At 43.6% G+C, this 137,784-nt stretch overlaps 1 protein-coding gene across 9 annotated transcripts; it reads right to left on the bottom strand.

Annotated features, from left to right (window-relative positions):
- Positions 1 to 37,040: 37,040 nt before the first annotated feature.
- Positions 37,041 to 128,871, bottom strand: Rnf38 (ring finger protein 38). Of its 9 annotated transcripts, XM_075967323.1 has the most exons (13): positions 128,495 to 128,871; positions 91,875 to 91,945; positions 63,149 to 63,298; positions 56,139 to 56,332; positions 54,064 to 54,277; positions 53,368 to 53,535; positions 51,839 to 52,009; positions 49,488 to 49,649; positions 48,755 to 48,861; positions 46,668 to 46,752; positions 43,335 to 43,456; positions 41,899 to 41,998; positions 37,041 to 40,430 (listed from the first exon to the last, which is right to left on the bottom strand). In XM_075967323.1, exons 1-13 carry the CDS (start codon positions 128,754 to 128,756, stop codon positions 40,368 to 40,370), a joined length of 1,869 nt encoding a protein of 622 aa, XP_075823438.1. In that variant the 5' UTR covers positions 128,757 to 128,871; the 3' UTR covers positions 37,041 to 40,367. The 9 variants fall into 9 exon arrangements, with proteins under 9 accessions (XP_075823438.1, XP_075823437.1, XP_075823436.1 ...); XM_075967322.1 differs by lacking the exon at positions 49,488 to 49,649 and having other exon boundaries at positions 128,495 to 128,863; XM_075967321.1 differs by lacking the exon at positions 63,149 to 63,298 and having other exon boundaries at positions 128,495 to 128,860.
- Positions 128,872 to 137,784: the final 8,913 nt, after the last annotated feature.

Here is a 137,784-nt window from a genome sequence, read left to right as displayed (position 1 = left end):
GCATCCCCGGCACCCCGGCCACCTGGCTAGCTTATGCCCCGAAATAACAACACACAAACTGTATTCTTTTAAACACTGCTTGGCCCATTAACGCTAGCCCTTACAGACTAATTCTCATATCCCGATCAACCCATCTCTAATAATCTGTGTAGCATCAGTCTTACCGGGAAAGATTCTAGCCTATGTCCATCCTGGGTCTGAGCTTCATGCGTCTGCCTCAGAGAGCAGAGCTATCACGTCTGCCCGGGAGAGGGGAGCATCGTGTCTCTGAGCTCACTTCCTCTTCCTCCCAGCATTCTGTTCTGTTTACTCCTCCCACATATGTTTTAACCTATGGGGCCAAGCAGTTTCTTTATTACTTAACCAATGACCTTCCTCCATCAGACTAATGTATCCATTTTTCCTATCGTGTCTTCTACTCCTGAGATTCTCTCTTCCATTTCTTGTATTCCATTGATGAAGCTTGCCTCTGAGATTCTTATTCGAATTCCTCAATTTTTTTCCCAGATGGCTTTCTTTATTGATTCTATTTCCACTTTCAGGTCTTGAACTGTTTTATTCATTTCACTCCATTGTTTGTATTTTACAGATTTCTTGAATGGGTTTCTTCATCTCCTCTTTAAGGACGTCTCTTATTTTCATAAAGGCTAATTTGTTTTTGTTTGTTTGGTTTTTGATTTTGTTGTTGTTGTTGTTGTTCATTTTTTCCAAGACAGGGTTTCTCTGTAGCTTTGGAGCCTGTCCTGGAACTAGCTCTTGTAGACCAGGCTGGTCTTGAACTCACAGAGATCCGCCTGCCTCTGCCTCCCAAGTGTTGGAATTAAAGGTGTGCACCACCACTGCCCGGCTCATAAATGCTAATTTGAAGACTTTGTCCTGTGCTTCATCTATATTTCATTTCTCAGGTTGCTGAGCTTTAGTGGAGACATATTGTCCTGGCTGCTGTTTTTGCATGCTGGTGTTTAGGTACCTGGGTTTGGGAAGACTGTAATTCTAGGCGCTGACACCTGGTCTTGCCTTTATTGCGTCAGTGTTCACTCCTTGGTTTCTGTTGTCATGTCTGTTTCTTAGGCGAGTGTGTCGTGTGTGGGTACCCTGGAAGGGAATGTTTCTGACATCCTGCCAGGTGTGGCCATTGGGGTTTCTTTTTAGAACATGTTTATTGGTATTGGGAGCTGGCACTTAGGGGTGGTGATGGAGTAGAATGGGGTGCACCAGCTGTCTGCAGGAAGGAGTAAAGCAGGGTTGCCACTAGGATCTGCTTCTTTTCCTGGGGATGGGGGCAGAGGGGGTAGAAAGGCCACAGCCTATAGTTTGCTACTGAGCTGAGGATGAGACTAGGGGATTAGATTTGGAGGAAAGAAGGGGGGGGCAAAGGTCTGAAGACTGCCCATCTGCTTCCCTGACCAGCGGGTTCCCAGGGAGTCCCAACAATGCATGTTAAGAATAATCCTAATGGCCAAATGGCCTTCATCGCTCAGACATCAGGATGGCTCAACTTGAGAAATCTCTTTATGCGGTCTATTACATTAACGGAAGAATAGTCTAGATTAGAGAACTTCTGAAAAAGCATTTGCTATGCACATTTCTGATTTTAAAAGCGAACAACTGGCAAAACCCCAATCTTAATTCAGTAAGAAAACTGTGCAAACCTATAGCGAGGACCACAGGTAATGCTGAGATAAAATCCTCACATTGTCCCATCACTCTGTACTGCATTGACAGTTCTAACACACACGACAGATGTAAAAAAAAAAAAGTGTGAGCAGAAAGAATTAAAACCATATTACTGGGCTGGGTGATGGTGGCGCACACCTTTAATCCCAGCACTCCGGAGGCAGAGGCAGAGGCAGGCGGATCTCTGTGAGTTCAAGGCCAGCCTGGTCTACAAGAGCCTGTAGGACAGGTTCTAAAACTACAGTGAAACCCTGTCTCAAAAATCCAAAATAAATAAATAAATAAAATAAAACCATATTACCTATGGATTGCATAGTTGGCTATCTAGATAACCCCAAAGAGACTCAACCTAAAAATTATTATAATTAATTTTTGACAATTTGGCTAGATACAAAATTGCCAATAGTAAATAATTTTTTTAAGTAGCAAAAGTAATTCTCATTCGCAGAGTGCCAAAAGCCTATAAACAGAGCAGCCAGGAATCAGTCTAGTTGAAAATGCTCAAGACATTTACACGAAGAAAGCTGTAAATCTTTGCTGGAAAGATCTTAGACCTCTGTCAATATGCAGACTCTATTCCTAGATGGGAAGATACTGATTCTCCCAACACGTAGAGGCCCAGGTGGGCCCAGTTAAGAGTGATTAAGCATGCCTTAGATGACTTACAGCAGAAACAGCAGAAAAGATGCAAGGAGGTTTTCTTAGAGAAGAGGGACGGTTCCGGCTCAGGGCCTGAGAGGCTACAGAGTTGGGGAGAGTCCTGAGACAACCAGGACTAGGAAGCAGGAACTGACGTGTGTACGAGTAGTGATGTGCTCTTTTTAAGGAAATTCAGATATGGAGAGCGTATATGCCAACTCCAGAAGTATATATTACACAAGTTGACATTACAAATACATATAAATATACATATAATAATGTCATATTGATATGATATTTTGTAGTTTTGAGATTATTAATCCAGTCTGACCTTGCACGTCTGGTTCTCCTGCTTCCTCTTTCCATGTGCTGGATTAAATGCATGCACCACCAAACCAGCACTAGTATAATTTGTTTTAAGAGTTAGGATTTGAAGGTCATCCACAGCTACATAGTGAGTTCAAGGACAGCCTGAGCTAAATGAGATGCTACTTTAAAAAAAGAGTTGAACAGGATGGCGCAGCAGGTAACGGTGCTTATCATGAGGTCTGATGACCTGAGTTTGGAGCCTGGAAGCCACGTGGTAGAGGAAACCAACAAGCTGATGTGCTCATGCCCACACACATACAGACAAATGCAAAAAATAAAGAAATGTGGGGGAAAGAGGAGCAAGATTTTAAGATATCAGTCTTAATCTCACATTTTTGTAGACTCAATGTTTAGGTAACCTTTACTCTATAAATATAACTTCATCGTTCTGTGTCTTTTCTTATACAAATAAAATTATACCTTAGCCAGGCATGGTGGAACATGCCTGAATCCCCAGAACTTGGGAGCTAGAGGGAGGAGGATCACCCAGGGCCAAGCTGGTCTATGATAGTGAGTTACAGGCAAGTGAGGGATGTGTGGTGAGACTGTCACAAGACAAAACAAAAGGATAAGCCTTAGGTTTATACCGTCAACAAAATAACGGCCCCATGCCAGAGGTAGCCCCGGCCTTGCTTCCCATGGGGAGTGTGTGTTTTCCACGTAAAGACCAACAAATAAAGTTGCACTCTGGAGAGGGGCCTTGCAGTCGGGTCTGGTTCTAATCGCCAAGCAGGTGTGTCTTGTACCCCGCCAGCAGAAATGCATGCTAAATGGACTTCCAGAAGCCTGGGACACGTTATACTTTCCACGAGGTGAGAGGGCAGAACTCACTGAGCAGATGGTGAGCTTGCATTTCTAGGTGCAGAATGCTGATTATGTAAACGCACAACAAATGCTCTCTGGTGTGGGAGGTGGCGACAGTGAGTGTCCTGGGATGAGCCAGCTCAGGGCTTCTTAGGCCCGGAAGACAGAGTCAGGGCAGTTATAAGAGTGCAGGATATAGAACCGGGGTTCTGAGCAAGTGAGAAATGGCAGCCAAGAGTGGGCAAGGACAGGGCTCTTTTGGCATTTGGGCAGGAAAGTAGCATTTGGGCAGGAGGTGAGAGGAGATGAGGGGAGAGGGGACAGAAGAAGTCCTCCTGCCCCTGACTTGTGTGGGTGCAAGCAAGCACATGGCCACACAAGTCCATGGTGTGACTGGCCGGGACAGGGTAGAGAGGAAGATGAGCCACTTGCTGTCCCTTGCTGTGTCAGCTTCCTCAGGAACATTATTCAATCACAAAGTAGAACAACAGAAATGTATTCTCACACTCCTGATAGCCACAGTCCAAAACCAAAATGTCAACAGACCTGTGCTCCCTTTCTAGGCTCTAGGATGCTTTCTGTTTGGCTCTCCCAGCTTCTTTAGACATTCCTTGGCTTACTTAGCCTCTTCTGGGCATCCGGAAAGCTTTCTTCTCTTCTGTATGGCCCTCTGTGTAGTTCTTTCAAGGACACTTGTCACTGGATTTAGGACCTACCTAGATAATTAGATTAGCTACTCTTCCCATTGTTGTGACAAACACCTAAAGCAACTTAAAGAAGGAAGCGTTTCTTCTTGTTCACAGTTCCTCATGGTGGGGAAGCCATGGAAGCAGGAGGTTGAAGCCGCTGGTCACATTGCATCCGCGGCTGGGAAGCAGAGAGGTGGACGCTGGTCCTCAGCTCACTTTCACTGATTTATTCAGTCTGAGACTCCAGCCCATGGAATGGGACTATCTGTAGTTAGAATGGATCTCTCATCTCACCCCAGTGTGGAAACCCTTCACAGCCATGCTCGAGACTTAGCTCCTGGATCCTGATTGACAGGCTGACTGACAGGTGACTGCAGTGATGGGGGCTAACTCCAGGTCACGACGCTTTGTCACATCTGTGGACACTTTTTTCAGATTCTGCAATACTCTGAGATTTTCAGACCAACCTGTTGGTAAGTGTGGAAATTTAATATAGTAGTTTGGCTGGATTACCATATCTAGGTTTTTGTCATTGTTCAAAAGGACTATAGGGACCAAACCCAGGGTTGCAGACTTTCTAGGCATGTATTCTATGGGGTAAACCATAACTCCAGTACCCATGCATCTGCTCAAACTTATTCTAGGTGGTTTCCTGGGGTGCTGTGGGATGAGATTTATAATTAAAGGTATGGGCTTGAGAACAGCAGATTCCTCCACAGCACAGGCAGGTTTCATCCAGTCTGTCCAGGCCTGAATAGGAGAAAAGGCTGACCTTCCTCACTGTAGCAGGAAGGAGTCTGTCAGTACACTTCATATTGGTCTGTAATATGGATATTTCCTGGATTTCTGGCCCAGTTGCCTTTGAATTTGGACCACAAGTCTTTCCTGAGTCCAAATAGCTACCTTCGGCCATCAGGTTTAGACGCAAGAAGCGACTATGCTCAATGCCTTGAGATAAATCTCTTTATGAGTGTGTACGATTGATTTGCATCTCTGGTAAGTCCTGACAATACAGGCTGTCGCAATCTCTGGGGGCCTCTTTTCCCCAGAGCTTTAATTCTTTGAATTGTCTATCAGAGAGGAAGCTTCCGTGGGAAGAGTCCTTTATCAAATCCCCCACCGTGGCTCATCAGATAGGCTCACCGCTGACATCACTGAAGCCCCAGAACCCTCTCTTCCAGGAGCAGAACAGCGTTCTTTATGCTGACTGGTCCTTTCCCCTGGTCCACAGACTGGGAAAGAAAGAAAGCCCGCTTGAATTCCGCCTCTGGCGGTTACTCTGGAATGATCTTGGGCAATTTATCATTTCTAAGGTCCATCCTGTTCCCGAACCAATGGCTGTAAAGAACCGAGTCAGCTGACTTGAGCTTAATGCTTGAGCTTCCTTCCTCTCCACTGGGTCTCCATGTCTGCCTGTACAAACTCTGCCTGTGGTATTTTTGTTTTGCATCGATCTTCAAATCAGTTCTTCTATTTTTATATTATTTTTCAGTCCCTTTCTACTGTGGGTTTCAGGAGTTGAGCTCAGGTTGCCAGGCTTGTGTGGCAAGTGTTTTTACCACAGAGTCCTCTTGTGACCCTAGCACGCCTTTTATGGTAGGTAACTTAGCCTGGCTTTAAGTTCTGTTTGCTTTGCATTTGTTTTGTTTTGTTTTGGAGTCAGGTTGTCTCTGTGTAGCCCAGACTGTATAGCCTGGACTGGCATTGAATCCACAATTCTCCTGCCTCACAAGAACTGGGATTTATAGGTGTGCGCTACCTTGCCCAGCTTGTTGTAAGCCCCTCAGTGCCAAGGCTGGTCCCTAAGCCCCTGTATTCCAACAGATGGGAAGACTGACAGCTGAAGACGTTCTCTGACGTCTTTACTGAGGAGCCACGCGAGAACTCTGCTTTGGACTGGAATCCTGCTTCTGCTCTTCATTTGCTTCCGTGTGGAGGGGAGCAGAGACGTGAGAGGGGTCTGTGCAATATTGTAGCTAATGTTAAAATCAACCATCTGGTCTTGCTCCTTCATCTAATTCTTCCTGAAAGAAAATGTCCGAAAATGATATGGATTTGAACCCCCCTGTACATCCTGTCCATGCGCGTGCGTGCGTGCGTGCGTGCGTGCGTGCGTGCGTGTGTGTGTGTGTGTGTGTGTGTGTGTGTGTTCTATCTCTTCAGGTCCCTTTTCCAAGCAACTCGCTGATTCAGTTCCTGCAGGGACTGGCAAGCTAGTGACACTGACCATTGATTTATTCCTGGCTACCTTCCCCTCTTTTTGTCAAACACGTGACCGGCTGAGCTCCACCATCTCCTCTCCGCTCCCTGTCCGCAGACACACGTGACCGGCTGCCTGAAGCTCCTGCTGCCATGACTTCTTAACCATAATGAACTGCGTCCTCTTGAACTGTGAACCAAAACCAAGTGGCTTTAATCTGGCGTTTCCTTCAGGGACAGGAAATCACTCCTATATCACCGCTGGTCTGAGCTTTGATGGCCCTGCAGCTTTGCCAGACCCTGTAACCCCAGAGCCTCGCACTCTGCTTTAACCCCCCACTTTCCTGATACTACTATCCACAGAAGTAGTAGTGGCCTCTCATGAGGGGATTTGATCTACCTCTACAGCCAGTTCCCCTCTGCCCCCGCTGAGCTGTGGCCCCAGATAGTTTCACCCTGGCTCTCCAAGGCTATTCCTGACTTATCTTCTCTCCCTGCCCCTGTGAGGTCATGGGGCCATATCCTCTGGCCTACTTCCTATCTCCTTACACCCATCATGTCTCAGAGAAGCTCGTGTGTGTCATCCTGTGTCTCCGCAAAGTGACATACCCTCTGCCTTCTAGTTAGACAATGGCAGGATTCATCTTTCTCTCAAGTCCGGAGCTCAAAATAGGAATGTGGAAAGCTTCATAAATGAGGCATCTGGGAAAGCCAGCGGGAGCAGTTTAGGTTTTGGGAGGAAGTGTGATCATGGGGCCAGTGGCTCAGAAGAACAAAGAGATGCTTGGAGGAAAGCATTTCAGAGCCGCGACATGGCTTTCTGTTGACCCAAGTGCGGCCCCCTTGTCAGAGGTCTGTGGAGCCAGAGGCCCCTGGAGTTGAGAGCATTGTCAAGAATTGTAGTTCTCTAGACAGACACCAGACCAGGAGAGACGGCGTAATTCTCTTTCCCTGAGCTGCTCTCCTGTTTCTAAGAGGACTCTTCACTTCAGTCGACTTTGAGGGTGGAGCTGCCTTCTGGCCCTGGAGCTCACAGCCGCAGGTCCTGAGGTGGCGGAGGTGCTAAGGAGGAGGTTCTGATGTGGACTCTTGCTCTCCTGTTCAGGAAGGTAGACAGTGGAGGGTGTGTGTGGAGGGGAAGGTCTGCTCTGAAGTGAGGGCTCTAGAAACAGGATCTCTAGAGGAAGCAATTAAGAGCACCACCCATCCTTGGCACTGGTTTTTCTTGTTTATGACGCTAATCCTGCTGACTGTCCCTTCGCTCACCTGATCCTTGTGTTTTATATTCTGTCCCCAGCACACCCTTTGAGCCGCTGGCACACAGTTTCTACTCACATGACCCTCTGGGCCTCCCTACCTGTCCAACTGCCAAATTAGGGCAAAATTTGATTCAAAGATTTCCCAGAGAAGCTAAGCTCGGTGGGTAACCCACACCTGTATCCCGGTATTGGAAGCTGAGGTAGTCGGTTCACTGAAGTATAGGTTCCAGGCTAGTGTGGTGGACATAGTGGACTCCAGGTCAACCAGGAATACTTAGTGAGACTCTGTCTTGAGGAGAGGAGACTGGGAGGTGACTTATGGATAAAAGCACTTGCTATTCAGCTGGGACGTGAGTTCGAATCCACAGAATTGACATAAAAGCCAGATGCAGTAGTGTGGGCATCTGAGTCTCTCATCTCCTATGGGGACACGTAAGGAAAGGAAACTCTCCCGAAACTCATGGACCAGCTAGCCTGGCATACAAAGCAGAAATCCAGCAAAGAGACCCTGGCTCAGACAAGGTGGAAGGTTGTCTTCTGAACTCCACACAAATGTGTCTGAATACATACATACACACACATACACACACACACACACAAAATCACAAAAAGGTAAATATAATTTTATTTATTTTTATTTATCCATTGCCATGCTGGGCACTGAACTCAGGATCTCATTCATACTAGGCAAGTATTATGCCCTAACCTGTAACATTTTAAAATGTGAAAACATGATTTCGTGCTAATATAAAATTTAAATAGGGGCCCGTAGAGACAGCCAAGTAGTTAGCGGCACTGGCTGCTTTGGCGGAGGGCCTGAATTCAGGTCTCAAAACCCACATTGCAGTTCACAACCATTTGCAACTCCAGGTCCAGGGGACTCGGGGTCCTCTTCTGACCTCTCTGAGATCCTGTTCAGGGTAGACACACATGAACTTAAGCACACCCACATCAAATAAGTAAATTTAAAATGAACATGGGTGAAGGATTTCACTCACCTCATAAAGGTGCCAGTAAACTGTTTGATGTTCAGGAAGATCAGGAGTTCAAGGCCAGACTTGGTTATACAGCAAGATCGAGGCTAACTTGGAATACTTGAGACCTTGTCTTTCAACGAAAATGGAAAATTTGAGGAGAGGGGACTAGGAAGAAAGATGGCTCTGCTAATATAAAGCTTTCCCTCTTACACAAGGTGCCCAGGGTTCACCCAGAAGCCTGGAGCCATGTGCTGAACTAAAGTAGGTACAGTAGAAGATAGTGATTTGGTTTCTTTAAGATTTATTTTTTTCTTTTGTTTGATTGATTTTTGATACAGGGTTTCACTGTGTAGCCCGGCCTGGCCTGGAACTTGCTATGTAAACCAGGATGGCTTGAACTCCCAAAGATCCTCCTGCCTCTACCTCCCAAGTACCTGTAAGTAAAGGTGTGGACAACCACACCCCGCCCTATGTGTTCCTAATCATATGTCTATATGTCCTTGTGAATGTATGTGCACATGAAGGTAGGTGCCCCAGAGGCCAGAAGAGGATGTCAGATCCCCTGGAGCTGGAGTTACAGGTGAGTCACCCAGTGTGGGTACTAGGAACTTAACTTGGGTCCTCTGTTAGAGCAATAAGTACTCCTAACCACTGAACAAACTCTCAAGTACAATAGAAGATTAACAACAATTATTAATAATAGTTATAATAGTGTTTTGTAATAAGTCATTTTGGCTCATACCTGTAATCCTAGCATTTGGGAAGGTTAGGCAAAAGAATTCTGTGAATTTGAGACCAACACAGATCTGTCTCGGAACCAAAATGAAACAATTATTTTAAACATTTACACCCAACAGCATTGAGCCTAGAAAAGACAAATTCCATGAGGGATCCGTTGGGTACCAAGTCATGTATTGTAAGTAGGGAAAAGTGGAATAGATTTGGGAATTAATGGAGACTGAAAAGTATAAACATCACTAGAAAGATTGGATCTGATGGTAGAGAGGCCGGGTCTGCTGATGGTGGAGAAGCCAGGTCTGTAGACGGTGAAGAGGCGGAGTCTGCTGATGGTGGAGGCTAGGTCTACTGATGACATTCCTTGCATATTTATCGGCCTACCAAGTTGTTTAAGAAGAATGCCTTTCGAAGCAAGTCATCGATCAACTGTTATGGAACATAGCTTACACACTGAGCTTGGTCACAGGTATATGGAGTGAATACATGGGATTCGGGGCTGTCTGTGGTTTCTGGCCCCCACCGAGAGTCTTGGAGCGTGTCGCCTACAGATCCAGGGAACTCTTCATCTCTGTTGCCCACTTCCATGGCTTGGACAGTTCATTTCTCCTGGTAAGGAAACACTGTTCTTGTGGGGCCATGAAGCCAGCCTGGTGCTGTCTGGATCCAGACACACTGGGTCTGTGCTAATTTGCCAATTACTCCCAGTTACCGACTATAGGGATTCCTCTCCTCTCTCATTAGCACGCCACAGGGATTAAGGAAGGTTTTAAGGTAGTCATTGGGCCTGAGCTATTTCATTCCTGTGCAAGGCAGCCTGGGGGCTGGCTGACCATGATGTAAGAAGCCTTCCACCAGAAACTGCCCCTATTGGCTATACAGACTTCTCTCTCCTGCCAACTCTCTACCTTTCGCCCCTGCAAGCCCTCAACACAAACCAAAACAAGAAAGTCTCTGTAACCTTCAATCTGCAAGCCACGTGGCTTTTATAATCGCGCTCTGCCTGAGGGCTGTCTCTCTTCTCTCACAGTTTACAGCTCATCTACAGTTAGGAAGTGTCCTCATTTCTTATGTCTTTCATTAAGATGTATTTCTGTGGAAGCAGGAACCGCTTTCCTCCCCCACCAGCTGACGTGGCTGTTAAAAGACATTTATTAAATCCGGTGTGATGACACAGACCTGTGATCCCAGCACTTGGGAAGTAGAGGCAAGAGGATCAGAAATTCAAGGTTGGGGCTGGAGAGATAGCTCAGTAGTTAAGAGCAGGTATCAGGGTCTGAGTTCGATTTCCACCATCCACATCAGGCAGCTCACAAATGCCTGTGTAACCCCAGCTTTGGGGGAATCCGACGCCTACCTCTGAGCTCTGTAGACACCTTCCTTCACAAGCACAAACTCACACATAGACATAGACACACAATTTTAAAAAAGAAAAAAAAGAAATTTAAGGTCATCTTTAGCTGTATAGTGAGTTTGAAGTCAGCTTGGGATACATACGACTCTAGGTTGGGGGTGGGGTGAGAACATACTGGGCATGGAGTTTAGTTGGTAGAGTGCCCACCTAGTATGCATAAAACCCTGGTTTTATCCTCAGCACCCTATACTGTGGTCCCGGTGGCATGCGCCTGCAATCCCACGGAGCACCTGGGAGTGGAGGCAAGAGGATCAGGATCGCACGGACAGCCTGGCTGGATAGAACATGGTCCCCCTCCCCCCGCCAAAAAAATCAATCTGACAGTTTCAGAGTAGAGTTCCTTCTTTCTGCCTTCTCACCAGAGAGAGCCCTGGCTCCCTTGCTGTTGTCTGCCTCCTGCCAGGCCTAATGCAAAGCAATATGGACTCTTCTAACCAAGGCTGGTCTTTTTCTTTTTTTCTTTTTTTTCTTTTTAGTTTTTCAAGGCAGAGTTTCTATGTGTGACAGCTCTGGCTGTCCTGGAACTTGCTTTGTAGACCAGGCTGGCCTCGAACTCACAAAGATCCACCTGCCTCTGCCTCCCAAGTGCTGGGATTACAGGCATGCGCAACTACCACCCCACTCCAGTGCTAGTCATAACTTCAGGACTTAACTCTAGTGCCATTTTCTCTACGAAGCTTTTCCAATTCCTATCCTCAGAAGCTACCATGGGCTGGCAAGGTGGCACACTGATTAAAGGTGCTTGTTGCTGAGCCCGATGATATAAGTTCAATTCCCAGATCCCACGTAGAGGAAGGAGAAAAGAAACTCCTATCTGCCTACAGGAACTCCATAGCTTATACACAGACAAACAAACAAATAAATGTCTTAAGAAACCACCACTGCACTTGCCCTCTGAACACCAACAGGCTCCAGTGAGTTGGCACTGGGTGTGGGCTGTATGAATTCACTTATTGACTTTGTGACCATTGCCAAGTCACTGTAGGAGATCGGGATATGTCAGCCCCAAATACACCTGTTTGGCACAAGGGCTACTTTGAGGTGATTGTCTTTAAAAACACACAGAGGTGTTCTGCAAACGAGGCAGTAAGGGGCGTTTATTCTACAGGAGAGGTCTCCACTTGCAAGGTGTTCTCCTTTCTGTACCATGAAGAGGAAGACAACTCCAAAGTTCTGGAAACCCTTACCTGGAAGGTGGGCAGCAGCAGGTCCTCACCACAGACCTGACTGTGGGCTCCTGGCCACCTCCCTCTACCAGCCTGTCCCATGACCTTCCTCTCCATTTTTTGGATGATATTTCAACCATGATCTAAAGCGACCCCTTTAAGATTTACCCATCTTGGTTCTGTCCCTCTGGTTGACTGTCTCTTGTTATTTAGGACCCCTTGTGACTCGGAACAAAACAAGGTAGAGAGAAAATTCTTTCTCTTCCTCTATGTTACTAAATCATCCGTGCCTGATTTTCTAATATCAAGTTGGGGTACTGCTCACACCATAGAGTACTTGTAATGTTTAAAAAGCTGATACACGCAAAGCCAGAGATGTTGCAGAAACACAGCGAGCGCTAAGAAGCACATCCGCGGCCCTCTCTCTGAGATCCTTTAACTCTGCGCTAGCGTCTCACAGCGCTCGCATGCTCAGTGCGTTCTGCCTGTGTACAGTTCATTTACTGTTTATGTTCGGTCCGAAACCAGACTCAGTGGCGCATAGCTGTAATCCCAGCGCTTAGCCGACTGAAGCAGGAGGGTTGCTGCACACCAGAGGCCAGCTGAGGCTACAGAGTGAGGAGAGCAAAACAAACAAAGTCAGGCATTTCGCTCATGGTAAATCCAATCTTTTAAAGTCACCAACTCTATGACTCTTGCATCCCCAGGCATCTGTTTGGTCTGTGGTGTGACATTTGGCTAGCACCGACCTTGGGCTAAAGTTCCAGGATCTTTACTACGTAGGTCATCTTGGGTGTGTTTGTCTTCTGGGTAGAGGTCAAAGCCACCCAGTGAGCCAGTTTGCCCAGTCTCCAAGAATTCGCAAAGATGGTACTGCGTCCACGGCAGTTACCGCACGCACGCACGCACACAGGTGGCGTGACCTTGGACAAACCGGTTCCACAGCTGTTCCTCAGTTTTCACTTGTGTTGAATTGGCTATGTGGCTTCTCAGTGCCATTCTGCATCTTTTGTGTCCGGCGTAGCAAGAGCTGTCTGGGGTTCCAGGTTAGAGCTTGCCTGGAAACTACGTAGGAGGTTTAGAGGGAAGGGCAAGGTTCGACTGCGCATGCACCAGGGTGCTGGGGCGGTGCGGACTTAGCTACAGAAGCGAGTTTGTTACCACCCGTTCCAGGGGTCCGGATGTAGATCTGCCCCCTCAGTCCTGCAGGCAGCATCAGATGCCAAAGTGCCTACACACGTCGAGTTTCTGAACGTTAGCCCCAGTTTGGTCGCCCTCTGATCATTTCGGAGTCTTCTCTGAACATTGCCCACCCACCCGCTGAATGGTACGTTGCTTCACAGAACCGTGGTGTGCTCTGCACACTGAAGGTGTGTGGCAATCCTGCTTCGATCAATTCTCTTTTCCAACAGCGTGGCTCACGGTCCCATGTCACCTTCTGGGAATTTGCATAATATTTCAAACCTTTTCATCACGTAGGTCGCGGTGCTTTGATGTAGCTACCATAACTGCTTTGCTCTTGTACGTTCTGACGGTTCCACCAGCCAGCTGTCCCCTGCCGCACTCTCCTCAGGGGTCCCTGTTCCCTAAGACATGATTCAAAAGTGAAATGTCCCCCACAGGCTCATGTGTTTGAACATTCGGTCCTTAGCTGATGGGATATGGTGGAGTCTTTAGGAAGCGGAGGCTCAGCTGGAGGACCGGGTCCTGGCGAGAGGGGAGAGGAGAAGGGGGAGGGGCTTTAGGTTTTTAGAGTATTTTTACTGTCTCTGCTTCCTTCCTGTTCCAGCTAGACATGCGTGAGCAAGTCACTTCGTGTCCTGTCACACAGCCATCTCCAACAGAGATCTTAAGTATTTAGGTGAAAAGCTCTGTTTTCTACATTTTCAAAATCCAGACGTCATTGAGCTTAGTGAGGAAGGTGAAGGCTGAGCTGTGGCAGGAGCTTGACCTCCCAGCAGTAAAAGGCAAACTGAGGATACATAGAAAACACCAGGAGACTCTGCCTAGAGAGCCACCTCCATAGAGGTTGAGGAGATGCTTTTCTGAATAAGCATTAAGTCCTCCCAAACACCACTGAAAGCCCCTGTCACAGCGCAGGCACCAGGCTAGAGCCCCTAGAGAGAGAACGGACAGGGAGGCCCAGAGAGAGTACTGTGCTGGCCACTTATGGGTCTCACGGTGCTTGAGAGTCCACAGGCCAAGGTGTCCCTGTGCCTAGGTGAACTCTGCCTAGGGCCGAGTAAAGACCCCAGAGTCTGAGGCCAGCTGTGTCCAGGTTCTCTCAGCAAAGCCCGCAGTCTGAAAACTCTGAGCTCTGAGAGGGGGGGTTAGTGCTAGACTGGGGGGGTTGTACAGGCCAGAGAGAGCCTGCCAGCCACTAAACTATGTTCTCTAGGCCAAAGAGTGAGGTAGAAAGAGGCTTGCCAGGGAGGCTCACTGTCAGTGGTCCCCAGAGCTGAGTCTACAAACTGGCAAGGAAACCATCACACCCTGATTTTTATCAAGTGTAGCTTTTCCTTCCGTTAAGAGTGTGAGCAGCTGGTAAAGTGTGGGAAACAGGGTTTGGAACCCCAACCCGTGTAAAAGCTGGGTGGGAGTGACAGCCCACCTTTAATTCCGTCGTTCAGAAGGTAGAAATGGGCTCCTCGAAACTTACTTATATAGGTGCGCTCTGGCTTCACCTGACTCAGTGATTAAGGGAAGGAGTATTTAAGGAGGACTCCTGATGTCTGCCTCAGGCCTTTACAACACACGTGCACACATATGCACTTACATGAACACACACACCACAGACGTGTTAAAGGAAAAAAGGTTGTGGGGCAGCAGGTGTCCAACATGTGAGAGATAGAGGCCGAAAGAGCAGGACCGAAATCATCCTCACCCACACAGCAACACTAGCCTGCATCAAGTAAAACACATCTCTAAACAAAACAACAACAACAACAATCTGTGCAGGGAGCCCCTTGTCTGAATCCTAGTCCTCCGGAGGCAAATCTCTGTGAGTTCAAGGCCAGCTTTATCTAAAAAGCAAGTAAGTTTCAGGCCAGTGGGGAAAAACAAACAACCAGCTGCTGGGAGTGTTGACACATGCCTTAATCCTAGAGCTTTGGAAACAGAGGCAGGAGGATTTCTGTGAGTTCGAGGCGAGCCTGTTCTAGATTGAGTTCCAAGATAGCCTGGGCCGAAAACCAAAAACAACCAACCAACCAACCAAAGTCAAAAAACCAAACGAGCCCAAGCAGAATAGGCAAGAAATTTGCCTATCAGCGGCACCTGCAACTTTGCCACCGCTCAGGCAGTTTCACATCCCCTTCTGCGTGCCCCAGAAACCTCAAATATCTCTTAGACTCGTTTCTCTGGAACCTGCTGCTAGACCTATGGCTAGCTCTTGTCATCGGATGCTTTAGTGAGCCACCGTTTCTCCTCCAGACTATAGCTGCTTATATCTGGGTAGCTGTGTTTTCACGTAATTGGCGCTGTCTAGATCCCTTGTGCTTAGTTCACGACTTAAAAGCAGGGGAAGGTCTGAGTTCACAGCACACAGAAGGTTAAGCATGGGGAGTGGCAGCTGCCTAAGGGGAGGTTCCAAAAACAGGAGGCAGACTACGTCCGTCCGTAAATCCATTCCCACATCCTTTTCAGAAGACACAAGCCTTTTGTTTCTCATCTCTGTTGCCCTCTGGATCTGATCAAGAGCCAACCTGGAAAATAAGATGAAGCCGTAGGAGAGGGATGCTCTCCTACGCTCCTGCTGTCCCAGCCCCCAACGTACAGCATAGGGAGGGTAGACCCTCTGAGGTCTGGACCAGGGGGCACTGATCCCTGTGGTGTTTTCCAACCTCAGAGTGGTCCATCTCCTGTGGAGAGCTGCCCTTCACACGGTACAAATGCGCTTGGCAGGCTTTGATGAGACGGCCATACACCCCGCTCCCACTTGAACGTCACAGGCTCCCCGTCTCATTAAGAAGGTGTTTGGCTGGAAGCATCACCTCAGCTTCCTGGCACCCCCTTTATCCAAGGAGTCTGGAATGTTTGGTTGGAAGCTTCCCCCCCCCAGCCCCCTGGCATTTATATATACAAGGAGTCTGGAATGTTTGGTTGGAAGCTCCCCCCCCCCCCAAGCCCCCTGGCATTTATATATACAAGGAGTCTGGAATGTTGGGTGGAAAGTTTCAAGCCCCCTCCCCTAGGAGTTGCCCCAGTCCAGACTCCATCTCCAAGAAAGCCTGCCAAATGGTGACCCCTCTCCGGGAGGGATAAAGACCACTCCCACAGGCTATTTAAACTGCTCCCCAGAGAATGAACACGTGGTCTCCCCAGTTCACCCTTCCCCTCTCCATGTTTTCCAGGAGGGCCACCCGGGAGCGCTGGCATCCATTAAAGCTGGGCCTTTTTCTAATTTGGTCGGATTTGGTCTGATTTGGATTATTGCGTTGGTGGAGAGGCTTGTCGGGCCAAAACAAAACTTAACATTTCAAACAGAAGGATCTCGTGGGACTGACAAGATGGCTCAGTGGGCATCTCAGTCAGCTGTACAAGCCGTTGGGACCTGAGTTCCGATTCAAGCACCTATGTGAAAAAATTAATTGTGGCTGCATCCTATTGGCCTGCACCCCTAGTGCTGGGTGGAGACTGAGTATTATTGGGACTTGCTGGCCACTGGCCTAGCCCCAGAGCCAGGGAGAAACTGAATCTCAAGGAAATAAGGCCGAGAGTGACAGAATAGAACACCAGTATCCTCCTCTAACCTCCAAGCACACAAGCACCCTAAGAATATGTATATCCACCACACACACACACAGCAATGAAAGAAGCCTATTGTGTGGTGGCCCTTCCCTATAATCCCAGGATTTAGAGACCTGGAAGAGGACTGGCACTTCAGGGTCATCCAAAACTACACAGCAAGTTGGAGGTTAACCTGGTCGGACGCACGTGATTCCGTACTCAGCAACAAAAGGCTATTGTGGAGTCGAGCCACGTGTCAGGGACACACTGACTCTTAGGACAACCCCGTGCCTTCCAGTGGGCCCTGAGTGATGGGAGGGTGGAGCCCGTGAGCCACCAGGAAGGGGAGAGGTTGGACCAGAGGCAGAGGCTTTGAGATTGACTCGTACCTGAGGTACAATGGTAAGACTTAGCCCAAGGGCTCTCTTGCTGTGTTTCTTACACCGGATGCCTTTGCCTAGTAACCCCAGGAAGATCTGAAGGAGTAGCAGGGGTTGTAGGGGGACAACTGCAGTGTGAACAGAGCCCCTCCCCCGGTTTCTTACTTGGCAAAGCTGACATTTACAGGGGGCAGAGTGAAGAGGAAGCATAGATCTGTCATTTTTCCCTCTAGAATCTAGTGTTGTAAAAGAACAAAAAGCCATTGACCTGCTGAAGAGCAAACAACTATATTCCTGGTGGAGAAGTTAAAGATGTCACGCCTATACTCCCACCACCTGGCAGCATCTCAAGGCAGCTCCTGAACGGCGGCTGGTGGTCACAGTGGCACCATACGAGAACATTCATTGGATGGTGATAGATGCACAGGCTATCGTCCTATTAAGCACCCACCCCGGTGACAGCGGGCAGGACCACCCCCTCACCAGTGACAGTGGGCAGGACCACCCCCTCACCAGTGACAGTGGGCAGGACCACCCCCTCACCAGTGACAGCAGGCAGGAATTTATTTCTTCACATGCTCTGCCCCCATGTGAGTTTAAATTCCCTTGTTTTTGGCCTGAGTGTGTCACACATTGGCACAGGGAACCAAGGACAAGACTCTCCTGTGTCCAGGCTTTGCCGTAAAGGAGAGGCCCTGGAGGCCGTGGGCCTACGCAGCTAGCCAGAGGTCTGTGTGGGGATGAAGTCTTAGAAGGAGGGGAGTGGAAAGCTGGTCCCATGATAGTGTTCGTCCATTTATTTCTAAAATGCTATCACATATTTTTTTTTCTGATCCTAAAAATAAAGTGATTAGTGAAAAGTTCAAACTTTAAAGCTGAAAGCTGAGCATGGTGACATGTGCCTACAACACCCTGGTACTTGGGAAACTGAGACAGGAGGATTGCCAAGTTTGAGGCCAGCCTAGCCTACAGTCTCCTGCCTGCGGGTTCACAGGCAGCCCCAGTGCAGGGTGCCCCTCCAATTGTCTCCTTGGGGGAGGGCTTGGGAAACTTCCTGAACTTTAAGCTGGACTGCAGTCCAGACCCTAGCTGCCTATGTTTTGTGAGTTTACCCAAGGATGGAATATTTCAGCTCCCCAGGCCACAGCTCCATAGCCCCGCCAGTCCGCCTAGTCTCTCTGTCAACCCCTCCCACCCTCTGGTGTTTCTTAGGCAGGATGGTACTGAACACGAATGTCAGCAGTGTTTGGTTAAAAGCATCACCTCAGCTCCGCAACACCCCCTTATACAAAGAGTCTGGAATGTTTGGTTGGGGGCTTTATCCCAGTCCCCTGGCATCCATCTTAAAATGTTGGGTGGGAAAACTCCATTCCAAGCCCCCTCCCCTGGGAGTGGCAGCAGTCCAGGCTCCGCCTCCAAGAAAGCCCACCAACCGGTGATCCCTCCCTCTCCAGGGAAGGTCAAGAACACTCCCATAGGTTATTTAAACTGCCCTCCTCCACAGGAGAATGAACTTGTGGTCTCTTGGTTTTCCTGTGGTCTTTTGGCTCTCTGTTCCCCTCTCTGTGTTTTCTGGGGGGTCTGTTCCCCTCTCTGTGTTTTCTGGGGGGCAGGGGACACCCGGAAGTGTTGCCATTTCTTAGACCTGGGTGTCTTCTTAATTTGGTCTGATCTGGTTTGATTTGGATTATTGCGTCGGTGGGGAGGTTTGTCAGCTGAGGAATAATACTTAACATGCAGGGTCTGGTTTCATAAGCCTTAGCGTGTCCTGCAAACGAGATCCAGTCCCTTCCTTGGGGTGCAGGGGAGATGCTCACCCATGAGACCTCCTCAGGCTTGAGATCTCCGCTGACATGGAGGACTCATACATGCAAGCCCAGCTACATACAATACTTGACCTATATACTTGAACTTCTCTACATCAGCTGCCGATTCTTAAGAAAAAGCTGTCACCTTGGCCTCTGAATCTTCTAACTAGTCCCTGAACAGGTTCCTAGCCCCATTTATCCAACTGGGAGTAGCTGGCCACTGCACACCTCAGCATATGCCCCAGAGCTATGAGAGCTTCACGTTCACTTAATGGTTTGGGTGAAAGGGATAAGGCAGCAATTGTTAATCAAAAGGACAAATCAGGAGCCAACAAGCTGGAGAGCTAGTTAAGTCTTTGGTGCCAGGTCTCCCCTTCCCCCAGGCCATGTTCTGTTGACTCTCTGGGTTTGCTTGGGTTCTTGTCTTGCCCTCTATGAGGATGAAGTAGGTAAAGAGTTAAAGGTGGAAAAAAGAGGAGAGTTTTTCATTCTCAGGAGAGAGCAATTCAAACTGGAAAACAGAAGGTCACCATGTGGGAGGGGCCGCAGGTGTGGGAGAGCAGAAGCTCTGGGCTCTCTGGAGTCGTGAGAGGCTAAGAACTTGACAGCTATAGTTCCGAGCTCTCAGGTGACCTGGGGATGCAACCGAGATAATAGTGCTTGAAGAACAAGTCTGGTGAGCAGCGAGCACCGCGTCAAGGCAAGAGTAGTCCCCTATCTGCAGCAGAAATGGCAGATCTCAGACCGGTCTGTTTCTAATGGGTCTTTCCTTTTTCCTTGTCCAGTGAGAGGGCCATCAGGGTCTGAAAATCAGAGAGAATCTCCCCATCTGGCTGAAGTCTGAGCCTGGCCACGAACCAGAGTAACCTACGTGCTTGCTCTGTCCATGGGTTCACAAAAGTTCTAAGATCTCTGGTTGATTAGATGTGTGTATGCAAATGAAGAGAAGAGTAAGGACCAATCAGGAGAGAACTTGTCAGCCTCTAGAAAAGCAAAAGTCATTATAATTGGGGTGGATTCTCAAACAGAGCAATAGCTTTATGTCCCTTGGTGATGTGGCAGTTACAGGGATGTGGGTACTTGGCTGTCGAGCCTGGGGGTGGATGAAACACAACACTGTGCATCCGGGACTTTTGCACCTGTTCCTGACCAGTCAGAGGTTTTCTTGCTTCCTTCTAGAGGCTATTCTACTGTAGTGTTGCTGATGGCCTTAACTGCTGAGCCATCTCTCATGCCCCTCCAGTAAGTCTTGTGTCTTCTTCCTTCCCAGAGTACCTTAACAGCCTCGCCCCCACCTTTAGCTATCTGAACTGTGAAAAGCCTTTGAGCAACCTGTTATACAGAGCCAGATGAGCCCTGATTGACTGTATGTATACACAAAGGAGGTGCAGACTGGAACCAATCAGGAAACAGCTTTCAAACCTGGAAGGGAGAAGTTTCATTTGAGGCAGATGTTCTGTTACCCTTCCTGCCACAGGTTGAAGAGAAGTGTGGGAAATGAGCCATGGGAGGGTCCCACAAGAGAGGCTACCTTTCTGTCTGCTGCAGTGGTGATCTGGTCACCTTGGCACCCTGGGCTGTCATGACCTCCATCTGGACCAGTCCTGCTGTCATTGCCCTTTCCAGTAGGGTCTTCACTGGGCATCTGACTCTGACAGTGGTTGCCAACTGTCACGCAAGTCTGTCCCTGGGTGCAGTTGCCCGTGGGTTCTATCTGTCTGCTTTTTCTTCATTTCTGGCTGCCACTTTGATGGTAGATGGTCTCCTCCTACCCTATGGATGCCATTCCATTCTCCAGTGCTCTCAGGATGCTTTGATAGGCGTCTTGAAATATGTTGCCTGTGGCAGCCAGCCTCCAAGATGCCTTCCCCCATGATTCCAGTCTTCTGGTGTCCACACCCTGAGTTATTCCTGATTGGACTGTGTGAACAACAAAATTTGCCAAAAAGGCTTTGTCTTTGTCTTTCCACTGCTGTGGCACATAGCAGAAACTGGGTAGCTGATAAAGAATGGGGGTTCACTTAGCTCACAGTGCTGAAGGCATGGCACCTGCCTGGGGCAGACTCTGCTGAGGACCCTTCACTGCATCATAACATGACAGAAAACAGCACAGCAAGCGTGCCACCTTGGGTCTTTCTTCTTTTCATAAAGCTATTAATGTCATTATGGGGGCCTATTCCCATGACCTTTTCTAAACCCAATGGTTATGCCCAGTCCGTGGGGACCCCAAAACACCACCAGGGAGACCGACTCACCAAAATGCAAAAGCAAGGTTTATTGTGTGCACATTACAAGCCAGCAAGGACCTTGTCAGCACCTCAGCGCCAAGAGGAGGTGGGTACCCTGACCTTCTAGAGGGCACTATTTAAAGGCAAAACCCAGAAAAGTTACTTTAGCAGAGTGTGGGGTGAAGGGTTCAATCCTGATTGGCTCTTGTCCAGGGACTTTTCAGAAATTTTATCTTCAAACCTCCCTTGTTGCTTGTGAAGTTTCTTATTGGCTGACCTCCGGGTAGGAACATTCTGCTGTTATCTGTACTTTCCAGATGGCTACCCTGTTACTTTTGCCCCTAGCCATTTCTGGGACTGGAATGTTTTACAGGAAATAGCTTACACAAGGCACAAGATGGAGGCGGAGGACAAAATGGAGGAACTTTGATTCTTCACTAATCTCCTCCCTGTCTTAGTTAGAGACACCATGACCATAGCAACTCTTACAAAGGCAAACATTTAACTAAGGTGGCACCTTACAGTTCAGAGGTTCAGTCCATTATCATCATGGTGGGACATGGCAGTGTGCAGGCAGACATGATGCTAGAGCTGAGTGCTACATCTTGCAAGCAACAGGAAGTGGTCTGAGACACTGGGCATGGCTTGAGCATCGGAAACCTCAAAGCCCACCTCCACAGTAACACACTTCCTCCAACAAGACCACACCTACTCCAACAAAGCCACATCTCCTAATAGTGCCACTTCCTTTGGGGGCCATTTTCTTTCAAACCACCACACTCCCTAAGGCCCCATCTGCAAATGCCATTAGCAGCATGTGACGTTGAAGAGTAAACTTTCAGTATATAAGCTTCCAGTGACAAGTATCCAAACAATAGTTTTGAGCGGGGACGGGGGTGGGGGGTGGGGGGTGGGGAGTGGGGTGGAATCTGTCGGGTGATATGCTGCTTAACTATTTATCTATATAGTTAATTTTAGAGACAGGAGCTGTAGCCAAGGCAGGCCTCAAACTCACTGTGTAGCTGAAGTTGACCTTGAACTCCTGACCCTCCTCCCTCCACCTTCTGAGTTCTGGATTTATATTTGTGCTCCACCACGCCTGGTTTCACCAGGTGCTAGGAAGCAAACCCAGGGCTCTGTGAATCTCGACGAGCATTCTGCCGACGGAGCTATGTCCTCAGTCCCACACCATCTCAGTGATCAAGAAACCGGATGTTCTCGTCTTTTGTAGGGATGGGGAATTAATTTTCGCTAACCATCTATCATCAATATGTGGTTTCCGAATCTTCTCGCCAGAGCTTCAGGGACTGACATTGTCCTCTTAGGGAGTGTCTGCCCTGACAGGCATCAGCCAGAGCTTGTTGTAGGTGCCTCAGTGGTAGCCGCTGCACTCATTTGTACCCAACAATTGAATTCTAGCCCTCCCAGGCTGTACAGAGTCTCATCGTCCAGCAGAAGTCTGGGGAGTTGGTGCCTGGAGGTCCAAGAATTTCGTACAGGCATGTTGTTAAACAACAGGGTGAACTAGGATTCTCCAGCCATAGCTAAACTAGCTGAGTCAAACCTGGGGAGTGTGTGCTAGGAATCCAAGGTGCTCCAGGGGAGAGATACAAGTCAGACAGGAGCCAGACTGCGGCCAAGTCTTCTCTCTCTCTCCCCCCCTTTCTTTCCCTGTCCCCGGAGGATTTCCTGTAACCCCTCCTAGCCTTGACTGCTCTATGTACTTTAAGTGATCCTTGAACTCCTGACCCTCATGCCTCCACAGCTCAACTCCTGGGATTACCTCTGTGGAGCCACCGAGTTCCACTAAACAGCCAGAAAAGGCCTTTCAAAAAAATGTTGACACTGGGGTGGTACCCATACATTACTGCGAGCCAGACACATCCTCTCTCACAGGCTTTTCTGCTTTGGGGTCACTAAAGTCATGGTCTTTTTCCTCCTCTGTTCCACGTTCGGTAGGAGACACCCATTAGCCTTGCGTGCTCAGGTGTGCCACTGCCGCTCTGGCCCCGTTCTGAGCGACGTCATGAACTGAATGGCTAACCCCTGAGGGTACGGACTCTAAAGGCCAGCTGCAGGGAACAAAGCTCTGAGAGCTCCTTTGCCTACTTCCAGCTCGTGGCTGCGGGGAAGGAGCCTCGAGGCAGTATACTGCTCCTGCCTGCAGTCCTTCCACCCCCATCCCCACCCCAACGTCATGGCCATCTGTCCAGGCAGCACCTCGGGCTGCTCACTGCGCTGTTCACTATCTGTATGTAGAACTCTAATTAAGTAGCCATTTGAGGCCCTCATTTTAACTCCATCTTTGTGAGACAAATCTGGGGTGTTTTTTTCCCTCTGCATAGCTGTGGTTCCGGGTGGGATCTGGGTAGTACATTCCTAAGAAGCTCACAAGAAATCAGTCCTGGGGGTTGGGGTACACAGGTTTCTGGGAGCAGTGGCTATTATGGTTTAAGTAAAATGTTGCAGGTTCTCCGAGGGGCGCAGCGACAGAAACGCTACAGGTCTCAGTGGCGGCAGGCAGCGGGTCCCCAGACCACTGCGGGCCACGAAGGCAGCCAGATCCCAGGCAGGGATCCCCCAAGTGGCCCATGGACCTTGAGGGCCAGCAGGTACTAATACGGAGCCGCATGGTGGGTGAGAGACCTAGACGGGTAGGCATGCCATGCAGAGGAAGTGAGTATTTATTTAGTGGGTTATGGAGGAGCAAGGGAAAAGGGGAGAAGGAAAGATGGGGGGAAGAGAAGGGGGGTAAGAGGAGAGGAGCCACGCCATGGCAGCAGCTACCTCTTTGGGAAAGAGAATGAAAGGAAGAGACACAGCTTGCCACAGCGGACTGGGGAAGGAGTGGGCGGGGCTTTCTCTTAAAGGGACAGGACAGACAGTGGCCTCCACTAGAGCCCAGGCTTTGGGAGAGCTGACAGAGTGGATGCTCTCTCTGTTCACAGGCCACATGGCTCCTGCCGAGGTACCCTAGTGAACATACTGAGTTTGTGGGTGCGGCTCTCACTCCAATGCTAACCTGGACCTAAGTGCTGGTCCCACATATCTGAGAAAGGTCCTAGGGCCCCCAAGCCTGGAGCACTGTTGTAGCCTCAGCCTCTCTCCCACGGACCTGAGCAGTGTTTGTGACTTTCTGTCAGGCATGGACTCTCCCAGAGCCATGGAGCCTTCCTCGTCCAGAACAGTACGCTCCAGTTCCTGCAGAAAGCAGGGCTGCCCCAGGCCTGAGCCAGCCATCCTCCCATGAGCCCATTTGCAGCCCCAAGGACCTCTCTTAAGAAGTCTTGGCCTGGGACCCGACCTTCAGGAAGGAGCAGTGGGCTTACGCGACGGAGGAGATCATCTGAGTCAGCCTTGTCACCGCGACGAAAATGTCCCTAGCACCCAGGGACCACACGTCTCTCTGGGTCAAAACTGTCTGCTGGTACATGAGCATTGGGGGTGCCTGCCATCCCGGCTCTTGAGAGGCTGAGGCAGGAGGATGAGTCTAAACAAAGCAAGCCCCACACATACTGGGCTGCCACTACCCGCTCCCTTTCCTCCTCTTTCCTCACACTCCAAAGCCTGCTCCACCTCCCGCAGCCACCCCTTGGGTGACTGTCCCCACACAGCCCAGGGAGAAGCCATGCTCAGCAAGGGCTTTTCGGTCAGAAGGGCTGGAGTGGCCGTGGCTGGCTGGCAGTGGTTAGGGAAGGCTTTTGGGAAAAGGTGGCCAGAGGTTGAGTCACGAGGGAAGAAAGGGATGGAGTGTCCCCAGCAGGCTGAGGCTGCCCAGGACAGCATGCAGGACACGGGTGTCTGCAGAGCTGACTGGATAGTAGAGCAAGCCAGAAACTGAGACAGGGAGAGGCCGTCTGAGACGATGGAACTTTGTCCCGTAGGGAACAGAGAGACAGCAAGGACTCGGGTTTGGGTTGAAGTGGACGCCGAAGGCATCCCTAGTCAGCATGGCTCACTTTGGAGACTATGAAGGGCTTGGCTATGAGTACAGGGACAGTCAGGTGTGGCGGCACTCACCTTTAATCCAAGTATACAGGAGGCAGAGGCAGTTCTCTTTGTTTTAGACCAGCCTGGTTTGCATGAAGTTTCTCAGGCCAGCCTGGACTAAATAGTGAACTTTGTCTCAAGAGAAAAGGAGGGGACTGGAAATTTGACAGCCTGGAGGCAGAACCTGAACCAGGGCTGTGGAAAAACGGTAGACAAAGGCCCATTCACCCACAGGTGAGGGCACAGGCCGGTAATCCCAGCACTTGGCAGGGGAATTATTGTTTGAAACCAACCTGGGCTACGTAGTAAGTTCCAGGCTAGCCTGGGCTACATGAGGCCATGTCTCAAAAACAAACAAACAAGACAAGGTGGATGACCCAAGTTTGAAGCTTAGGATCCAACACCTGCCAGTGTCTTCTTTTAGCCACCGAGCACGCACACACACATGAGCACACACACAAGCACACACACATACACAGTAAATGTGAGGGGGGGGGAGCAGGTCTCAGGATGATGCTCATCTGCGTGGGGAGCTGGGAATGAGGTAGGCTAGCAATGGAGGCAGTTCATATTCAGAAATTCAGATAGAGTTTGGGTATGGGATTATTCAGGGAGGGAAGTTTGTGAAATTCTCTCTCTGTGTGTGTCTGTGTGTATGTGTGTGTGCATGTACGCTCATGCTTGCTCCTGTGGAGTCCAGAAGTCAAGGCAGGGCACCCATCTCTGTCACTCTGTCTTGGTGTTTTAGATGGGGCTCTCTAAACCTGGTGTCTGTGGATTAAGCGACTCTGGCTGCCAGTGGGCACCAGGATCCTCACTGAGTGTGCAGCCCCCAGAGCCTTTACATGGGAACTGGAGATCCCCACCCCACCCCACCCCACCCCACTCTGGTGTTTGGGTTTTGTTGTTACTGAGAAATGATCTCATGTAGTTCAGACTGACCTAAACTTGTCGTGAAGCCAAGGATAACTTCGAATTTCTGTTCCTCAGCTTGAACTTCCTGAAGGCTAGATTCTGGCCTGTCACAACACGCCTGGTTCATGCAGCAACAGAGATGGAGCCCAGGGCTTTGTGAAAGCTAGGCAAACAATAGTGCCAGCTGAGTCTCCTTTGGCTTTTTTTTTTTTTGAGACAAAACAGAGCTCTGACCTTAATGAAAATGGGAATCAGAATTAGTTCATTCTTGACAAATTTGAAAGACTATGACTTGGGACCATAGATTCAGAGCTCCCGTGGCTACCTGTCAAGGAAACTTGTGATCCTCCTGCCTCTGTCTCCCAAATGCTGTATATGCTGGCATTACAGGTGTGTAACACAATGCCCCACCCCACTTAGACTTTTTATTTATTTATTTATTTATTTTTTCTTTTTTTTTTCACCACTATACAAACGAGGATAGACTTTTTTTTTTAAATATACTTATTACATATACCGTGTTTTGTTTGCATGTATGCCTGTAGGCTGGGACACCAGATTTCGTTACAGATGGTCGTGAGCCACCATGTGGTTTCTGGGAATTGAACTCAGTGCCTCTGGAAGAGTAGCCAGTGCTCTTAACTGCCCAGCCAGCCCAAAAACTACATCAATCCTGAATCCTGTGCAGTTAGTTTAGTCTTTTCACTAGGTGGTGTATAATGGCGCCCCCTGGTGGAGACTTCATGAATTAACATCTTCCATTTGCCTGGGCACTGTTCTCCCCATTTATCACATTAATTTATCCAAATCTTTGTCATTGTTACAGAATACAAAAGAAACACTGCAAAATAAAACATAGCTAGTTTTAATCTGTGAACATGAAAGGACATACACCCCATGACATCGATCCCCGTCTTCTGAAAATAGAAACGGCAGGTGCACACTTTCAGATGTGCCGTCCTCGCAAAGCTCTCCCACCTAGGGCTCAGAGAACACTGCAGATGAGCTGGCAGGGGAAAAAAGTAAAATCCGCAGGACGTGTGAGATCCTGTCTTCCAGACATGGCATGAAAGATGCACACTGGCTTCGGCATCTGCAGAAGGGCTACGTGACAAGAAGCCAGACGGATTTTTTCCTTTTGAAACAGTGTTTCTCGGTGTAGACCTGGCTGTCCTGGAACTCACTTTATAGACCAGGCTGGTCTCGGACGCAGAGATCTGCCTGCCTCTGCCTCCTGAGTGCTGGGATTAAAGGCATATGCCGCCACAGCCCAATTTAGCCAGTTGAAATTTTAACACAGGTTGAGAGATGTTGACGCGAGACCCTACTTCTGACTGCAGTGCTATTTGCCACTGTGAAAGGGGGAGTTGCTGTGCTCTGGGGGGGTGTCACAGGTAAGTTCCTCATGCTTCAGTGGGTGGCCCACATCCATTCACATATGGCCAGCACTAACTGGACTGGGGAGAGGTTAACAATAATAATAATATATTATATATTATATAACAATATATAATAACAATAATATTTTTCCCTTTTATTGAAAATAGATTTTTCCCCACATAATATATTCTGATTATGGCTTCCCTCCCTCTACATTTCCTAGTTCTTCCCTCCCTCCCTCCCTCCAGATCCATCCCCCTTCTGCCCCTCATTAGAAAACAGGAATCTAAGAGTTGATAATAAAACAAAACAAAACTAACACATCAGAACTGAACAGGACACACAGAAGAGAAGAGCCCAGGAAAAGGCAAAAGAAACACAGACGCATTCATTCACACTCAGGAATCCCAGAGTCACTAACCTGTGTTTCAGCCCTGAATTTCTTTCTTGACATGTACTCCGTTGTGTGTGATTTCTCCTTTTTGTCACAGATATTTCAGGTGCACTGTTAAGTTGTGAGCACGAGAGATCTCCGCTTTTTTATGTAGATTCTTAGTGCCATGAACTTGTCTCTTAGAATCACCTTCATCATGTCCCGTTGTGACAGACTTTTCTTTTAGACCAACCAGCTCCCAAATCATGACGTGAAGGCTTCTCTTTAGTTATGAGTTCTTGGCCTTAGCTCTTATGTCTTGCTAGCGCTTATAACTTAAGTTATCCTGTTTCTCTTCATCTACTTTTGCCTGGGGCTTTTTACCTTTCTTTCCTTTTGCATATCTTATTTTCCTGCTGTCTCCATGGCTGGCTGATGGCTACTTGGCTTCTGGTCCCAGGTGTGTCCCTCTCTTTCCTGCTCATTCTCTCTGTTCTTTCTCTCTTCTACTTCGTCTCTCCGCACACCAGCCCCATCTATCCCTCTCCTGCTTAGCTATTGGCTATTTAGTTTTTATTAGACCAATCAGGTGCCTTAGGCAGGCAAGGTGAAACAACCAATGCAGCACAAACAAGTGTAACCCACCTTCACATAGTTAAAGTCATATTGAACAATAGCCCATAAGTGTGGGTTTGCTGTCATTTCATTTTCATTCAATTCTAGAAAGTTTTTTTTATTTCTTTCTTAATTTCTATCTTGATCCGTTTTTCATTCAGTAATGAGTTTGTCCAGTTTCCACGAGTTTGTAAACTTTCTGTTGTTTTTTTTTTGTTGTGTTGATATCTAGTTTTTATCCAGTTTTAATCCATGGTGGTCAAATAGGATGTGTGCTGATATTTCAGTTTTCTTGTATCTGTAAATGGAGACTGCACTTTGTTTCCTAGCCTCCCAGACCCAAATAATCACACAGAAGCTATATTAATTACAAGACTGTTTGGCCAATGGTTCAGGCATATTTCTAGCTAGATCTTATATCTGAAATTAATCCATTTCTATTATTTTACCATGAGGCTCATGGTTTTCCGGTAAGGTTCTGGCATCTTTCTCGTTCAGCAGCTACACAGCATCTTCTTAACTCCATTACTCTCTCTATATATATCTCTGTTCAGATTTCCCTGTTGACAGGGGCTTCTTTCCTACCCAGTCCTGCAGTCATTCAGTCCCAAAGAAACACACAGAGGTCTGCATTAATTATAAACTGATTGGCCCATTAGCTGAGGCTTCTTATTAACTCTTATAACTTATATTAGCCCATAATTCTTGTCTGTGTTAGCCACATGGCTTGGTACTTTTTTTGGTGAGGCAGTCACATCTTGCTTGCTCTGTTTCTGGCTTCCTCTGTCTCTGGGTGACGACTTCAGACTGACTTTTCCTCTTCCCAGAATTCTCCTGTTCTCATTGTCCCACCTATACTTCCTGCCTGTTTGCCTCACCTTTACTATACTGGCTACTGGCCAATCAGCGTTTTATTAAAAATAATATAAGTGACAGGATAAAAGACCATTGTCTCACAACATTTCCTGCCTGGCTTTATTCTCCCCTGCCATGGGCCAAAGCAGCTTCTTTATTAACCAATGGTAATAAAACATATTCACAGCATATAGAGGGGAATCCCACATCATCTTCCCTTTTCTGTCTAAATAAAAAGGAAGGCTTTTAACCTTAACATAGTAAAATTACATATAACAAAATAGGTATCAAGCAAGAATTACAGTTACAGTATTTTTTGTGAGTCTAAAGTTTTATATCTAATTTATTGCTTTATGACTGAGAATGTGGTCAATGCAAGTGTTACAGTTCTGGAGGGAAGGGTACCGTGACTGTTGGAAGTCAGGCAATACCTACAGCTGTGTAGGAGTTAAGTTATCTTGGATACCTACAGCTGTGAGGAGAAAGGGTACTGACTTGTTGAGAAGTCAGGTTGTACCTGATGCTGGGTTCTGGTAGGGGATGGTCAACTCAGGCCTATTATTGGAGGTGGGGGGACACAAAGACACACACCCCTGCAAAGATGTAGCAATCTGCTCTGGGTCTGGGGAAAAGTTGTTACTTCCACTCCGCTCCCCTAAGGAGCTTCCCAGCAGAGGTATCCATTGCTTTTCTGCTCCCCTCAGCAAACAGAGTTTCCCAGGGAGATTCTGTTCTGCCCTGGCAAAATGTCTTCACCCAAAAGTCTTTCAAGAGATTTATTTGGAAGGGAGGAATCCAGGAGAGCGGTTGTCTCTGCCTGTAGGAGAAGGGCAGCAGCCAGCTGAATAGCCCCCGAGCTTCTTATGAGGGGGAGAGTTATTCTAGAACAGCTTTTTTTTTAGACCAGTGTCCTTATTATATAAAGTATCAGAGGAAGCACATTTAGTTAACTATTAGTACTTGCCCACCAAGTAGTCTCAAGGGCTCAGTAGTAGTGCTATTATCCAAATGAATTAACCTAAGGCAGAATGGCAGGCATGGGAATAAGGAAAGTGCCTAGATTAAAGGTTTGGATATTAGACTCGTTCTAGCCCCTGGTTTAAGCCCTGCAATGTTGATTTGGGCTGCTCCTGGTCACGATGAGTACAGGGGCTGGGTGTCTGAGTGTCTGATTACAACTGGGAATGATGAACTAAGTAGGTGGCCCAGCCATAGGGCATATATCAGCTCTGTATTTTTAACTCAAAAGATAAACTTCAATTTCTTTCCTTTCTCCAAAACAACTACACAATGTGGCGGTCAGTAAGTATAGGTCAAGATGGATATAGGTCGCTGGTCTATAGCCACACTAGCTAATACCTTCCCTGTATCTGTCTTCCTCAGTACCCAGGACTGGACCTGAGGGTGGTGGGTATTGATAGACCCTATATTCATACCAAATGTAATATGTGGAGGGGAGGTGGAAGGGCCAGGGGCCTGATAAAATCTTAATTTAGTGGGTCCATAGTCTGGGGGAGAGTCCATCTGACTAAGGACTGTGGCTTCGGCTTCCTGACCTGCGTGTCGTGGATCCGTGGGAATGGAGAGGAGAGAATCTCCTGGTAGCATCTTCTCCAAGCTGGTTCCAGTGTCCCCTTTGGCTACCTGCTTGGCCCAGATGGTCTCAGTGGACTCAAACCAGCAGAAACTGGTGATGGACTCAGAGGTCAGCCCGGTCTCTCAGATAGTCGGTGTATAGCTGGGTCTCTCAGATAGCCTGGTGAAAAGCCCATATGGAGGACTGGAGGGCCTGTGGTGACCTGAGAAAGGAACGGTTAGCGAGATCTGCCAACTGCTGTTCCCTGAGCCTGGGAAGCAGGGGGAGCTCTTTCAAATATCATCTCACAGTGGGTAAATCCCTCCCTATAGGGGATTCAGGGTGCCCAAAGCAAAGGAAGGAGGTCTATCTGCTCTTTGTTGGACTCTAAGGAGTTTTGTCAGGTTTTTTTTTTCTTCTTCAGAGAATAGTGGGTTTTAAAGATCACTGGTTGAAAAGAAGGCATAAGTCATGAAAAAAAGAGTAAAACGTTCTCTTTTCTTCCTGGGCATGGCATATGGGAACTTCCCCCCTTCTCTGGGGTTGCTTAGTGCAGGTAGGAGTGAATAGCCCCTCCCTGTGCGCACATTAAGCTGGCAGGGAGCCTGGATGGGAGGGAGCCCTTCCCTACCTCCACACAGGGCTGACCTGGGCTTGACTGTGAGCAGGATGCGCTCCAGGAGTGGGGCGGGCAAGAGCTTTTTGTTGGGAGTGGGGAGTTCTTGGGGTGACCCAGCAGAGCCAAAGGAGTGTAGTGCCACAACAGGAGGGGGCATAGGTCTTAAGCCAGGGGGGTGGAACTGACAGACACACAGTAAAGATAAGTGGGGGTGGCCACCACACATTCATATACCCGAGACAGGGGATCCAGTGACATTCCACATGGATCCCCAAAACTGCGTTAGCTGCTGCGTATGTGTCCAAACCAGACTTACCTCCAGAGGCAACAGACCAGATGAGTTTCTAATTCGTTTCCTTTTAGGGTGAAGTGTTAGGCAGCAATTGGTCAAAGGAGGTGCCGGGACCTGCAACATGGCAGGTTGTGCACCCCAGAAGCTCCTTGACCACCACACTTCCCCGCTCTGAGATCCGAGACTCCTAATGTCTCAAATTCTAGTCTTTGAGGATCTCACTGGGGCCTTCAGAAATACCCACCATAGATGACTACTCAGGCATGGGTTAAGCCAATAGAAAGTCTTTATTGGCCAGCTGGCAACTACACTGGTGTTTGAGATCCCAGTGTGGCACCAAACCTTTCTCAGGGTGAGCTTTTAAGCACAGAAAAGTATATTCTGGGTTGATACGCTTTAGTTATCAAGAACAGTTAGCCAGGAGAACTACAGAAGCCAAAAAGCAAGGTTAGTACCTTTAGAGACTTTCCAAGAACTGTGACTTTGATGGATTAGGTCTTCGCTCTCAATTGGTAGGTGGAGCCGTCTATATGCTGAGTTTTATGGCCTGAATGGAGTGAGTTGTGCTAAGACCTGGGCCCTGTTATAGTCCGCTACAGAGATAGGGATGAGATTGGATTTGGAGCAACGGAGGGAGAGGTTAAGACCTACATGCAGTTAAGCCTACCTATTTCCATGGCTGGAGTGTTCTCATATTTTTAAATTGAAGCACAAATACCTTAGAATGAAAGGAAAAATATTTTTACTTGTAAGTACTTTCCTTCCTTGCATGTCTGAGCAGCATGTGTGTGCTTGGTGCTATGGAGGCCAAATCAGGATGTCAGATCCTCTGGAACTGAAGTTACAGATGGTAAGGAGCCCCATGTGGATGCTGACAATCACACCTACATCCTCACAAGAGCAGTGTTAGCCAGAGCTGTCTCTGAGGCCTTTAGGACTGCTTTAGGCTTTGTGCTATGTACCTGTTATGGTTTAAGACAAGGTGAATTTGCTTTCATCTTGGTCATTTCTAACAGTGCTCGTGGGTGAGTGGAACCTATTTTTATTACTTTTTAAATATTTATTTAAAATAACATTTAAATAAATGTTACAATAGACATTTATTTAAAGCAAGGCCTCTGCAGAGCAAATAATTCTTAAATTGATTCAGGCTGAAACAACTTCATAAAAATATGCCTGAGATCAGGCACAGCCACAGATCTCAACTGCGATTACTTCTTTGCCCATCCTTCTCCCAGTAACTCTTTCAGAGAGGGTTCAAGGTAGAATTTGCCCTCCTCATATTTTGTCCACTGCTCCTTAGGCAAGATCTGATGCCTCGTGGTCAGGTCCAGGGCTCTCTTAATTCAAAATATTGTTATTATAAAGGTCCTCAGGAAGCCGTCTTATGGCTTCCTCCACACCTTGCATTAAACCTAGTCTGTTGAGTACTGCATTATGCCATTTTCTAAAACCATTCAGCCACTTGCTTGACACTACAGCAGCAGGTCTGCCCCCCAATTTTGATTTTTGTCTTTTTGACAGGGTCTCACTTTGAAGCCCTGTCTGGTCTAGAACTTACTAGGTAGACCAGTCTCGCATGAGTGCTGGGATTAAAGGCTTTTGCACCTACTGATTTGACACAGGCCTCTTCAATTTATAATCCTACTGAAATGATTATGGGTGCTGGAATTATAGGCATGTACTACCACACCCAAACATCCAATTATTTTCAATTACTTTATTATGTATATTATCTGTGCATACATATGTACAGGCACATATGAGGTCAAACAACTTTGTGGGGCTGATTCTCTTTTTACTTTTAGGTGGATTTGGGTATCAATCTCAGGTTGTAGGGCTGTAAGCACTTTTTATACCTGTTGGAAACGACCTCAATGCTTTTTAATGAGATGGGGGTACCCTGTTATACTCTATACTGCCCAGGCTGCCTCAGAAGGCCTAGGGTCAAGTGATTTTTTTTCTTTCTGGCTTGTCTTCCCCAAGTAGAATTTGGCATTTGGGACCTAGAAACCCATTTCCTTCTGGGCTTCTGAAACTAGCATAGCCAATCCATTTCCATCTGTGTCAGTGACCACACTAGGGCTTTCTAAGGCTCAATTGTGAAAGATAATAATACATTTCTCTTTTGTTAGGCTAGCTCAATTTTGGGAGGACGGTTTCATTGATGTAGCAGCAATGTGCTATTTGTATCCAAAATCAGCAGAGACAACTACAATGTTTAAGTTCTATTTCCACTTACAACCACCATATCATCTTACCTTATTTTCATATGTAGGCCAAGAACCAAAGGCTTGATATGGTTTTACATTTTGGTGGTGCTGGTGATCCATCTCAGGAAATTGAACATGCTAACCAAGTGCTAGACCATGAAGCTACTAGACTTTTATTCCTGAATTTCCCGCTATTTTGGGAAGCAGAGAACCATGCAAGAGGTTAGGTGTGCGTACACTGTACTGTAATCTTAGTAAGAATCCAGTCCATCATCTGAAAGTGGGTTAAAAGCTAACCACCCTCAGGTTCTTCAGAATGGCCAATGTTAGGGCTGCTCAGATAAAAACAAAAACCAAAATACAAAACCCAATTTGATCTCTGTGTGCGTGAGCACAGAGTGTAGATGCCAGAGGACAGAAGAGGGTACTGGATGCCTTGGAGCTGGAATTAAGACACTTGTGAGCTGCTGGATGAGTGAGCCAAACCCAGGCCTCCTGGCAAAAGCAACAACCTCTTGTAAGAGCAGAATCATCTCTCTAGCCCTGACCACTATTTATTTCTCTCACATATCTATTTATATAGTTGAAGATTCTAAAGGCGTTAAGCAAACATGGCTGGGATCTTTTGATACAGTTTGAACTCATCGTATGTAGTCAAGGCTATCCCGAACTCCTCATCCTCTTGCTTCCAAGTGCTGGGACTGTAGACAGGTGCCACCATACTCAGACTATAATTTAAGGCATGATATATAATTTAAGAATGATAAAACTTAGAAGTTTGATTCTGCACCCTTCTCTTCCCAAAGGCTCAGAATGAGGAAGAAGAAGAATGTAACAGTTACTGAGAAATGCTGTCTTCTGGACAGGACATGGCAGAACTCACCGCAGTCATGGTTACCTGTATAAAAACCAAGCCAAGACTGGTCAATATTCCAACAGGCAGCAACTAATTGGACTCAATGAGTGCTATCAGTCAGGGTTCTCTAGAGAAACAGAATTTGTAGAAAAGATATTAAGGCAATTTATTAGAATGCTTTACAGGCTGTGGTCCAGCTAGTCCAACAGTGGTTGTCAACCAAAAATGGAAGGTCAAAGAATCCAGGAGTTTCTTCAATACACGAGGTTGGATGTCTCAGCTGGTCTTCAGTATACACTGGAATCTCGAAGTAGTAGGCTTTGATCCAGTGAAGGAATGGACTTGTCATCAAGAGCAAGAACGTTCTTCTTCTATGTCCTTTATACAGGCTTGCCAACAAAAGGCATGGCCCAGATTAAAGGTGTATCTTCCCACTTCAAAAGATATGGATTGAAAGTGGTTTTTCCTACTTCAAGGGACATAATCAAGAAGAAAATCCCACACAGGTGTACACAGATGTTTGGGTTTGTAAACTGCAGATGCAGTCAAGATGACAACCAAGAACAGCTATCACAGTTACAAAAATGGGGACCAGAGACATGTTGAAGATGCCTGGGGGGATGGGAGGGGCAAACTGGGAATGCATATGACCAATATACATTGTTTACATGTATAAAATTGTCTAACAATAAATATAATTTACTCTGTTAACAGCAAGGGGAGATAGCCAGTCAGTTAAGTGTTGCAACACAAGGACCCAAAGTCTGATTCCCAGAACCCACATTAAAACAAAACAAAAACAGAGCTGGGAATGGTGGCACACACTTGTAATCCCAGTGCTAAGGAGGAGGCAAAAGGACCTCTGGGGCTCACAGGTCAGTCAGCCTAGCCTGCTCAGCAAGCTCCAGGCCAGTGAGAGACCCCGTCTCAAAGAACAAGAGGAACACCGAGTAACATCCAAAGTTGTCCTCTGTGCACATACACACAAAAGACGTAGAGGCCAGGAGAGTAAGGTCCATTTAAAGTGCATCCCCTAAATACAACCTTCTCCTTCCGGCATGTGTCAGGATTACAAGCAAACACTACTACCTGTCTTAACTTGCAGTTCCTGGGAAACCAGATGATACAGCACAGTGGTCTAGATCTGAGTCATCTAGTATGGTAGCCACTTCCATGGCTTACTGAATATTTACAATGTGGCCAATTTAAATTAGATGTGCTTTAATATACAGGATCTGAGAAAATACAAAAGATTTTTTTTTTTCTGTTGCTTTGGAGTCTGACCTGGAAATCACTCTGTAGACCAGGCTGGCCTCAAGTGCTGGGGTCAATGGCATATATACTGAAAGGATGTATGCTGGGTTGAATAACATTTTTTTTCTTCCAGTCGGGGACTGAAGCCAGGACTAAGGAAGCACTCTACCTGGCCAATTCTTCTGTTTTTATACGTGGCCACTAAACTGTCTTACACGACTACACTTCAGACAGGTGTGACCTGACCACACCTTTCAGAAATCTTACTCTGTAGTGTAAAGAGAAGCTTCTGCTCTGTTAAACATTGTAGCCAGTGATGTCTGCGGGCACATTTGAGATGCCTGTGATATCACCAAAGCCAACTCAGGAGAGCACTGTAAACACTTGGCAAAGACGAGGCCCTTAGAGCATCAGCACCGATACTTCTACTCCTATTGAAAGAATATTTGTTGAGGAACCCATGGCTTTTTAGAACAGCCATTTTTTCAGGTTATGGCTTATAACTCAGGATTTCTGAATACTTTTGCTGGTGGGGTATCAGATACCTGCTCAAGTAAATCGGTCAGCAGATTTCTTACATTTTAAGTCTCCATGTAGGACAATGAACAGGGGGTCCTTTCCCCTCGTTACGCTCACAGTAACTTGGTTGTAAACTGTCCCTAATGTACACTTGCTTTCCCAGTTACACCTGCTATTTTCTGTATCTTATGGTTCATGGGGGAGGGTGCTGCACAGAGACACAGAGAAGAGATGGTTAAGTTTCCTATACCTCCAGCTTGTTAGATATGCATGCACCCACGTGTGGCTACATTTTCTGCTGATTGCTTGGTCTTTTAAGGAAACAAGTAGATACCTATGTTACCATGCTCATTTTGTAACTCCAGTTGTTTAAACCAACACCAAGACTACACTTTAAAGACCAAGCTCAGCGGTGAGCACCAAGCCGGCTCTACCACCTTGCTGCATCCTATCACACAACCCCCTTTGTAAACACAGCTCCTAAAACATACCTAACATGAAACACAACAGATTATTTTAAGTGTACATCATACATTTATTACCAACAACCCTCTCAACTCCAAAATTGGGCACAGGGATTAAAAATAAAAATTCATTGCACTACTTAGTAAAGCATTACTAGTAACTTTCATAAAAAATGTACAAACTTTGTTAAAAATTTATCAAGCCTTCAAATGATTTGGTTACAGATATTTATAATACATACATTTAAAACTATATGTTAACTGATACAATGGAATATGATTTGAGGAAATGACTCAGCAAATGATTCCAACAAACACCCCGTGAGTTTTCATAATCTTAAACAAACAGCAACATGAGGTAACCAGATGCACTATGGGGAGCAGACTCGAGAAGGCTCAGAGATACTGTGAAAGTGTTCTCGGAAGCTGGCAGGCAGATCACACTGGAAATTACCACAAGAGGCCCAAATTAAGAATTCTAGCAAATTAAAGTTCAGGGAGTGTAGAAAACCTAATATGCTTTCACAATTTCAAATTCTGCTAAAAAAAATTCAGGACAGGAAAATATTAGTATGGTATCTTGACACTTAGAGGCCTTGAGTTGTTTTGTTGAGGTTGGAATTGAAAATACAAAATATGGTGATTCATGCAAAAAAAGACAAAACCCCACAGAAACCAAAAAGCCCAAACCCCAAGTCTAAAACCTACCAACCAACCAACCAACCAACAACAAAACTCCACAGCTGAGTTAAGATGGTAAAGCCAACATTGTTTTAGGAGGAAGAGGATGAAGGCTACCAACATCCATCTGCCACCCAGTGCATCTCCCAGAGATGACGGTCAGGCAGAAGCCAACCGCGCTTTCTCATTTTCTGGCCACAAAGATGCCCACCATGGTCACTCAGAGATCACGCCAGGTCTGCTCCTAAAATACACCAACCATACCATGAACAAAAGTCTGATCCTTCTCTAACAGTTCTGTGCTAAGAGAAGACACCCCATGGAGACAGCAGTCAAAACTGCAAAACACAATTTTACCAGGACAGACCTGCTGCCTCCTAAATTGCCAACTACTTCTATTAAAAAAAAAAAATGAAAGGGAACGTCATGGCAAATATCGACAGAATAAAGAAAGGCTGCTTTCCGGTCTTAGCACAGTGTGCCTTGGTAGTCAGTATCTCTGTATAAACGAGGAAAGTGCTTCACTTGTGTGCATCAATAACACAAACACTGAGTGGAGCAGTGTCATGTGAGAGCTGTACAGATATAAAGTTTTTGCAGCTATATAAAAGTGTATATATAATATGGACTTTTGTCATTTTAAACATGATTTCTTTAAATTAAAAAATAAAGATTAAACTGCATGTGATTTGGAGATGACTATTATAAGCCATTAATTTTGACTTTAACACACCTTTTCATCATTAGGAACGGGAGGGGTATCCTAACGATTTAAAAGTAACACGTGCATTCACCACTGTTTCAGTGTATTTCTGACACACTTAGTCTAGGGCAAACAGAAAATAGGTCAAATCCTATTGTCTGACTAGAGAGGCAACAGTGTCTGAAGAAGACAAAATTGTGCTTCTGTGTGGATTGACTTTCCTGAACTCTAGGCTGTGGTGAGCTTAGAGACTTCAAGGGAGGGTAAGGAACACGGCAGTAGCAAGTAGTTGAACACTCTCCCTGTCAGAGTAAAAAAAAAAGGCCCAGTGCCAATTGCGAGTTGAGTGAGGTTGGCAGCAAAGTGTCACAGTTGTGACCGGAAGGCTGCAGCACGCGTGGCTGCAGACAGAAGCCGAGAACTCACAAAGAGGCAGACAAGGCTGAGCACACTGAGAGAAGGAGGAAGGAATCCAATTGCTGAAAAGTGACTTCCAACCATCTGATTTATGGTCAATCAATCTGTCTTGTTTTACACGGCTATGTATCATTTCCGATTAAATAAAGGTCAATTTCTGTTTGACAGCATTATTATTTTTTATACAAAATCCAATCTTCATTTACACTGCAAGTATTCTGGGCACCTGTTGTATTAAGCTTTTTCTCATTCTGACATAAAAGAGAAAGACACCAAAGCAAACCAGACCTAAGAAGGGAGCTGTCACAGCACTCGATCATCCTGAAACAAAGGTTTCGACGAAAATGTTTACTGAGGAAAGAACTAGAGAACTTCAAGACCAGAGTGTGGGAATTCAATTAACACTAACAGAAATAGCTCTCTTAAAACAATTTAGTTACCCATGGAGGCCTGAGCGAAGAACACACACCGGAAACCAGGCTGAGTTAGATAACAGATTTTGTTCTACGGGAAGTCAAGAAGGCGATACTTATGGGACCAGTGGTGTTCTTAAAAATATATTACTCAAACATCTTCGAAACAGACTACAAATCTACACATGAATAAAATCACAGGTCCTTTCTGTAAAATGCTACTGGAAATGTAAAGGAGAAACAAGAAGCAGTAACACTCAGATCTCCGACTGAAATGCCGATATTGCTAATGAGGATCGTGATATTGCACCTTCTTTTTGGAAATAGCAAGTTGGAGACTTAAAAGTTTCTTTTACAACAGAATTGAAGAAAAAAAATCAGGTCATGGAGTGAGAATCTGACACTTTTTCTTAAGTGACCCACTTAGGATCACAGAGGAAGAGAAGGGGACAGCTGCCTGAAGCAAAGGAAGAAGGCTTTTCTCATTCCATTCCTTGGGAGGGAAGGGGACGGAGTATTCAATGCTTAGAATTGATGCACCCTTAGCAATCAGTGTGCAACAGCAAACACAAGGGGAAAACCAGTGTACAGTACTAGTGCTGTTTAAATAACACACCAGATTATACATTGCAGCATAATTAAAACTACACACACATTCTTGGTACATGCTGGTATATAGGATCTCACACACACAGTAGCTACCATGCCCCCACACGTGTAGTTGCACACACTCTCTCACACAGTCCACACGCTGCACTCATTTCCACTCACAGTTTCTGAAGGCTCTATATAAGGTAGATTGCTATATCATCTGGAGCTACCACTTTTTATAAAAGCACATGCTAAAAGATCACGTCCACTGTAATCTTGCAGCAACACTCGGAATGATCACACAAAAACCAGGGAATGTTAGTGCACACACGAAATTAAGCTAAAGAAAAGATCTTTGGAGTTCCAATCACACAGTTAGTATAACAATTCCATAATTGTGAAGACTAATTGTAAGCTTTTATAGTTGATTAAGTCACACAGTGCAAAGAAAGGTCCATTGACCCTTTTGGTAAAGGGAGGGCTGGAAGCCACACAGGTTAAGTTCAATGGATAGTCCATATATACACGTGATGAGGAACACCCAAACTAAATCTGTGCTCGTAGGCTGGTCACTCTGAATCCCGATGTACTTCTGAAGCATCAGCTCGGCAAATTGGGCAAGTACGATTTCCCTGAAAAACAAGAGGAAGCTCACTGGAGTTGCATCTCATACTCACTAGTGAAGTACCCAGGTCTACCGATAATCCCGTAAGATCTTTATATTCTGATCCCTTAAAAACAAACCAATTCTAAACCAGGGTGGCTGTGCAAACCTGCCAGAGGCAGGAGGATTAAGAGTTTCAAGCCAGCCTAAGCTACATGAGACCCTTTTTTAAAAATAAAACAACACAATAAAAAACAAAACAAAGACAACCTACACAAATCTCAAGATTGACTTTGTTAAACTCGTAAACAAGACTTGCTATCTATCGCTAGTCTGGAAAAACTTAGTAAATAACTTAAAATCAAAACCTTGCTCCGCCTCCCCTCCAACCCCACCCCAAGAACAACATAGGTGGAGCTGGGTGTCAAACACACTAATCTAGACCTTTTTTTGAAACAGGACTTTGCGCACTGAACTTCTCATTCTCCCGTTCCTACCTCCTCCTGAGTGCTAGGACAGTAGGAATATCCCAAGAGCCTGGCCCTAGCCTTCCTTCACTTTTTTTTTTTTTGAAGCAGGGTTTATTTTGTAGCTCTAGCTATCCTGGAACTTGTCCTGTAGATCAGGCTAACCTCAACTCAAGGACATTCACCTGCCTTTGCCTCTTGAGAGCTGGGATAAACAGGATAAGGTCATACACACATGGTTCCACTTACTCCTTTCCTTGGCTCCTAAAGCAGTTTTTTCTCTACTTCCACAGACAGGGAAACACAATGATCACTTATTTACTGTCTTACCTCTACACTCCATCACTCACGGTGGATGGAGCTCAGAGAGCGCGATCCTGTCATCTGATTGTCACAACATAGTATGACTGGCTCACCCTTAACCTACTCCATCTTCTTCCCTCAACAACCATCCTTCCTGTCTCATTCCTGTCTGTCTCTAAACAGTGGCCAATGAGGTTTTTAAAACACGACTGTAGCCACACCCTTCCCCTTGCTTTCGGAATCAAGTCTAAACTCACGCAGGCTTTAGAATGGCTTTGCAATAACCGCGCCCATTCTAAGCCCTCCCTTTGTGCACCTCTCCCCTCACACGCCCTCACTCTCGTCCTCAGTTGCAGGGACTTGTGGCTCCTTGACTATTCCCTCTTCACACATTAGGGCTTTGCACAAGCCATGTTTTTGTTTTGTTTTTCCTAAAAAGTTCATATTCTTCATTTCATGATTTAGTTTGTTCATTCCTTCTCTTCTTCATTAGACAGATCACACTTTCCTGCCTTAGCCTCTCTTCATGTGCTAGGATTACAGGTATGACCAGACACCAGTTCTCCTTAACTGATTTCTTTATTAGTTACTAAACTGCTTAATTAGCACATTCTACAAAAAATTCAAACTGGACTATTTAAATTATGTATATTTTATTCACATAAATTAAAGAGTATGCAAAGAAATACTTGAAAAGTACTTTCTTTGTACTCATGATAACTTTACCTTAAGCCATTTATCGACACACTTGGCATGGAACTCGTGGTTACAGGGTAAGACTCTAAGAAGCTGCCTCGACTCAAAATCACACATGCATACTACACACCTGGAAAAGAGCACATTTTCGGTTTTCTATTTGTTATGACTATCACAATTACAAAGTCATTTGCGGTTATCAAAATATTATTTATTTTTTAAAATTACCACTATTCCTGAAAATGAGGATGCTAATGTAGATTTACTTAGGGTTCTTTACTAACAGATTGTCAAGACATCTCTGGTTAAGGAGCTGGAGAGACGGTTCAGTGTTAACCGTTTTTCTCTGAGACAAGCTGGCTAGTGAATCAAGGAGGTTCAATGAACCAGTGAGATTCTCTGCCTTAAAGTGGAGAATGGTTGAAAAGACCTGATGTCAACTTCTGACCTCTATGGGCACACACACGCGTGTGTACCTGCACACATATAACAAACACATACGTATGCAAAAATAATTTATCTAAAAACAATGGATCAAAATTCTAGATTAAGGGGAAAAACAGTAAATTTTTGTGATCTAAGAGTATATAAAGTTTATAATATATATAAGTATATAATAAAGCATTATTTGTAAGAGTCAAGCAGTGGGGGCTGGAAAGATGGCTTAGCAGTTAAGAACACTAGCTATTCTTCCAGAGGTCCTGAGTTTAATTCCCAGCACCCACATGGTGGCTCACGACCATCTGTAATAGGATCTGATGCCCTCTTCTGGCGTGCAGGTGTTCATACAGAGCACTCATGCAAAAAATAAATCTAAAAAAAACTCAGTGAAAACAACCCAAATGTCCATCAACTAAAGAAGGGATAAACATAGTATATCTATACCATGGAGTATTTTTAGCCATAAAAATGAATGTTTGATACAAGCTGCTACCTGGACCTGAAAAAAAGTTATGCTATGTTGACTTTCTGGGTAGACTAAAGACTACGATATTATAGCACTGTTTTTTCAAACTGTGGATTGTGACCTCTGGAGGGTGGGGTGCATCAAACAACCCTTTCACAGGGGTCACATATCAGATATCCTGCATATTAGATATTTACAATTCACAACAGTAGCAAAATTATAGTTATGAAGTAGCAAGAAAATAATAGGGTTGGGGGCCACCATAACATGAGGTTGAGAAGCACTGTATTACAGGAGTCTAGACGTGTGACACTGAGAGGCAGGAGATAAAGCATGAAGAAGGAGGGTTGAGAAGACACAGGGAGTTAGCTACTAGCAAGAGAGAAGAAACCACTCTGTGCAGCAATGAAACGGTCTACATCTGTGGTGATGGTTGTACAACTTTACAAACATGCTAAACACACTAAACAGCTGAACTTGATGAACTTCAGCCCATTCCGTATTTAAACCTCCTAACGGAAGACCCCTGCTATTGTGACTAAGAAACAAATACACTTACAAAGTCTGCTCCGACTGGTGGTTGTTAGGGTTGAACCTGTAGGAGGGAAGCTGTTCAATATCTGCTTTAGTCAGTCCCCGAGGCTTCGCCTCTCCCAGTCGTTCTGCCAGGTTTAGCAGGGCCTACGGGAAGGGAAAGGAGACAGATTTTCATCTGGAGTAATATGATAGTTTAATTACTCATCTATGTGCACATGCACACACACATGCAGAGGTCAGAGGACAGTGTGTGTGTGCGGTGGGGGGATCAGTTCTCTTTGCTCCAGGTGGGTGGGTCCCAGGGACTGAACTCAGGTCATCAGGTTTAATGGCAAGAGCGTTATTGAGCCATCCAATGGAGGAACTTTTTTTTTTTTAATTTAATTTTTTTCCCTTAAAACAAGATCTCTTTGTAGCCTAAGCTGTCTTGGAACTTAGAATGTAGCTCAGGTTAGCTCCAAGCTCATGGCAACACTCCTGTTTCAAGCTCTCAAGGGGTAGGATTACTGGTGTGAGGGCAACATGCCCAGCACTTACTGGTGTGGGATGCCCCTCTGCATGCTGTGAATATGTTTTATTTCCACTGGTTAATAAAGAAGATGCTATGACCTATGACAGGGCAGAATATAGCTAGGCGGGAAAACTAAACTGAATGAAGGGAGAAAGAAGGTAGACGCCACGTAGTCGCCGAAGAAGTAAGATGTAAGGTAACACACCACAAGCCTCGTGGTAAAATACAACATAACTGAAATGGGTTAGTTTAAAATGTAAGAGTTAGCTAGAAACACGCCTGAGCCATTGGCCAAAGAGTGTTGTAATTAATATAGTTTCTGTGTGATTATTTGGGTCTGAGCAGCTGAGAAACAAAAGTGCAGTCTCTGTCCATAACTTAAGTCTTTTATTTTATATAAAAAAAAAAAAACTTTACTTAGGCTAGAACTGAGTGAGGTTCCTAGGATAACAACCTTAACTTGACTCCTTTCATATTTCTCTGAGACTGCACCCTGACTTTTTAAGATTTTTCACATTTGCTTTCAGTAAATCTTTCTATGACCAAAACAACTGTCATGTCCAGTCTGGAAGTCAATCTCTCCTGGATCTGTTTTAAGTGGTATTTTTCAGGAGAGGAAGGGTACAGTCACCACGGGAGTAAAAATCAATTTCATAAGAATTATGGGATGCTTTTTACCAAAAACAGATCCATTTCTAATACAATACAGAGATGAATATGCGACAGATCAGCTGCTCTAATCAAAATGTCTCTGACTCAACAGGTAAAGGCATTTGCCACTAAACCTGACAACCTTGGCTTAATTCATCTCAAGACAGGAGAACCAACTCCCACAAATTACTTCACGTCACGGCAAAGGCACACACCCCGACAGACATATAAACAGACATACACACAAACAATAGTTTTAAATACATAAGTTTAGATATGACTGAACTGTATTAATTACTTTAACACCTGCAAAATGAGCATCAGGGAGGTGGATTACATCTACTACATAACTTATTAAAGATAAGACTTTTCAAAAGAACACAATAGGGCTGAAAAGATGGCTGTGGTGGTTTGAATGTAATTGGCCCCTATGAGCCTACAGGGAGTGGGACTGTTGACAGGTACGGCCTTGTGTCACTGTAGGGCAGGCTCCTATGCTCAAGCTACACCCAGAGTAGAACTCAATTTGCTTCTTGTTACCTGCTGATCAAGATGTAAAACTCTCAGCTCCTTCTCCAGCACCATGCCAGCCTACATACCACCACACCCCACCATGATGATAATGGACTAAATCTTAAACTGTAAGCTACCCAAATTAAGTGTTTTTCTTTATAAAAGTTGCCATGGTCCTGGTGTCTCTTCATTTGAAAACCTAAATAAGATAATGGCTCAGCAGTTAAGAGCACTGGCTTCTCCTCCAGAGGATCCTAGTTCAATTCCCAGCACCCACATGGGGTTCACAACCATCTGACACCCTCCTGGACTCCAAGGGCATCAGGCACATACATGGCACACAAACACACACCCAAGTAAAACATCTATACTCATAAAAAAATTAAACAAAATACACAATAATGGCATCGTGTCAAAAAATTTAAAAATACCCAATTAATGTTCAAATACTACTAATATTTTCAAAACAAGTATTTTATTCAAACTAGGATCCAACGCTACCATGGTTTCATATGTCAAGTCTTGTAAAAACATGGTAGAACCATTTACAGCAGCACTTGAAAGGCAGAGGAGGGAATAATCAGAAGTTCAAGGCTATATAACAAGTTAAAGGTCAGCAAGGGGAACCTGTCTCGAAATAAAAACAATCAAAAATACAGACATTCCCAATGTGATCTACTAACTTTCCATTCCTGACCTATCTGGTTCAGTACATTTTTCGCCCACTACACTTTCTGTGCACTGAAAGATCTGATCTTCTCTGTGTTCATCAGGCTTACTGTGTCCACTATTAAATCATTAGGGACTCAGGATCGTGTGGTGCCATTAATTCAAGGCTGGCAAAATGATACTAATTCCACCATTATTCAAAGAAATTTTCTTATGAGAAACTTCCCCCACACCAAACTGTACCCAGTAGTATATAAAGAAAAGGAAAGATACAAAAGACTAATGAATGAATTGGGTTTTTACAAGTATTTAACATAAATTCATATTTAAAACATTTGATGCATCTTTAGGATGTTACAATTATGTTTATTGATTTTACACTAGTATCTCATTCTTCCTGGATTTTTAATGGCTCATTACTTATCTGCTTTAACCTTTTTTACAAAGACATGTGTCTTGCCATATAGCTCAGGCTAATCCTGAACTCAGGGTCCTCCCGACTCAGACTATTAAGCACCAATCCCAATATCATGCCTCAAATCTCCATTTTCTCCCTTTCTTTTTTTAAGACAAGGTCTTTACTATGTACCCTGGGCTAAGCCTCAAACTTGAGTGCAGCATCGCAGCCACGAGTCACCCGCCAGGTCCACTTTCCTTCCACGTGAGCCGCACACCATATGCTATGTACCACAATGTAGCTCCCTCAACCTTATGCAAAAATAAAATAGAACACCTTTCTAAACATCTTTGCTTCCACAAATCTTTTCTGAACACCTAATCAAAACCCACCACTTCCTCATCATTTGTATTCTCTCTCTGGAACTGAACTAGAATAGAACTAGTCTACTTACTATAATAGGTATATGGAAAATCCTAGGGATGCTAAACAATTTTATGAATTATAAATTTCATTTGTATCTTAAAATGCAAAGTTAATCTAATAAATGCCTATATGAAAGTATAGGACATTACACAATACTCCCTAAATAAATTCACACTTCCTCTACTAACCTCGTAATTTTCTACTTCTCCATCTTCTACATCCAATTCAAAGCTGAAAGTTGGGCCCACAGCAGGTGGTACTGGAAGCATTGATCTACAAAGAAAACCACCAAGGAAGTGTTTGTATGTTAGTACATGAACACAAACGGCAGAGGACAAAGGTCAGATTACATGGATGAAGAACGGTCAGTGTTTACTAACGGCAATCCTTTAAGGGCACTGGCTTTTCTAGGAGCAGGACATGCCATTTACAATAGCACAACAAGACAAATGTGAAGGCCAGAGACGGCTCAGCAGGTAAAGGAGCTCTGTTTAAGCCTGATAATCTGAACTTGATCCCCAGAACCCACATGGTGGAGAGAGAAAACCCAACTGACTCCCACAAGTGGGCCAAAGTCTGCAATATGTACACAGGCATACGTGCACATACTGACACTTAATAAATGCAATAATGTAGGGATAGACTTAGTAAAACGTGTAAGGCCTATATAAAACTGCTAGGATAAACAGGTAAATATAAGTAGACTAGAAAAATCAATAGTTATCACTATTCCACCATATTAATCTATAGATTTAATACAAAACCTCATTAAGTTTTTTATGTCTTTTTTTTTAAATTTATTTAACTTTATTTTAGGTGCATGAAGTTACAGACAGTTGTGAGCTGCCATGTGGGTGCTGGGAAGCGAACCCAGGTCCTGTGGGAGAACAGCCAGTGCTCTTAACCACTAAGCCATCTCTCCAGCCCCGTTTTTTATGTCTTTTAATGCAAAATGGATGCTGATTTTATAATTTATCTGAAAATGAAGAATTAAATTAAATTAAACACTTTTCAGCTAAGCTCGGAGGTTATATTACCTTATTTTAAGACAAACAGACAAGAGAGGGGGAGTGAGGGAACTAAAATTACCAGAAAAATAACTTGTAGTTTAAAGATCACCTTTGAGCTAAGATATTTGTTCTAGAAAGTAAATGTAGACATGTGACCAAGTCCCAGCCAATGAGGTATCAGTAATAGTAATGTGTTTCATTCTGGGAAATGTTGTCCAGAGAAGCAGTAGGCAGAGGAACCTCTTTCTTTTCTTTTTAAACTTTTGTTTCTTTGAGATGGGGTCGTGCTATATAACCCTGCCTGGCATGGTACTGGCACTGAACTTAAGGACAGGACTCCTGAGATGACAGTGTACCCCACACTCAGATTCCTATTCCTGACATGGTGGCTGGAGCAGGAGGGTCATGAGCACACCCAAGGACAGAAGAATCCATTCTCATAGACATAATGCTAACAAAACACTCTAGACTTGGTCTACTACATCTCGCTATGTCAGAAGGAAATAAAAAACTATCACATTTAAACCACAATGTTCATTACAAGTAAACTTAATCCCAACAGCCTAGTTCTAAAATGCAAAAATGACTTCTTGTCTTTTCCAAGAAAAATACCATCAAAGCTGGATAATCAAAAGTGATTCTAGGGCCTAAGAGAGATAGTTCAGTAAAGGTCCTCCCAGCACTCCTGATCAAGAGTTTGATCCCTAGAGTTCACATGGTAGAGGAACAGACCTTTCCAAGGTATCATCTGACCTTCACACACAAGCAGTAGCATGCATGTGCTCCCCTACATCATGCATGACAAATATAAAAACGGGTTTTGTCTGTTTTGAAGTGACTCCAGGGCTAAAAAGATGGCTCAGCAGTTAAGAGTATTTGCTGTTCTTGCAGAGAATGTGGGTTCTCTACCCATATAGTTGCTCACAACCATCTCTAACTCCAGTTTCAGGGATCCAATGCCCTCTTCTGGCATCTATAGGTACTGCATGCACACATGGTATACAATACACACTTAAGAGGCAAAAGGCACAAACTGAAATCTTTAAAAAGTGATCCTTACTGTATAAGTGGCAAATACTCTAAATTTTTCTATCTTATAATTCGCTAAACAATATGTCTTGGGTTTTTTCCTCCCCCGTTTCTTCCTTCCTTAATTGGATATGTAACCCCATAACCACTTAACATGTTTTGACACATACTAAGTCACATGCCACAGAGAAGCCACTCATAAAGGACTCTCAAGAGAATAAGCAGAAGGAACTTACAACACATAAGGCAGTAAGCTTGGATGGTAAGGGGGAGGTGGTACTGGCTGCTGGGATCGGTATCTACTGCGCCCTGTGAGTCTCCGAGGCATGAATGGAGGATAAGGCTGTAGGAGACAAAGGTTGAGAATGATCATTCTATGTTTGCAAACAATGTCAAATAATTTATTTATTGAACTTAAATGGCAAGTGCTCTTACCCTCTGAGCTACCTCACTAGTCCCCACTTGGTGTTTTTCATTTTTTGTTTTTTTGAGACAAAGTTTCTCTACATAGCACTAGTTGTCCTGGGCTGGCCTCCAACTCACAGAGATACAGCTGCCTCTGCCTCCCAAGTGCAGGGACTAAAGGTGTGCACCAGAACATTCAGTTTCCCAACTTGTTTTTTTAAGATAGGGTCTTGCTACCTAGCTTAGACTGGCCAGGAACCTGCCTTGCAGACAAAGATGGCCTTGAACTTGCAAACAATCCCCCTGCTTCTACCTTCTCAGTGCTGGGATTATAGGCCTATGACACCAGGCCTGACTGCCACTTGTTTGATTTTTAAAAATCTTACTATTCAGGTGGCATTAACTAATTCTTTAATGATAATATAGCTAAAACAGCCAAGGATAAAATACATACGCATGTGATTTTCAGAATACATGAGCTCTGAATATTTTCAGAGTTACACTGAAAACAACTAAAATAAGCTCTCGAGCAAATAAATGAATGTAACAACGTATGAAGCTTACTACGCCGAAGGACACCTCCTGATGCAGAGGATCATGTGTCAGGAACTGCAAAGGAGCTGACGGAGGTAATGCTGGGGGATGGGCCGAGGGGGGATAAGTAAAACTGCCCACTTGAAGATGCTCTCCTAAGAGTTCCACTTCATTTTCTATCCTCTGTAGAGGCTGTGGAGAGAAAAAAGAAATCAATGTGCTCCCGATGCTTTTTTAAATAATAAAACAATACAAAAATATTTTCAAGGCCAAGGTTGTCTTAAACTAAAATACAGCTGGGTGGTGTTGGCACACACCTTTAATCCCAGCACTCGGGAGGCAGAGGCAGGCGGATCTCTGTGAGTTCGAGGCCAGCCTGGTCTACAAGAGCTAGTTCCAGGACAGGCTCCAATGCTACAGAGAAACCCTGCTTTGAAAAACCAAACCAACCAATCAACCAAACCAACAAAAACAGGTGGACGTTTCCTACCTTGATTTTTAGTTTGTGTTAATTATACATTAAGTATTTCTGTGACCCATTATAGTACACATGTCCTTTAAGATCTCTAAATTTTAAAATGGGAGGGGAAAAAGTCAATTATACGGAAGTTCAAGTTTGAGCTGTCATAACACCCTGATCAACAGAGAATTCTCAGACACTGAGCCTCCCTGATGAACGAGCATATGGTGTGTGTATAATTCAGAAGCAGGAACAGTGGGGTACGCTATACAAATTCACTCTACTACAAAAGTCATGGTGTCAAATCAACATGTGATTTTTAGATAATATATGAATTAGTATTCTTATTTACAAAACTGACATTCTTAATTTTTGAAGTATACTGTGGCTGGGCATGGTAGCATATACTTATAATTTTTTTTTTCTTTTTTGGTTTTTCAAGACAGGGTTTCTCTGCAGCTTTGGAGCCTGTCCTGGAACTAGCTCTTGTAGACCAGGCTGGTCTCGAACTCACAGAGATCCGCCTGCCTCTGTCTCCCGAGTGCTGGGATTAAAGGTGTGCGCCACTACTGCCCTGCATATACTTATAATCTTAACACTTGGGGTGAAGACAGGAAAACTAAGGACAGCCTGGGACACACTAAGTCAACAACGACTACAAAGCACATTGTACTTCATACCATGTAGTGTGTTTTTCTTAAACTTAAAATAGGTGGCCTCGTTTCAAGCTTCTAGAATACAAGGTCTCATGAACTTGGGTTAAAGGAGACTCTGTTCCAAAACAAAAAAAAAAAAACCAAAAAAAAAACAAAACATACAGGCCAAGAAAAAAAGAAGAGAAAAAAGGGAGGAGAGGGGAGGAGGAAGAAGGAGGAGGAGGTGAAGAGAAGAAGGAAGGGGAAGAGGGAGGAAGAGAAGAAAGCTCTTTGGGGCTGCAGAGATGGCTAAGAGGTTGTTGCTCTGACAAGCAGAATTCAGGCAGAATTCAGAACCATATTGGGTGGTTCACAACAAACGGAAACTTCAGCTCCAGGAGGATCTGATGCCCTCTTCTGGTTTCTATAGGCACCTGCACACATGCTGTACATAGACAGACAGACAGACAGACAGACAGATACAGACACACAGACACACACAGACACACACACAAACACACAGAGCCTCTCCTATCTCTCCTCCCCCCTTTCTAAAACAGTAAGTACTGACAATTATAAGGGTTCTATTTTTCAGGTGAGAAATACATGCTAGCGGCCAGTGAGATGGCTCAGGAGGTGCTGTTGCTTACTGAGCAATGCCAGCAAACTGACTTCAGTTCTAGAATGCACATAAAAGGTGGAAGAAAACCACTCCAGAGTTGTCCTGACTTCCACACATGCCATGCCCACCCCACCCCCAACTACAGAATGTACACACACAATAGACTTAAAAATCATAGACTATATAAAATGGGAAAAACTAGAACCAATTAGGTAGGAACTTTGCTTTGAGCTGCCTGAAAGACTGCAGATATGCAGAAACAATAAAATTTCACTTAGTTAAGTGATACTAAACTAAGAAAAAATAAGCTAATTCTAAAGTATGTTTAAACTAATTTATTTACCTATAAGTTTCTTTAATTCTTTAAGAGCTTTAAGAATACCAAAGTTAGCCGGGCGGTGGTGGTGCATGCCTTTAATCCCAGCACTTGGGAGGCAGAGGCAGGAGGATCTCTGTGAATTCGAGACCAGCCTGGTCTACAAGAGCTAGTTCCAGGACAGGCTCCAAAATCACAGAGAAACCCTGTCTCGAAAAAAGCAAAAAAAAAAAAAAAAAAAGAATACCAAAGTCACAGTGCTTAAATGGCAATTACTTACACTTACTAAACTAATTAACCAAACTTAAACACCCCAGGAAAACCAGAAACATGACTAGAAGTACCTACCGATCGTGACTGCTGTGTCTGGAAAGGGACAAACTGGCCTGGCGGTGCCAAGTGAGGAGGATGGTGGGGAGAAAGGTGAGGAGGGTGTATAAGAAATGGATCACTAGAAATAAGGGGTGGGAACGCAGCATATGGTACTGGTAAGTGCTGAACCGAACAGGCCTGAAGCATCTGTAAGGGAAAAGCATTACTTTTAGTTTAAAAATGTTAGAATATACAATTTTCTTGACAAAGGTATGAATCAAATTACCACACCTCCCAAAACTCATAGTAAGTACTCGAATATTTCTGCATCTATCAGTAAGAATGGTAAACAGTGTAGTTGTATTATATAATTGTTCTAATTGAATGAAATGAAGGAGAGGGAGTGCTATGCAGGCAAAGGGCCTCTTCCTCACAACCATCTCATCAATCCTTCACTCTGCTCTTCAGGGACCAGCTTGGGTCACTGAATTAATTGCTAAACTGTCACTGACACATGTATGTGAGCTTTAACTTCCCAGGCAGACCAGGGGATTAAATTTTTTTTTTTTAAATTTTCGAGACAGGGTTTCTCCATAGCTTTTTTGGGTCCTGTCCTGTAACTAGCTCTTGTAGACCAGGCTGGCCTCAAACTCACAGAGATCCTCCTGCCTCTGCCTCCCGAGTGCTGGGATTAAAGGTGTGCACCACCACCGCCCGGCCAGGGGATTAAATTTATACTCAGTATTCCCAAGCGCTTTCCTGATCAAAACGACCTTCATTGTTTTCTAATATTTGGAGTCAAAATATTACAAGATAGAATATATAGCGTTAGAGGGAAAATTAGCTGTCTGAATCTCATTATCTCTATGACGCTAAGCAAGTTAATTTTACCTTCCAGATCAAGTTTATAGAAATTGGGATAATAGCATTTTCATTAACAGATTTTTCATGGTGAAAAACAAAACAGGCTCTCAAGAGTGCCCACTGAAGCCCACTGAAGTAAGGGCTAAGAATGTCAACTGCTGAATATCACATTACTAAGTCTAAAGTCAATCTTTATTAAGGATTAATTGTTGTTTATATATAGGAAGAAATAGGGTTTAAGACACTGTAAATGGATATATTTTAACCACTAAATAGAATACATCATAATTTAAAGCTAATTATTTAATGGTCACTATAATTGTGCTGAGATTTTTTTTAAAGATTTATTATTATGAATACAGTATTCTGCCTGCATGTATGCCCTGTATGCCAGTAGAGGGCACCAAATCTCATTATAGGTACCTGGGAGGCACCATGTGGTTGCTGGGAATTGAACTCAGGATCTCTGGAAGAATAGCTAATGCTCTTAACCTCTGAGCTATCTCTCCAGCCCTGTGCTGAGATTTTTATTACAGTAAAATTAAACGTTTTACTTGCAAGTGAACCTACTAAGACAGTTCTTAAATCGTATCTGTTAGCCATCCTAAGGGAGGACTGCTGAACTTTAAGTCATAAACAAAACCCAGTTGGCATGCTATTTTAAATAGTAAGATTGAGTGAGAATAAAGGCCCAGACTTACTGGAGGAGGCACACTACAGACAGGGAGGTGTTGTCCACTGAAGACCACAGAGCATCCTGGGACCTGTTGTGCACTGCAAGCAGGGATGTGCTGACCTGTGCAGAGTGGAATCCCATGGGGCGCCACCGTGGTTACTGTGTAGGAGACAGGAACTGTTCCTTGATGGAGCTTTTAGGAAAGAAAAGTAAAACTTTTGAGAAAACATGACCTATTTTAAAAATTAACATTTGAGGGCCTGGAGAGGCAGCTCAGTTAGTATGGTACTTGTCATATTATGAATTCCTGGGTTTGACCCCATCACCACATAAACTAGGCATTGTGGCTCAAACATGTAATCATGGCATTGGGGGGTAGAGATAAGAGGATCAGAAATTCAAGGTCATTTTTTTTACATATATAGTATATTAAAAAAGACAGCTTGGGATAAATGAGACCCTGCCCAAACAAACATGTATTGATCCCCATCTGCTATATAAATTTTCACAATGTACTTCCTTCACATTTTCTTTTTGAAACCCAAGTCTTATGTAGCCCAAGTTAGTCTCTCATTATGTTAAATTTCTTTTACTAAAAGGAATGGGGAACTTAAATAGCTACATTTCAGGAATTAAAGAAACCTACAACAAAAATCAATGAATTCCCTTGAAAACTACAAACTTCTACTCTTGGTATTTCCAGGGAATTCTGTTACTGTACCTGATCATGTATGTCGACCATGACTGCATTCTGCTGGGGAGGATGAGCAGCTGGATGTAACAGACGGGGAGATACATTCGGAGGGTGGAAGGCTCGAGGTTCCTCTATTGCTTGCTGCTGTGCATAAGGGAGATGGTGATAGTTTTCATCTTGACTAATGGAATTATGTCGAGACAGACGATCCCTTCTTCCTCGCTGACGCCTGACGGGAGGACTAAAATAAGGTAAATGCCAAAAAGAAGGTCATTACTATAATGTTTAGCAATCAGGATTCTGTATTATCTATTACCTATAAATAATATATGCTAAGGTAAGCTAAGAAATTAAATAAGTGCTATGGCTTCCAATCAATTTTAAAAACTGACCAATTTAAATATAAATTCACCAGTCAATTTTAACATGCATAGATCTGCAGGAATCACTATGTTACTCTGACAGGGATTTTTTTATTACCCTCATTTCTATGCTTATTAACAGAATTATTCCATAAGAAAAAGTTACCATCCCTCTTATTTTACACTTTTTATGGGGTATTGGGGACGGTGATGCATGTTGTGGTGTGTCTGTGCAGATCAGAGGACGACCTTCGTGAGTTCGTGCTTTCCTTTTAATAAGTGAGTCCGGGGCTCAAACTCACGCTGTCAGATTCGGCAACAAGCACTCTTATGTCCTAAGCTATCTTGGCAGCCCAAGTCAGCACTTTCTTCTCATCATTTACTTAGTAGTTTATCCTCAATGTGGACTCATGGGTATTTATTTGCTGGGTTGTGATTCATACTGTTGTTTTATGGGTGCGAAGTGTCCCTTATTCCTCCATGAGTGAAGAGCATGGTTCTTTTTGCAAATTTACAAACAAAATCTAGTTAGTATCATCTGTAAACACATCCTGACATCCACTTCCTATCTTAGGTTTTTATCTGGAACAACTTCTGCACATTCAAATGAGATGTGTATGCAAAGGTTCCAATAGTACTCTTTCCAGTAATAATGATGACCTAGATATGGCTATTAACCAATAGTAAGTGGATAAATTATCATGCTTTAATGTAAGATTATACCACAGTAAAAAAATAAATGTTCAACATTAAACACAAGACGCTTAATAAAGCCAAAGACTAATACATCTAAATGAAAACAAAATCCCAAACTGTATTGCTTAAGAATATATATAGGTTGCTGGGCAGTGGTGGCACACACCTTTAATCCAAACACTGGGGAGGCAGAGGCAGATTGGAGCGAGATCCAGGACAGCCAGGGCTACACAGAGAAACCCTGTCTCAAAATAACAACAAACAAAAACAATAAAAAACAAAACAAAAAAGGAATATATATTCAAAACCACAATGAACAGGAGATCCATAAACTACCAATTTATTTCCTTGGGAAAAAAAAGGCAAGGCATGGTGTGGGTGGGCAGTTTATGAGAGGCCAGTTTTAACCTAGGAGTTGTTTCATGTTATCCTTTTGATTGTACATTTTTTTCCACGTTCTGAACGCACAACTAACAGTTCACCATAAAATAGGAAAAACTATCTACAGCCAGGTATGTAAGCTATAACATTTATAGACAATCCTATTTCTACATACTTATATTTAATAGCTATAAAATAATTTGCCTGGTAGTCACGCTCTTAAATGACAGAACACTGGAAAGGGCAGAAGTATAGAACCCATTTCTCAGTTATCTTGATTGCAGACTAGCGCATAAGAAGAAGTGTGTGTTGGGGGCTACTGAGTGCAGGACTTTTGTGGATACTGGGTAAATAATCTATCTTTAAGCTATAATCTAGCTTCATAATCAGTCCTAAATTATAAGCTAGTTTAATTTGTATATACTAGCATAGGTTGACTTTAAATAACTTTAGTCTCTTTCAGTCTTGTTACCTACTACTACAGAGCTTAATCAACTCTCTCTAACCTAAGATAGCCCAACTTTTAATAATTTTATACATGAATATACACACGTGCATGTACTGATATTTATGAAATGTCTACAAAAATATGCTGACACTAAAAATATGCTTACACAAACCCACCAGGGGAAGAAAAGTAAAGAAATACAGCACACGACTAACCTTCTTCTGTTGCGTGCAGGTGTGTTGCATCGTTCCCCTGAGAAGTGGTGCTGGTTTGGTCGGACTGAAGGGGGCTGCCTATTTGATGTCATCTCCCATGGTCGCATTGGTGGTGAGGGAGCTGGTGATGCGGATGTATAATCGAAGACTGAATGAGAGAGGCGCTGTCTCTTAGGACTTGGACTATCTTCACTCTGCCGATGCAACAAAAATGACCAACTGAATAAAACCATGTCAGAATTTTACATTACTCCATATGCACGCAATACATATTCCAAACTGTATTTGTCATAAAAAAAATCAAGGCTATACATTGCACTATCAACCCAAATTAAAAATCCTAACTTAAGAAATGTAGGGGCAGGGATTGCACAGTAAATACATACAAATGAAAAATGAAGTGTTTCAAAAACCACCATATTAGATAACAACATATTAAGTCTACACAACAGAGCAGCTAACTTTTATAGTACCTGACTTTCTAGAATTCCTGACCCACCGGAGAAACGCCATTATCCTTTAGTGACAACAAGTTTGCTTAGGGAGAGGCCTTGCCCTCTTCCCGAGTAGGAGCCGAACACAATGCTAATCACAAACCTCTACCACTCTTGTTGGGACTACTGCAGTTACTTCTGTGATAGTTACATGGACAAAATGAAGTTTATATTACGCAGAGTCAACTGATTAAGATCAATTGATTCTTTTTAGAATGACATAGCACTTTGGAAGTATCCTCCAATGTTCAAAGGTTACAGTATAAGCTTTATAGCTATACAATTCATATGACCATGTAACTGCTACTAACTCCAGGATTACCCCAGCCAATCAATTTCCCAATTAAGTCTCACCAAAACTGACAAAATTCAAAATTAGCTGAAATCTGACAGGTTTATTGTTTTTAGAAGAATTGTTCCTATTTCTATATACATTCCTAAGTTCTAATTATTAGGCATTGGAGTACTTTTAGTTGGTTTACAAAATAAATTGTGGGGAACACAAATACATCAAACATTAGCAAAATATACAGGAATACATACTACATTTTAATTTTATTATATGAATGCTATGCTTGAGTGTTTATGCACCAAGTGCATTCAACGCCTGTGCAGAGCAGAAGAGGACATCAGGTCCTCTGGAACTTGAGTTACAAATGGTTGGCAGCTATGTCGTGCTTTCGACTGGTAAGCCATCTTTCTAGCCCAATGTCATACTTTGAAAGAGATAAGAAACCAGCTAATTTTAGGGACAAAGCAAATTAATAAATGGAGCTGAGCCTACAATGTAACTCTAGAATTTGGGAGATGAAGGAGAAGATTGATAACCTGAGGTTATCCTTGGTTACAGAGTGAGTTCAAGGCCAGTTTATGCTACATGAAACCATATCTCTAAAAAAAATAATAAATGCTAAAAGGTTAAATTTGACCATTCCAAATTATTTAGTAGGCGTATCACCAAACTATCACCAGCCTATATTCTCTTAATGATATTATTTAAATATACTTGTTTTAATTTTATTAAGAAAGCCTTTTATTATATTGAGAATCCCCAACAACACACACAAAGGCAAGATTCTGCCAGTAGCCCCGGCAGGCCTCCAACTTGCCCAACAGCTAAGAGTGACTTGGAATTTCTAATCCTCTTGCCACCTTGTCCTGACTGCTGGAGTTAAAGGCCCAGTTTATGTGGTGCCTCAGTACAGATGTTTTTGTTTTTGAAGACAGTGTCTAAGTAACCCAGGCTAGCCTTAAACCCACAGAAATCCACTTGCCTCTACCTCCTGAGCATTGGAATTAAAAAGGTGTGCCCCACCTACCTAGCATGAATCACTATTTCTGATATATGAGTCCCAGTAATATTTGACGCTGATAGAACCAAACTCAACAACCACTGAATTCAGATAGATGGGACCGTCTTTTTAAAGAAAATTTTGTTTTGAATTCTCAGGTGGAGAATTCTTTACTATAACAGTGAGCTAACTTTTCAATGTACCAGTTGTCAACAATTTAAATGTCTAAGATGTTAAGTCACAGTTACTATCTCTACTGCACAGAACAGGGGTACAGATTAGGAATCAAGGGAAGAAAGAAGGCAGGAGGGTATAGATGTATTTTAACAATGAATATCAAAGAGAAGCAGAAGCAGGTCCCAGGTTCTACCTGAGGACTAAAATGTGCCTGACTTTAGCAACCACTGCACTTATCAAAGATGTCATTCCAAAGGAGGAAGGAATCAGCCTGTTCTGGGAGAGGTGTAAAAGTTCACCTTGACTGTCAACATGAAGGGGAAGAGAGTAACCATTGACTCAGCCTGTGAACATGTCTTTTTCTAAATGAGATTCTGAGGCAAGAAGATCCATCCTAAAAATGGTGGCCCCAGTCCATGGGCTGGTGTTTTAGACTGAACCAAGAAAGTTGAGCAACACTCGTCTCTGCGTCTTTAATGTGAGGCACCCCTCTGCTCCCTGTTCCCACTGCCACAATGGAGCATGACCTCAAACTGTGAGCTAAAAATCTGCCTCCCTGCGGGACTGGTCGGGTGTTTTGCTGTAGCAACAAGAGAATCAGAATTTCATCTTAGACCAAGCACAGCGTGATCTAAAAGTCTCTAATTCTTCAAACTCCCAGACTTTTTCTACAAGTCTTCTCTTTAACAAAATATGAGGTTTCTCATTTCATCTTTCCCCCCCCCCAAAAAAAAGCCAACTGAATAAACTCCAGGGACAACAAACTCACTGAATTTTATCCACCTTACATAAATGTAAGTGCTGCAGAAAAATAACGCAGACTATAAAAGCAATTTGCCAGTAAAGGGTAACATTTATTTTTGTTATCCATTTTGAGGTGAATGAAAACATAAGCCCGGGAAAGCAGGAAATTTTCAGATAGTAATAAAGTTTACAAAATAACCGCTACAGAATATCTCATTAATGCTTTACAAGCTTACATCAAATTATGCTCAGATATGTTTAAATATGTTTTTCTCAGTGAGGCTAACTGAAAGACAACTATCCCTTATTTATACATGGTGTATTAAATTATTCTTTCACACTTGACAGGTTATATTTTGATGGTTATGATACTCTTGAGAAAGTTCATTACACAGCCCTAGTTATCAATCACATAAGACATACACAATATTCCTTAATTATAAAATAAAGTCAACAATGACACAAAAATTCTGAATCATGGGGTTTTTTGTTTGTTTGCAACTAAAAGGTGTAGTATAAAACAAACAAAATAAACAGGAAGCAGGAGGGGAGATGACTCAGTAGGTTAAGCACCTGCCATGGAAGTCTAAGGACCTGAGCTCTATCCACAAAATGCACTAAAAAGCAAGGCTGATTCCTGCACTGGAGAATGGACAGAGACAGGAGGGTTCCTACTGTGATGAGCTCCAAGCCACCAAGATTCTAAATCAAGAGATAAGGTGCAAGGCACTAGAGGAATAAGGTTGAACTCTGTGTCAACACAAGACAAAAGCTTTCTGCTCACTGACACTGGTGGCAGGCTAGGGACACAGCCCAGTCACTAAAAAAAAGCCTTAGGACTTGGGTATGAGCCCCAGAACTATTTTAAGAGGGGAAGTATGAACATGTGTGCACTTCCAGTGCCTGGAAGGCCTAGACAGGTACATCGCTGGTGCCCCTGCCAAGCTAGTCTCCTTGTCTCCAGGCTAGTGAGAACTGTCAGAAACAAGAGAAAGGAATCAGAGTAATATTCTCTGCTAAATTGTTTTTGTTTTCAAGACAGGGTTTTTATTGGTAACAGCCCTAGCTGTCCTGGAACTCATTCTTGTATACCATAGCTGACCTTGAATTTATAGAGATTCATCTGCCTCTGCCTTCCAAGTGCTGGGATTAAAGGTGTGCGCGACCACTGCCCGTCTAAATTGCTTTAACAATGAACCATATATTCAACTCCATGCTTGCAGTAAAAATAAGTATGTTATGCCTAAAGAAGGCTACAGGAGAGTTCTTGGAAAATGGGAACTTGACCTAAGAAACAGAGGGGGACTTTGAGAGAAAGAAAAAAAAAATGGTTGAATCTGGCAACAGAGGCAGGTGAATCACAAGTTCAAAGCTAGCCTGAACAATACAGCAATCCTTGTCTCAAAATTTTAACAAACTATAACCCAACAAACAAACAAAAAGGAAGGCAGGGCTTGAGAGATGGCTTAGCACTTAAGAGAACATATTGCTCTTCCAGAGTTTGGCTCCCATTACCCAGGTAGGTGGATCACAACCTTGTCATGGCTCCAAGGGAAGGGCTGTTCATGTGCTCACAGGTGTACATACACACATGCACACAATTGCAAGCATACATGTAGTAATATTTTGTTTGTGTTTTAACAAATAAAAGCTTGCTTGAAGATCAGAGTGTAGAGCTAGGCCACTATAGGTTGGGTGGTGGTGGCCCAGTACTTGGGAGTTCCGTGTCTTTAATCCCAGCACTAGGGAGGTGGAGACAGGAGGGATATGGCTGGGCAGAGAGAGGAATATAAGGCGAGAGAAGACAGGAGCTCAGATGCAGTCTGAGGCAGTAGTCTAAAGCAGTCAGTCTGAGGACAGGATCACCTCTGATCTGAGCATTGGTAGAGCTAAGAATTTTCCAGTGGCTGGTTGCTCTGCTTCTCTGATCTTCAGCATTAACCCCTGATAGCTGACTCTGAGTTTTTATTAAAACCAACTGGAATCCACGTTACACACATGCACACAAATCAATCTTTAATAAAAAAAAACTTTTAGAACGAGGACAAAATAAAAGTTACAAAGAAGGTGGTCCCAGTAGAGGCCTGAACTGACCAACTCAGCTACCACCCTTTGGTGGTCCCAGTAGAGGCCTTTGAGCTGGTCCACCCCAACATCTACCCCATCTACGACTTGCTAGAGCACGTGAAGGGACTGGTCCTACAGAACCACAACCATAGATCTCCATGACTGGGACAACAGCAGGACATCCGAGAAAAGTTTTGGTGAGGGTCCAGAACTGATGGCAGTACCAGAAAAAGACCAACAACTCACCACAGGGAATGACTTTCTGAGGATTTCCTTCCCATTAGATAACCATAATTTATTTATATTTATTTGTGCGCATATGCAGGTACTTTAGGAGGCCAGAACAGGATTTCAGATCCCTAACAGCTAGAGTTACAAGCATTTGTGTCCTAAGTGGGTGTTGAGATCCAAACTCCACTATTCATAAGAACAGGAAGCACTCTCAACACTGAGAATATTGAGTAATGTCTGCAGCAAGTCAGGCTGTTTCGGGGAGAAGTACAGTTGGAACTAAAAAATGACACTCATTAGCTAAATTAAGTGTATGATGTAGAGGGGTTTTTTTTGCTGTTGTTTGTTTTTGTTTTTGATAGAGAAGAGCCCTGGTTGACCTAAAACTCACTATATAGACCAGGCTGTCCTCCAACTTAGAGATCTGTCTGGTTCTACCTCCCAAACTGGGTTAAATGCATGTGAGACCATGCCCAGCCTTAAGTTAGTTCTTTTCCTTTCTTCAGGTTTGGTTTGTTTGTTTTTTGAGACAGGGTCTCTCTATGTAGCCTTGGCTGTCCCAGACTCTTCTTCAACCTGTAGAAATCAACATCCATTAGCCTCAGGAGTGCTGGAGTTGAAGGTGCTTTGCTATCAAGCCTGGCTTTAAATTTCTTAAGTATTAGCCACCTACTAATAATACTGAACTTCTGTGTACAGATAATTCTGTCATTAACATGGTAGTCAATATGCCATTCACTTCAGAGACAATTACACCTCCTAAAACAGTTGTGTTAAATACTTACAAAATGTATTTAGAGACATGCATGTAGATATTTAAAGGTAGTATAATATAGAAAACATGACACAGCAAGAATTTGAGGAGTCCCTTGATCTAATAAAATGTGCACCTTGGTGAACTTTTTAAAGCTTATTTCCTTACCTAGAACAAGGTGCCCAGCTTATTCTTAGAGTTAAAAACATAGAGAATCCAGCACAAATTCTAAAAGGAATACCAGAGTGAAATATCCTGGATTACCTACAGGTACTGACAGAACTAACACATGTCAAACAATGTATTCCTTTACCAGCTCCAGGTGCCAACCTGTCACTTCTAAAGAAAAAAAAAGTAGCTTCTATTAATACTTGGCCATCAACTATGTTAATACTCCAGTCAGGCTTTTTACACACACACACACACACACACACACACACGCACGCACGCACGCACGCACACACACACACCTACCATTCAAAAGCTAATCTGTAAGTGTGGCTTATTTTGAAATCAGTAATACTGATTTCCATTATTAAAGCATGCTTCCCCAGGAATATAGAGTCAAAATTCAGAAGCCAGTGATTGGTATGAGCAGATACAAGCAATCTTGTTAATCTAATGATGGTTTTAAAATATGTACACTGGTTTTCACCTTATATTAAAATTTTTAACATCAAAATATTTTTTAGCTGTAGATACCAAGAGATACAGAAATGTACTCTTTTAGAAATATGTATCACTATAAAATTCTGGGCACTAAGCAAATAAGTAGCAATGGCTTAAAATACGTGTTTCATTTTTTTCCTTTCCTACACACCTTACGTATTTTAGTATCTCCTATTATATTGAGACAGGGTTTACCTGTGTAACAGCCCTAGCTGTCCTGGAACTCACTCTGTAGACTAGGCTGCCTTTGAACTCACAGAGATCTGTCTACCTCTGCTGGGCTTTGCCTTCTATATTTTCTTACAGAAACTGAATGACTTGGACAAATTATTAAGACAAAAAAGATTTTTTTCCAAACAGAATATTAAGTGGTCAAATAATGAGCAGAGGTAGCTCAAGAGAAGACATTTTTCAGAAAAGCTGTCTGAAAGCTGCACCGAAGAAGCCCTCTAAGAAGAGCGTTTATTCCCACACACAACAGAAAGAAAGAGGCTACTGAGATGTCTGTTTAAGTCTTCCGAGAAACAAGTTAGAATGTGTGATTCTCAGCTCTGTGTAAGGGAAGGGTAAACATATAAGAACCTGGAAGAAAGCTTTGAAGTGAGCATCCTCTTGAACGGTAGTGTTCTGATCACTTGGGAGAAGAGGGACCAGGCTCTGAAGTCTCACCCTTTCACAAATCCCCTTGTTAGGATGGCCAGGCAGAGGTGCTGAATTGGCCCCGGGAGATATCTGGGAAAAAGAGGGAGAAGAAAAGGATAGTTCATGGCTAACCATACCAATATGGAGAATCAAGCCTATGAAGGACAGTCTGAGTTTTGTGGTATCTAATAATTCTATCAGCAGAGAGATTAAGGAAAAAAGTAACTTTAAACATCAAAATATACAGCAGGCAGAGATTGCCTCTAGTAAAGGAGTTTCCCACACAAAAAGTCTTAGGATAAAAACATTACAGCTCAGGAATCTAAGTCCCTGATTCTCAAATTTCTACTGATAATCCCTTTCGCTGGTATTAACTCTAAAACCCTAATGATCAGGTTTCATGGTAAGAAGACCTGAGGTAAAATCACCTAAGTATAGTGATGAATGTCTGCCTAGACTGTATTTTTCTTCTCAATGTATTTTTACAACTTTTAGTTGACCTTATAAGTGACCATGTTGAGAAAGATTTGACAAGATTTATGGCTGTAAGACTGTACAACACATAAATAGTAATCTTCTGTTGAACTGAGGCTAGCATCTCCACTCTATTCAACAAACTAGCTCTGTTCATTCAATACTAAGAAGGCTGAGGCAAGAATATTCCAAATTCTAAGCTAGCCTGACCTAGAAATCAAGATCCTGTTCAAGATAAGAAAGAAGAAAGAAAGAAGGAAAGAAAGAAAGAAAGAAAGAAAGAAAGAAAGAAAGAAAGAAAGAAAGAAAGGAAGGAAGGAAGAAAGAAAGAAAGAAAGAAAGAAGCTGGGCGGTGGTGGTGGCGCACGCCTTTAATCCCAGCACTCGGGAGGCAGAGGCAGGCGGATCTCTGTGAGTTTGAGACCAGCCTGGTCTACAAGAGCTAGTTCCAGGACAGGCTCCAAAGCCACAGAGAAACCCTGTCTCGAAAAACCGAAAAAAGAAAAAAAGAAAGAAGAAAGATCCTCAAACAGTAACAAAAGGACAAACAACAAAAACAGAAAACTAGTAGCTTTGCTAAGGAACCAAAGATAAACTCATAAGCCTGAAAGTAAACAACTACCACTTAATGCTAGACTGTGGATTAAACACCCTTAAACCTGTGTGATACTTAATCTGTAGCGTTTAGAACCATGACACTCTTCCACTATGCTGTGACAGTGAAATTCTCCTTGGGGACTCCAAGTTTAAGGTCTTGCCTGTCCTCACACTAACAACCATGTGCTCAATACTGTCTGGGTTTTACAGTTACTGCCTCATTCCTTCCCTCAGTGTTAGATTTAAGAATCTCCTTGGTGACAGGCACTAAACAAAAAGAAAGGCATAGTTTCCTACCTTCAAGAAGAGTATGCTATAAAAGGAGGAAGAAAGGGGGGAAGAAAAAGAAACAAATCATTGTATAGCAAGTATTTTGATAACAGTAGACACCAAGTGCTATGCTCTGGTAACTGGCAGAGAGCAGGGTAGCACAGAAACTGACATTTTTAGTCTGGTGAGCGGTAAAGAAGATGCTAGCTAGAAAAGCAGACAACATGACATTGAATGTCTTCTCTAGCCCGCCTCTAACTCTGTTGTTGGTGTTAGAAACCTGACACACAATTCTATCTAGTGGTAAGAAGAAAAATACTGCCGAAGACCCACTACCACCACCCACAAGTTAGGAGAGAGTACTTGTTAGTTTACTACACAAAATGTTTTTGGACAGAAACTAGTTTATCTCTGTATTGCAAACATGATTTGCTAATGTTCTTTACCTTTATGATTATGTACTGCCGGAATGTTTTTCTGTCCTCCAAATGCTAAGGCAGACACACACACACACACACACACACACACACACACACACTTACTTACTTACTTAAAGGAACTAAGCTATAAAGGCATTTTTAAAAACCCCAATGAGTTTATTTTAATTAAAAATGCAAAGGCCAGCAAGATGGCTAAGTGGATATGGGCCCTTGCACCAATCCTGATGACCCAAGTTAGATCCTTGCAGCCCACATGGTGGGAAAGAGAAGCTATCCCTCCACATGTGTCACGGTTTGAATGTGCACCACTACCACCACCAGATCCATGTGACAAGAGCATGACAAAACAGGTGCGGGTAGTGACTACAAGATGGCGTTAAATGCTGGAAAGCAAACAAATACTGGACTAGACCTGGTCTGAAAGTAAAAAGGTAGATTTGATTTCCAGCAGCAAAAGAAGAAAGCTCTTTCAGCCTTGCAAATAGCTTGTGCCTGTCGTCACAGCACTCTAGAGGCTGAGATAGGGCTGCTTCCAGACCAGTCTTACACAGCAACTCCTTTTCCCAAAACAACAACAAAACAAGTCCAAAGCAGATTAGAGGTGTATTTGCCATTCTTGATCATCATTCAGTAAGAAACTTCAAACTTCCCTAAATGAGCTGTTCTTCTGCCAGTTTAGTACTCTACTTATAATTCTCTTAGGCTTTTTATTTCCACAGTAAGTAAATTATGTAGCATTTTCCCCCTTTAAAAAAATGAATGTTTTGTCTGTGAGTGTCTGTGCACCACGTACATGCCAGATACCCCTGGAAAGCACTGGATCCCCTGAAGAGTTGTGAGCTGCCATATGGGTACTAGGTTTCGAACTGGTGTCCTCTGCAGGAGCAGGCAGTGCTCCGAGCTGCAGCACGTTTTATTCACTTACCCTCATCATGCCCAAACAGTCTTACAAATCACAAGTACAAGAACCTGGCTGGTAAAACAGAAATCAGAATCAGCTTTATTCTTCATTCTTTGATCCTTTGGAGATTTTAAGATTTCCATCATCAGGGGTTGGAGAGATGGCTCAGAGGTTAAAAAGCACTGGCTGCTCTTCTAGAGGACACTGGTTCAATTCCTAGCACCCACACAGCAGCTCACAATTGTCTGTAACTCCAGTTCCCAGAGGATCTAGCACAGACATACACACAAGCGAAACACCAATGCACATAAAAAATAATAAATCATCAAAAAATAATTTAAAAAATATTTCCAGCCGGGTGGTAGTGATGCACGCCAGGACAGCCAGGGCTGGTACAAAGAGAAATTGTGTTGGGGGGGGGGGGGGAGAGACAACAACAACATTTCCAATAATTATAAGTAAAACAAACAGAAAACTAGGCTCCTGCTGTTACAATAGCTTTCAAGTATATCTTTTCTACTAACAATAATCTCCTTCTGTCAGAAACTTCATTATCTCTAAACAAAGGACAAACAACACGGAAGAGTTATACTCAAATCCTATAGTACCTAAGCTAAAACCCTGCTGGGCTTGCTCAAAACCAGCACAGACCTTCAGAGTAAGTTCATAGAAACATTTTATTTGTGGGTTATATATGGTAAGCAAACTTTCTATATAAGATGTTGCCGTAAGTTCTCACCAAGAGCAGATTCTATTGATGGGGGTGGGAGGAGAGGCACCAAAGTAGGAGTGCTGAATTTTCAGAGTAATTAAGATTCCAGAGGGGGCTTTAAGTTAATCAGGAGGGAAACCATCACTAAGAGGGCCTGACAATTAGAGGAAGCTCTCTATCAGCACTCTGAGAGGATAAGAGAGAAGAGAGCCAGAGCAGGGAACTGAGGACAGCAGGCTTAGGGGCTGGAGAAGTTACCAACTGACAACGAGTAAATGGGGAACACCACATTCTATCAACCAATGATTTCAAACTAAAGAATTGGAACTCCAGCCAGGTAAGATAAGAAGACTCAGTAGCTAACTAATACCAGGGCGTCTCATGCAAGGTTTTTGTTTGGTTAGTTGATTTTTAAAGGCAGGATCTCATTATGTAGCTTTGGTTGTTCTTAGAACTCATACGTAGACCATGTTAGCCTTGAACTCAGAGACCTGTTGTCTTTGCCTACCAAAATCTCAGATTAAAGTCCTGTGACACCATGCCTGGCCTTGTCAAAAGTTGATTTTAAAGTAACAGATTTTGTAACTAAGTCATCAGATAAATGCAACAGAAAGCTAACGTGGTATATCTGAGTGTACACAACTAGAATGAAATGTATAACTCCAACTTTCCTCATGAAAGAATAAACTAAGACTTTTTTTTTTTTTTTTTTTTTTTTTTTTTTTGGTTTTTCGAGACAGGGTTTCTCTGTGGCTTTGGAGCCTGTCCTGGAACTAGCTCTTGTAGACCAGGCTGGACTCGAACTCACAGAGATCCACCTGCCTCAAATTTTACAGGGTTAGGATATTATTCAGTGGTGGGCATTTGCCTAGCACATACAGGACCTTACATCTGATTCCTCAGAGCCCCCTCCCCACTCCAAGGACACCATTATTTAAACAATATAGGAATAAAATAAAATCTCAACCTGATAGTAGCCAGGAAATGAAATTGTGTGCTGTGCTGACTAGTTTTTGTCAACTGGACACAAGCTAGAGTCTCATCTAGGAAAGGCAACTGCAATAGAGAAAATGTACCATAAAATTGGCCTATAGGATGGGCATGGTGGTACACACCTTTAACACAGCAGAAAGATCTGTATTCAAGACCAGCATGACATAGTGAGTCCCAAGCTAGTAAGAGCTGCACAGTGAGACCCTATCTCAAATAAATAAAACAAATACATACTTTTTTTTTTTACTTTTTAAAAGACTGTGCAAGGCACTTTCGTGGAAGAGGCGTGCTGTAAGCAGTGTGCCATCCCTGGACAGTGGTCCTGGACCGCACTGGCAAGCAGGCTGGGCACACAGTAAGCAGTGTGCCATCCCTGGACAGTGGTCCTGGACCGCACTGGCAAGCAGGCTGGGCACACAGTAAGCAGTGTTCTACATCTTCTACTGCAGTTCCTGCCTCCAGATTCCTCGCCTAACTTCCCTTCATGATGGACTATAAATTATAAACACAAAATAAATCGTTCTTTTGGTAACGGTGTTTATCACAGCGATAGGAAGCAAACTATGGCAGGCTCTCTGATCTTTATACACTGTACAGCAGGTTTAACTGAACTGACTAAAGTCATGCGCCTCAGAAAGACCAAACCTTAGAATCTATTAATTCATTAGCCTATCTTGTAGTCTGACCTTAAAACAACATTGTGGTGGCTCACACCTTTAATCACAGCACTTGGGAGGCAAAGGCAGGCAGACCTCTGAGTTTAAGGCCAGCCTAGTCTATAAAGTGAGTTCTAGGGAAACCCTGTCTTGGAAAACAAAACAATCAATCAATATAAAAATTAACTTGTTACTTTATAAAAACTGTTAAAGTCATAATTTCACTGATTTTTTCCTTGGTTAACCTTAAGGTTGTACCATAGTCCTAAATGGATACAATTCTGTCTGTGTCTGGTCTGCAACTGTTGAGCATTATTGACATTTGGTAACAATGTTCAGGATGCATCTGCACAGGACCCTGTGCAGGAGAGGGGAGAACATCTGCAACCTCAAACCTTCTTGTTTTTTCAATTTTTGTTTACACATAACTAACTCCATGACTAACAGAACAACTGGGAAGGAAGACTAATGTTTACATGGTAAGCATCAATGCACTAGAAGTTTATGAGTTTCTGTTTAATGGGGCCCTACTGTTTGATAGTTATTACATCAATAACCAACAATTTAATCCTTGTCTTGGAGATTAACACACTTAACAGACACCATTTCTTCTAAAATTGTTTCTAGTGATAGCTTTCATTAGTTTTGTTTTTCATAAAATGAATAGAGATTCAACAGTCTTTTGGGCTGACTTTTTTTTTTCTTTTTAAATACAGGGATGGCCTTAAACTCACAATCATCTTGCCTCAGACTCCTAAGAATTGGGATTAAGGATATATACTACACCAATTCAGGATAGTACTAAATAAGGTGTAAAACAAATTAGGTTGTTGAAACCTGAGTTTAGTTCCTGGGATCCATATATGCATCCTATTACAGGTGAGACATACATGTTAAATGAATGCAATTTTTAAAAACTTTATGATATTTTGTACTTTCTTTGTATTTTGTAATTTCTTTCCTGAATCACTTGTTATTTCTTGGATTTTTCTGAAATCCTTTCAATTAAACTTCAGCATATTCATTGATGTATATATTAATTGCATAAATAAATGCAATAAATTATGGAATAAAAAGCCAAAACCAAGAAATACTGAAACTAAAATATGTGCTTTGAAGCAAGGGGGGTTTAAATTATAGAAATATAAAATGTTACATCACATGATGGCACATAACTAACTGCAGAGCTCTGGGGGATCAGAAGTGCAAACAACCCCAACTACACAGTAAATGAGGCCAGTTTGATCTGTAGGAGACCTTGTCTCAATTTACAAGTTGAATTAAAACAAAACAAAAATTATGGGTAAATACGTGGACCATCATAAATCTGAAATAAATTTTAGTTTAGAAAACATATATTGTGTTTAGCACTGTGTCACTATTACCTAGAAGTGTCACAGAATATGACTGAAAGAATAATCTCCCAAACTAATCAAATTAGCTTCTCTGAATTGTCACAAGTTTGGTATGAATTTGTTTAGAATGAAATAGGCTAATAAAAACTTGGAGTGCTAAGGACATGGCTCAGTGAGTAATGTGCTTGCCACATAAGCATGAGGTCTTGAGTTCCAATTCCACAGCCCACATAAAGCCTGGCAGAGCAGCGCGCTTCTGTAACCCTTGTGCTTCTGTGGTGAAGTGAGCAGCTGACAGGAGAGTTGTGACACTCTTCAGCCAGGTGGCCTGGTGTGCGAAGCAGTGTGCAAATGACCCTGTCTCAAGATCTAAGTTAAGGATCAATACCTAAGGTTATCCTCTGACCTCTGCACGTTTTGGTGAGTCATTTTTTTAAGTCACCAGGCATTAATTGGGGTAAAAACTGGTAATAACCCATTTCAGAGAGGGTGACCACTGCTGTTCAGCACTGAAATTCATGTGTTAATACTTATCCCCATTCTCGAATTAAGACAAACTTAAGTGGATCTACATCTTTTGGGGAGCATTCAAAACTAAGGCTAGTAAAAAGAACTGAAGACTGCTCCCTTTCCTTTCCCAGGTCCAGAGTTCCATAGCACAACAGTAAGGGAGAGAGAAGAGAAACACATACAGCCCAGCTGGGAGAAAATGAGACCACCTGTATCATCCCTGGACTTCATCTGCTTAAATTCCTCTTTACTACACAGAATTCACTCATTTATTTTCTTTAGACAATGTCATAATAGATATAATACCTACTGACAGATGGGATAGAACCAGAACTCTATGGTACACATGAACACTTACAACACTTGTGTTCCCTGCAGAGAAAATGAAAGCTAGCTACGGATGAAGTGAAGCAGAAGTCAAACTATATTCATACATGCATTTAATTGGAAAACAAGCAGAAAATGTGTAAGGAGCCCTAGACACCATGTGACAATCCAAACAAATCAAGAACTACCTTCTCAATAAAAGGGATTACAAAACAGTACTGCCAAACCAAACTAAAGGCAGCATAAAATGCAGAACAGATGGAACAACAAACATCTTGACTAATCGTGTGTCTACCTTGCTCAGGTATATAACCATTTTTGAGATTTTTATTTTAAGGATTTCTCACCCACATTCCCTTACTTAACCTAAGTAAAAATACAAGCACAGCCAGCCTGGCAATGCTAACACAAGGTAATGAAAAGCCCTACCCAACGCTTAGGGTGAGGGAGAGACAACAGATCTATGCTCCCCATTAGGATGCTTGCAAAGGCCCTTAGGAGAGCTTTGTTTCAATCTTCTCAAGTAAAGAAATCTTTTTTTTTTTTTTTTTGGTTTTTCGAGGCAGGGTTTCTCTGTGGCTTTGGAGCCTGTCCTGGAACTAGTTCTGTAGACCAGGCTGGTCTCGAACTCACAGAGATCCGCCTGCCTCTGCCTCCCAAGTGCTGGGATTAAAGGCGTGCGCCACCACCTTTGTACCTACCCAGACTTACACTGGCCAACGTGGTTTAGAATAGGGCCTGGTGGAATGGCTCAGCAAGTAAAGACGCCTGCCGTCAAGGCCCAAACCTATCGACTTCCAGAACCCACCGAGCAGAAGCACAGTACAGACTAGGGTAGGTTGTCCACATACCTTTATTAGTTTTAAAAAAAATATTTTTTTAAAAAATCAAGATGAGCATAAATTTTAACAAGTGTACAACTACCTTTTAAGACACCACTGGTATTTAACTGCAATTCTTTCTTAACCTACAGAGGATATGAAGCCCACAAGTTCTAAGCAGCCTCTAAGTTCTCCAGTTCTTGTAGGAGTAATTCATACCGAAAAATATGAACAGGCTTAGGATGAGCAGGTTTTCAAAAGGAAAAATACATTAGAGTAGTACATTTATAAACCAGGAGATATTCTATAGCAAGTGTACAACTCAGTGATAGAATTGTCAAAATTGTTGTCTTTTAAGTATTTCACATTTCTGCACCAGATCTGACACGTTTTGATCTTTTGTTTTTTTCATAAGTTGGATTTCTCCAATAGACAGCGTTACCCCAAATGAACAAAATTTTACTTTATTTCGACTTGCTATGATTCAAATGTGATTGGAATTCTTAAAAGTCTACTTACAAAGCTGTTTGCTATTTATAGAAACTGGTAGGTAAATGTTACTACAATACTATGCGAAAACAGGAAGAACGGCAGGCTTAAAGATTGTAAGAAACTATTATGTGCGAGCGTCAAAATACATTTCAATGTTCACCGCTTAATCGCAATTCATACGATGCTAGCGATAACCGTATTTGAGTATTCAACTCTTATGTTCGGTAGAACAAGGGTGCTCAACTTTACTGAATAGCACACACCATTTCAGCAACACAAAAGCGCTGTCCACGCCGTATCACAGGAAAATAACTTAAGTTCTCTTTGGTCAGCCTTCAACAACCCGAAAAACTCCCGTTCCAAAACCAACCTCTCTCATTCTTCAGCCCTGAAATGAAAAACTTCCATCCACTGAGAACAAAAACGGAGAACGCACAGAAACCCGCAGAGGCAGAAGGCCGCGAGAGAGGACCCCTCCGACCGGGTTCTGCGTTCTCCCAGGTGACATCATTTCACCTGCGTCTTGGCCAGGCAGGGGCGGGCCGGTCCCCCGCCGCGGCGGGAACAAAGAGCACCGGGCTGCCGGGGAAACGTTCGCCAAGCGCGGCCCGCCGGCTCCCAACTTCCCGCAGCCAGTACCGCCCTCACGCGGAAGCCAACGGCCTCCGCGGCCAATACCTGCGAGGGGAGGCTCCGCCCTGCGGGGCTGCTCCCGCCGCTCCGGGCCGGGCCGCTGCCTCCTATTGTGACCGCTCGCCCCACCCGCGGCCAGCTCGCCAGGGCCACCGTCCCCGGGCGTCCTCGCCCCCGGAACCTGGGTTCCGACTGAGGCGCTGTCACGGCGCTTCCTTCCTCCTGGCACCATCACACGGGCCTCGCCAGGAAACCACGGCTCCACGCCCAGCCCTGAAGCAGCCGGCTAGCGCCTCGGAAGCCCCATGCTCTCCGCCCAGCGTCCCAACCGCCCGGTCTCCGGAGACCCGCCCGCCAGCTGCAGCTGCACGAGGGGGCCCCGCCCGCCCCACTGCACTCCGCCTCGGCGCTCGCGGACCGGCATCGGCCGCGCCGGCGCAGTAGCTAGCGCTGCGCGCGCAGGAGATACACCAGGCGCTAGGTCTCCCACCTCTGGATTCCGGACGCCTGCCCCTCCCCACGCCCGCACAGACCTAGCCAGCCAAACACAGGACCGCCAGAGAGCTCCGCCTCTTCCCCCGCGCCGAGCCCCCTTTGTTTCCACCCGCGGGGGCGGGGCTGCACGTCCAGGCCGCTCGGGCCAGTTCCGGCAACAGAGCTGGTGCGCAGCGCTCCTGCGCAGCCCCGCCCTGGACGAGCACTGGAAAGTGGAGAGGTGGGGCAGCGCTTTTCAGCGCCCGCTCCGGCCAGCAACTCAGCAGCGGAACAGTAAATCTCACAATATGTATTACGGAAGAAATGGGAATTTTTATTGATGTAGACACAGGGTCTCACAACAGAGCAAGCTGGCTTGTATCTAACTTGTCCGATCCTCAGGACGAATCTGATAATCTGGCTCACGATTGAATTCAAGACCCAAAAGAGAATGACAAACCCTATAGATACAAGGAAAAAGATTGCGGAACGTCATTGGAAATTATGAAAGCGGTGGCCTTTTTAAGCAGATACAAATTGGAAGTCTTTAAAAGTTGATATTTATAGGTAAAGTGAAACTACAAAGGAGCAATGAGCAGAAAACCCAGACTCCACAGGGCATGGCGGTCTCACACAGTGGGAAGCTGAGAAAGGACTTCTGAGAGGTTGCGGTCCTACTGGATTACTGTATAGAAATTCGTTGAATGGAAATTGAAATTGATGGATGGAAAAAGTGGGGGTAGGAGGAGGGGAAAGAAGACAGAAAGGAAATCAAGCCAGACTCTACTTCCTTAAACTGCTTAAACCTTTCTCCTTTCTTCTGCGTCTCAGTGGCATCGGTAGGGTAATATAAACAAACTAAAATGTTTCCAGGTCTTTTTGGACCTTCTATATTGCTGGTTAATAACACCATGTGGTAACCGTGTATATTTGTCCTCGGTAGCAGACTGAACACCTATTGTGTTCTATTGTGACCCTAAATCCAATGCCCACAATTTCAGGTGCTTAGCAACTGCGGAGTCAAAATTCTAGCAATAATTGTACCACAGAGAAGCAGGAACGAGCTAGCAGGCCCCTGTGAAGCTCTGACTGCCTCTCCTGGGGTTAAAGGCGACTAGAGGCACTGCCCCTCCACAAAGCTTCTAAATGTTTCCTTAACTCCCAAATCTGATAAAAACATAGCAAGCGGCATGCTTTTCATGAGGGACACCTGACAACCTTAATGTGGTGGGGCTGAAATATCTGAGTAGTAGTTCAACAATAGTCCTGCTAAGCCTTTATTTGCTTTCTTTTTGCACAATGGCAGAGCTGCTTTAAAAACAAAACATAAAAACAAAAGCAAAAAAAAACAATCTTTCTGTAGTGGGAAGTTTCTACAACTGCACAGCCCAGAGCATATCAGCTAACTCCATGTGGCACGCACGTGGAATGTGATTAATACATAGTAGTGAGCTGATAGCATTTTAAATTTGAATATGCAATGTCTAAAGGCAAAGTTGTTGCTATGGCAAGAACTTTTTGAGACCTCTGACTCCAAGGCACCCCCTTCACTGGTTTTCATGACAGGTGGAAATTGTGAACCACCCGGCTACCAAACTTATTAAAGTATACAAGACATTTAACTTGTTTTCTAAAAAAATGTATCAAATCACGGTCTAACAAATGAAAAAATACTGAAATGCCTTCAAATGTGTCTGGTAGTTTACTGAAATCAGCCCAGGTGCCCCACATTCTAATGCAAAGGAGTAACAGGAGTTATTAAAAACCTTGGTAGGCAGCCACCATCATAGGAACCACAAAAGACTGTAGAGTTGATGGCAACTGAAAGAACTCATGCCACTCCAATTCTGAATCTAGCCTAATTTTCTCAAGGATTTGGCTCTGACCCCCCCCTCCTGGGACATTACTCCCCCCCTCCACGGACATTACTAACACAAGATTAGTTTTCGCCACCTGTAAGTTTTTAACTATAGCTAATAATTTGGTGTCCATCTGTTGTTACATTATTAAAAACTCTTCCAGGCTGGAAGTGTAGCTTAGCGATAGAGCATGAGTCCAGCATGCTGAAGGCTTTGAGCTGCAGCTCCAAAAGTCCACGCGTGCACACGAACACACATACACTGTGTATCTACCTCTTCCTTTGCACTTAGATCTTTAAGGTATTTTCTAAGAGATCTGTTTTTTTTCCTTTTCATGTTTATATATGCATATGACCTAGAATTTGATCTCATGAAGTGGTAGTCAATTTGGCTTTTTCTAGCCAGGTGTGGTGGCATATACCTCTGATCCCAGCATTTGAGAGGATAAGGCAGAAGATTAAAAATTCCAGTCCCAAGCCGAGCGGTGATGGTGCACACCTTTAATCCCAGCACTCAGGAGGCAGGTGCAGTAGGATCTCTGAGAGTTAGAGGCCAGCCTGGTCTACAAAGTGAGTTTAAGGACAGACAGGGCTGTTATACAGAGAAACCCTGTCCTAAAAAAAACCCCAAAAATTCCAGTCTAGCCTGGATTATGTACAAGACACTGTCTCAAAAAGAAAACAGTTCTCACTCCCATGGATTGTGTCCACTGTTTATCTGTTGAAGGAAGTAATCTTTTCTTTCAAAAGTACTTTGCCTTTTGAGTTTCAATTCAAAAAGTAGTAATTCTAAAGAAAGAAGAAGAGAGGGAAAGAAAAACAAGGATTTTAATTAGGGCTTCACTGAATCTGGAGGTGGATGACGAGGCAATGACAGAACTGACAGTAGTTCCTGCTATGGATACATTTTCATAATGCTGCCAACCCTGAATGACTTTGAGGACATTTGTGATGCACACTCCGTATTCACAAAGCCTGCAGCTTCCAACTATACCACATTCTATAGACCTTTCCAAGCGTCATCTCAGATGTGCTGCTGAGCAGAATTCTAATCAGCACAAACCAAAACCTTACATTTAAAAAATGCTTAAAACTGTGTAACTTTTTATGGGGTAAATAAAAAATTTAAGTTCCTACAGAAATCTAGTATTTGGGGGTTTTGTTGTTGTTGTTGAGCAATGGAGTTTTATTTTGATTAAAAATTAAAAGCGTTGTGGCTAGTTTTGTGTAAACATGACACAAGTTAGCATCATTTTGGAGAGGGAACTTCAACTGGGAAAATACACCACCAGATTCACCTCCGTATGAGCCTATGGTACATTTTCCTTGCGTGATGAACGATGTGGAAGGGTCCAACTCCCTGTGGGTAGTAACACCCCTGGGCTGGTGGTCCTGGGTACTATAAGAAAGCAGGCTGAGCAGGTCATGTTACTTGCTAGTTCCTGCTTCAGTTCCTGTCTCCACGTTTTCATCTTGAACTGGATGGTGAACTACAAACTGTAGACAACCCTTTTCCTCCCTCAAGTGTTTTGGTTCATGGCATTTTATCACAGCAAGACAATACCCTTGCTTTCTTGTTCCAATAGTGTCTTACAAAAATAAAATAAGTATATCATATAACAAACAATAGTTTGGAAGCATAAAAATGCCAACAATAATTTTGATATATATCACTATATCGTATTTCGTTACCTCAGCTATTTTATAGTAAAACAAGGTAAAAATCCACGTAAGAAAACACACCCACACTGGGCAGTGGTGGCGCATGCCTTTAATCCCAGCACTCGGGAGACAGAGGCATGCGGTTCTCTGTGAGTTGGAGGCCAGCCTGGTCTACAGAGCTAGTTCCAGGACAGGCTCCAAAGGTACAGAGAAACCCTGTCTTGAAAAACTCAAAAACAAAAGAAAACAAACAAACAAACAAACAAAAAATCCCCCATCCAGTTGCATAATGCTAACATCAAATAAATTTCAGGTAGACCATGAAAGATGATGTGATACAGGATGACGTCCTGTATGCTGTAAAAATGTTTTACCATTGTTTAATAAAGAAGCTGATTTGGCCAACAGCCAGACAGAATAGAGTTAGTCGGGGAAATCCAAACAGATACAGGGAAATAGAAGGCAGAGTCAGAGAGGTACCAGCAGTCTCTGGAGAAGCAAGATGTGAGGTAACAAACCATGAGCCTTGTGGTAAAATATAGAATAATGGAAATGGATTAATTTAAGTTGTGAGAGCTAGTTAATAATAAGCCTGAGCTAATAGGTCAATCCATTTGTAATTAATATTAAGCCTCAGAGTGGTTATTTGGGAACTGGTGGCCAGGAGAGAAATCTCCAGTTACAAGGATACAAAATTAACATAATGTTAAGAATACAGGTATGGGGGGCTGGAGAGATGGATCAGAGGTTAAGAGCACTGGCTGCTCTTCCAGAGGTCCTGAGTTCAATTCCCAGCAACCACATGGTGGCTCACAGCCATCCGTAATGAGATCTGGCACCCTCTTCTGGTGTGCACACTGTATACATAATAAATAAATAAATCTTAAAAAAAAAAGAATACAGGTAGGGGTGGCAAGATGGCTCAGTGCATAATCTGACAGATAAGCTGCCAAATCTGACAGAGTTTGGTCCTAAGGACCCACATGGTGGAAGGAAAGAACTGACTCCTGTCAATTGTCCTCTGACTTCCATATGTGTACCATAGCACACACATGCCTCTATCCACAAAACAATCAACTTGATAAGATTTAGAAGCACTTGGGAGACTAGCCTCTATGGGGATTATCTTGATTAGGTTAATAACGGTGGAAGATAAGCCCACTGTGGGTGGCACTATACCCTGGGCCAAAGTCCTGGACTATACACAAAGTAAAACATTAGCTGAGCAGGTACATTTATCCCACTTTGTTTCTTGACTGTGGGTGCAATGTGACCAGCTGCCTCATGCTCCTGCAGTTGTGACTTCTCACATCACAGGCTGCTCCTCCAACTGTCAGACAAGTCCCTTCTCCCTTAAGCTGTTTTTGTCAATGTATGCTAGCACAGTGACAGAAAACAAACAAACAAACAGAAAAGCACTCAGCGTCATTGGTCATTATGGCAATACAATAAAACTATAATGAGATGCTACTTCAAAATCACTAGAATGACTAGAATTTAAAACAATGTAAACATGTGGCAAGGAAGTGGTAAAATGGGAACCCTCATACACTGCTGATGGGAACGTAAAAAGTATGGCCCCTTTGGAAAATGTTAAACAAAAATCTATCATATGACTGTAGTAAGAGGAGCAGCAGGCAGCTTCCCGCTGCCCGGCTCCTGGCCACCTGGCTAGCTTTCACCCCAAAATAACAACAGAGTGGCGCTCTAATGTGGTCTACTAACTCCACATAAAACCTGAGAGGGCTTAAAAAAGGAGAGAGAGAAAGAGAGAGAGAGAGAGAAAGAGAGAGAGAGAGAGAGAGAGAGAGAGAGAGAGAGAGAGAGAGAAATTAACACAGCTTTTTGCTCTTTGTGGGTGGCGTGCCACAGAGAGAATTCCTGACTCAGCAGCCTTACAAAAAAAAAGCCGTGCAGTTTTAAAACACCGGCTTTCTGGGCTATGCTCCTAGCATGGCCTCTGTCTCTTGCAGAAGACAGAGAATTTGGATGGGGTTTTATGAGTAAAATGCTTGCTTGCTTGATGGCAATGTGGACTTGCTGTGTACCTGGAACTGTGCGCAGCTCAGGGGCACCAAATGGCTCTGAGGCAGGAGCAGTTCCACCATGCTGAACTGTGTTGATCTCAGGCAGAAACTGTCATAATTGTCATAATAACAGCGCAGTTAAGGTTTAGACTGGGCAGGAAACAGGCAGTACTGCATTACCTCTACATGGCCCAACTTAAGTTTTTAAGAAGTGCTTAGCATTTTAAGAAGTGCTCCTAGACAGTAAAGAACTACAGATTCACAATAGGACAGATTCAGACATAAAAGACCTCTAAATGGGTCACAGTATTGGATGGGTGTACGTAAGTTTAGGAGAGAGAAGAAAAAGAATATAAAGAATAAAGTTAATGCCTTTAAAAGGGTAAAGTCTTTAAAGAGACAGAGTACAGATAGTTATAGATTAAAAGAAATAAAGAAAAATAAGCCATGTAAAAATGGAAAATTCACAGAGAGTTTGGATTTTGTATATTATTGTATTTTCTTTCAATTTTTTAAAAAATATTTATTTATTATGTATACAATATTCTGTCTGTGTGTATGTCTGCAGGCGAGATGATTGTGAGCCACCATGTGGTTGCCGGGAATTGAACTCAGGACCTTTGGAAGAGCAGGCAATGCTCTTAACCACTGAGCCACCTCTCCAGCCCTTTCTTTCAATTTTTTGACTGTGAAGGAGCTAAATACAGAAAGACATTTCATTGTGTGGTCTGCTAAGCTAATCCAACATGTTTATTATAAAGCTATCTTGACTTCATAATTTGGATCTAAGGATATGCTGCTTTGGAAAAGAGGTTCTTCTTTTGTTTTCTCAGAGGATGAGACCCTGTGAATTGCTTCTATCCTAATATGGTATGATAGACCATGACCTCCTGAAAGGTTGCTGTGAACACCCTCAAAAAATAACTTCACTCAACTGCCGACTGAGATGAACCTGGCACACAGGATACACCATGAAAGACCTGATTAACAGTGCCTCCCATACAGCAGGAAGAAGTTTGGAGAAAAATAACTGCGCCCATATTCCCAGATACTGTCTATAAATGTTCTTTTACATTTAAAGGGGGATATGATATAGATATGAATAATTTACATTGGTATTTATTGATATAAATTCAAGGTCAATCTTGTTATATGTATATGTATTTCTGATTTTGATTAAGGTATTGTGATTGTGTAGTTCATTTAAAAATGTAATGTATAATCAGGAAATATAGGTTGTTAATGGATAATAATCGATAGTAGTCACGCTTGTAGTCATGTTAGATTTTTTTAGATATATAGAGATATATTTCAGTTAGATAGGCATTCTTCCTATCTTTCAAAGACTACAGAATATGGCATTTTAAATGTTTTAATAACTTAGGGTTTTCATGACAATGAGACACGTCTGCTCCTGGCAGCACCAGCTACTTCAAGAAGAAGATGGGCATCGAAGAGGCTCCTTACGGCATTTGCTAGCCATTTGGGCAAGAAACTGCTCTTGCCTGGACTGTTGCATAAGCTGGACATGAAGAACCCGCAGAGAGAGGACTGCTGAACTTGCCTAAAGGTAAGTTGATCCTTTGGGGTTCCTGATTCATGAACGAGTCTGCGAGACATTCTGCAGAATACAAAAGAAAGTGACTGAACTGTCTTTGAAATTTCCTGCTTCATGAAAAAGTCTGCTGGATACTATAGGCCTGAAGGCCAAAGATGGATGCTTCAACGGTACAGAGGAACTTTGGGTGACTGTCCAGGCAGTGAGAGGTCTCTGTCATTTCTAGAGTTTTTGAAGTTGCTTACTCCTCATTTACTTAAGTAATAATAATAATATATCTTTCTGGAGTCTTGATGGAATTGAAGAATAGATAGATGGTTATAGTTTTCCATTGTTATGATAAAAGATAAAACAGATATAAATATTATAACTGTAATTCTTGCTTGAGAACTATTTTGTTATATATAATTTTACTATGTTAAAGTTAAAGCCTTTCTTTTTTTTGTTTAAACAGAAAAAGGGGAAATGGTGTAGGAGGGTCTTCTGTCTATGTGTTACTTTCATTGGTTAAATAAAGAGACTGCCTTGGCCTTTTGATAGGACAGCAGCTTAGATAGGCGGAGTAGACAGAACAGAATTCTGGGAGGAAGAAGGCAGTGTGGCAGACGCCATGATTCTCCTTCACAAGACGGACATTGACTAGACTCATGCCGGTAAGCCACAGTCAAGTAGCAATACACATTAATAGAAATGGGTTAATTAAGATGTGAGAATTAGCCAATATGAGGCTAGAAATAATGGACCAGGCAGTGTTTAAATGAATATAATTTGTCTGTTGTTATTTAAGGGTATAAGCTAGCCAGGCTGCTGGGAGCCTGGCAGCGGGAAGCGGCCGCCACCCCTTTTACAACATATGCCAAGAAGCAAATACATGCAAATGTTCAGAGGATCATTATTCATAATAATCACAAAATGGAAACAATTCTAATGTCTACCACCTGATGAGCAGATAAACAAAATGTGTTATATCCATGCAATCAAATGTTATTCACCTATTAAACTGTATAAAGTATTCCTTTATGCTATAGTATAAACCTTCAAATGATCACCCAATGAGAGAAATCAGACACAAAAGGTTACATACTATATAATATCAATGTAATACTGAAAGAGGGCTAGAGTGTAGCTCAGGTAGAGTATTTGCCTGGTAAGCACAAAACCCTGGGTTCCATCCACAGAACTCTCTCTGCAAGGAGCCATCAAGGCACTGATGTCCAAGTCTTGAGAGCTGTATACAGAAAGACAAATGGTTGTTAGGAACCGAGGGATGAATAACAGCTGACTGCTGAGCGCAGGTTGGGGTTGGGGGTATGGAGGGATGGGGCTTGAGATGTTCTAAAATTAAATGGTGAAGATAGCCGCACAATTCTTTCTGGAACTCCTAAAAGCAGGCCAGTAAGATAAACGTATGGTAAAGGACTTGCCACAAGGGCTGGCAGTCTGAGTGACTCCTGGGCTTCCATGGTAGAAGGGGAGAACTGACTCAAGGTATTCTCTGACCTCCATCATGTGTGTTCTATGCCATATAAATTACCTCTCAATAAAGCTGTTACCAAAATTGTTAAAACATGTTAAACATTACAGATACTAATAAATCAGCCTGTTAATTATATTATTCAGATTCTCTTTACCTATTTCCCCCGCTATTACGGACACACCAAGGTGACCACTAATGAGTCACTGCTCTTGTATGTCACTCCTACTGGAGTACACTAGAAGCCTGTGAATGACTTCTAGCTGGAAAAACATGGCAAAAATGAGGTGATATTATGCCTGCAATTATGCTTCATTATATAGTACTCCATTTGTGCTGTCTAGAGAGCCTCCTTCTGGTCTTGAAGCAGAGAGACATGCTGTGAACTGCCTATGGAAAGGCTCACCTGACAGGACTGTGGGCAGCCACTAGAACCTATTCCTGGCTGCAGGCTCACAAGAGCTCAGATCCTCACTCACAGAGCTACAGGAAAATGAATTTTGCCAACAACCTGAATGAACCCGAAGAAGAAGCAGGTCTTCCTTAATTAGAATTCCTAATGAGAATACAGCACTGTTTGACACTGTGAAACCCCGAGGAGACCATTTAGGCATCCTAGACTTCCTAGCCACATAAGGTAGAAGATAATAAGCTAAATTTCATAGAAAGACAACACCTGTTTGTTAGCACACTGACCTAGAGTGGTAGTCCTCACACAGCATCGGTACCTCATACAAGGGATTTTATCATTTTCTTCTTATTCTTAATGGATTTTCGCTTAAATATTGGGAGTTGAATAAGGAGAAACACAAATTTTTCTCTGTTATCAATAACACAAAAATCAACAAAGGGTAAGGTTTTTCCGTGCCAACAACAAATAAGGAAGGCCACAGCAGCCTTTGATGGACATTCTCCCATTCACGTGGAGTCCATCCTGGCACTGACTAGATGTCCATCAGTTCTGTCTACCTGGAGATAGTGGTAGATCCCACAGACTTAGGGCTCAGCCCCCACCTTGGAACCCTTCTTTACACATTTTGTTATTGTTTGTTTAGCATTTGAGGGGTTGTTTGTTTTGTTTTGAGACAGGTGTGCACTCCTCTCACACTTCATATACTGACACAAGCCTCAACTTGTGACCTGTACTTCTAAATAACTAGCTATACACTAGGATTTCCACAATCCCCTCCCAGGTTTGATAAATTTACTTGATTCGATTACAGAACTCGGGAAAACACATACAGAGAATACGATGAAGAGATGTATGGCAGGCTGGGGCTGAGGGAAGAGACACAGAACTACTGTGCCCTCTCTGGGTGTGCCCTCTATGAGAACGTGCTATATGGAAACACTCCAGCACTGGCCACTGGACTCTTACAGGGATGACTGAAGCAAGGGCAACCATGTCTTTCCATCCTTAAGGACTCCTTACTTGTGCAGCAGCAATACGAGGTATGTCTGAAGAATTATTACTAATTGAAATCTTTCCCCAGATTCTTCAGTATTCCCTTCCTCATGAATTTGGAGAATAAAGGCCCTTGCCACTTGTATCATACAAAGTAGGTCAAAGAATTCCTTTATGGCCAGCTCCAGACAGAATGTTCTGACCTGCCTTGGGGAGTTAGTTATAAGCCGCTAACCATGAACAAAAAGTATGTACCATAGTATCAAATACTTTAGTTCATGATACTATATTAACTACACATAACTCTTGACTCTTTTGTACAGATTAATAATTTACCATTTGAATTCTACTAAAAATGTCAGGTCAGGTGACATATCTTTAATTCCTGCATTGTAGAGACTGAGGTAGAAAGCTTAGGAATTGACCACTAACCGGTGTTACATGAGACTCTGTGCAAAATAAATAAAATGCTGATTCTACTTTGCATTCACGCCCATGTTGTATTATCTTTGTGAGCCAGTCTCATGCCGCACAGGCTGCTTCCTCAGTCCCCAGTCTTCCTGCCTCGCCTCCTGAGTGCTGGAATTACAAGTGTCACCATCTCTGACTCCTTGCTTATCTCTAATCTTCAGTTTTGTGCCACTGTGTTGTATGTCTGTGTCTTGTGCAAAACTTAGGGCCGAAAATTTGTTCTTCAGCCAAGTTTGTTACTTACCAGGCAACTTTAACATTCATTTTCTATAATTCGATAATTAACTCTACTTCAGTATTTCATTTTGTTACCCTTCCCATGTCCTTCACACCTCTTAAACCCTTACAGCATTTTAGGAATAAGTAAGGCTTTCGATTCCTCTTACGATTTAAAATTTGCATTTTACTTCTACAATTTGTATTTAGCATCTCTAAATTAAAAAATCTAAAATATCATTAAAATTAGAAAATTTTGGGATGATATTTGAACGTGTGTGTATAAGAGAGTTTTTTAGTGTGTGTGTGAGTGGTACGTGTGTGAGATTGTGTGTATGTGAGTGTTTGGTGTATATGTATGAGTGATTTTATATGTGACTGGGTGTGCATATGAGTGCATGTGACTGGTGATTAGGGTATGTGTGTGAGTGATTGGGTGAGGGAGGAGGTGCCCCCACGTGACTGTACACGTATGCCATGGTACACATGTGCAGCCTGAGAACAAGTTTTGGGATTCAGTTTTTATATTCCACTTTGTTTTTAAAGTAGGGTCTCTCTTTCCTGCCACTTTATTTCAAGCTGGTTTGAACAACTCTCCCATAAAAATGCTGGCGTTCTCCTGTTGAGGGGATTGCAGACCTGCACTACTACCCCAGGCATCTTACATGGGCCTGGGAATGAACTCGGGTTTTCAGCTTTTCACTCACTGAGCCATCTCCCCATGTCCAACCAGAATCTTTTGGGGGTACTCACAATAAGCTTAGAGGGCCTGGAAGCAAGATGGCTTACTGGGTCAAGATAACTGATATACAAGTGTGCCTTGGTGTGCACACACATACTCTAAATAAAATAAAATTTAAACAAAGTTTATAGTGTTTCTGATTTCAGAGTAACTATGTTCAAGGAGGTAATCTGTGAAATATTCTAAATCAGAAACATTTTCAGTTATCATTTTAGACAAGGGATCTACACTACTCCTAACTGCTTTTCTAAATAGATAAACACTTCATATTTTTCAAGTTGATTTTTTATTTTAAGCTAATGGAACTTTCTCTTAATATATAATCAAGGGACCACAAGATAAATGACCCCACACACATCCCTAAGAAGCAGCCCTTATGTTGAAATTGGTATTCCTTAACTAGTACTACTTCTGGTGGTCCTGTGCCATCAGCTCCATTTAGAACTGCCGCACCTAGAGTGCACTTCAGATGCCATCTAGCCCAAATAGGGTTTCTTTCTATTAACCTTAAACGCCACATTAGAAACATTTCTGAGGTTCTGTTAATTCACAATAAAAAATGTTATCTGCCAAGATGATGCAGAAAGCAGAATGTGTAAGGAGGGGATGAAGTTCTAAGTCAACGTAGACGGAATTGTGAGTAAATGTGTATTATTGACATGAGCACAGACATGTCAAGGATTCCCAAGCCTCAGAATCTTGGGAATAACAAAGCCTTCCCCAGGTGAGGCACAAAGGGATGGCAAAGCCTTCCTCTGGCCTAAGTGCAATCGTTTAGGAATGAAGAACCAGCATGTGTAAAAAAAATCAGCTGTGGCTTCCTTCACCTACAAGACTACAACCTGAGAAGGCTCCCCACAGTGACCTCCTAGCAAGACTAGCTAAGCCCTCCCATGTGTTGCACTTAATAAAAACACTAAGATGTGATGTGGAATTCCCATCTGAACACTATAAATGTTTTATTACCAATGGCTTAGTAAAGTCAAGTGTGAGATCAGAACAGGACATAGAGACAAAGCAGGAGGAGTGACGGACACGACACGCAGCGGTGAAGAGAAAGGCACCAGCCCCCAGTAGAACCTTACCCCTCACCAGTAGGCCACAGCCTCAAGGCGATTCACAGATTAATAGAAATGGGTTAATTTAAGATGTAAGAGTTAGCCAGGAATATGCCTAAGCTATTGGCCAAGCAGTGCTGAAATTAATATAGTTTCTGTGTGATTACAAGTCTCTGCCTACAAAGGTTGTTACATAGGTGCTAATAGGGAAGGGAAAGGGAAATAAATACAAAAGGAAAGGAGGCTAAAATAACAATAAGGATGTTTGGAAAAGTCATGATGAATCATACTATAACAATCTGCCTTTAAAAAAAGACATGCCAAGTCTGTGTATAAATATGCATATATAGTTTAAATAAAATTTTCTCATCTGGGCTGACAATGTTCCCTCCAAAAGCCGAAGACCATTTAACTAAAACCCCAACTCCAGGCATGAAAAGCCCTCTTTTGAGTTTTGATCAAGAGACTCTCCAAATATTACAGACTACTGCTATTGCCCTCAGCCACCTCCCAGAGGCAGAAGGCAAGTCCCTATTTCTAAAGATACCATGCAATTCATACCTAGGGTCTGAGGCCCAAGAGGAACTGACCTGAAAACCTGCTCCCAGGAGACTAGCTTTCATGATACCAGAAGGCACTATGCAAGCTTCCAAAGGAGGGAGACAAACAACAGTTCTACCCAGCTGTGACGCCTAAGATCCACAACAACGACCACCCTGGCACAACAAACCTAGGGCACAGTAGTGGCATGTATATTTTGGCAACAACCAGCATCTCTCTAATTGGACTTATGACCTGCTCAACAAGAAGGTGCCTGGCACTAGAAACCTAGTCAACTCCCCAGGGCAAGTGACATCATGGATCTTGGAGGAGAACCTACAAGTGCCACTCCACTAACCCAGCAGAATCACTAGCTTCACTCTAAACATTTATCCTTATACCAACAGATAAGTGTAGCCCTCACTCTCATCAAGGAAACTTCTCTTTGCAATAGACCATTACAGACAACCACAATTAATCAAAATGCAGAGCTGTGAAGCCCAGTCCTAACAGATACATCTCTAAAACAATTCCTGTACTTAAGGCTCAAGGATCACTGTGGAAGAATGGGCAGAAAGATTGTAAGATCCAAAGGATAAAGGAGCTTGCTGCAAGTGTGTCTTTTAGTAATGTCAGAAGTTATACAAGGACAATAAACATAACACAGACAGAAGAAAGCACAGGAAGCCTCAACCCTAGTCCAAAAATTAAAGGCAACTATGGACTCCTGAGAGCAGGGAGAAACAGTCTTTCCCAGGGATGTGCACAACAATTGGTTTTCCCATACCAATATGGTCAGTCCCAAAAACATGCATACAAGTAACATTACACAGACTGAGAAGGGTGTATTTAGGAATATGTATGTATCTGTGTGTATATGAAACAATAATTAATGAAAAAAGGCCATGAGTATGTGTATGTAACAATTAATGAAGAGAGGCCAGGAGGGAGGAAAGGAGGGAAGGAGTGTGTGTGTGTGTGTGTGTGTGTGTGTGTGTGTGTGTGTGTGTATAACAATAAGTAATGAAAAAAAAGAGGCCATGAATCTGAGAAACAGCAAGGAGGGGTGTATTCAAGAGTTCGGAGGGAGGAAAAGGAAGTAGGAAGTGATGTAATTATATTGTAATTTTAAAAAATAAATGATTGGAAAAAAAAGGAAATGACATGGCAGGGTCAGATCCACAGGAACTAAAGCTAACAGGAGTAGTGTATGGCGTTTTTTGATGCATGAAGCTTATGATATATACTTATTTTGCCAAAATTCTATTTTCAAACTTCTTTGAAGAAAATAAAGTCATTTAAAAGTCATTTTAAAGTATTCATTAGGTTGTTCAAACATGATTTTAAAAACAATGACATTTATTAAACATCACTCATGAGCAAGACAATTACAAACTCATCAGGCTAACTTGATAGCTCTAAAATGTTTTGATATTCTTTTTCATCCTTAAGTCAGACATACTCCCTATGTCAGGTATGTTCTCACTGCAAATATCTCCTTATTCCCAAACTGACACTTGTTTAGGTAGTATCAAAATCAAGAAGATACAACAACAGTAACAGTTTCATATTACACTTTATATTGTTAAAATAATGCTATATGACTGTCACATCTGAAACAATGCAACACAGCAATGCATGATATGAAGTTTGTTACAAAGCAGCACAGACTTCTGAGCAAAGTTGAGGTGAACAGACAAAAACTGTAAGTCCAGTACAGCAATTTCACTTCTGATCTAAAGTCAGGGGCTAATGCAAATAGCAAAATCTGATTTTTAGGTGTTAGCATGCCTTCTGTGACTAATAAACTTTTTCAAATCTGAAAAAGAATAGGAAATGTAGCTTATAGTTTGTTATTTAGGAAACAGGCAGGAGAATTATCAATTCTAGATCAGCCTGGGTACTGGATAACAGTTCTATTCCTGGGTACTTGGAAACATTCTATCCTGCAGGGAAGCTCCTTAAGCAACTAAAAATAGCTTCAGGAAGTCCCTGAAACCAACCAGATTCACTAGGCTCCTTCATGCCAGCATAGACAACTAAAGAGGAGAGTCCCCCTCAGATGGAAAGAAGCTGAGCTGCAAAGGCCCTTGGACCAGACCAGCTGCCTGGAAGAAGCAGAAACCTGCTGAGCTGCCTGGAAGAGATTAAGACCAACTGAGCCACCTGGAAAGGACACTTTACATCTTCCTGAGCTGCCAGCAGGCTATGCAGGGTAGACCAAGTTCCCTGCTGTGTGAGCAGTCACTCATGCTGAGGTGGGCCTTTGTGAAGCTGACGTCTTTGAGTCATTACTGCTTCAGTAAGTAAGCCCTCTCATATTCCTGTAAGTAACCCCAATAAAATTCATTGTTTCACGAAGTTGGGCTTTGGCGGTGTCCATAGTTTGGTCTGTTATGAGCTATCTGGGTTGAGAGGATGTGTGTGCATTTTCCCAAAAAGAGTTTTGTCATACAACATTGGGTAACTGAATCTTTGTCTCAACCATGTAAGGTAGGAGAAAACCAGATGAGATGAGACGAGACGAAACAAGACCAGGGGAAGCAGGACCAGAGTCAAGAGTCAGCAAGATGGCAGAACAGGTAATGGCACTTGCCTCACAGGACTGATACCTGGAACCCAAGTTAAGATAGGAGAGAACCAAACCCACCAAGTGGTCTTCTGACTTCCACACAAATGCTATGGCATGTGACACCTGATGTAGGTGGGTCTTCTATCTATCTGTTGTTTCATTGGTTAATTAATAAAGAAAACTGCTTGGCCTGATAGGTCAGAACATAGGTAGGCAGGAAAGACAGAACAGAATGCTGGGAAGAAGGGAAGTGAGGCAGACGCTATAGCTCTCCTCTCCAAGATGGGCGCAGGTTAAGATCCTTCCTGATAAATCATCACCTCGTGGTGCTACACACATGAATAGAATGGGTTAATCAAGATATGACAGTTAGCCAATAAGAGGCTAAAACTAATGGGCCAGGCAGTGTTTAAAAGAATACAATTTGTGTGTTGTTATTTCAGGTATAAAGCTAGCCGTGCAGGAGCTGAGTGGGAACACAGCCCGCTGCTCCTCACTACAGACACCTCCCCCAAATAAATTGAAAGAATAATAAAATACTAAAATAATAAAAGCTGCCACCTGTATCATCACCCTCTTAATGGACATCATTCCACTTACCAAGATCAACTTTTTTTTAAATCGAGACAGGGTCCCAAATTTATGTAGCCCTGGCTGGTCTGAAACTTGTTATGTAAAACAGGCTGGACTGGAACTCAGAGGACCATCCAACTGCTTCTACCTCCTGAGTGCTGGGACTAAAGGCTATGCCAACACAATTAGCCCCACCTTTCCTTTTATCTAATTCTTACTATATCTTAATGTAATATAATATATAACTGACATTTCCCCAGTTACACTGTAAAATCATGAAAAAACAGGAATTTTTATCTATCTTGTATCCTGATCTAATGCTAGAAAAATAGCTAGCTACCCACCAAATACTATTTGCTGGCTCCAATCACCAGAATAAGCTATCAGTGCATAGACAAGAGAGGCTTCTCATTCCACCCTGAGCAACAGTATACACAAAGTAGGCAGGAGAAGCAGGGAACAGTCTTGGATTGTTCTACATTGTGCTGGCCAAACATTATCCTTTAAAATTCTCTCCTCCTCATGACCTTTATAATATAAAAAATAAAAGGGTGCACCTTTAATCCCAGCACTTGTGAGGCAGGGGCAGGCGGATCTCTGTGAGTTTCAGGGCAGTCAGGACTATACAAAGAAACCCTGTCTCGAAGAAAACAAAAAAAAAATCATCTCTCATTCTCTTCCTGCCTCCATCCATGTATAGTGAGAGGTGTCCTAATTATGTAAAACACAAATTAGTCATATAAAGACTGAAAACTGAGAACCATTTTGAGAGAGATGGAAAGTACTTAAGAGAGACAGAATCTCAAGAAGTTCACTTTGGTTTCTGTACTGTCAATGAAATGGCAGAAGCCAGAACCAAATAGCTTTGCAGCATCTGTAATCTACTGACCAAGTGACTTCATTGTTTTCTGCAATTATCACTCTTATTTTCAAACGTTCATTTCTAAACTCTGGTATATTAAATTTTAGAAAGTCTCTTTCAGTGAACTCCCTGTGAAAATTAAAAACTATAACCCATGGTTCCGGATGACTATAAAAGGAAGAGTCTGGAATGCTATGCAAGCTAACAGAAGCAGTGAGACCAACAACAACAAAACATTTGTAAAATCTCAATAATTAATTTCTTATCTCCAACAGGGGAGCAGGTTCTTGATCAAAATAAAGACGATCATTTGGGTCTCTCCTGGCAGCTACCAATGCATCCAATGCATCCATGCACAGCTACATCCACGCACAGAAACACAGGAAATAGAAAAAGCCTTTGGAACTGAGGGTGAAAATCTAAATTTAATCTCATCCAGATGAGCAGCAGATATTCCGGACACATCCAGACCACAGAAATCTGCTGGAAGGGACACTAGAAAGGCCCCAAGGCAAGTGTCTCAGTCTTTTTTTTTTCCCTTTTATTTTTGATATTATAAAGGTCTTGCATAGCCCAGGTGGCTTAGAACTTGCTATAAAGTAGAGAAGTCCTTGAATCCTCTTATTTCTACCTATTAAATTCCGGAATTACAGATACCCATCACTAAACTCACCTAAAAGCAGGTTTTGTTAGCGATAAAAAGAACACAACTGGCAGGCATGATATCTCAAATCTTTAATCCCAGAACTTGGGAAGTGTGAATTCAAGGCCAACCCTGGTCTTTCATAAAAGTCTCAGAACAGTACCACGGCTAGTGAGACCTTGCCTAAAACAAAAACAAAATACAACCTACAATGAAACAAACCACCATTAATTTGGACATGATTTTAAAATGAAAAAACTTGGGGCTGGAGAGATGGCTCAGAGGTTAAGAGCACTGACTGCTCTTCCAGAGGTCCTGAGTTCAATTCCCAGCAACCACATGGTGGCTCATAGCCATCTATAATGAGATCTGGTGGAAGAAAAGTTGTATACATAACAAATAAATAAATCTTTAAAAAAAGAAAGAAAGAAAAAACTCTGGCCCAAAGTAGTAAACAGATAAACGAGCACACACACAGACACAAACCACCCTGAAGAATCAGGTTATATTCTCAATAACCAAGATTAGGCTTTGGGAACAAAAGTAAACCATAATAGAATTAGGTAAAGTATAAAAAGAAAGCAGGTGCAGAGGGCACGAATGGCCCAGCGCTTGGTAAGATAAGGAGGACTGCTGCAAGTTCCAGCCATTAGACCCTAGATCCAAAATCAAACCAGTGGCTAACAGTGAGGTCCAGAGTTTGACTCTGCAGAACCCACATAAATCTGGACAGAGGCACATGTCTCCAATCTAAGCTGTCCCTCAGCAAGAGGGAAGCTGAGATGTAGGAGCATACAGAGTGGTGAACAAGAAATCTCAATTCAAATAAAGTGGATGATGAGGACCAACACCCCAGTTTTCCTATGACCTTTACACACTTAAAGTGACATGCACAAGCCTGCACATGCGTGCACACACACCCATCACATTTAAAAATAAAGACAAAAGTGATGACAATGTATAAGCAACTATAAAAGTGAAACAAATTTGGAATGTCTATGATTCTTCCAACTAGAGACACATGAACTGCTAACTACTCAGAGAGAGCACATGTTTCCTTGTTAAAATAAGCCTCATGTCCAGCCTATGCAGAGAAAGAGGAAGGACAGAGACACAACAGGGACCTGGAGACTAGGCAGGAGCACCTCTTCTGGGGGTTGAGCTGCAGGTGTTCTGGAGCAGTCCAATAATCCGACACATAAACCAGCAGGACCATCTGTACTCTGCGTCTCAACATTATACCCTCAAGTCACCCCAGGGGCTCGAGGTCCACAGTCACACAGGTGAATCCAGCAGGACAATCAGGGTGGCATGCATTTCCACGGTGGCAGACATCAACAAGGACCTCACCTTGTCACTGTCATCATGACAAATGTGGTCGTGATGGACGGACCGGCACTGAAAAGAAGCACCAACACTACCTACGGAGAAAAGGAAGGGAGAGTTAAGCAGCAGTCATTCCTTACATTAAACTGCTTTACCAATAGACTTATGTCAAGTATCCCATTTAGTCCTTAAACAAGCTCGTAAGCAGTAGGACAAGATTACTTATGGATTTTCAAAAGCTACATGTGTAAGTCCATGAGTGCACGGAGGCCAGACAACAACCTGTAGGACCAGGTTCTCCTCCCACATGTGGGTCCCAGGGACCAAGCTCAGGCAGTCATCTTACCCACTCAGCAATCTGTGGGCCCTATTTGTGGCTTCTTCACAGAAGGAAGAACCAGACACCGATCCACAAAAAGCAGCAGCGAGAAGACGTGGAACTGAAGCCTGGCTGGCAACCCTGCCCCATCACTCTGAGCACGGCAAGGTTTACTTCCCAAGTGAGACCCCTAAGTAAACACATCAGTAAGGCAAACCCTACTGATGAAGACTATAATTGCATTCCTGTTTGGTTTACACATACCTTGAGGCTGACCCTATAAATATAACATATAAAATACAATTTACCCAGGCTTAATGGCACATGAACTTTGGGAACTAAAGTAGAAAGATCAAGAGTTCAAAGACAAAGGACAAAGGGACAAAGGAGTCTTTGAGACAGGAGAATTTCTTTTTTAAGCCCATGTCAAATAAGATTTCAAGTATTGCTAGGCATGATGGCGCACAACCTCAAACACAGCAACTGGGAGGCAGAGGCAGGTGGAATACTATGAGTTTGAGGCCAGTCTAGTCTACATAAAGAGTTCCTGGCTAGCCAAGGCTATATAGTTAGACTCGGTCTTTAAAAAAAGGAAGGAAGGAAGAAAAAGAAGTCTTAGAAAAAAGTAGAGGATTTTGTTTTGAATACATAATTTCAACGAAGAAAAAATGCAGAAACAGGAAGGTCACACCAGACCAATCTAGTCTATACATGGAATTCTAGGCCAGCTGGAAAAAAAAATCTATGTGTGTACATGTGTTAGGTGTGTGTGCGGCATGTGTGTGTGGAGGGGGGGTTAATGTGCTTTTATTGCTAGGGAGTGTACACAGGCCTCATGCACTCTAGGCAAGTGCTCTCACTGAGCTGTATCTCAAGCACACAGCCTGGCCCAATCTTCTGAAAAGCTGGTGTTAAACATAAAGTCATGAATGGAGAGTAAACATACTATTATGGACTGTCCACAGGCATAGGAGTGAGCAGCGAGGTACAGCTGGGGGGGGGGGTGGATTAACAATGAGTCATGTGGTAAAACCCCTAATGACACAAAAGGAGCAGGACAAAAAAAATGTGTGCAGCTGCGAGACAACCCTAGGCAGAGATGAAAGCAATGGAAGAGAGTCCCCCACCCCCGTGTGAGGAAACACCAACACCATTCCATGTTCACAATGAAAAGGGAAGCCAAGCAATTCTGTCTTTATCATTTATATACAAAATACAATAGTCACTTAGTTCCAGAGACACATTAAGGCTCAACAATTAGTTATCATTATAAGCAGGTAATCTGCTACAAAATTATTTCAAGCCAGGGCTGGAAATATCCCCTGGCAATTGAAGAGCACCGACTGCTTTTCCAGAGGACCCAGGTTCAATCCCCAGCAGATTATTCAACCGAAACTTTAAAAGCCAGGAGGACCTGGCAGATGTATTTCAAGTTCTGACTCAACTGCCAACCCTGACTATTATTTTCAGCAAAACCGTCTGTTATAACTGAAATGAAAAATAAAAACTGCCCACGATAAAAATAGGTCAAAGGAATGCATGACCACTAACCCAGCTCCACAGAAAATACCTTCACATGGGTCCGAGGTTCAATCTCAGCTTGTGGGGCTTGTGTGGCAAGCACCTGGCCCACTGAGGCACTGTCCCAGAGCGGACACTACTATCGAGACACCAATCCTTACCTAGTTCTTGGCTGGGAGCACTGAGGGAGGAGTTTCTTCACTGAAATTTTGCAAGCCTACGTGCAACTCAGCAGTGCTAGATGTCAGCTCACCAATCTACCTCTACTAGTTTAAGCTGACTACAGTGGGGGCCACAGGACACCAAAGGCAGAGTGAGGATGGACAAGTCCTAAGACCTCCAGCGCCAGTCTACTGCCCCAGACCACACCCCGGCACTGTCGTGTCCTAGTCACCATGAGAAATTATATTAGGCGCTATACAGACGTCAGCAAAACCTTCCTTACAGTGACTTCTCAGGAGAAGTATATGCTGGTTGACTGAATATTCATTCCAGTCATCAGAGATTGATTGATACTGGACTCATAAAATCACAATTATTACAAGGAAAAATAAAACAAGAGGGAAAGTTAACTGAACAAGCACTAGCCCTATCCCCGGACACAGAGTAAGCTATCTTCTTTTTACTTTTTTTTTTTTGAGACAGGGTTTCTCTGTGGTTTTGGAGCCTGTCCTGGAACTAGCTCTTGTAGACCAGGCTGGTCTCGAACTCACAGAGATCCACCTGCCTCTGCCTCCCAAGTGCTGGAATTAAAGGCGTGTGCCACCACCGCCCGGCTGTTTTTACTAAATCTGTTCCATAAAGTAATATCTCGGTACAAATAGTCTAGCCCCACAACTGACCAGCAGTGCTCAAATCAACCCTCTATAACTCAGTGTACATTTTTAAAATGAAAGGTACACTGGGCATGATGGGAGACACCTGTGATCCCAGCACTTGAAGAGGCAAGAGGATCCAAAGTTCCAAGGCCAGCTTGGGCTATGCAGCGAGACCCAGTTGTAAAAAGTGAGGGTAGAGGGCGAAGAGAGACTGACCTGAACATGTAAGGTGTTCATCACATGGCCCAGCACATCTACAACACCATGCATGTTTGTATTATTTCCCACATTCCCCTGAAAGTTCCTATTTCCTCATCCAAAACCAGCATGTGACTGCTTCAAGCAGAAACAGACCTGTCACAACACCCAGAATGCATCAAGGAGCTGAAGGTCATCCTTGACCACATAGCAAATTTGACGCCAGCCTGAACTACTTGAAAAACCATTCAATACCTAAATTTACTCTATAAATACTTGTAATTGGTTAATGATGGGGTTTTTGGCAGAATTATTTTTTTCTACAGCACCACTAGTCATGAGCAGAAACTGGTACAGATTAGGAATGCCTTATAAGACAAGGATATTTCACTTAATACAGGGTAAAGTAAGTCAATAGAAAGTTATTAATGTGTTAAAGGCTCCCACAAATCTGACTTTTTGTATCATAAATTTTTTTTTTTGGCTTTTCGAGACAGGGTTTCTCTGTGGTTTTGGAGCCTGTCCTGGAACTAGCTCTGTAGACCAGGCTGGTCTCTAACTCACAGAGATCCGCCTGCCTCTGCCTCCTGAGTGCTGGGATTAAAGGCATGCGCCACCACCGCCCGACTAATGAAGAAAAATGATCAATTTATAAAATTTGTGTATTAATTTTCAAATAGAAATAAAAATGCAGCACTGAAAATTGTATGTTGTACAAGTGTGCACATGCGCACAAACACACACGAACGCTGGGCTGTACACGTAGGGGTCAGATAATAACCTGGAGTCGGGTCTCTCTTTTCATCCTATGGGTCCTGGGGTTAAAGCCAGGTCTTCAGGCTTAATGGCAGCTGCCCTGCCCTGCCCTGCTGAGACCTCTAACAGACCTTGAGAATTATTTTTAAGCATTTGATTAGGTTGATATATGATTTATGATACAGTACATCTTTGTACATGGGGCTACATCCTAGGAAAATAATGGTTGTCATAACGAGATGTTCCTGTCATCCAGTGAATAGGATTCAGGCACACTACTGAACACCCAAGAAGGCAGGTAGTATAAATGCATATTAAATGTTAATGGAAGAATTCTTTGATGAACCTAGCACTAATATGCCAAGAACATGTATATTTAGTATGCACAGGCATACATGCAAGCAAAACAACCATACACATAAAATAATGAAATACCATATGTTTTCAAGTAATGTGGAAAAGGAGGACAAGGCAAACAGAGGAATGGTTCTGCTGCTGCTAAGAATACCCATGTTCAAAAATTTAGAGTGTGTCCTACTCTCTGAATTGGCGGGTGAGGAGTTCTCCAGACTTCTCACTGTGTCAGAGGGACTCTTATATGGTCATGCTATGAAGGTTCTGCTGCTTGAGATCCTGTGAAAGTCACTGACTTAAGCCTGGTCTGCTCTCCTCCCTAGACAGTACATAGCAGTGGACACGGCATTTCTTTCCACCAAAGCCACACTACTCAATCCTATTTATTTATATGCTATCAAACATTGTTAAGTCCTTGTTTTTAAACGGTTACACCATAAAACATCAACTTTACCAATTTAACCACTGAGAATGCATAATACAGGGGTATTAATTATATCCATAATGTGTGTGAACAGCTGCGCTGCTATTTTCAAGGCATTTTCATTATCTCAAACAGAAAACCTGTATCATTCAATAACTTCGCTTCACAAATGTCCTTTTTAAAAAACTATAGACTTAGTAACTTTCAAGTTATGATATGCTGCCACCAGGTGGCGAGAGAGTGTCAAGGCTGCCCATGACAGGAACAGAGGGCAGGCAGTTTCACCTTCCCTAAATATTAGAATAGAAACAGCATCTGCATAATGAACCTTTCACTTGCCCTCAAAAACCCACTGTGGTGTGGAGCATGAGCTGGGCAGTAGAGTGACCGCTTAGCAGTGGTTTAGTCTTAACTGCCACCATAGAAAATAAAGAGCATGCTTAAAGACTGATAACTAGACTCATACAAACTTTAAAAAATGAAGTTAGGGAAAATGTGTAAAGAAAAAAAAAGGAATCTAAATTAGTGACTATGTCACTGACTTAGTAATCATCGTTTTACCTAAGATTCAAAATTAATGAGTTTCAGTCTGGTACCAAATGATCCCCAATTTTGGGTGTGTGTGGGGATAGTTAACTGAGGAATGATTGTAGGGGTTGTGTTTGCTCAGCAAGTGATCTACTACTGGGCCCTTTCTTTGTTTTGTTTCCGGTAGGGATACTGAGTGGCTGGCCTTGATGGTGATCAGCTTCTTCTTCTCCAAATGCTGAGACTATCAGTACACACAGAACATCATTCCTATGTTTTTTTTTTGTTTGTTTGTTTGGTTTTTTTTGGTTTTTCGAGACAGGGTTTCTCTGAAGCTTTGGAGCCTGTCCTGGAACTAGTTCTTGCAGACCAGGCTGGACTCGAACTCACAGAGATCCACCTACCTCTGCCTCCCAAAGTGCTGGGATTAAAGGTGTGTCACCACTGCCTGGCTGAGACAGGTTATTGTTATGTAGCCCACATTGGGATTCTTCCTCGGTCTCCCAAAAGTTAAAATAATGGATAATGTCCAACTCTAAAGAATGTCTTTGACAGAAAAAGATTTGTTTCATGACATTTTTTTTATTTTTAGCTTTAAATTCATATATTAGCACCCATGACTCCAAATAGCCAACAACCACGAGCAGAAAGAACAGCACTAGAGGAAACACAATACCTTATTTTTGAACTATACCACAGAACTGTAGTAGTAAGTACAGCATGGTACAGACACAGAACGTGAAATATGAGCTAATGGGAAAGAAATAAATCAAGACAACTCTAGCTATCTGATTCTCAACAAAAGGAGAAAGCACATCCACTGGGGGGAAGCTAGTCTCTTCCTAGCTTCCCTGGAACAGTGCTGGAAAACTAGATATGAAGAAGACTAAAATTAAATTCCTATCTAATTCAAAAATAATTTAGAATGCTTCATTTTAAATCAATTCAAAATGTTCAGAGACAGAAAAACATTTCAGGATAGAGGACGGGAAATAAAAATAATAATAGCGGGAACTGGTAAATGGGGACGACAGCAAATTCAACAGTTTCTGCACAGCAAAGGAGACCATCAGAAGTGAACAGACAGCCTACAGACCAAGAGAAAAGTTTTACCAGCTATTCATCCATCAGGGAATTAATATACAAAATACATGGAGAACTTTAAAATTTTTGCTTCAATAAAAAATAATTTAAGCAATACACAGATGCTTCTCAAAAGAAACATAAATAGACCATAAAAGCAAAAAAGAAAAAAATGTTCAACATCTTTAGTCATGGGGAAATCGCAAATTAAAACTAAGCTGAGGACTGGGATATAGTTAATTAGTAGAGTGCTTGCCACGATGCAAAGCCCTACGTTTGAGCTCTGGTGTTTCGTGTGTGTGGTAGCAGCACTGCGGAGGTAGAGGCGCGCGCGTGGCCCAGAGTTCAAGGTCAGACTGAGATAGGTAAGAACCTGAGAACTGGACTGAGTGGCACACATCTAGAATCCCAGCCTTGGGGAAGCTGAGGCTGGAGGATAGAAGCTCAAGGACAATCTAGGCTATCATTAGACCCTGTTGCATGAAACCTCAAAAAAAATAACACTCGGATTCCAACTCACCCCACTCACAGTGGCTATTCTCAATAACACAAAAGAAAACCAGGCGTTGTGGCCCCTGTTCATAATCTCAGCATTTGGAAGGCTGGGGTATGATGACTCCATGAGTTCAAGACCAGCCTGGGTTATGAAGTAAGATTGCTAAGTATACTGGCCTACACCTGTATTCTCTGCAATAGGGAAGCTGAAATAAGAGGATTGCTTCAAGGTCAAGGCCAGCATGGGCTACAAAGTTAAGACCATTCCAAAAAGTCAAACTTATGAGGAGATAGTTCAGCTGGTAAAGTGCTTGCTGCAAAAGTATAAGGACCAAATTGATCTCCAGACCTCACAGAAAAAGCCAGGTGTGAGGTCACACTGGGGAGGCAAAGACAAACAGATCCCTAGGATTAGCTTTCTATGCTAGCCGGGCACAGACTGTTTGAAAAATAAGGTGGATGGCTCCCAAGGTAAACTCTGGTACCATATGCATACATGCGTGCGTGCGTGTGCGCGCACACAAACACACACACACAGAGTGAACACGGGGGGGGGGGGGAGGCAGATAGACAAAGTCCTAATCAAAACTCATTCAATTTGGGGAAAATGGATGGACCTGAAGATCATTATATTAAGCAAAATAAGACAACCTCAGTAAAATATATTTTCTATCATATGTGAAACAAAGACTGTGCTTTTAAAGGCCATGAAAGTAGTGAGGGAACTATTTGGGGCCTGGGAGAAGAGGAGAAGGAAGTAGAGGGTAGAAAAGATCAAAGTACAATGAATATATGAAAATACTTTGTATAATAAATATAAGCTAGGAAGTCAAGAAATGTAGCATAATGGTCCAGCACCTACTTAACAAGTGCAAGGCCTGGGGGCTGGAGAGATGGCTCAGAGGTTAAGAGTATTGCCTGCTCTTCCAAAGGTCCTGAGTTCAATTCCCGGCAACCACATGGTGGCTCACAACCATCTGTAATGAGGTCCGGTGCCCTCCTCTGGCCTGCAGACATACATGCAGACAAAATATTGTATACATAATAAATAAATAAATATTTAAAAAAGAAACAAGTGCAAGGCCTTAAATCCAATCTTCAGTACCACAAAAACAGAACACATCTATATACTAACAAACCTAGACATTGGGTTTGGAAGATGACTCAGTGAGTAAAGTGCTCAAGGACTTATATAAAGTCAGGACAGCAGTATAGTAATATTTTATTTGTGTTTTAATAAATAAAGCTTGCCTGAAGATCAGAGTGCAAAGCTAGCCACACTAGTCAGCCATACAGGCCAGGCAGTGGTGGCGCACACATTTAATCCCAGCAGCCACACTAGTTAGCCATAGCTAACTAATAGGTTAAGGAGGTGGTGCACGCCTTTAATCCCAGCACTAGAGAGGAGTATAAAACAGGAGGAGACAGGTCTCACGCTCAGTCTCAGTCTGAGGATTCATGGAGGCAGGTCTGCCATTTAGATCTGAGGTAGAGGTAAGAGCTAATCTCTGGGTTTTTATTATTCGTGCTACATGGCAGTGCATGTCTGTGATCCCGGCACTCCTACAGAAAGACAGTACACTGTACAGCAGGCTGGCTTGGAATTCTCTATAATTCTTCTGCCTCAATTTACCAAGTGCTGAGATTATAGGTGTGAGTCACCATGCCTGACTTAACCATTATTAACATTTAAAATTTTACTGAGATGTAATTGACACATCATAAAAATTCACCCTGCTAAGCTTCACTGGTTTGCTATGTGCATTCATAGCTACACACTGCTCACAGCTAATTTAAGAGTATTTTCCTCACCCCACTGCCAGTCATCCAACCTCTTCTCTGCAGATATTTCTGCCACAGCAGATTTACCTATTTGGGACATTTTATATTAAGAAAAGCATGTGAGAGAGCGGAGGTTTTGTGCCTGGTTTCTTCCATTTAGCAAGTTTCAAAATTTATCCATGTTGTAGCACGTATCAAAGGCCTTGTTTGTTTTATAAATAATATTCCATAGAATAAACATACCACATCTTGGAATATCTAGTCACTAGCTGATAGACATCCAGGCTATTAAATGATTCTGCAAACATTCATTTTTACATAAAATTGCACTTTCAATTTTCCTGTCTACACACCTACGAGCGGAATTACTGGTCACAGTAACTGCTTAGTCTCCTGAGGAACTGCTCAACTCTTCCCAAAGCGGCTGCGCCACTTCACCCACCATAAGCAGCTGGAATGCTTACTTCACGGCATCTTCACTAACACTGGTCTGTCTTTTACAGCCATGCTAGTGGGTATGTAGTGAAACAAACGCTTAGAGTGTGACACTATAGTAGTATATACTCTTAGAGACACACACTGACATATTTCTAGATGGGTGACATGATATCTGAATTTGCTTCAAAACACAGAGTAAGGTTGAAGGAGTGGGTGGAGATGCAGATGAATAGAATTTTCAGTTCTGGGTGACAGATAAAGATGTATCCTCCATACTTCCAAATTTCCATACTAAGTGCTATAACTGTATCATAAACAGATATGATTTCCATGCATTTTGAAACTCTAGAAAAACTATAGTTTTATGTGTCGTACACAAATATATGACTGCAGGCACTTCAATGCTTTTTTCCTTTTTTTGCAAACTTTCATTATTATTTTGTGTGCGTGTGTTGGCACTCATGCCATAGTGCACATTAGAAGTCAGAGGTAAACTTGCGGAATTAGTTCTTTCCTTCCATCTTTACATGGGTTCTGTGTCTTAAACTCGGTCTGCGTCATCAAGAGATAGTAGGAGCCTTCACAGACCATCTCACCATCTAGCAACTATTTTTTATTTTAATTTTTAGTACATTTTATTTACAGCTTGCTTACACATGTATAGGTGAGTGTGCAGGTCAGAGGTGAACTTGGGTCCTGGGATTGAACTCAGGTCTTCCAGCTTAGCAGAGAGTGTCATCCTCTCAGCCGTCTCACCAACTCCTCAGGCACTCTTCTTTAAACCCTTATAAACATCAACTTCTCCCTCCCCTCTCTCTCTCTCTCTCTCTCTCTCTCTCTCTCTCTCTCTCTCTCTCTCTCTCTCTCTCTGTGTGTGTGTGTGTGTGTGTGTGTGTGTATGAGAGACAGAGACAGAGACAGGCAGGGTAGGAGCTCTATCCTTCTAGTTTGCGATGAGAGACAGAAAGAGGGCTCTCCTACCAGTTCAGGATTCTTCCGCCTCAACCTACTAAGTGCTTCAATTACAGACATACGCTACCCACCTCTTGTTATTATATACTGATCTTAAATCCTCTACATATCAGTTTTTCAAGGTTTTATAATGTTTTGTCAACTTGAAACAACCTATGAACTGAATCTCAGAAGGACTGTGTAGACATTGACCTGTGGGAATGTGTCTACAGGAGATTCTCCTGATTGTGTTCACTGAGGAAGAAAACGTACCCACTATAGGTAGCACCACCATTCCCTGGGGCACAGGGAGTTTCTAAGTGAGGAAAGTGAGCTGAGAGCCAGCACAAGCACATTAATTCCCTCTGCTCTGCTTCTGACTGTGGCTATCATGTGAAATAAACTCCTTCTCCCTTAAGTTGCCTTATCAAGGTACTTTATCACAGAAACAGGAAAGAAAACTAGGATTTCTATTTATGCTGATGAACAAAAAGCATGTTCTCATCCACCAGTGAACAAATGTGAACAACACCAGGGCTGGAGAAATGGCTCTGTGTTTAGGAGTATATACTGTTCTCCCACACACTGCTCTGTCAAGAAGAGAAAGAGGAAAAAACTGAGGACTAGGGATATAGACCAGTGATAGCACACTGTCTAGAAGGCAAAAAGGCGCTGGATTCAATACTCAGAACCACAAGAGGGAGGGAAATGAGAAGATAGTCAAGGGGAAGGGGGGCAGGAGGAAAGGAGGTTTGGGAGGCCCGGTAAGAGCTTAAGAATGAACAAGAGCTAAGGTCTCAAATTTGGGGGAAGGGGGCAGAAAAATATTCGGTAAGTTCAAACGCAGTGGGGAGCTCTGGAAGTCTTAAGTGGGCATGTGACTCATTCTTTTAAAAGCTCTCCCTGGCTATCAGCAGAAGATGGAGACCATAGAGTGGTACGTGGACCCGTAAATGGCTACTGCTATAGTTCGAAGAGAGATGGAATGGAGGGATACAGAGTCCCGGCTGGCCTGGGTCCTACTATCTTCCTTCCTCACAGGCACACATCCCCAATCCCTGCAGTTTTTATATTCTCGTACATGCCACATGTAAAGGTCTGAGGACAACTTGTTGGCAGTCAGTTCTTTCCTCCTACCACAAGAGTTCCAGGTAGCCAACACAAGTCATCAGGACAGGTTATCAGGCTTAGGGACCAGCCCCTTTACACACTGAACCACCTTGTTGGCTTGTGAGGTGCAATGAAAAGGACTTGGAGAATGATGTGATGTGAATACAAGAATATTGCAGTTCGCCGAGTGGTGGTGGCGCACGCCTTTAATCCCAGCACTCGGGAGGCAGAGACAGGCGTAGAGACAGGCGGATCTCTGTGAGTTCGAGACCAGCCTGGTCTACAAGAGCTAGTTCCAGGACAGGCTCCAAAACCACAGAGAAACCCTGTCTCGAAAAACAAAAAACAAAACAAAACAAAAGAATATTGCAGTTGCCAAAACAATTCCCAGATTTCCAGCTTAAGCAACTGAGTCCCATATTCTGATGAAAAACACTAGGAAGTAGGTAGTCTGCCTGGATAATAATAGTTTGGGACATGTTAAGTATGAATTTCTTGTAAAATACAAATTTGAAAATTCGCAGTATATAAGTGGTATTTATATCCCTGGAAACAAATGCTATCGTCTAGAAAAAGAACATAGAAAAGAGATGAGGGCACAGGCCCAAGTCCTAAGAATGAGAAAAAGATGGGGAGAAGAGACCATCGAAAATTTTATACAAAACTGAGAGAACTGAATGTGGTGGAAAACACCTCTGACCCCAGCACTTGGGAAGAAGAAGGTTAACTAAGGGCTGAGTCTGAAGATTAATAAAGGGTCTTCCACCAAGTCTGATGGCTTGAGTTTAATCTCCAGAACCTACATGGTGGGAAGTTCTGACTTCTGCAACTTTTCATCTAACTTCCACATGCATGCATGTGCATACAAACAGATAGATGAAGCTGGGCATGGTAGCACACACCTTGAGAGACAGAGGCAGGTGGATCTCCATGAGTTCCAGGACAGATAGAAACCCTGAATAAATTAAACAGACAGAGACAGCTATCCAGAAGTGGCCCGGTGTCCCTCAGCTGGTGACTCAGCATCAGTGAAGGCAGTAAAGAGCAGTTTCAGGGAAGGAGAAAGGGCCAAGTTGACGGGCTGAAGATGGCTAACAGCCTGTTTCTGACTTAGCCAATTTTTTTTTCCCAGTTTCAACCAGGAAGCAGGTAAATAATCTCACCTCGCCCTGCTCTACCAAGCCTCGCGCTTCAAACAGTACCTTCCAATCCAGGGCCATATTCGTGCTAGGCAAAAGCACCCTCCCCAGCTGACTTCACCCCTAGCCATGGTTTCTTCACATTCCATCAGGACAAAGGCAATGTGCTAATGCTCTAGGACTGAGCAGTTCTTCCAATTACATAACCTTGCTCTCCCTTTATTCACCAAGAAACACGTGAAGTCATTCTCTGCAAACAGCCTTTCTTAGTCTGTTCTTCAAAGGGTAACCATACCAAAAAAAAAGTTACCTTGTAATACCAGACAAGTTATGAGAAAATGGTGTTTATGATTATGTCACTAAAACACTCTTGCTGTGCAGACCTCGTTTTCCTGGAACTCAATATAAAGACCAGAGATTCTGGCCTCAAACTCAGAAATTCACCTGCCTCTGCCTCTTGAGAGCTGAGATTAAAGGAAGGTGCCACCGCACCTGCTTGAAATACAAATCTTAATCATATCTTAGGGATCATGTTTGCATTGGAATATGAGTCATACAGATCACCTCTTCAAGTAACCTGTATACAGATTCTGTGGAAACCAGATCCTGGAAAATGCAGTACTTTCCAAATGGACTAATTTGCATTGACTCTATCTAAGGGAAGGAAGGAAGGAAGGGGGAGGGGAGCGAAGAGCATACCTGTAATCCCAGCACTCCGGAGAGAGATGCAAGGACTTCTGAGTCAAGACCAACCTGGCCTACAGAGTGAGTTCCAGGATAGCTAAGAGAAACCCTGTCTCAAAAAAATGATCAGAAAGAAAGAAAGAAAGAAAGAGAGAGAGAGAGAGGGAGGGAGGGAGGGAGGGAGGGAGGGAGGGAGAGAGAGAGAGAGAGAGAGAGAACCAAAACAAATGAAAATACATTTGAATTCAAATACTTGTAAATCTGGCTACATAAATGGCATGAGGCATTTAAAAACTCATCTTCAAAAAAGCATATGTATCATGAAAAAAAGAGGATAAATAAGATCTCCAAATGATATTTACAAAGAAAAAAAGTAAAGACAGTAGAGAAATAGAGAGGCACTAAAATACTTGCCTTGAAATTATGAGGAATAAAAATAATACTTTTAGCTCTGCTCCCAACAAAAACTTAGAAAGTCTTCATCTAAGTGAACCAATAACACATGCAAGATCCTCAAAATCATTAGTTATTAAAGAATACAAAGCCAGGTGGTGTTAGCACACACCTTTAATCCCAGCACTTGGGAGGCAGAAGCAGGTGGATCTGAGTTCGAGACCAGCCTGGCCTACAGCGTGAATCCAGGACAGCCAGGGCTACAAAGAGAAACCCTGTCTCAGAAAAACAATAACAAAAAGAAAGGAGAGAGACAGACAGAAAGAGAGAAGGAAAGAAAGGAGAAAGAAATAGAACCTTCATGTGCTGGTAAAGGAAGTACACAATTGCACAAATGTGTTGGGAGTTTGGCACCTCCTCAGGGTTAAAAACCTTAACCTAGTAATTTTACTCCTAAGCATGTCGTACAAGCACACATGAAAAATGAAACATACATTCACAAATGCTTGCAGTAGCATTACTCACAAGAGTCCAACAGTGGCTAAGATCTTTATGTTCATTAATTGATGGGTGGCTGGATAAAATGTGATCAATACATATAATGAATATTTTTGGTCATAAAAAAGGAATAAAGCACTGATACTGTTCATCAAAGTACATATTTTTCAGATTCCATTTACAGAGAAGGTATAGGACAGGCAAATCTAAGGACAGCCTAGGACCACACCTAAGTGGAAAGTGAGTGTTGCTGGGTGAGGGGCTGCTTTGGGCAGTGAAAATGTGTTCTAATTAGAGAGGGGTGATAGGTATAGAAACTTGGAGTACACCAACACTGATTTATACTTTAGATAAATTAACTTTGTGGTATGGGAATTTAAAGCTAGATGTAAGCCTACTGTTTGCAGATTTCTTTGTTTTGTCTTGTTTTTTCAGACAGAGCCTTGCTCAGCATACCTAGAATCCAATATCCTCAGCCTCTGAGTGCTGGAATTATACGAATGTGCCACCATACACGTCCAAAGGGCTAACTATTTTAAGAGTAAGGCTGTGGGCACAGTGAGACGCTTCTAGGGAACTTTTAATTGTCCACGTGTTTACTTGCTTGGTCATACATTGTGGTGACATAATGAGCTGCACACTTGGAAAAGGCCAATGTTTCTAAGTGTATGTTATACATGCAACAAAGATTTTTCAGAAGAGTAACTAGAAGAGCTGGAGAGTTGGCTCAGTGGGTAAGAGCACTGGCTGCTCTTTCAGAGGACCCAGGGTTCAATTCCTAGCACACACATGGCAGCTCACAACTGTCTTTAATTCCAGTTCCAGGAGACTCAACACCTATGGCAAAACAACAATGCACCCAAAATAAAAATAGATAAATTTTACAAAATGCAATTTTAAAAAAGTAACTGGATAAATAACTAGACTAATTTAGAAAATGATTAAAAAAAATATGAAGAGAAGTTTCCAAACAACATGCAGAGCTGGGTTGTGGCATGATGCCTGCTTAGCATACAGAAGGCCTTAAGGACAATCCTCAGCACAAACAAATATAGTATGGTCCCACTTTTTGTAAACTTGTACACACATGGAGTTTACAAAAACAACACTACATGAATATTCACATGACCGTTCTTACTGATCTCCATAGAATTCAAATACAGTGCCTTTTGTTTTCCCAGTTACAGATGTCTGAATTTTTGACAATATTTATTTTTGTAGCCAAAAGACAGCAAATGTATAGCTTTTGCTTGTTTTGAGACAGGGTTTCTCTGTGTAGCCCTGACTGTCCTGGAACTTACTTTCTAGACCAGGCTGGACTCAAACTCACAGAGATCCACTTGACCCTCCCTTCCAAGTGCTAGGTTTAAAGGCATGTGCCACTATACCACCCTTAACAAATGTGTACATTTTAATATTTTTTTAAAGATTTATTTATTATGTATACATTGTTATGTTTGCATGTATACCTGCACACCAGAAGAGGGGATAGATCTCATGTGAGCCACCATATGGTTGCTGGGAATTGAACTTAGGACCTCTGGAAGAGCAGTCAGTGCTCTTAACCTCTGAGCCATCTCTCCAGATCCTTTTTAATGAATTTTAAAGTTTTCTTTAAATTTTAATTTATTATTAGTATGTGTGTGTGATGTGGGAGTGTCATATATCAATCTGTTGATTTCTTTGGCTAAGCAATAAAGAAACTGCTAGGCCCATTTGATAGGCTCACCCTTAGGTGGGTGGAGTAAACAGAACAGAACGCTGGGAGGAAGAGGAAGTGAGGTCAGACTCCACAGCTCTCCTCTCCGGAGCAGACGTAGGAGAGACGCCATGCTACCTGCTCCAGGGAAGACGCACGCTATGAAGCTCCGAGCCAGGATGGACTTAGGCTAGAATCTTCCCGGTAAGCGCACCTAGGGGCGCTACACAGATGATTAGAAATGGGCCAAAGCAGTGTTTAAAAGAATACAGTATCTGTGTAATTATTTCGGGGCATAGGCTAGCCGAGCCAGGCGGCTGGGGTGTTTGGGGACGCAACCCTGCCGCCGCCCCTATTACTACATGTGTGAGTGCTGCTGGTGTGTGCATGCCACTGTGTGCATGCATGTGCATGTGTATGTGTGTGCCGGTAGAGGACAACACACAGGAATTGGTTCTCTCTACTGTGGGTTCCCTGGACCAAACTCAGGTCATCAGAACTATAAAACAAGCACCTTTACCTTCTAGGCTTGGGTAATCAGTGTTCCCCTAGTCTCAGACATTTGAAGACTTAAATCTCTAGTTGGTGGTGCTGTTTGAGGTGTTTAGGAGATATAGCACTGTTAGAGCAATTATGTTACTAGAGACTGACTTTGAGAGTTTAAAGACTCTCTCTCTCCAGGGCTAGAGAGATGATTTAGTGGTTAAGAGCATTAACTGCCCTTCCAGGAGTCACATTGGATTATGGGAAGTTAACAACTGTCTCTAGCTCTCTAGTTCCAAGGGGAATCCAATGTCCTCTTCTGGCCTCTGTGGGTACTGCATGAGCATGGTACACAACATACATGCAGACAAAAAATACACACAAAATAAAAATAATGTTAAAAAAAAAAGGCTTCCCCTGCATGTGGTTCAAGATGTAAACTCTCAGTTTCTAGTTCGAGCAGCCATGCCTCTACTCTGTCATCATGGACTTTTATCCCTCCAGAACTCTTTATGCACAATAAACTTTTTTTCTCTTTGTAGACCAAGGCAGTGTCGAACTCAGAGATCCATTTGCCTCTGCCTTCCAAGTGCTAGGATTAAAGGCATGTGCCACCATACCTGGCTTAACAAATGTTTAAAGCTTTAAATTTTAATTTATTATTAGTATGTGTGTGTGTGCTGCTGGTGTGTGCATGCCACCATGCATGCGTGAATGCGTGTGCAGGTCTGAGTGGTTTTATCACAACAATAGAAAAGTAATTTATATACCTACCATCTCACCAGCCCTCAAAAAACACCTCCTCCAGGGCTTCATGTATTCCAAGCAAACACGCTATCATTGAGCCATATGCCCAACCCCAAGTACAGACCTTATCATTTTGTTTTTGTTATTTGTTTGTTTGCTTGTTTGTTTTTGAGGCAGGGTCTCACTATGTAGCCTCAGCTACCCTGGAATGAGCCGACTAGACTGGTCTTGAAATCACAGAGCTCTGCTTGTCTGTGCCTTCCTAGTGTTAAATTAAAGGTGTGTGCTGCCAAGCCTGGACCCTTAAAAAATTTTAAGAAGGCATAGTGAAGGGATTTAGTAAGAATGAGAATAGAAGTTGATGAATTAGTAAACAGAAATATAGAAATAATTCAAGAATGGGTTTTTGTTGTTTGGTTGGGTTTCGTTTGGGGGTTGTTTGATTTGGCCTTCCAGTACTGGGTGTAAATCTGGGTCTCCATGCATTCCAGGAAATCACTCTACCACTGAGCCATACTCCCAGCCAAGAACAGACTCTTCTTTCTAGTTTTAAAGCAATTTTTTCTAGTCTTTTATTTTGTTTTAATTAATTTATGAGCTTTTTATTTTTTACTTATTTAGTTTTGGTTTTTCGAGACAGGGTTTCTCTGTAGTTTTGGAGCCTGTCTGTCCTGGAACTAGCTCTGTATACTAGGCTGGCCTCAAACTCACAGAGATCCGCCTGCCTCTGCCTCCTGTCTTTCTAGTTTTTGAGAAAGGGTCTCACTATGTACCTTAGCTGGCCTGAAATTAGCTATTAAAATCAGGCTGGCCTTGAAATCAGATATTTATCTGTCTCTGCCTCCCAGGTGCTGGGATTAAAGGAGTGTACCAAAAGAATAAATTCTTTTTTTTTTTTTTTTTGGTTTTTTCGAGACAGGGTTTCTCTGTGGCTTTGGAACCTGTCCTGGAACTAGCTCTGTAGACCAGGCTGGTCTCGAACTTACAGAGATCCGCCTGCCTCTGCCTCCTGAGTGCTGGGATTAAAGGCGTACGCCACCATCGCCCGGCCCAAAAAAATAAATTCTTTAAAGATAATCATTTAGGGGCTGACAATATGGTTCCGTGGGCACAGGAACCGGTCACCAAGCCTGGTGACCTGATCTTCAGCACTCAAATGGTAAAAGAAGAGAAGCGACTCCTACAAGCTGTCCTCTGACCTCCACACCAAGTCATGGCAATCAAAGGCACAGGGATACACAAACACACCTAAAATAATTTTTTTTAATTAAGTAAAGGTAATTATTTAAAAACTAGTAATAGGGGGCTGGCGAGATGGCTCAGTGGTTAAGAGCACTGGCTGCTCTTCCAGAGGTTCTGAGTTCAATTCCCAGCAACCACATGGTGGCTCACAACCATCTGTAATGAGATCTGGTGCCCTCTTCTGGCACGCAGGTATACATGGAGGCAGAATGTTGTATACATAATAAATAAATCTTTAAAAAAAAACTAGTAATAGGACTCTATTCTGCTGTCTGGTTGCCATGCAAGCTGTTCTGCACTGCCAGACCCTCCTCATGACAACAGATTCTGACATGCTCACAAGCATATCGTAAGGTAGCTATCAAAAGCAAACAGCACCTGGAAGACAGGGCATAAGGAGTACGCCTCAAGTCTTTGTTTTTTGTTGTTGTTTTGTTTTGTTTTTTGAGGTAGGGTTTATGCTGGAACTCACTATGCGGATCAGATTGGCAGAAAACTCACAGATCTGCCTGCCTTGCCTCTTGCCTGGCTGAGAAGTGCCTAAAGACTGAACTTCAGAGGATGCCAGCTCTGTTTTCAGCACCTACATCAGGCAATTCACTTAGACCTGCAAATCCAGCTTCAGTGACCCGGACTCCCTCTTCTAGCAGGTACACACCTTTAATTCCAGAACTCAGGAGGCAGAAGAATGGAGACGCAGGTGGATCTCTGTGAGTTCAAGTTCCAGACCAGCTGGAGATACATAGTGAGACCCTGAAACTCTGCCTTAAAAAAGAATAAAAGAAAGAAAAAGGAAATGAAATTGAATTAAATAAACTAAAATGAGAGATGGATAATAACTCTCACCATCAAATATTTTTCTATGAAATATTTGCTACCACAATCCTAATTACCAGTAATGGCATGAAAAGGCATCTCTCATGAATACATCAAAACCTCAAATACCAATAAGTAAATCCAGAATTATTACACTTACTCCAGAAATTCTGAGGCAACACCATATTGAAAATAAAATTCAGCATGCAAATAGCTCAAAAGACAAAACAATAAGGGGTGTGTAATTTGAAGAGAATGTGGCAAAACTGAGAAAAAAAACCGTATAAACAAAAATTATCTTTCACTTGTCAGGCTCCAACGACAGTCAGTCAATCCAACACGCTCAAGAGACTTCATAACTATAAAGTTATAGTCTAGCTGCAATAGAAAAACACAAATGGGAAACCTAAGAAAACTCTTATGAAAAAAAATTAAACAAAACATTCCCCCAAATTCAGGTTATCAAGTCAGTTTAGAGCCAGGAATAGAGTACACACCTATAACCCTAACACTTGAGGACCCTCAGGTAGAGCAGGAGGATCACAAATTTGAGGCCAGCCTGGGCTACACAGATTCATTGTTTAAATTAGTAAATTTACAAAAATCAACATATTTATCTAACAGCAGGATTCAAAAAACATGATGAAAAATTCCTGTTAAAAGCAATAATAAAGGCCGGGCGGTGGTGGCGCACGCCTTTAATCCCAGCACTCGGGAGGCAGAGGCAGGCGGATCTCTGTGAGTTCGAGACCAGCCTGGTCTACAAGAGCTAGTTCCAGGACAGGCTCCAAAACCACAGAGAAACCCTGTCTCGAAAAACCAAAAAAAAAAAAAAAAAAAAAAAAAAAAAAAAAAAAGCAATAATAAAGCCAGGTGTTGGTGGTGTACGCCTTTAATCCCAGCACTCCGGACGCAGAGGCAGGCAGATCTCTGTGAGTTCAAGATCAGCCTGGTCTACAGAGAGAATTCCTGAGCTGTTACATAGAGAAACCCTGTCTTGAAAAACCAAAAGGCAATGGTAAAAGATATTATAAAACTAACAGTAACAAATGTGAATTACAACTACAAAACCTCACTAATACACTATGGCATGTTAAAAATATAAAGAGAATCACAGCACTAGACAAAAGACTCCACAATGAGAAAATGTTAACCACTTCTCACAGTGGTCTGGGAGTACAGCTTAGTTACCAGATTTACTGCCTAGAGAGGAGGAAGGCCTGGGCTGCACCCTCAGCACTGGATCAGCCAGGCACAGAGGTACACATCTGTAATCCCAGCACTTGGGAGGTGAGGGCAGGGCCATCAAGTATACTTCATACTCTACTGCACAGCAAGTTGATGTGAGCCTGGACTATTAAAACCTGGCCTTAATATTTTTGGGTTTTTTTTGAGAGGGAGGGAGGATAGGGAAACGCCTCACTGAGTATAGTACTTGCTTTGTGGTGGAAGCAGAAGACAATCTGTGGGTAGTTTTGGCCATAAGCCCAACAACCCAAATTCAATCCCCAGGATCCACATGGTGGCAGAAAGAACTCCTACCAGCTGTCCTCTGACTTCCACAGAGGAAGTTCAAAGTCAGCTTTGGTTACATATCACATATTAGTCCAGAGTAGACTGCATGAGACCTGTCCCTTTTAGCCACTCCCCCCCCCCCCCCCAAGAATTCTTGTTTTAGCTTAATTGACAGGACTGGTAACACACATTCATACGTGTGAAGGCCGGAGGCTATGGCTGTCTTCTTCTGTCACTCCCCACCTTACCTTTTGAGACAGGTTTCTGCCACCCCATTGCTGAGATCACAGGTGTGCCCTTGCTGTTTATGTGGGTGCTGGGGTCCAAATGTGGGTGCGCTCTTGACCACTGGACCATGTTCTCAGCCCTGATTTTGTTGTTCTTGAGATAAAGATCTGCTAGGTAGCCCAGGCCAGCTTCAAACTCAGTTTTTCTGCTTTTGTCTTCCCTGTGCTGGGATTACAGGTGTCTAACACCTGTACCTGTTAAAGATTCTTTTTTTGTTATGTTTTGTTCTGTTTTTTTTCAAGAGAGGGTTTCTCTGAGTAGTCCTGGCTGTCCTGGAACTCTCACTGTAGACCAGACTGGCTTTGAACTCACAGAGATCTGTCTGCCTCTGCCTCTTGAGTGCTAGGATTAAAGGTGTGTGCAACTACACCCTCCATAACATGTTATTTTTAAAGTTTATTTTATTTTTATTCATATTTTTGAACTAAATTAGGACCAGTAAGATGTTGGTGGATAAAGAAAAGGCACTGGCCATTAAGCTTGGTGAGATGAATTTGATCCCTGGAAGTCAAATGGTGGAAGGAGAGAATCAACTCCTGCAAGTTTCCTCTGACCTCTGCATGAGAGCCTACACACATGCACAAATAAGAGCTGCACTAGAAAGTTTAGAAGTTATTATTTGCGTGTGTGTTGTCAGGAGACAACTTTGTGGAGTTTGTTCTCTCCTTCCACCTCTCCATGGGTTCTGGGAAGGGAACTCGGGTTGCCAGACGTTCCTGTCAAGTGCTTTTACCTGCTGAGCTTTTCATCATCTCCAGCAGTAATCCTGACAGACTTTTCTGGAGCTGTTGGGGAAGTTTAAAGGGGTAAGATGTGGGTAGAACTACCATTCCATCTGTCCATCCGTCCGTCTATGTGTGCACCTGAGTTAGAGGGATAGCCTGTGCCGTGTGAGTCCCAAGGATCAAACTCAGGCTTGGTGGCAAGGGTAGTAGGGATGGTGTTAGAGTTTATACTCTGAGCTAAGCCAGTTTACCTAGTGAGCCATTTCACCAGCTCCATATCGAAATTATTTAATAACACAGTTGAGATATAAAGATGTTTCCTTTTGAGATAATGTTATTTGGTGAATTGTTATTATTTTTCTTAATATTACATAATTAAAAACCCAAGGCCCAAATTTATTTTAAGACTAATAAATTACCTTGTTTTATATGAAAGAAAGATTTAGAGATTTTAGTTCTTAAGGTTGCTTTAAAAAGGGAGAGCAAATCAAATTGGGTCTGGGCCCCAACCCTTTACCATGTTACTTGCTGTGCCTAGGAACCAGAGAGGGGGCTGCACTGTACTGGGGAAGGGTGTGGCCTGCAAGTGCTTCAGAAAGCAGGTTCTAGGAATGAAGCAGACTGCACTGTGAGGCTGTGCAGGTGTTTCTTAGGCACAAGTGTGTATGCGGTTCACCCGCAGCCTTCCTCAGGAAGTGTTTTGCATAGAGCATATCTGAGAACATGGAGGGAAATGTGGGAGGCAAAGGGAAAGGTGGAGGGGCGGGGACTCATGGTGCAGGTTTTGAGATAGCAGGAAATTAGAGGTAGAATGTGTTGCATATTTCTTCCTGCTCATGAGGGGGTGAGTAATACTTGTATTTTTTGGGAAATTATGCTTCCAACAAAGAGGTTCCATCTCTACTGTTTAAGGTGATAAATTCTTATTCTTATTTTTGGGAGAGACTGTAGTGCAGCCTGGCCTGGATCTCACTGTAGCTAGTCTAGGGTAGACTTGATCTCTGTCAGTCTTCCTGTCTCTGCCTTTTCAGTGCTGGGATTACAAGTGTGAGACATTATCCCTGACCCAAAGGTTGTAACTTCTGAGAAAAGCCAGGGTTATGGAGGGTGTGACTTTATGTATTTATCTGAGATAGCTTCCTATGTGTCCAGGCTGCCCTGAACTCCATATATAGCTGAAGATGACATCAAGATTCTGATACTCCTGAATTCGCCTTCCAGGGGCTGAAATTACATGTCACACCATATCTATCTCTTGGTGCTGGGATCGAACCGTTTGAGGCAGGCACTACACCAGCCCAGCTACCTCTCTGCCTGAGCTTCCTGTGTAACATTTTCTTTTTGTGTATTTATTTGTGCTTGTGGTTTGTCCTCTCCTAATCCAATCCAGAGCTTCACCTTGCCAGATAAGCACTCCACCATGGAGACCCTTCCAGTCCTATACTTCTTTGTGTGTCTGTGTGCTATATATATATGTGAGTGCCACTGTACAGTCATGCCATGGGATGTGGAAGTTCAAAGGACATCCTGCTCTGACATGTGCTACCACACTGGCTCAGAATTCATTTGGAAATATTCTATTCTACCAAAATTTAGACTCAAAATATGTACAGTATTGCTTAAACATTACAGATCAAATCCTAACTTGAGAGGCAGTTGTTGTTTGGGGTGGGGATTCACACATGCTAACCAAATGCTCTGTCTCTGATATTCCAAGTTCACTTCAGTTTTGAGCTCAATAGCAAGTTCACAGAGTTACAGAATTTTTTTAAGAAGTCAAAGTTTTTGACTGGTTGCCATGCTGGTCTTGGGTTTAGGATCTTTCTTTCTTCCTTTCTTTCTTTGTTAATAGCAGCCTTTATCTAAATCTTATAGCTATCGTTAAATAACAATATTAACTTTTTATTTTGTTTTTTGAAACAGGGTTTCTCTGTGAAGCTCTGGCTATCCTGGAACTTAAATCTGTAGACCAGGCTGGCCTCAAACTCACAGAGATCTACCTGCCTTTGCCTTCCCAGTGCTGGACAATAATAATTTCTAACTACTCACAAAAAAGCATGCAGTTTTAATAAAACCTTAAGTAATAAGGTCACTTGAGTCTTAGCTCATGTCCTTGCTATTAAAAAAGCCAGCAACCTATTCCTTTTAAGGAAAAGCCTGCAAACAAGCCTATAATCCCCCACTCAGGTGGATCTCTAAGTTCAAGGCCAGCCTGTTCTACAAAGCCTGCCTCCCACCCAGCCTGAAGCTAAGTTTATTAAGAAACTCAAAGCAGTGTAAGTTTGCATTCTCAAATTGTTCTCAATTGTCTGAATTAATCAATTCTCACTCCACCTACACAGAAAGAAAGGTCTTCCTTCTATGAATTAATCCACATTGTTCGGCAATTTTGAAAGGCAGAATTCATTTTTCCTAAGTATTCACAAGTAAACTCTAGGGCAAAAAAAAATTGAGTTGGTAATTCAAACTCAAAAGTGGGCCATTTTTCTAAAAGTCTGTATTTCACCTAAATTGGACCTTAAATTTCACAGAACGTCTTCTAAACAGTTTCCTAGAATGACCTACCACTGCCCAGCTTATTCCAAACATGTACTGCTTAGCGGAAGACTTACCTACGTCAGAGTCCTGCATCAGGCCACTCACGACCTAACTACTAATAGAGAAATAACAAACATTCCAAGCAATTTGGGGGCAGTTCATTTGGGAACCACTCTGCTGGGTTCTCTTCCTCAAACAACACACTGTCTCAAATATAACACAATTCCAGGCTCTCCAACGAACTAATGCTTGGGATGTTCACAGTCTTATGCTGCTAAATTCTTGCACTTTAGAGTATGACAAATCAGAATTAATCAGAGAAATTAAGGTGGTGTGTTTATGTACACAAACATGTATACAGCAACATGCCAAGGTCAAAGGTCTCACCTACCACCATGTTCTGAAGAGAGGCCTCTTTTTTCCTGCTGCCCCATGATGCAGGCTAGGTAGCCTGCAAGTCTCCAGGCAACTGTCTCCAATTCCAGTTAACCCCATAAAAGTGCTCGGCTGACAGGTGTGCACTACCAGATCCAGGCTTTCCTGTGAGTCCCAGGAATCTCGCATGTCCAGCATTTTACCCACTGAGCATTTCACCAAACTGGAAATGAGGGTAAAAGGCCCTCAAACACACATATCTGTTCTTACACTGATGGGGGGGGAGGACAAGAATACTGAATCGTAACCCTAATCTGTAAACCCCAAGCCAATGTGAGATCCTGTCTCAAAGATCAGCATGGATGGCATCTGAGGAATGACACCTAAGGTGCACCCCAGCCTACAGGGCCAGGGGAGGGGGCAGGGGAATAGAGACTGGGAAAATCAGTTGAAAGCATGTCAAGTTGAAGCAAAAATAGTAGAAGCTAACAAAAAACGAATTGTATTAACTTTAAATACTAGACAAAAACGTAAACCTTTTCAAAAATTCCGTTTTTATTTATCTGGGGGGAGTGGGCATCAAACTGTGTGTGTGGAGGTCGGAGGACAACCTGAAGGAGCTGGTTCTCCTACCATGTAGGCCCAAAGTCTGCAGTCAGGCTGGTAAGCTTGGAGGCAAGAGCCTCTACCTGCTAAGCCATTTCACTTGCCCAAACTTTTACTTATTTTATTTTATATGTATGGGTGTTTTGTTTGTAAGCATGTATGTGTACTGTGTTCATGCCTGACACCTGTGGAGGCCATAAGAGGGCATCAGATTCCCTGGGACTAGAGTTACAGGCAGTTGTGAGCTTCCGTGTGGGTGCTAGGATAGAACCTATGTCCTGTGGAAGAGCAGTCAATGCTCTTAACCACTGGGTCAACTCTACAGCCCCCAAGATTTTTAAAATAAGTATTTGCCCTCTTGTATAAGCGCATGTGTACATTCACACATACTCGGGTACATGTGTGCAGGTGCATGCAATGTATGACGAGTGTGGAGGCTCAAGGCTGACATCAGGAGCCTTCCTCAACTGCTTTAACCTTACTATTCACCGAATCCAGAACTTACTGTTAGAGCTTGTCTAGTCTAGCTGACCATAATCCTAGCACTCAGGAGGCTTAGAAGTATTCAGATTCAACGTCAGTCTGTGCTACATAGTGAGGCTCTAAAAGAGAAAAGAAAATGGAGGAAAATGGTTCTGGAGAAATGGGTTGGTGGCTGAAAGCATGTATTGGTGTCGTGGAGCCCAGCGTTCCATCCCCAGCACCCACTTCTGGCAGGCTCATATCCACCATAACTCCAGCTCTTAGGGACCTAAAGTCCTCTTCTTATGGATAATCACTTCACACATGCACACGCACACTCGTGCACACATACATCTTGCCAGACATGTTGGTACAGATCTTTAATCCCAGCACTCAGAGACTGAGGCAAGTTCTCTGAGTTCAGAACTAGCCTGGCCTACATGGTAAGTCCCAGGGACAACATAGTGAGACCCTAGATAGATAAACGGACGGACGGATGGACGGACGGACAGACAGATATTTTAAAGGGAAGTGCAGCTGGAGAGATTCCCTGCAGCAACATGGCAGCTTACAAACCACTTGGAACTTCAGTTCCAAGGGGATCCAATGCCCTCTTCTGGAATCCTTGGGCACTGCATACATGTGGAGAACAAAGATGCAGGGAAAGCATCCATACACATAAAACAAATTTTCTTAAAAAAAAAATTAAAAGGAAAGGCAGATAGGCAGAAAACAAAGTTTAAAAAAGAAAAAAGAAAACCATTTTCACTAATTGACTCACAACAACGAAGCTTAGAAGCACATCATAAAACTGAGTGGTGGATATTAAGAGTTTATACCTGGGAACAGCTCTGTGGGTAAAGGCATTTGCCACCAAGCCTGATAACCTGAATTCAATCCCTGAAGCCCACATGATGGAAAGGACAACTTCCCGAACGCTGTCATCTGACATCCAGATGTGTGTGCACACACATACACAAAATAAATGCTTTAAAAAAAAACAGATGGGCTCTGGGATGTAGCCCTATTAGTAGAATGCTTGCTGTACACTGGGTGTGGTAACACACTTATATAATCTCAGCACTGAAGAGGTGGAAGCAGAAGGATCAGAAGTTCAGTCACTCTCAGCAACATAAATTTGAGGCAAATGAGCTGCGTAAGTCCCTATCTCAAAAAATATTTAAAGGAAACACATGGTTAATTTAAAACAACTATTAACACATATCCCAGACTAGTTATTTTTTTCTAGTGGTAGCAATATAAAATCAACTTCTATGCTTACAGAGAGAGAGAATCAAAACACACAATACTTAAAGCCAGGATGGTTGGCAGAGGGCTGTAATCCGAAAACTCAGGGGGCTGGGCAGGATGACCAAGAAAAGACTGCCCAGTAACACAGACAGCCTGTTTCCAACAAAGCAAACAAAACCCCTGGAGAGAAGGCTCAGTGGTTAAAAGCACTTGCTGCCCTTACAGAGGACCCAGGTTAGGCTCCTAGGCAGCTCAAGGCCTCCCCTGCTAACTCCAACTCCAAGGGATCCCACGTCCTCTTCTAGCGTCCATGGACATGCTCACATGAGTAACACACACACATATAAATAAAAATAATAGAGATAAACATTTTTAAAACTAAATTAGTGAGAACATGTAGCTAATAGACACGATACAGCTTTCTAGAACAGTCATTCTAGCCTTACGAGAATAAAGGTAAACAAGCAGATACACACACCTTCTTCTGAAGTACTTTTCAATTATAATTTCAGAATAGAAAAAATGTCCCAGGCACAGTCTTGTGCTTTTTAAAGCTTCAAGTATCTAGCAGGAAGTAGATTTAAAGCTCTGAAACACATTCACTTAAACGCGCTCTTGTCAGCATCACAACGCTCCATTCTCCACTTTTGGATGCTGTCTCCAGACAATTTTGAATCCCCGCCTGACTTTTCCTTACCAACAGGAACTTGGATACCATCTTTACCCCGCCTGCCCCATTACTCGGTTGTGCTCAGGGAATTATAATTACAGTGACCCCGCTTCTCAGAACATCCGCAGAGCACAAAGCCTCTTTGTATGATTTCGGGAAGGGTGTGCTTTCCAGGCTCACGGGGAAAAGGATGAGTAGCAGCAGTGGAGGAAGAAGAGTTGGGTCTGCTATGGTGGTCTTGGTTCTGGCTGGATACTGTCCGTAGGGGCTTTCTTTTCTCCGCCCCCCACTCCCCTTTATCTTTTTCTTTTAGAGATAAAGTCTTGCAAGGTAGCTCTGGGTGGTCTTATAATACTCACTATGCAGTCCAGGCTGGCCTCAAACTTCCAGCAATCCTCCTGTCTCAGCCATACTCAGTCCTTGGGGGTTTTTCTTGTGAGTGACCGACCATCAAGAACCCTGCTTAGCCCATCCTGACAGACAGACACAATCACTAGGTCCAGAAGGCCAGGGAGCAGAACCACGGGGAAAGCAAGCGACCTGCTTGAAGGGCCCATCTTGGAACCTCAGCACTGGCTGGCATGAGGGCTGCTCTAGGGCATCTGCGCTCAGGCTACGTTTTACTGTCACTACCGGGACATACTCAGATATGCATTGGGCAGCAGTTAGAATCTGGGAGGGACACAGACCTAGTTGTCTGTTAAGCAAGACAGCTTACAATACAGCAAGCAAACAAAACACTCTGTGTCAGTCACAGCAGCTCAGCCCTCAGCTTTTGTGAAGGGCACTATGAAATGAAGTCAGTTTTACTTCCAGCTGACCCAGCCTTAGCTTGGCTGGCAGGCGGTGCTAAAATGTGCGACTGCACAGTGAGACAGGCAGGCACCTTCTCCTCAACTCCAGGAGCACGCCAACACCACAGAGCGCCCTACCGCCTGGCAGCTCGCTATTCCATACAAACATCTCTTCCTCTTACCACTTTTCTCCACTGTCTCAATGAACCAAATCATTATATTCAGGAAAATGCACATATTCTCACTCCTTTATTTCTACACAGATTTTACCCCCAAAATGGAAAACGCAGAAATAGCTTTCTGTATCATGACCTGACAAGAGACAGGGTAAAGCCAGTCATCCTACCCCTACCCAACATCACTCCAGTTTCTGTTCTACTCCAAAACAGCACTAATATTCAGTTAAGAAAAATGGGAAAGAAAAAGTTAAATCATTTTGGACAGGGTCTACAATAAGATCTGTCTATCCTTGTGTGGCACAAGGCCATTTTATTTTCATGAAACATTTCTATTTACATATAATTCCTTGCAGACATTAACAAATGGATTTCTCTATCCAGCACCTCAAATTTTAAAATAATAAAAAGGGCAACAGAACTCACTTCACACGCAGCTCTCCCTTGAGCCACCAAGGATATCACTTGACCATGCCAACTGCTCTGAAACACTCTGCCATAATTTGCAAAGGCAGTAGGAAGTCCAGTCTGTCCTTGGTACACACTCCCCCTTCCTCTCTTCAAGAAAAAAAAAAATGAAACAGCAGGAAACATAAACAAAAACTTCATGGAAAATACAAATGGGCAAATATTTTTTAAATTGCCCATTTAAATATTTTTTAAAAGCCTCAGGTCTCAGAAATTCAGGAATGCCACGATAGCATGAGAAGGAACTAGAGTTAGAAAAATAATATTATACAACTCCCCAAGCGTCTGTAAGAGCAAAAATGGTTCACAGCTACTTTCTCGCCTTCATTTTAGCATCACCTTGGTCTTTCTCATTCTGTTTTTCCATAAACCATTTTCTTGCTTTTTCTGCATGAATTTCTGCACTCTCGTAATAAAGTTTACCATATAAAGTTGAATTCTTTGATTTAGGTTCATGTAGTATTAAGAAGCCAGGACTTAAATCCTCTAATGATAAGTCAAGGTGGAGATCTGGGAATATTTGTCAGTGGTGAAATACTCACTCACCACTGAGCTGCTAGGTTCAACTCTCAGAAGGACCAAAAAAATAAAAAAATTTAAAAAAGGATTAAGGATGTAACTAAGTGGGTGGAGTACCTCCCTAGCATGCACAGAGCACCAAGTAAAGACTGCAATCCCAGCGCTCAGGTGGTGGAGACAGGAGGATAAGAAGTTCAACAGGCCAACATTACAAGTCTGAGACCAGCCTGAGATACATGAGACCCTGTCTCAAAACAGCAAACAAACAAGAAAAATTCACATGAGAATTCTTTTAGGGGGCTGGAGAGATGGCTCAGTGGTTAAGAGCATTGCATGCTCTTCCAAAGGACCCAAGTTCGATTCCCAGCAACCACATCTGTAATGAGGGCTGGTGTCCTCTTCTAGCAGGCATATATGCAAACAGAATATTGTATCCATAGTAAATAAATATTTAAAAAAAAGAAGAGAATTCTTTTAGAGCCTCAAATCCATCACCAAGCCAGGCTTCAATACAGAACCACAGTAAGTATGGATGATACAGTCACTGCTGAACCCAGAGGCCCAAAGCTGGCAGGTCGTGCCAGGTAACACTTCATTTCTGTGAGACAGAAACAGGTGCCCTTCTGAGCATATGCAGTGCCCATCTCTTAAAATGTGTATCTATTTAGTGAGGGAAGGGGCATGTCACGTGGAAGTCAGAGGAGAGCTTGCAGGCATCTCTCCTTCCACCATGTGGGTCTCCAGGACCAAACTCCGGTCATCAAACTTGCTGGCAAACAACTTTATCCACTAAGCCATTTTGTCAGCCCTTGGGTGCTTATCTGACAAAAGGTTTCACCCTCACTTGCTACCTAAAATAGGCAGTCTTGTTCTGGAGGTCATATAGAGCAGCCCTGTTTAAAATAAATTAAGTTAACCAATTAATTTAAAAAAAAATTCCAAACCACTTGAAGCTATGCTGTGTTGTGGAAACTCATTCTGCCTTAATAATATATATTATATATATATATATATATATATATATATATATATATATATATATATCGATCGTTGTGGCTCAAATTACAATGCTGTACCTCTAAAATGGGTTATCAGAAAGCACCTCAGCAAAAACAGGCATTTCACAAATTTCATCATCAGAAACTCTCACCTAATATAAAAGTCTTTTGTTGTTTTGGTTTGGTTATTGTTTTTTTGAGACAGGGTTTCTTTGTGTAGCCTTGGCTGTCCTGGAACTCACTTTGTAGACTGTTTTAATAAATGAAGTTTGCCTGAAGATTAGAAAGCAAAGCAGCCATACCAGTTAGTCATACAGGCTAGGAAGTGACACACACCTTTAATCCCAGGACTTAGGAGACAGAGGCAGACGGATCTCTGTGAGTTCAAAGCCACCCTAGGCTATACAAAATTGCATCTGTCTAAAAGAGAAACAGAGCTCACACAAAGGTGATCCCAGCACTTGGGCTCACGCACCTTTAATCCCAGCACTAGGGAGGTGGAGGCAGCAGCAATATGGCTGGACAGAGAGAGGAAATAAAGGGAAAGAGACAGGAACTCAGTGGAGTGTGGAGTCTGAGGATTCATGGAGACTGGATCTCGCTCTTTTGGTCTGAAGATTTGGCAGAGATAAAAGGTTTTTCTAGTGGTTGACTGCTTTGCTTTTCTGATCTTTAAGATGAACCCCAATATCTGTCTCCGGGTTTTCATTATTCATGCTACAGACCAGGCAGGCCTTGAATTCACAAGATCTGCCTGTCTTTGCCTCCCAAGTGGTGGGATGAAAGGTGGTTGCCACCATGCCCGGATAATTCTTAAATGAATTAAAATTAAAACTTAAATGGAAGAAGACTACGAGTATAACATCTAAGGAAAACTAGTCAATTTGGGAGAGGAAACTTCCAACTCAAGGAGTAAGCAGTTGTTTCCTAATACGTAACTATAATGGTTTCAAAGGGCTGAAGCTCAATTGTAAAAAATAAGCCAAAACACTACAACAATCTCCATTATCTGCAGATCGGTAAACCACTTTTCTCTTAAGAAAGGAGGGAGGGAGACCTGAAAGATGGCTCAATCAGGTAAAGGTACTTGTGGCCAAGTCTCATGACTTGACTTCAACCCTTGGAACCTGCTTCGTGAGGGGGAAAATTAACTCCTGGATGTTGTCCTCCAACCTCTGCATCTGCATCCACCTAACACAGAACAAATAAATAAACGTAAAGAGAAAAGGCAGGCACGGGAGCTGAGAGTGTGGCTCAGGGGAATGTGTTTATTAGCATGGGCATGACTTTGACATCAATCCCCAGCCCCTCAAACTCCTGCACATTTACCTTTTGGGGTCTGCTTTCTGTTAGACCTCTTTTTGTTCTTCCAACTATAAACTGACATAGTTGACAATGAAGTAGAAGCCTGTAAAGTCTAGTAAAAAGTCCTCTTAAGTGAGCCCCTTGGCTACCTGCATAAGAGGAATTGGCGAACTGGAGTAAGTTGGGTATAGTCAAGAGGGTATGCATACCTCAAATCCTAGCAGTGGGGAACTGAGGCAGGAAAATATGGGGTTCATGACCAGCCTCAGCTATACAGATAACTGGAAGCCAGTTTGAACTACATGAGACCTTGCCTCAAAAAATTAGAAAGAACACTGGAGACTTAGCTTAGTTGGGACTTAGTTTAACCTAGCATGCACCAAACCCCAACACAGCATAAAATGGGTGTGGTGGTGCAATCCCATCACTCAGGTGTAAGCAAAAGGATGAGAAATTCAAGATCATCCTCAGCCACATATAGCAAGTCTGACGCTAGCCTAAAACATGAGACTATCTCTTGTGGAAGGTGGGTTAGAAAACAGGCTATGGATAATGACATGCAATCCTACTATTAGCATAATTTTAATGAGTATACATGGGTAGTATGTATGACCACACATACAACATGTTCACATGTTGGGAATGCACGTGTATCCAGGTGTGAATGCATTCCTATGGCAGCCAGAGGTTGGCATCGTGTCTTCTTAGATGATTCTCTACCTTGGGTCTGTCACTTGAACCTAAAGCTTGCCAATTTAGCTAGTCTAGCTAGCCAGTTTATTTGGGGATCCTCTGTCTCTAGCTCTGGAGCACTGGGATTACAGGCGGTTACCCAGCATTTGCCTGGTGCAAAGTATCTGAACTCTGGTCTTCACGCTTGCTCAGCAAGCATTTTACCCACTGAGCCATCTCCCTAGCTGCTCCCTCATTCTTCCTTCGGGGACCTATGCCTGCACTCAGAAGCCAGACTCCAAGTGACCAGCATCACGTATCATATGGTCCAAATCATACCCAGACATGGAGCAGGAACAAAGTACAGCCTGAGGAGGAGCCTGGAGACAGGCTAGTGACCATCGGCGTAGGGGCCATCTTCCACCTGGTGGATCAGAGTGTGGAGCAGCATTTACATTGGAACAAAACTCAAACTGCTGATCTAGGCCCACTAGAAAATTTGCAAAAACTAGAAAAGTCCTCCACATCCGTCAGCAAGTCCAAGATAAAAGTTATCTGTGGTGGAGAGAAACAGCTCAGCAGTAGAGAACTGGCCACTTGTCCCAGCACCCACACAGCTGTTCAAAACCCTAACTCCAGGTCTGGGGGATCCAAAGCCCTCTTCCAGCCTCCTCAGGCACCAGGCATGCTGCACTACACAGTCAGACATGCAGGCAAAACATCCACACGTATATTTTTTAATTGGAAATAATTTTAAAGCCAGGTGGTAGTGGCGCACACCTTTAATCCCAGTACTGGGGAGGCAGAAGCAGGTGGATCTCTGTGAGTTCGAGGCCAGTCTGGTCTACAGAGCTAGTTCCAGGACAGTTAGGGCTGTTACACAGAAAAACCCTGTCTCGAAAAACAAAATAATAATAATAATAATAATAATTTTGAAAGTGTTTTGTTGTTTTTGTTACTCATGGCAAAACTAGGTTACAGGTGAGAAAGGCAAACAAGGAGGAGCCCCAGTGCCCACTACACTGGGTTGGACGAGAAGCTGCAGTTACAGCCCCAGTGCCCACTACACTAGGTTGGACGAGAAGCTGCAGTTACAGCCCCAGTGTTACAGGATAAAACTGTGTTCCATAAACAAAAAAAACGCTTTACATATGAGAAATATCTCAGATATTTGGAAAATATTTAAAATAATGTACTTAATCTTTATACACTACATCCAACATTAACAAATCTTAATTTGTAATTACCTGACTTGAGTTTAAGTAATATTAAGTATAATTAAAGTTCTTTGCATACCAGTCTTAGTCCATGCCTCACCTTCTCTACCCAAAGATAAGCACTACTTGTGATTTTTTGTAGTTCCCATGCATGTGCTTACATTACTATACATATATATAACCACAAACAGTCTTGGGTTTTCAAAATATACAAGTGGAAAAATTGTGCAAAAATTCTTGTGGGATTTGTTTTCCCAATCCGTATCAAGTTTCTGATATACATCCACTTTAATGCATTAGCTATAAATTTCCTGGGGTGGAGGGCTGAGACAAGTTTTAAGCAGCCCATGCTGGCTGTGAACTTGTTCTACCTCTAAGTACTAGAATTTCAGGTATGTGACACCACTGCTGCTCTTATTTATTTTTTCACAGTGCCGTAACGTTTAGTCATGTGGGGCCTTGGGCATGTATTCAGTGTGCGAATGAATGCACATGTTTGCAGGTATCCTGCACACACATGCTCATGTGAAAGCTGGAGGCAGTGTGGGGTACCTGGGACATCTACCACTGTTCACCAAATTTTTTGAGGCAGTCTCTCACTGAATCTATAGCTAGACTGGCTAGCCATTAAACCCACAGCAGACACCTATCTCCACACTGCCGCCCCACCCCAATATTAGGGCCTGCAGGCAAACGCTGCACCAGCTGGCTTTTACAATCCAAAGCTGGTTCTTCATGCTTTCAAGGCAAGCACTTTACCTGGAGACCCACCATCTCTTCAGTCTGTACGAGGAAAGTCTTTCTAAAAATTGATGTATGGCCCTATTGGTGCCATCCACAGTGGAGCTGCAATAGAATTCTTGTACTTCTTTTGTATTTATTATTGTCTTTACACATTTTAGATAGATGGGCATGTCAACCAGCTGTCAACTAGATATTTGTTACACTACTACTCTCCAAGGTGGTTTGTACACACTTACATCCTCACCAACAGTATATAAAAGTACAATCCCTTAATCCCAGACCTCAAGAAGCAGGGAAGGTTGATCTTTTTTGTAAATTCAAGGCCAACTTTGTCTACACAGCAAGTTCCAGGCCAGCCAGGACAACATAGTGAGACCCTGTCTTTAAATCAAAGTGTTTTTCCAGGGCTGGAAACATAGTTTTACGGCAGAGTTCTTGCTAACATTTGTGGGAGGCGCTAGGGTCTATCCCCAGCCTGAGGACAGCAAAGCACAAAAGAAAACTACCCTACAGTCTCACTACTGCTCACCAGGGCACTTCCGTTCTGCTGGCTGATAGGCGTTGAAAGGGCTTGCACTGCTGTCCAGGCTGAACTTGTCTGATCACAGGTCAGGTCTTTGATAAATATTTTTTTCCTTTTTTCTTTTTTGGTTTTTCGAGACAGGGTTTCTATGTGTAACAGACCTAGCTGCCCTGGAACTCACTCTGTAGATCAGGTTGGCCTCGAATTCACAGAGATTCACCTGCCTCTGCCTCCCAAGTGCTGGGATTAAAGGCCTGCGCCGCCAGCAGTGGGCCAAATAAATTTCCTTATACATATATGTGCATGTTATGTAGACCTATCTGCTAAATATGTTTCTTCTAGTCAGGATTTGTTTGTACTAACAATCTACCTTCTTATTACATTTCAAAACAGGATCTTGAGGCTGGAGAGATGGCTCAGAAGTTAAGATCACTGACTGCTCTTGCAGAGGGCCCAGGTTCAGATCCCAGCACCCACATGAAGGTTCACAGCAGCCTGTAACTCCAGTTCCAGAATATCTGACACCCTGCCCACCCTCCGTGGGCACCGCATATATGTGATGCACATACATACCTGCAGACAAAACACACACATGCGCGCGCACATAAAATAAATCTTTAAACACACACACAACACGAAACAAAATTCCAGGATCTTCCTGAGTTGACCAGGCTTCAAACTGGCTGGCTTCCTACTTGCTGTGGTGACCAGCGGGTCTGGACCTCTCAATCCCTCTACAGCAGTCTCCGCACAGCCCTGCCAGGATTACAACCCCAGGGCACCCTCCCAGCAGCCAAGATGTAAAGCTCCGGTAAAGTGCAGGACAGTAAAGAAAGAGCCAACTTGAAAGAGTCAATCTGGACAAAGGCCTTAATTAATTCGTTTGCTAATTAGTCTCGCTCTTCCTTCTTTTGTCAAGCCTTACTTCCAAGACAATACCGGAGGCACTTTGGGGCCTGGATCCTTAGGGGTGAGAAGGAAGGGAGGATGCTAAGGCCAGCCTGGGTCTATAAAAATATTACAACTGTCCTTACCCAAAGAACACGAAACCTGTCAGACCCATAGGTACACTCAACATTGTAGACAGCATTCAGTTCACAGAGACTCATTTCAAACTTACCACATTTAGCTTCCTCTTTGAAGCATCTCAATCTTCTACCCTCCTCCTTCCCCTTCAGCAATCCCTTTATCTCCTTTCCCTCACGATAACTGCACCCTCTCCTTTTCCCCATTCCACGGCTGCTATTGGACTTTCTTCAGCACCTGCTATCTGTTTGCTGCTTTTTCCTTCTCTGGAACTGACCTCCTCTCTCCTTTTCTAAGACGCACTCAGAGAAAAAGCAACTCACCTAATCACCCCAAATGAAAACGGATTTCTCCTGCATTGTCTAGCCGGCAGGAGAGGGACTTGTCCAACCCTCCCAACTTCCTTCCCCCTTCAGGCCTGGGGCAGCTGCTCTTCCTCTGGAAATTCTCCTAAGTGGGTAAGTCCAGACCAGCTAGAAAAAAAAAACCTCGCGTGGCCTTCTGTGGCATGCATGCTTTTACCAGGGCCAGGTATGTATTTCTGTTCGGGGCAGTTTCCTGGAAAAGACACCTTCTGAGCAGGCCTCCTTCCCCATTCCCGCTGGGCTAGCTTAAGCCTGTGCAGTGATGAAACGGGTGACCTGGAGACCAAACGGTCCCTGGGATAAGTTTCCAAAGCTCTCCTCCACTACCTCAATAAAACCCTCTCGGAGCACAGAGACCCCCACCCCCGGCAGGAGTCTTTCTCCCTCCGGCTCCCCAAATCAGCTTCCCAGGGCACCAAGCTCCCAAGGCTGCTCCCGTTTCTCTTTCCCACCCCTCCTGATCAGCCCCAAATGGGTTAGCTACCCTGGTGGGTGTGCCAGGGAGCAGGCCCCAGCCCCGTCCTCCCAACCACTCTAGTTCTCAGGGGGTAGTGACTCTGCCTCCTCCCAGCCCCCTCAGCCAGCGGCCCGCGCCAGCTCCAGGGTGGCCCTGGTTCCTAGCCAAAACACGACTCGAGCTGGCTTTTGTGACCTTGGGCAAGTCACTTCCCCCGGTAAGCCTCAGTTTACTCCCTGGCCGAAACGAGTCCTCCCGAGGTCCTGCCCTGCCCACCCCGCAGGAGGGGGCTGCCCAGCGGGTGCGAAAACGTTTTGTGAGGCGCTCAGCCCCGCAAAGGTGCGGGGCTCCCGGGGGCTCCCGGGCTGGACAAAGCTGTGGCGGCCAAGGCTCCTCCCTCTCCGCGGGACCCCTGCCCCGGGCTGACCCTCGCCCCTCCCCGCCCGGCCCGCCCCGCCGGCGGACCCCGTACCTGCTCCGGACGCTCTGCCGCAGGCGCCGCCACCCTGCGTCCCGGTCCGAAGAGGCCCGTGGCCCGGAGGGCTAAGGCGGCCGGCGGCGGCAGGCTCGGGCCGGGGCGGCGGCGGTGGTGGCGGGGGGCGCGGGCGGCGCGGGGGCCCGAGCTCGGCGGGGCCCGGCCTGGGAGACGACGGCCGAGGCTGGAAGTGCGCGGCGGCGGCAGCGGCAGCTGAGGTGGCGGCGACCGCGACCGCGGCGGCGGCGCTTCCGCTCATGGCGGGGCCGCGGGCAGCAGCTCGGGCTGCGACTCGACTCCGGCACGGCGGGCGCTGGCTGGGCCCGGGCCGGCGGCGAAGGAGGCTGTGGCGGCGACGGAGGCGGCTCCCGGCGGGCCAGAAGGCGGAGCCCGGCCGCGGCGGAGGGGGCGGGGACGCCGGGGGGTGGGGAGGCCGCGCCGCGCCGCCAATGAGCGCCAGACTCCGGGCCGTGGCTCCCGGGCGGCGTCCAGAGGGGGGATCCTCGGCCGCCGCGGCCCTCCCAGGCGGGGAGCCCCGGACCGAAGCCCTCCGCACGGGCACCCCCCTACCGCGCGCTGCCCCGCCTCCGGCCCGCCCCCGGGGCGCGGCCGCGAGCCTCAGGGCCCAGGCCGCTCGCTGCGCAGGCCTTGCCGCTCCGCCGCCTCGGGCGGTGTCTGCTCCGGGGAATGTGCCCGGGTCCGCCCGGGGTAGCCTCAGCCCGCCCGGCGTTCCGCGGCCTGCGCTGCCCTGGCCTGCTTCCTGCTGCTGCCCCCTGCACGTCGGTCCTCCCTCTCGGCTGTTTCCTCAAAGTTTGTGCTTTTGAGACACTTAGGAAAGAAACTCTCCCTTCGCTTCTGAGGCTGATTGGTGAAAGATGAGTCTCCGCGGACCCCCAGAGGACCGCAGAGGCGGAGACCGAAGAGTTGGAGATGAGCGCCCTTTCCTGGGTCCTGGAGACCCATTTTGAATTCCCAGCAAAACCCAGTCGGGCTCAGCCCTGGTCCTCACCCCCATCTCTGACTTTTTCTTCCTCTTTCTCACTTTAAATGTCCTTGTTGGTAAAGCCCTGGCAGGAAGCCGTCCAGGCAACTGGGCCTAATCTCAGAAGAGGGAGAGGCTGTGAGTGAGGAAACACTTGGGGCTTGGCTGTACTGAAGGCTCTCCTATTATTTGGGAAAGATTTCTGCGGATTCAGAATCTCCCCTTCCGCCCCCGCTCACGCCCTCCCACCCCCACCGCCCGCTTGTCCTCTTTTTCTCAAAAGTGATGTTGGCGACTGAACCTATTTCCTTTCCATCCTTCTCTGGCCCTCGTTATCCGTGGAAGAGCAAAATAAACTCAACCATGTGCTGAGTGCCTCCAAGTACAGGCATGTGGGTAAGAGTGCAGCTAAACTGCTGGCTAGATTGTTTTAGTAAAATACTTGCAAAGCAAGGCAGGGAAGGCAAAGTGGGCGATCTTTGGCCACTGGAGTTGAAAAGAGACAGTTCAACTCCACCTTGACACTAGATGATGCATTGTTTTTCATCTCTCTGGTCATTAGCAACGCTCGAAAATGGAGAAACGATGATAATAAAGACATTGTCCAGGCCATTAAAGAGCTTGCAATCTCCTTGGAGGTCAGAGAGTCTTAGAAGTCAAGGGCGAAAGCTGCCTCAGAGGAGGTCGTTCTTGGCACGAGAGAAATCTGGGGCCAAACTCCTGAGCTACCCCAAACCTGTCTCAAAACACAAAACTCTTAGAATGAGAATTTCACCAGGAAGGGTTGGGGAAAGCTGTACTGGAACACAGTGAGATTACCTTTGAAAAAAGGACCTGAATTTCATCCTTGAATTTCCCCTCACAGGAGAGTCAGGTAATGTATTGTTCCGGCTGGGCCCTCCATCCTAATGCCCGCTGAAGAACACCTGTGAGCCGCTCGCTGTTCAGAGGCATCTTTCCTCTGATGAGTCTCAGCAATCTTGAGCAAAGTTTAGTCTCTTTTTATTCCCAGACTCCACACCCCAGTTTCAGCTCTTACAAGTCGAAATTAGAGCAAACACCTTAGCTGGCATCCCTAAAAGAAAAGGAACAGACTGGTAGTTTAATCTAGTCCGTCCAAAGAGCCCATCAAAAGATGCCTTGAGACTAGGAAGACATAAAGGAGAGGGGCCAGCAAAGCCCGAGTCACATCACGATGCCCCCCTAAGACAAGCAAGTGAAAACACTGGCCAGGTCCTGTCTGCTGTGGCCCTCATCACTTCTGTTTCCATCCTCCATTGGAGTAAGAGAAACCAACATTGTGGGTGTAGGAAAAGCACAGGTGTAATAGGGTTGGAGCATCGTGGAGGTGATTCAGAGATCAGCCACTCAAACTGGGAAGCCAAGATGTCTGTGTACCCCGGGCACTGTTAGTCAGCTGTAAAGAACAATGAAAGCTCATCATTTGCAGCTAAATAAGTGGAACTGAAAAACATTATGTTGAGACAAGTATCGCATGTCCCTCACATGTGAAAATTCTTGCAAAGTAGCCCTGATAGGTGATTGAGATGGTTCAGCCAGTAAAGATGCCTGTGGCCAGATCTGACAACCAAAGTTCTGTCTGAGGACCCACATAGAGGAAGAAGAGTCAACTGATTAGGAGGGAAAATAACAGAACTACCCATTTCACATTTTGCTCTTTCTTTTTTCATTGTGGTAGAATATACATAGCATAAAATTTATCATGTTAACCCTTTTCAAGAATGCAGTTGTAATTTTTGGTGGCTCTAGCTGGGCAATGACATTTAACCTTTATCATGATCTATCCCCATTTTCCTCATCTCAAATAAAAACTGTCTGCTCACTAAATAAGAACCCAATTGACAGGCTGGAGAGAAGGCTCAGAGGTTGAGAGCCCTGTGTGCTCTTCCAGAGAACCTGGATTCAATTCCCAGCACCTATAAACAGCTCACAACTGTCTGTAACTCCAAGGTCTGACACAGTCACATGGACACACATGCAGGCAAACACCAATGCTCATGAAATAAAATAAAATAAAAAAGAGCCAGTTGACAACTTCTTCCAGCCGTGGTTTATCTGTCTCTGGCAGATCATAATGCTTTCCTTTTCTTTGAGTGTTCTTAGAAATACAGCCTAGGCTCTAGCATGTGCTGGGCAGTCCCTTTTGTCTCTGTGAATTTAGGTATGCTAGCAGCCTTCTGCAAGATAAATCCCAAGTATTTGTCTTTGTTTTTTTGTCGGTCAGAATAATTTTATTTAATTGCATGTTTTCGAAACTCATCCAAGAGTCCCCTTCCTCTTTAAAGCTGAGTAATTCTTGCACATGTACTCACCGCATTTGGGCATCAGGTCGTCCAGTCATCTGTCTACGGCCACTTCGCTGCTTCCAATTTTTGAGTACTGTGAATAACACTACTGCAAGTGGTGGATTATTTATTGTTTTGAACCCCTCTTTTCAATTATTTTGGATGTGCTCCAGTGAGTAGAATTGCATCAGCTGGAAATATAGAATGTCTATTTGATTTTTTCACTTTTTCTGTTTTGAGACAGAATGGATTAGTTACTTTTCTGCTACTGTGTTAACCCATTACCAAAGTGACTCATCAGAGAGTTTATTTTGGCTTACAGTTCCGGCGGGAGAGTACACTATGTCGAGAGAAGGTGCTACTAGATGCTTACCCCAAACCCTGAAGGAGCTATGTCATGAAAAACTATGAAACAATAACAGACCTGTAGTTGTATGTACAGTTAAGAAAAAGAGAGCAGAATAGTCATACAAGTATTGCAGAAGAGTGCTTTTGTTTTTTACTAACTGAAGAAGAACCCAGGGTAAACTGAGTGCAATGGAAATTGTCATGGCAACCTGGCAACACCGTAGAAACAGCAAAGCCCGGGGCTGAAGAGGTGGCTGAGAGGTTAAGAGCACTGACTGCTGTTCCAGAGGTCCTAAGTTCAATTCCCAGCGACCACATGATGGCTCACAACCATCTATAATGAGATCTGGTGCCCAGAACACTCTATACATAATAAATAATTAAAAAAAAAAAGAAAAACAGCAAAGCCTAATAAAGAATGAAGAGGATGGAGTAGGAAAAGAGGTTTGTGGGTTTGTTTGGGATTTTTTTTTATTTTGTTTTGTTTTTACTTTAGAGGCTTAAGTTTTTTGCTAGTTGGTTGTTAGCAAGGGTCTCATATACCAGGCTGGCCTCGAACTCTTGATCCTTCTTCTCTCTCTACCTCTAAGTTTGAGGATTACAGACATGGTGTGCCACCACATCTGGCATGGAGATGCCGAGTTTGACCATCAATACCACACAACAACACTTGCTCACCAGCACACCAGCCACATCTGGCGAGGAGATGCCGAGTTTGACCATCAATACCACACGACAACACTTGCTCACCAGCACACCAGCCACATCTGGCAAGGAGATGCTGAGTTTGACCATCAATACCACACGACAACACTTGCTCACCAGCACACCACAAACACATGTGGAACCCACAAAGGTTTCTCTGATTTACTTGAGAATGATGACCGTTTTTCCCACTGTTGTGAAACTGATGTGTGTGAATCTCTTGTTTTATTCTATTTTTGAATGTAACTGGAGATTTAAGTCCCGGCTTCTTATGCGCTGGACAACTGTTCTATCACTGAGCCATAGCCCAATTTCTTTAGACTAGAGTCCCTCATCATGAGCACCATTGCTACCTCAGTTCTCTGGTTTTGTTTTTGTTTATGACAAGGCCTCATGCAGTCCACACTGGCAGTGAAATCTCTGAACCCCTGCCTCCACTTCCCAAGTGATAGGCTCACTGATGGGCACTATCATACCTGCCTTGCCTCAATATTTCTTTTTAGTGGTTTTGCTTTCCAGAAAGACTGGCCACTTATTTATCTAGTCATTTACTAACTTTTACTTCAATATAGGAAATCAACTTGATTGTGTGTCTTACCTGAACGTCACCTCTTGTTTTATTGTTCATTTATTATTTCTCTTTTACTCATCATTTCCTCTAATTTTGTTTTGTTTGGGACAGAGTCTGCTGTAGTCCAGGCTGGCCTCAAACTCAAACTCACTATATCCCTAAAGTGACCTTAGTCTTCCTGCCTCTGCCTCCCAAGTGCTACAATTGCTGTCACGCACACCACGCCTGGCTTCTCCCATCTTGCCACCACACACGAGCCTTCTCCCGTCCTACTCCTTTGCTTCCCTGAAGGCCATCATTCCAGTATACTTCAGGTTTGTGGATGTTTATTTAACATGTATGTTAGGTTCTAAATAATGCATTTTCTACTTAGGAAAATAGAATTGTGTATCTCTGCTCCCCTTTATTTTCTCTTTCTCGCCAAAGCATGTTATTTGCTTGTTTGTGTGTGTGTGTGTGTCTGTGTGTATGTGTGTGTATGTGCTTAAGCACACCTGCGTGTGCCATAGCATGTGAGTGAAGATCAGAGAACAGTTTGTGGAAGTCAGCTCTCTCCTTCCACCGTATCAGTCCCAAGGATTGAACTCAGAGCAGCAGGCTTGATGACAGGCACCTGACACAAGGAGTCCCACGCTTCCTTAAGGCACACGGCTTTACTGTAGCACACTAACACCAAATATGCTCACACTCTGCCCAGCTAGCCAGTCATGGTGGCACACATCTATAATCCCGACACTTGAGAGGCAGAAGCAGGAGAGGTCAGCTAGGGCTTCATGAGATTTTTCTCTCAAAAATAGATAAACAAAGCTGGATGGTGGTGGCACACGCCTTCAGTCCCAGCCTTCAGGAGGCAGAGGCAGGCAGATCTCCGTGTGTTTGAGGCAATCCTGGTCTACATGGAGTTCCAGCACAACCTGTCTTGAAAAAAAATGAAACAAAATAAAAAGATTAGACAGATAACCTCTATCCTGCTGCTACTAATACTACTTAGTACTTTATCCACCACAAGTTGCTCCAGGAATTTCAGTAATGGACACTGAAACTGCCTCCAACTCTCCACAACCCAAAACAGTGCTGCAAGACAGAGACGATAACATGGGTTTACCATCCCAAGACTCAGGAAGCAGAGGCAGGAATATCACCCCAAGCTCAAGGCCAGCTTGTTCCCTGTAGTACATTCCATCTAGGCCGGGTTACACAGCAAACCCTCTCAACAGAGAACTTTCAAGAACATTCTCATGAACAGGTTCACACTCTTCTAGGAGCTGTGCGGAGTGCTCTTAGGATTGTTAATTCAGTAGGAGAGTATGTCAGGCCTTTTCCCCAGGGTTACAGGTATCAGCCACCACACCAGTTCAGCTTTTATTTGTTTGGTTACTGGGAGGTATGGGTTTGTATTTTCATTTAGTCTTTTTTTAAAAAAATATTTATTTATTTATTTATTTATTTATTATGTATACAATGTTCTGTCTGTGTGTATGTCTGCAGGCCAGAAGAGGGCACCAGACCTCATTACAGATGGTTGTGAGCCACCATGTGGTTGCTGGGAATTGAACTCAGGACCTTTGGAAGAGCAGGCAATGCTCTTAACCACTGAGCCATCTCTCCAGCCCCTCATTTAGTCTTTTTTTCTTTCTTTTTATAAATTTTTGTTTTGTGGCAAGGTCTTGAGTAGCTCAGGCTGAACTCAAACACTCAATAAATAGGCAAAGATAGTCCTAAGATCCTGATCCTCCTGCCTCTACCTTCCAAGTGCTGGAGATAAAATCCAGGGCTTCAAACACACTAGATTAGCGCTCTACCAACTGAACTATATCCCCAGCTACCTGTGTATGTTTCTTTAACCACTGTATTCTTCCAGGATACTGTCTCCCAACCTGTTGTTCTCAGCCCCTTTGGAAGTTGCATATTAGATATCCTAAATATCAGATATTGACATTATGATTCATAACAGTAGGAAAATTACAGTTATGAAGTAGCAACAAAAATAATTTTATGGTTGGGGGGGTCACTACAACATGAGGAATTGTATTAAAAGGTCATAGCATTGGGAAGGTTGAGAACCACTGCTCTAGGAATTATTTTATTACATACTTAACCCTATAGTCATTGCTTCTTTTAAAGATCAATTTGGTCTATATTTGAGTGTAATATATTGAATAAATGTGCTGCATGAGCCATTATGGGTCTGGGTTGGAGGAGGGGGAGACAGAAAGAGACAGAGACTTAGAAAGGACTGGAAAAAGCTCATTTACCAGCATCAAAAATACAGCTTTTGAGCTTCAAGACATGATTTCTCTGTGTAACAGCTCTGACTGTCCAGGTACTCTCTCTGTGGACCAGGCTGGCCTTGAACTCAAAGAGATCCATCCACCTGCTTCCAAAGCCCAACTGACAGTTTAGTCTTTAATCCCTGCACTCAGGAGGCAGAGGCAGGTGGCTATCTGTGAGTCTGAGGCTACTCTGCTCTACGTAGCAAGTTCTAGGACAGCCAAGGCTACATAGTGAGACTGTCTCAAAAAATCAAATAAAATAAAATAAAAAATGAAACACGATGACGCCAACTCCTTCATCAGGAACCGGATAATTAAAGAGAAAGAATGAAGCATTTAAAAATAGATTTTCCTTGTTTGGTGAAGGGAAATCCTTCCTTACAAAAGAATGTCAGCTAAATTATGTAACAGGACTGATAGAATTAGAAAAACCACCATTCTGCGCTCTCCCGTGAGATAATTGATTCGGGGAAGGACCATAGAAATGTTAAACTATTTCACGAGAAAGAGAAAACGACCAATCTGCTTTTGTATGAATTTCCCACCACTCGCTTTCTCACAGACATTTCCAGTTTCCTTTCTGTCCTCGTGAACAGGTGCTGGTGACTTCTCAGCACAATGACCTTTTCTCAGCTCTCACCTCCTGTCATCTCTTCATAGTCTTTGACAGGAAACGGCACTTCCTGGTCACTCTCTCCTTTCACCCGCAAAAGGTGGGTTATCAGCCCTCTTCTGTTTCCAGGCGAAACAAACTTTCACTTCTCATGACTTGCTCTAGACTGACCTCTGGAGAGTAGCTGGGGCTGGATTCACCTGAGAGCTTGCCTGGGCTAGACGTTAAGATGATCCTTTCAATCTGGGCATGGTGGTTCATGCCTCTAACCCTAGCACTCAGGAGGCAGAGGCAGGCTGTCCTCTGAATCCCAGACTAATATGGTCTACATAATGAGAACTTGTCTAAAAACAAAAAAACAAAACAAAACAAAAAAACGGTCTTCTGAACCTTCCTGAAGATGGCTGAAACAGATGGGTATAAATTAGCACTGCACACTCTCCCCACCCCACCCCACCCCTTCTTGGTTTTAACTGCTTCTTAGCAATGTGAATCCAGGGTAGGTAGACTTCTTATTTTAGGTGTGTAAGTATCTGCCTATATGTATGTGTGTGCAACACATGCGTACCTAGTGACTGCGGAAGTCAGAAGAAGGCATGTGATCTCCTGAGACTGGCATTGCAGATGGTTATAAGCTGCTATGTGGGTACTGAGAATTGAACTCAGGTCCTTTGAAAGAGCAAGTGCTCTTAATCACTGAACCAACTCTATGGCACCTAGGTAGACTTCCTATATACCTAGCTTCTCCCAGAGCAAATGTCCCAGGCACAGCAGCAAGGCTTCTTATAAGACAATTAATGGTACTTTATTTTCCACTCAATATATAAACGTGCATGGTCCCCTAATTCCAGCACTGTTTCTTTTTTCTTTGCTGTGGTTTGGGTTTTGTTGTTTTTGTTTGAGACGGATTCTTATATATTCCAGTCTGATCTTAAACTTAGCAGGTGGTGAGGCTACCCTTGAACTCCTGACCTTCCTATCTCCTGAGATTACAGCCATATACCACTGTGCTTGGTCAACATTGGTTCCTTTAGAGGAGAAAAGGTCTCCACAAACCCTACACTAAATATAAAACCCATCTATGTTTTGAGACAGAATCTCACTGTTACTCAGTCTGGTCTTGAACACTTAATCTCAAGAGATCCTCCTATCTTGGCCTCTAGTCTAGAATATCCATGCTACCATGCTTTGGTTTTCTTGTTTCTCTCTGTCTCTGTCTCTGTCTCTCTCTCTTCCTTTCTCAGGGGGTTGAATCCAGGGCCTCACACATACAAGAACTCTACCTCCCAGCCGCTTCTCCAGCCTTTTTTCTGTCTTGAGAGTGGCTGTCACTAAATTTTCCAGACTGGCCTCAAACTCACACCATAGCCCAGGCTGCCCTTGAACTTTTGATTGCCCCATTCCAGCCACCTGAGGCATTGTGATTACACTCCTGCGTCACCAGGCCCAGCTTTTTGTTTCAGTTTTTGCTGTCGTTGGTGATTATTGT

This window comes from Microtus pennsylvanicus, chromosome 3, assembly GCF_037038515.1.
Source record: "Microtus pennsylvanicus isolate mMicPen1 chromosome 3, mMicPen1.hap1, whole genome shotgun sequence".
NCBI lineage: Eukaryota > Metazoa > Chordata > Mammalia > Rodentia > Cricetidae > Microtus > Microtus pennsylvanicus.
Note: the sequence above shows the minus strand (reverse complement) of the source record. Positions and strands in the feature narration are given on the sequence as shown.

Bases quoted from the DNA above. Each gene is read 5' to 3' on its own strand.
- Rnf38 (XM_075967323.1), bottom strand. From the start codon at position 128,756: ATGAGCGGAAGCGCCGCCGCCGCGGTCGCGGTCGCCGCCACCTCAGCT. The intron at 53,536-54,063 runs GTACAGTAACAG...CTTTCCTAAAAG, and splicing joins TGGTCGACATACATGATCAG to CTCCATCAAGGAACAGTTCC. The intron at 49,650-51,838 runs GTAGGTACTTCT...TTCTCTCCACAG, and splicing joins AGACACAGCAGTCACGATCG to CCTCTACAGAGGATAGAAAA.